Source organism: Lycium barbarum, chromosome 6 (assembly GCF_019175385.1).
Source record: "Lycium barbarum isolate Lr01 chromosome 6, ASM1917538v2, whole genome shotgun sequence".
Classification (NCBI taxonomy): Eukaryota; Viridiplantae; Streptophyta; class Magnoliopsida; order Solanales; family Solanaceae; genus Lycium; species Lycium barbarum.
Genome location: NC_083342.1, coordinates 23,111,259 through 23,255,437, shown reverse-complemented (window position 1 = coordinate 23,255,437; position 144,179 = coordinate 23,111,259). Strand labels below are relative to the sequence as shown.

Genomic DNA, 144,179 nt, shown 5'->3' with positions numbered 1-144,179 from the left:
CTCAAATGGTATGTCATAAGTTCTCCTCAAGTAACTTAGAGTCAAATTTTCATCTCCTTCTCCTTGTTCCTCTTGCATTAATGCAAACTCTAACTCCTCAAGTAACTTGGGATCAATTTCTGAATTCCAATCAATTTCATCAATGTAGAGATTAGGGCCTGGCTTGAAAGTTTCACCAAAAGGAAAGTTGTAAAACTCAGCTTAAAACCTATTATTGGCATGCTGAAATGCTTCCTCAGCAGCTAAGTCATTCCAATTCAATATTTTTTTCAAAATGATATATACACTTCTTGTAATTCAAGAAATTTTCCCAAGTGAATGAACCAATCGTTCGACAAAATTCCTTCTCCCGTGAAGGAATTGCTGGGCGCCAAATCCCTAAAGAAGAAAAATAAATTGAGATTAATCTCGATACCTTGACGGTGTAAATTAAAGATTAAGCTATCAAGTCACATTAAAAACTAATAACAAGTAAGTGATATTAGCAATTGAAAAATAAAGTAGATTATTTACTGGTTACTAGAGAAGACTAAGACATGTATCAGTTGTATAAGTTAAATTCAAATAAATTTATTACTATATACAAATATCAGCCAAATTGGTTTCATTAAAAATATGCGTAAATGATAGTGATGCGATATGTAAGATTAATATTAATTCCTAAATTTGTGTTTCTCTTTTTACTTTTGACGGGTTTTTTTATCAAAACTTTCATGCCCCTTATCATTTATTCAACTCAACACTTTGCAACCAATAATCTCGTAAAGCTCTCTTTTCCCCATTGTTTTATCATGATAGAGCTTTTATAGATAAAATTATAGAACAAAGGAAGCTTATAGATGGAGAACTATTTTGAGCTCAAACAAAAACTTAAATATAATTGGTGGAGCGCGAAATGAGAAATTTTAATAAAGGGATTCAATTGAATCCTCTTCGGATCACGAGCAATTCTCTTTCGATCATGTATTTCTGCCCTAATATCAGTACAAATAAAAGAAAAACAAGAATGAACAGAAGAAGACACCATCATCTTTGTAAAACACAAGTTGTAACATAAAAGAAGATAAAAAATCAAACTACTTGTAGTCATTCTAATTTATTGGTTGTGATAAACGATCACATAACCAAAACCTAGACAAAATAAATTTTTGCTTTGATTTTTTATGCATCTAAGAATGTGTTTCTACTTCTAATTCTTGTGCTTTTTCTTGTTTCTTAAAGCCCCTCCCCCCCCCCCCCCCCCACCCCCACCCCCACACAATAACCCTCTACCCAAAATAAGAATTAATACTAGCAAAGGTTTTCTTTTCAATCTTTGTATAAAAATTATAAGATTAGATTTTTTTTTTTTTAAAAAACCATTAATTTTAATATTTGAAAGGGGAAAAAATCTTACAACTTTGAGCCTCTTTTGTACTTTGCAGGTAACGTCATCTACTACTTTCTCCTCTTGGGATTGTTTCATAATAACAAGTCTGGTCTTGATATCTTGGTTTGAATCCCATGAATTCTTTCTTTATTTTTCGATGAAAAAATAAGGAAAATGAATCAAGAAAGATCAGCAACTAGGGCTAAAAAAAAGATGAAATTATGTTATGAGTAACAAATTAGGACATGACGAAGAGGTATGTAAATAAGAACACAATGGTATGCAAAATAGGGATGAGTATTTGCTAATAACGGGGAAATATTTAGTAAGCTTGGCTGTTTTCCTTTAATTTCCACACTTAAATAGTTTGAGGTTTTCTTTTCATTTGTGGTTCTCCTATGGGTTCAGGTAGGTGCCCTCATGGTTCAATGGGATTTTGGGTCGTGACAATGAATACTTTTAAATGAGATTGAAGAAGATGAAAAATGATCCGGCGGGAGGGACACAAATTGAAAAATGAAAGGAGATGTGTTTATTGGTTCTACACGTGTTTGGCATGTGTTCTGATTGAGGTTGTTAGTTTCTTGACAGAAACTAAACAAATGGATAGTTGTTGCAGTTATTAAGTAGTTGAGGGTTTTTTTTTTTTTTTGGCCTACTACAGTAATACAACGATGTACCTTAAGTATGTGTCATAGTTCAGGGATGTTTTTATCCCAAAACTCTTCACATTTCCCTTAATAAGTATTTCTATCTAAACATACCCTTATGCCGTAACTAAGTTACTTAAAATACCCCTAGCCCTAAGGGACTGCCACTGCATCATTGACAAGTCATTAAAAATTGTCACCTAAACTCCTAGTCACCATTTCCCATTAATTTAGCACTGAATTAAATTTGACCCACCCCAAAATAAAACCCGATCCATTACCTATCAAATTAAACCCCAAAACCCATCTCTCCAACCTTGTTCATCTCCTTCCTCCATTGAAACTAAGCTACCCCGTTAGTGGTGACCACTGCCACTGTTCCATGAAACTCGACGCGTGATAAGGAATCCTAGAAAAGATCGATTGAGACTCCCTCCACGGTCCCACGAAGATCTCTACGTACTTGTCCAGGACAAGTGAGATCTTCGGTCTACGTGCCTGGGAGCAGCTCAAACAAAGAAGAGTGTGGTCCGATCTGATTTCAGGCACGGCCCGCCAGTCTGCTGCTACGCCGGGCGAGGGCGCCGACATGCCCCTTAATGAATCGAATGGTCCTTCGACCTTCATTTGATTCCGACGGCCTGCATAGATCTGATGAGACCGGCCCACTATTACTACGTATAAAGCCCTAACCACTGTCAGAAGACGTGAAGTGAGGGCGTGGTTCAAGTCACATCGTATGGTCGTCTTCATAAAGATTTGACTTTGATCGTTTGTTGCCAAAGAGAAGAGTTCAATGTTTAGATCCTCCTCTAGGTCTGTAGCTGACAGCAGCAGTCGGAGGACGGGGATATCCCGACCCTACTATCATTATGCCTTTGCAATGTTACTTGGTTCAACTTTATTTGTGACCTTTTCTCGTATGTGGGACTCTCTATCTTCTTGGGTCATACTGAACAGGAATTTCTCTTGAGAAGGATGACCTCCTTAGAGGAAGAAAGCAGCTCTATCAGAGAAAAAATAAGCATTCTCGCCAAAGGAGCCCTATAATATAGGCCTTCTTTCGCGACAGTCAGTTGAAGCTCCATTTCAATGGAAAATTGGTACAAATTAAACCTCTTCTTCAACTTCAAAATAATTGGTGCTCGGCTCTCATTCGTGCAAAAACAAATTATTTACCCAAACAAACAAAATAATGCTTGTAATTTCTTACAAATCTATGAAAAGCAATAGATTCAACATTTTTTCATTCGAAATTTTTATCAAACCAATTGATTTTTCAACTAATTGTGTCTAGAATTTCAATCATAGCTTCCTAATCACCACCTGCATAGACTATATGATGATTTGGAGCACATTATCAACAACTTCACAAAACCCATCTGTGAATTGCTGAACCTTTTTCAAACCCATTTAATTGGTGTTTTGATTTCCTTTCAACAATTACTTCCAATCAGTGTGAAACATCAACCTAATTATCAAAAAATTTTATTCCGGTGATATATCCCTATTAGGGAAAGGGGATGAATTCAAATGACAGGGGAGAAAGAGAGCTAAAGAAAAAAAAATAATTTGGGGCGAAGGGTTAGTGGGTTGGGTGTTATTTTGGGTGGGTCCATTAGATTTAGGTGGAAGTTGACTAGGATGCTAGGTGGAAATTTTTTTAATGAGGTTTCAATGACACAGTGACAGTTCGTTAGAACTAGGGGTATTTTAAATAACTTTATTAATGATAAGAATATATTTAGATAAAAATACTTATTAATGGTAAATATGAACTATTTATCAAGCAAGAAACAAACAGAGAAATAGCATCTTGAACACATATAAACTGGTAAGTATTTGTGGTGCTTCTATTGCTTTACCTACTAATTATTTAGAAATTAGGTTTGATGACATGGAAATATCATCAATTTGTAACGACGCATGTAACTGAACATAGGAATAGGGATACTCAAAACCACAAAGGGTTGTTTGGTTAGTGAACGACAAGTTCTACTGGGATCATAATGTGACGATGTAATGCTGGGAATAAATACATATTACGGAGCAGTAAATTAGAATCATCTTTATGGTAAACTTATTAATTGATGCTTGTGATACGGAACTTTTTACGTTGAACAACTTGATGAACAGATTCATTTTAGTTGCTTAGGGTGTGTTCGGTATTGAGAAAGTATTTTCTTAGAAAATGTTTTAATGGAAAATTAAGTGAGTCTTTGTTACTTATTTTCTAGTATGCTGTAACTAAGCAAAAAAAAATATTGTCCCAAAAGGATTTTTATATATTCTAGGAAAACACAATGGGGTGGGATGGGCGGGGAGTGTGAGTTTGAGGGCTTGGGGGAGGGGGGTTCTAGTGGTGGAGGTTAGGCGACATTGTGAGGTGGGGAGGAGACAATGAGCTTAGAAGGCCACTTGTTTTCCCTACTCTTATTGGGTAACGTCATTTTCCTCATTTGTAAGAACTTGTTTTCCTAAAGAAAATCATACTTTCCAAATTATTTTGACAACCCACACAAGAAAAAATTGAAAAACATTTTTCAGAATATATTTCCTCCATATACCAAATACACCCTCAAGTGTAGTAGTAGTTGAAAGTGCAAGAGAGGAGGTGAATTGTAACTTTTTCGCTCAGACAGTCGACTAACTTGGAACCTTAGTCAACTATAAAGCAATGCAACAATAAAAGTGTCGAAAGTAAATTACACCAAGTATTTTATACTGGTTCAGATTCAATGTGAATCCTAGTCCAGTCCCCTTGGGTTGCAAGGGTGTTCTCTGCAGCTCTTTGTAAGTGGATTGGTACAATGGTTTGTTTGAATGGAGCTCCTATGTCTACACTCAAACACTCGTAATATTTTTGTAACAATGCCTCACAAACTATACTATATCTCTCCTTTGTTTTTTTTTACACTATATCACTCAAGAATACAATGTTTGTGAAAAGTAAAGCAGAGAGCTTGAGGTATGAGACCAAAGTATGTTTTTCTTCGTTTCTAGAGTCTTGAATATATAGTCTTCAAGTGACTGGACGTTAGACTCTTTTCCAGCAAAGATGTCAACCCAAGAGAATTGATCCTTGTAAATTAGGAATATTGAGGATCCTAATTTCCAAGAATAAAGCAAGAGCTCATTAATGTTGTAATGTTTCTTTCCTTCTTTGTCATCACCCTTATTTAATAGATACTTGTTTCCTTGTACATTTTTGATGCATAATCAATGCGGTACAGCTGCTGCTTTCCTTATGCGCTATTTGCCTTGTTTGAATGGTACTTGTTTCCTTGTATATGCGGATTTGATTTAATACTTTAATTTCCACAATTGTATTGATTTGATTGCTTGAGTAAACTTTGATCATTGTTCCAAAAATAAGCAAGAGCTTATTTTCTTCGTGCCTGGAAGTCCTTTCCTTATGCAGCCGACTTGGGCTTGCACTCCTTTACAGCCGACTGAACCCTTTTTGTCTATTGGGCTTTTCTGTCCACTGAGCTTGATTGAGCCTTTGAGTATAGTACCTACACAATAATTTGTCATCATTAAAATCATAACACTAACAATCTCCCCCTTTTTGATGATGACAAAAAAATACTCAAAAGTGTAGTCAACTTTCCTATTTTAACTAGGTGAGTCTAATGCATGAATAATGCTTCCCCTGAGCAGTTGACTTATGCATGAATAATGCTCCCCCTGAGCAGTTTACTTCTCCCCCTGAATGGTTGACTCATCTAGACGCTTGCTTTTTCTCCCCCTTTGGCATCAATCAAAAAGAAAGGCATACAGCAAAACCAAAAAGATAATATACAGACAATAAGGATAATAAGGTTAGATCAAATGGCTGGATAGACCAGCACCAAGGAGTCCAAAGACGGCTGATCAGACAGCCACAAAATAAAGTCTAGTTCTAGCAGGTCATAACACAAAAATAGAGTTAAAAGAGACTTATGTCCCAAACCAAAAATTGTCTAATACTAGCAGGTCAAAACACAACTAATCCTGCTCCCTCTCAGAGTACTGCTCCTGCTATTCCGCCTGTTGTTGTTGTGCAAAGGGCCTAATGAAGTATGCTAAGGTGTTAACCATAGCATCCTTCATGGCATCCAGAGTTGCAGTCAACTTAGCAGGAAGACCATCAACACTTCCTTGCAGTTTGGTAGCCAACTTACCTGCTTCCCTTAAGCCACCATCAATCTTTATACGCAGTCGAGCAACATCAACACTTGTCTCTTTAGATACATCCCTGACTTTTTCCATGTGAAAGTGAGTGGACACAAGGATATCTTTGAGGGAATCAAGCTTGTCATCAAGAGCTGAAAGTCTAGCAAGTATATCAGAAGAGTGATCAACAGAGGGGTTCGAAGAAGAAGGTTTGGATGGGAAAATAGGAGGACAGGGGCTCTCAGGTTCTTTATCCACTTCCTTCTTTATAACCCAAGCGTCATCCATACAAACATATCCTATACTAACAAATGCTCGAGAATCATAACATTGTTTGATAAATATAGGAGGGTGGTCATCAAGATTAACATGATGGGCTTCCATAATGCGTGCAATGAGCATACCATAGGGAAAATTAGAAGGATCAGAAGCAGATTCTAACATGTGGTTCATGACAAGTGAGGAGAGATGAAGCTTACGCTTGTTAACCAGGCAGTAGGTAAGGAGAGTATCACGCTGAGTAAGAGTTGACAGGGAGCCTACACGAGGCATGATGGTGGTAGCAATAATATGAGCAAGTACACGGATTTCAAAGGACAAATGTTTGGGGCCCAAATGAAGGGGCAAAGAACCAGTCGACTCAAGAGAAATAGACCTTTTGTCCTATTCATAGGAGACCTCAAAATCTGATGGCCATGAGTTACGAGATAAAGCAGAAACACCAGAGCTTTTGATATAAAACATCTCATCAAAGCCAGAGTTATCAAACAAAATACGGGTGCCAAACACAAGGGTTTCAAGTTCATCATCCTTAGTGACTCTAAGATTTGCATAAAACAAGCGAATATAGTGTTCATAAACTCGAGGAGGAGCATAGGAGAAAAGATTTACCTAGCCTTGAAATTTAAAAAAATTGTTGAATATGACAATACAATGAAGAAATAACATCAAAATCCACAATTCGACCATGAGCAAAAGATTTACCTTTAAGAGAGTGAAATAGGTTAGAATTTGGAGTGGACCAGAATTTTCGACGGTCAAGAAAGGAGTTTTCATAGTCAAACTTAAATTTCTTGGAAGACTCACCACATTTTTCATCTGCATGGTCACGTTTACTGGAGGATCAAAAGGATAATGTATTTACAGAGTTGTGAGGATAGGAATCAGAGCCATCAGAGTCTATCTTAACAGGAGATGAGGCTTTACCTTTATTCTTGTTTCTAGAGCTTTTGCGAGTGGAAAGAGACGAGGGTTTCTGTATTTTAGCCATGGTTCGAAGAAGAGAGAAAGGTGTTTGAGTGAAGAGGAATGGAAGATAGGACGGTTTTAATGGAGATTTTGGGGATGGTGAAGAGTCATGGAAGAGGAAAGGTTTATGGGGAAGTGGGAGACGTGGAAAGATGAAGAGACGGTAGAAAAAGAGGGGAAAGGGTAATGATGAGTTTTATGAGAAAGTGTGAAGAGGGGAAAGGAGAAGAGGCGGTAATTAATGAACAATTCAAATAAGGAAAATCAATTAATTTACCAAAAATAACACAGTTATACAGGCTTATCAATAATTCCTAAAGATTCTCTAAGCATGCAAAATCTTTCCTTAAGTAAGGGTTTTGTAAAAATATCAGCAAGTTGATTTTCAGTGGAGACAAACTGTAATTCAATAGACCTATTGATAACATGATCTCTAATAAAATGATGTTTAATATCTATATCCTTTGCTCTAGAGTGATGCACAGGATTTTTAGACAGACATATAGCACTAGAATTATCACAGAAAATTTTAACAGGCTTAAATAATAGATCATAATCACTTAGTTGATGCACCGTCCATAGAAGTTGAGCACAACATTGCCCAACGGCAATATATTCAGCTTCAGTAGTAGAAAGAGAAACACATCTTTGGTTCTTGCTATGCCAAGAAATTAATGATTTTCCAAGTAGTTGGCAGGAACCACTTGTGCTTTTTCGATCATCTTTATCACCTGCAAAGTCAGCATCAGAGAATCCTTTTAGTTTGAAGGGATTAGTTTTGGGATACCATAATCCATAGGAAATTGTTCCAAGTAAATATCTAATTATTCATTTTACAACACTGAGATAAGATTCCTTAGGAGCTGACTGAAAACGAGCACATTTGCAAAGACTAAACATCATGTCTGGTCGACTAGCAGTGAGATACAGTAAAGAGCTTATCATTCCTCTATATTTAGTCTCATCAACTACTTTACCTGTATCATCTTTGTCAATCGAGCATGTGGGACTCATAGGAGTTTTCATCGCTTTAGCATCACTTAGACCAAATTTGTGAACAAGCTCCTTTGTATACTTACTTTGACAAATGAATATTCCTTTGTCAGATTGATGGATTTGAAGTCCCAAGAAGAATGTTAGTTCGCCCATCATACTCATTTCAAATTCACTTTGCATGAGATCAGAAAATTCCTTACATAAAGAAGGGTTAGTGCTTCCAAAAATAATATCATCAACATAAATCTGTATAATTAGATTTCCAGAGGAAGATATTTTAATGAAAAGTGTTGTATCAATCTTTCCTCTAGAGAATACATGTTCCACTAGAAAGGTGCTTAGTCGATCATACCAAGCTCTAGGAGCTTGTTTAAGACCATATAACGCCTTACTTAGTTTGAGCACATGATATGGGAATTTGGAATTTTCAAAACCAGGTGGCTGTTTTACAAAGACCTTTTCTTCAATGAATCAATTTAAGAAAGCACTTGTAACATCCATTTGAAATAGTTTAAAACCTTTAAAGGCAGCATACGCAAGCAGAATTTGAATAGATTCTAACCGTGCAACAGGAGCGAATGTTTCATCATAGTCGACTCCTTCCTGTTGTGAGTAGCCTTGGGCAACCAGTCGTGCTTTGTTTCTCACAACTTCACCTGCTTCATTTAACTTGTTTCTAAAAACCCATTTTTTTTTCCTATTACTGAACCTTTTTCAGGCCTGGGAACTAGATTCCACACTTTATTCTTGTCAAACTGGTCCAGTTCTTCTTTCATCGCTTTTATCCAATGATCATCCTTTAAAGCCTTATCTACTTTCTTTGGCTCGAGTTGAGATATAAGTGCCAAATTTGCATTATTTTTACAAGATGCTCGAGTCTTCATTCCTTCATTTATTTCTCCAATGACAAACTTTTTAGGATAATCAAGCTCATTCCTCCATTCGTTTGGAACAGGTCCAATTGTAAGATTAGTCGACTCATCAGCAAATGTAGTTTCTCTTAATGAGAGATTCCGATCAATTGAAGGAGTAGTCATAGTGACTGAAGGCTGGCAAACATCTTGATCTGCAAATCTTTCTTTCTCAACCAAACGGTTAGTATCATAAAAAATAACATGAACAGATTCTTCAATAGATTTAGTGCATTTATTGAAAATTCTATAGGATCTGCTATTATTAGAGTAGCCAACAAAAATACCTTCATCATTTCTAGGATCAAACTTACAAATGTTGTCCTTTCCATTATTGTGAACAAAACATTTACACCCAAATGAGTGAAAATAACTAATATTGGGTTTCTTACCATTCCATAGCTCATAAGGGTTTTTCTTTAGAAAGGGTGGAATCAGACACTTGTTCAATACATGACATGTTGTTCTTACAGCTTCTGCCCAAAAGTGATATGGCAGATTGTGTTCTAAAATCATTGTTCTAGCCATGTCTTGTAAGGTTTTGTTCTTTCTTTCAACGACACCATTTTGCTGAGGAGATCTTAGTGAGGAAAAATTATGAGCATAACCTTGTTCATTCCAGAAATCCTCAAATGCCTTGTTTTTAAATTCTCTTCCATGATCACTCCTTATGGAAGTAATGTAGTATCCTTTGTCACGCTGAGCTTTCTCACAGAAAAACTTAAAATTCTTTAGAGTATCATCCTTATGAGCAAGAATTATAACCCATGTAAAACGAGAAAAATCATCAACGATAACGAAAGCATACCTTTTTCCTCCAATGCTAGCAGTTTTAGTAGGACCAACAAGGTCCATATGTAGAAGCTGCAATGGTTTAGAAGTGGATATAATATCTTTAGAATCAAAAGAACTTCTTGTTTGCTTACCTTTCTGACAAGCATCGCAAATATGATCTTTTGAATAATTTATTTTAGGTAGGCCTAAGACCAAATCGTGTTTGGCTAATTTTTCAATTAGCCGCATGCTAGCATGTCCAAGTCTCTTGTGCCAAACCCAAGGATCTTCTCCCATTGAAGCCAAACAAATGTGTCCAGCTGGACTTTTAACAGAGTCAAGCACATACACATTTTTTGTTCTGCTGCCAGGAAGAATTTCTTTTCCAGTTTTGTCTTCTATGACACAGCCAGTCTTTTTGAATCTTAACTCTAAATCAGAATCACATACCTGACTGATACTTAAGAGGTTATATTTGAGTCCTTCAACAAGATAAACATTAGAGATATCTCAAGAGTTATTAAACGAAATAGTTCTTGTACCAATTACTGTTCCTATTGAGTTTTCACCAAAAGTAACTAGTCCTCCATCAAAGTCTGCGACTGATTTGAACAAGCTTTTGTCGCCTGCCATAGGACTAGAACACGCACTATCTAGATACCATTTCCCTTTTGATTTCTTCTTGTGGTGTTCTTGCAAAACAAGGTAGTTACTTTCTTTTAGGTATCCAAGATTCCTTAGGTCCTTGAGAGTTAGTGCTTTGATGATTATTCTTGGGCTTCCATATCCAACCTGGAGAAGGTGTGTAGCGAAATCTACATTGAAGATATTTATGACCCGTTTTTCCACAGCAATAACATTTTTGAAAATAGTGTTTTTCAGAGAATGACTGAGTAGTCGACTTGTGAAAGTTTCTTGGAGACTTCCTTCCAGTAGTTTGAAAGATTCTATTAGATTAATCTGTCTCCTCATAATTTGACACACCCTTAGATTTTTCAGAGGTATTACTATTACTGATAGGTCTTTTCCCAGTTGACTTGTTATTACGAGTCGATTGGTTAGATCTAACTGAGCTATGACTAGTGGAATTACGCAACCCATTAAGCTGCAATTTCAAGTCCTTAACTTTTTCTTGAAGAAGATCCCTTTCTATTTCAACTACTTCTAGTTTAAGTTCCCAGTCCCTTCTTTCTCTCTTAAGCTTCTTATATTCATTAAACACTCTATTTAAGTCCTCAAGTGTTTGATCAAGCAATTATTGAGTTTCACTACAGTTAGAACAATGATAAGATCTTACCTCACTAGTTTCGCTAATTGCCATGAAGCAAATGTTCTCCATTCCTTCTTCATCATCATCTTTAGAGACTTCATCTTCACTCCAAATGCTGAATGCTCTTTGTTTTTGATTGTTTTCGATGGTTTCCTTATTGCCTCAGGGCATTCAGATGCAGTGTGACCATATTTTCCATATTCGTAGCATTTTCCATCATTTCTTTGAACAGTGGAAGTTTTACCTTTTCTGAAATTTGAATTTCCTTTTCTATTGTTTCTCAATCTTCTCATGGCTTCAATCACATGCCTAGAAATCATGGCCACTTCTTCTTTCTTAAACTCATCATCGGATTCTTTAGCCTGAGATTTGAAGGAAACCGTTTTCTTCTTGTCATCCTTCTGATATCTTTGAATATGATTCTTTTCAAAAGCCATCATATTTCCTCTTAGTTCGTCATAGGTAAAATTGTCCAGATTTCCATCTTCCAAAATAATCGCCTTGGTTTCCCAAGTCTTTGGTAGACTTCTGACAACTTTTCTCACCTGTTGAGAATTAGTGTAGGTCACTCTAAGAGATTTAAGTTCACCAATGATCTTGCTGAATCTGGTGAACATTGATTCAATGTTCTCATCATCCTTCATGCTAAAAGCTTCACAATCATTCCTTAGAGCATCAATTTTGGTTTCCCTCACTTTTGATGTTCCTTCATATGTGACTTCAAGTTTATCCCACATTTTTTTTGCAGTCTCACAGTTTGATATTTTGGCATACTTTTCTCCGCTGACTGCACAGTACAACAAAGATATTGCTCTAACATTTGTTGATAGAGTCTCCTGTTGTTCTTTAGTCACATCATGTGACTCCAGATCAATTTTTGTATTTGTATCCTTTGCATCCACATTTGGAATAGGTTTAGGTCCTTTCTTGATCACGATCCATGCTTGATAGTCTGTTGATTGCACAAAGATCTTGAACCTTTCTTTCCAATGGCAGTAGTGTTCACCATTGAAGTAGGGTGGTCTTATTGTGGAGTGCCCATCTCTTATGATTGCTCTAGGAATTTGATATGCAGCCATTTGATCTTTTATCACTTGCTATTAAGCAATGAAGTGTGAGACCTTGCTCTGATATCAATTGAAAGTGCAAGAGGGGGGCTGAATTGTAACTTTTTCGCTTAGACAGTCGACTAACTTGGAACCTTAGTCGACTATAAAGAAATTCAGTAATAAAAGTGTAGAAAGTAAATGATACCAAGTATTTTATACTGGTTCAGATTCAATGTGAATCCTAGTCCAGTCCCCTTGGGTTGCAAGGGTGTTCTCTGCAGCTCTTTGTAAGTGGATTGGTACAATGGTTTGTTTGAATGGAGCTCCTATGTCTACACGCAAACACTCGTAATCTTTTTGATACAATGCCTCACAAACTATACTATATCTCTCCTTTTTTTTTTTTACACTATATCACTCAAGAATACAATGTTTCTGAAAAGTAAAGCAGAGAGCTTGAGAGTATGAGACCAAAGTATGTTTTTCTTCGTCTCTAGAGTCTTGAATATATAGTCTTCAAGTGACTAGTCGTTAGACTCTTTCCCAGCAGAGATGTCAACCCAAGATAATTGATCCTTGTAAATTAGGAATGTTGAGGATCCTAATTTCCAAGAATAAAGCAAGAGTTCATTAATGTTGTAACGTTTCTTTCCTTCTTTGTCATCACCCTTATTTAGTAGATACTTGTTTCCTTGTACATTCTTGATGCATAATCAATGTGGTACAACTGCTGCTTTCCTTATGTGCCATTTGCCTTGTTTGAATGGTACTTGTATCCTTGTATATGCGGATTTGATTTAATACTTGAATTTCCACAACTGTATTGATTTGATTGCTTGAGTAAACTTTGATCCTTGTTCCAAAAATAAGCAAGAGCTTATTTTCTTCGTGCCTGGAAGTCCTTTCCTTATGCAGCCGACTTGGGCTTGCACTCCTTTGTAGCCGACTGAACCCTTTTTGTCTATTGGGCTTTTCTGTTCACTGAGCTTGATTGAGCCTTTGATTATAGTACCTACACAATAATTTGTCATCATTAAAATCATAACACCAACAGTAGTAGTATTTAAAATTATGATTAACAGCAGCATTTTGACTTAGCATTACAAAACTTACAACGAGCCTCAATTTCTATTCCGCCTTTTTAAGCATGAAGCTATCTCAAAATAAGTGTTTTAAAACGCAAGGACGTAAGGTGGAACATTTTATTTATGTACTTATGAATACAAATGAACTCAACTGTTTAGCTCGCCAGCTCTATAGGCCTTGCTTCTTGGTATGACCAACTCGAGAAGCTAGAAACAGAATTTTTTTTGTGTATGTGTGTGAACCTTTGTGGTTCTTAGAATAGATTGTTTCAGTAGATTCTTAGTGTGTCTAGTTTGAGTTGAATTTATTAGCATAATTGGATTTTTTTTTTCTGGTTAAAACTTTAATTGATTTCTGCTCAGCAAATAGGAAAGACTACAGTCTCTTTTCCATTTTAGAGATACTACTCTGTGACGGCAAATCGACATTTAGAGAAATATAAAACAGTTATTCTCAAACGTTTCTTTTTATTTTTTTTGGGGGGTGGGGAAATACAAAAGTTCATTTAGAAAAAGGTTTTGGAAGTGAAACAACTTTTGTTTGTATGAATTATTATAAACAACTTTTGTTTGTATGAATTACTATAATCTGTTTTTGGGAAAAAAAACAAATCACCCAAAGGGTTGACATGTATTGATAAAATAGGAAAAAAATGATAAATACTGAGATTAGATCCCCACCTAAGCAAGAAACGAAATTTGAGCGAAAAGGGCATATCTTCGAACCAAATCTATGCTATAATATAAGTAACTAGTAGGATATTAGCTAACCAAGAAAAAAACTTATACAAATTTAAATTATGCTACTTGTTGATATAATTCGAAAAACATCATATATGCAGAAAATAAAGAAAAAGAACAAAAAAGATCAAGAGCTTAACCATTTCACAGTAAAAAAATTGAAGATATAACTACTTTGAATATGTAACACACATGATGATATTAGATCTAAAAAAAGAGTGAAAAACCTCATTGTTCTAATTACAAAATAATAATGGAAAAAAATTAAAAATTTACGGAATAATGAACAAGCGAAATACATGATTACAAAGAACATAATATTTGGTCCAACCAAATTTTCATAGTCCTAGTACATGACACATATTGTTTCCTTTAAACTAATAGACCTTGATATTTTTTTCTCTTGAGCTTAAAACACACGTACCATGTGATCTTCCAGTCCTTCTTATTAACTGTCCCTCATCGGCCCGCCTTCGGTCACGAGAGGGAGACTTGAGCACCTTCTCCACAACTGCTATGATCACCCACAAAGAGTCCAGTCAAAACGTTCCATTTATCAACAGAATCATCATCCCATCCTGTAGGAATGATTTCCTCAAATGGTATGTCATAAGTTCTCGTCAAGTAACTTAGAGTCAAATTTTCATCTCCTTCTCCTTGTTCCTCTTGCATTAATGCTAACTATAACTCCTCAAGTAACTTGGGATCAATTTCTGAATTCCAATCAATTTCATCAATGTAGAGATTAGGGCCTGGCTTGAAAGTTTCAACAAAAGGAAAGTTGTGAAACTCAGCTTAAAACCTATTCTTGGCATGCTGAAATGCTTCCTCAGCAGCTAAGTCATTCCAATTCAATATTTTTTTCAAAATGATATATACACTTCTTGTAATTCAAGAAATTTTCCCAAGTGAATGAACCAATCGTTCGACAAAATTCCTTCTCCCGTGAAGGAATTGTTGGGCGCCAAATCCCTAAAGAAGAAAAATAAATTGAGATTAATCTCGATACCTTGACGATGTAAATTAAAGATTAAGCTATCAAGTCACATTAAAAACTAATAACAAGTAAGTGATATTAGCAATTGAAAAATAAAGTAGATTATTTACCGGTTACTAGAGAAGACTAAGACATGTATCAGTAGTATAAGTTAAATTCAAATAAATTTATTACTATATACAAATATCAGCCAAATTGGTTTCATTAAAAATATGCGTAAATGATAGTGATGCGATATGTAAGATTAATATTAATTCCTAAATTTGTGTTTCTCTTTTTACTTTTGACGGGTTTTTTTTTATCAAAACTCTCATGCCCCTTATCATTTATTCAACTCAACACTTTGCAACCAATAATCTCGTAAAGCTCTCTTTTCCCCATTGTTTTATCATGATAGAGCTTTTATAGATAAAATTATAGAACAAAGGAAGCTTATAGATGGAGAACTATTTTGAGCTCAAATAAAAACTTAAATATAATTGGTGGAGCGCGAAATGAGAAATTTTAATAAAGGGATTCAATTGAATCCTCTTCGGATCACGAGCAATTCTCTTTCGATCATGTATTTCTGCCCTAATATCAGTACAAATAAAAGAAAAACAAGAATGAACAGAAGAAGACACCATCATCTTTGTAAAACACAAGTTGTAACATAAAAGAAGATAAAAAATCAAACTACTTGTAGTCATTCTAATTTATTGGTTGTGATAAACGATCACATAACCAAAACCTAGACAAAATATTTTTTTGCTTTGATTTTTTATGCATCTAAGAATGTGTTTCTTCTTCTAATTCTTGTGCTTTTTCTTGTTTCTTAAAGCCCCTCCTCCCCCCCCCCCCCCCCCCCCCACACACACACACACAATAACCCTCTACCCAAAATAAGAATTAATACTAGGAAAGGTTTTCTTTTCAATCTTTGTATAAAAATTATAACATTAGATTATTTTTTAAAAAAAAACCATTAATTTTAATATTTGAAAGGGGAAAAAATCTTACAACTTTGAGCCTCTCTTGTACTTTGCAGGTAACGTCGTCTACTACTTTCTCCTCTTGGGATTGTTTCATAATAACAAGTCTGGTCTAGATATCTTGATTTGAACCCCATGAATTCTTTCTTTATTTTTTGATGAAAAAATAAGGAAAGGAATCAAGAAAGATCAGCAACTAGGGCTAAAGAAAAAGATGAAATTATGTGATGAGTAACAAATTAGGACATGATGAAGAGGTGTGTAAATAAGAACACAATGTGAACTGTCTTTATAAATATTTGACCTTTTCATAGTTGTTCAAAGAAAGTTTTGTTTTAAAAAAAATTCTATTCAGGAAACGCTACATATTGACAAAGCATTCAGAATACAAATAGATTTGGTGTCCATGATCTGACTCGAAAAAAGAAGTAATAAATGTCACTCGAGATGCTTTTAATACAAGAAATTAATTACAATTATACAGGAAAAAAAATGAAAAAATGTGATTTGTACTCGAGATGCTTTTAATACAAGAAATTAATTATAATTATACAGGAAAAAAAATGAAAAAATGTGATTTGTAATTTCAAAGCGTACCAATTTTCTTTTTTTAAATAAATTCCGTGTGTTGACTATTGGAATATGCCATGCAATAGATGTGTGTTCAATTATGATCTTCTGACAATCTCTCCAAAAACCGTAAAAGATATCATAAAAATTTGACTTAGAGTTTAAACATGGTCAAATTACAAAGCAATTTAAATATTATCAAAAAGTTTAAAGCTACTACATTTAACATGACAGAGATTTTAAAAATTCATTATATAGAGTATTTTTTTTTTCTTACGAAAATTGTATGGAATTTAGCGGTACTATTATCTTACCTGCATGTAATATATGATCCTTCCATTATCCTTTTTCCTACATCAGCCACTTTTGTTGAATTTTATTGATCTCTTTATCATACATAAAATCAACAATTAGCTATAAAAGTACAATTTTGTCATAGACTACATAGCTTCGTAGTAAGAAAGGATCCTTAATTTTATAATTTGTTATACTTGATACCCTAATATTAGCAAACCTCTCGTATTTGTATTGATTTTAACGAAACTTCGCTTGGAATTGAGTGTATTCCACTTATCACTTACTCATCCACTTTTAACTATGGTTCAAATTATCCTCTGTAGTATATACTTCAAATTTGAGCTTTGTTAGAGTCAAAAATAAATACGAGACAATTTACTACTGACAAAAGTAAGAATGACCTCAAAACTATAGCAAAAGATAAATTTAATTAAGACAAGTTGTACAGTGGAAGATTATTTTTAAACCCTTTTGCATAAAAAATGAGCAATACAAAGTTATATATACATAAAACTCATCAACTGCAGCAATAACATGGCTGAAGCTTGTGCAACTACATAAACTCACATTAAATGGCTATACAGTTTTAGCTCAATCTACATTAACCAAACGAAATTGAAGTGCCAACAACAGGGGCGGATTTAGAGGTATCCGAGGGTGTTCACCCGAACACCCTCGGCAAAAAATTACAGTGTATATGTAGGGTAGATTTTTTGTGTTTATGTACATATATTAACTTTTGAACACCCTGAATAATTGCAAATGGTTAGCTTAAGTGGTCTAGGGTGTTCAAAATAATCTCTAGCATTCTAGGTTCGATTCCCATCAGCAACATTATTTTTTATATTTAGCTTTTATTATTTTTTTCGAACCTCCTGAATGAAAATTCCAAATCCGCCACTGGCCAACAACATAAAATTTGTTGAAACTAGCTAGTTGGGTGAAGCTAAATTCGAAGTTTGGATGTCTTTGGGCCCTATTTTGGGAGGGTTGGATCCAATGGTGTACCTGGAATTTTTCTCCAGCGGTGTCACATTTGAAAGAAATACGCAAATCACTTAAATGAACATCATATTAGCTTTTATTAATTTAATGAACATATACAACGACCCTATCCCATTGGTTTAATTTAATTTTATGCTTGTATAGATCAAGAGTTCAATTCCATTCAACCTCTATTATCATCTTAAAAATGAGATTTGAACTTCCAATTTACCCAAGCTATATTAGTTCAACCTCTATTATAATTTATAATGTTAAAGAGGAGATTTGAACTTCCAATTTCCACAAGCTACATTGGGTGCTTAACCAGCGAACCAAAAAACTGTAACAGTGACAATGTTACTTTCTAATTATGTGATACTATTAGATTAGATTTTCACCCATTGTCTAAAATTTTGTAAAAAATTCATGGGGCAACATGTTTTTGACACCACCATTTAACTGTACTTGTCTTTTTAAAAATTTTGCACATATGCATTTCGGACATAAGGTGTTTGAAGTTAGGCCTGAGTTTAGCCCTTTTTACTTGAACTTCAATTATATGTGCATGAGCTTCAATGGCTGAAGAGGCAAAAATGATTGACTGAAGTTCGAGCAAAAAATGGTTGAAGTCAGGCGAAAATAACTGAACTTCAGCGATATGAAATTTCTTTTTACAAAACTATGAACTAACACACAATCAAGCACTTTTATGGAGTTTGTTTTGTGTATTTTGAGAGGGCTCGTTAAACAAAATCAATAAGTATATTCCAATCAATAGATCTTCTCATTCTTTTAAAGTAAGCTTTTCATAACCTTCATACAAGTCAAGTTTACAGAAATCACATGTTGTTCATTATATTCTCTATATGTATATAGGGTTATTTGAAGAACGATACAATTTTTGTTTAATATAATCGTTTTAAATTTTACAAATGTTTAATATTTAGAAAAAATGAGTATAAATCCAGTATATAATATCTAATTTATTTAGACAAAATTAATTGAATTTATGTTCAAAATCAGTGTAGAAAAATGAGAATGTTCGACTCTTACATTTCAAATGATGTATGCCATTTTGGGATGAATAGAATACACGTATTCTTTTCGAGCTACAAAGTTAAAAGAAGAAATGAGAAGGAACTTAAGTGTTGTCATGAGTTCCTATATGGGGGAAGTGCACAAATAGCCATTTTTAGGATCTTTATTTAACAAAGTAGCTGAAGTTTATAAAGCTTTAAATTTTAACCGACTCAGAATCAAACTTAACTATCGAGTTACAACAAAGAAAGAGAAAATTTTGGAATTCCATATAAACTACAACCATATATAATTAGCAAGAAGAATAGAGTTTCACTCGAAGCCAGTCATGAATTAAGTCCTTGTCTTTATATCTCACTAATACATAAAGAAGAACTGCCTAAATTAATTGAAGTTAATATTATACTTTTTCACTTTATTAGGATAAAACACTCCAAAACGCTTCTGTATCTCATCCCCTTCCTTCAAATTTTCATCAAACATGGCAAACAAATAAATTTATATATCTTTTACAGGCTTGTGGAGTTCCGCTTCCTCCCTTCACATGATCATTCAAATTTACATAATAAGTCCCGGCTTTTTCCATTGTTGCCCCAAATCCACCGGCAGATGGCTATCCACTCTCAGCGAAAACCACCAGCTTTCTCAAGTGCATAACAAATTGTATCCAAGATAGCGTCAAAAAAGGATGCTATAACCTGTCGGGTCGGGATTTTGTCGCGTAAATAGTGCAAACAGGAGTGTTATATGGTCCGAGTCACCATGGTATGCAAAATAGGGATAAGTATTTGCTAATAACCGGGAAATATTTAGTAAGGTTGGTTGTTTTCCTTTAATTTCCACACTTAAATAGTTTGAGGTTTTCTTTTCATTTGGGGTTCGCCTATGGGTTCAGGTAGGTGCCCTCATGGTTCAATGGGATTTTGGGTCGTGACAATGAATACTTTTAAATGTGATTGAAGAAGATGAAAAATGATCCGGCGTGAGGGACACAAATTGAAAAATGAAAGGAGATGTGTTTATTGATTCTACACGTGTTTAGCATGTGTTCTGATTGATGTTGTTAGTTTCTTGACAGAAACTAAACAAAAGGGTGGTTGTTGCAGCTATTAAGTAGTTCAGGGATTTTTTTTTGCCTACTACAGTAATACAAGGATGTACCTTAAGTATGTGTCATAGTTCAAGGATGTTTTTATCCCAAAACTCTTCACATTTCCCTTAATAAGTATTTCTATCTAAACATACCCTTATGACGTAAACAAGTTACTTAAAATACCCCTAGCCCTAAAGGACTGCCACTGTATCATTGACAAGTCATTAAAAATTGTCACCTAAACTCCTAGTCACCATTTCCCATTAATTTAGCACTGAATTAAATTTGACCCTCCCCAAAATAAAACCCGATCATTTACCTATCAAATTAAGCCCCAAAACCCATACCTGTTAGTGGGGACCACTGCCACTGTTCCAAGAAACTCGACGCGTGATAAGGAATCCTAGAAAAGATCGATTGAGACTCCCTCCACGGCCGCACGAAGATCTCTACGTACTTGTCTAGGACAAGTGAGATCTTCGGTCTGTGTGCCTGGGAGCAGCTCAAACAAAGAAGAGTCTGGTCCGGTCGGAATTCAGGCACGACCCACCAGTCTGCTGCTAGGTCTGGAAATGGCGTCGGCGAGGGCACCGCTATGCCTCTTAATGAATCGAATGGTCCTTCGACCTTCATTTGATTCCGACGGCCGGTATAGATCTCATGAGATCGGCCCATTATTACTACGAATAAAGCCCTAACCGCTGTCAGAAGACGTGAAGTGAGGGCGTGGTTCAAGTCACATCGTATGCTCGTTTTCATAAAGGTTTGACTTTGAGTGTTTGTTGCCAAAGAGAAGGGTTAATTGTTTAGATCCTACTCTAGGTCTGTAGCTGACAGCGACAGTCGGAGGGCGGGGATATCCCGACCCTACTATCATTATGCCTTTGCAATGTTACTTGGTTTAACTCTATCTGTGACCTTTTCTAGTAAATGGGACTCTCTATCTTCTTGGGTCATACTGAATGAGAATTTCTCTCGAGAAGGATGATCTCCTTAGAGGAAGAAAGCAGCTCTATCAAAGAAAAAAATAAGCATTCTCACCAGAGGAGCCCCATAATATACGCCTTCTTCCGCGGCATTCAGTTGAAGCTCCATTTCAATGGAAAATTGGGACAAATTAAACCTCTTCTTCAACTTTAAAATAATTGGTGCTCGGCCTCTTTACTTCGATCTTCTCATTCATGCAAAAATAAATTATTTACCCAAACAAACAAAATAATGCTTGTAATTTCTTACAAATCTATGACAAGCAATAGATTCAACATTTTTTCATTTGAATTTTTTATCAAACCAACTGATTTTTCAACTAATTGTGTCTAAAATTTCAATCATAGCTTCCTAATCACCACCTGCACAGACTATATGATGATTTGGAGCACATTATCAACAACTTCACAAAACACATCTGTGAATTGTTGAACCTTTTTCAAACCCATTTTAATGGAGTTTTGATTTCCTTTCAACAATTACTTCCAATCAGTGTGAAACAACAACCTAATTATCAAAATATTTTATTCCGGTGATATATCCCTATTAGGGAAAGAGGATGAATTCCTAATGGTAGGGGAGAAGAGAGAGAGCTAAAGAAAAAAAAGGTTTTGGGGCGAAGGGTTAGTGGGTCGGGTCTTATTTTGGATGGGTCCGTTAGGTTTAGGTGGAAGTTGACTAGGATGCTAGGTGGACAATTTTTTATGAGGTGTCAATGACACAGTGACAGTCCGTTAGAACTAGGAGTATTTTAAGTAACTTTATTAATGATAAGGATATGTTTAGATACAAATACTTATTAATGGTAAATATGAACTGTTTATCAAGCAAGAAACAAAGAGAGAAATAGCATCTTGAACACATATAAACAGGTGAATATTTGTGGTGCTCCTATTGCCTTACCTACTAATTATTTAGAGATTAGGTTTGATTACATGGAAATATCATCAATTTGTAACGATGCATGTAACTGAACTTAGGAATAGGGATACTCAAAACCACAAGGGGTTGTTTGGTTAGTAAACGACAAGTTATATTGGGATCATAATGTGACGATCTAATGTTGGGAATAAATAATGTCCAGATTATTTAGCGAATGTACTTCTATTAATAGATGTTTGGTTAATTGGACTGAACATGGGATATAAGAGATATAACATAAAACATGTATTCTATCCCAGAAACATTATCATTGATCAAAATGAACCCGCTATCTAAAAACCAATAACCACCTTACATTTACCCAAAAAACTCTTTGGACAAATCAGAAATGGGCAAAATGATATACATATTACGGAGCAGTAAATTAGAATCATCTTTATGGTAAACTTATTAATTGATGCTTGTGATATGGAACTTTTTACATTGAACAACTTGATGAACAGATTCATTTTAGTTGCTTAGGGTGTGTTTGGTATTGAGAAAGTATTTTCTTAGAAAATATTTTAATGAAAAAATAAGTGAGTTTCTTACTTATTTTCTAGTATGCGGTAAGTAAGCAAAAAAAATATTGTCCCAAAAGGATTTTTATATAATCTAGGAAAACACAATGGGGGATGGGCGGGGAGTGAGAGTTTGAGGGCTTGGGGGGGGGGGGGTCTAGTGGTGGAGGCTAGGCGACATTGTGAGGTGGAGAGGAGATAATGAGCTTGGAAGGCCACTTGTTTTCCCTACTCCTGTTAGGTAAAGTCATTTTCCTCATTTGTAAGAATTTGTTTTCCTAAAGAAAATCATACTTTCCAAATTATTTTGACAACCCAAACACGAAAAAATTGAAAAACATTTTTTAGAATATATTTCCTCCATATACCAAATACACCCTCAAGCGTAGTAGTAGTATTTAAAATTATGATTAACAGCAGCATTTCGACTTAGCAATACAAAACTTACAACGAGACTCAATTTCTGTTATGCTTTTTTAAGCATGAAGCTATCTCAAAATAAGTATTTTAAAACGCAAGGACGTAAGGTGGAACATTTTATTTATGTACTTACGAATACAAATGAACTCAACTGTTTAGCTCGCTAGCTCTATAGGCCTTGCTTCTTGGTATGACTAACTCGAGAAGCTAGAAACAGAATTTGTGTGTGTGTGTGTGAACATTTGTGGTTCTTAGAATAGATTGTTTCAATAGATTCTTAGTGTGTCCAGTTTGAGATTGAATTTGTTAGCTTAATTGGATTTTTTTTTTGGTTAAAACTTTAATTGGTTTGTACTCATCAAATCGGAAAGACTACAGTCTCTTTTCCATTTTAGAGATACTACTATATGACGGCAAATCAACATTTCACTACTAAAAAAACAGGGATTTTGGACCAAAAATTTCGACCACACGAGGTCGAAAAAACCTTTATTTCGACCAATTTTTCAACCACACACGTAGGTCGATAACAGCTTGGTTGAAAAAAAAAATTGACCACGTGTGGTCGAAATCACATTCTACCGAAATTAAGGAAAAATTATTTTCGACCACATGTGGTCGAAAAAATTATTTTTATATTAAATTATATTTAACTTTTTCGACTACGTGTGGTCGAAAACATTATTTATATTTAAATATAAAAAGAAAATAAAAATTTAATTTCGACCACATGTGGTCGAAATTGTAAATTGGGCCCAGAATTTCAACCACATGTGGTCGAAATTGAATTTTTCTGGGTACAATTTCGACCTCATGTGGTCGAAATTGTGAAATATTTTTTCCAGCATTTGCTTGCTTTTGGCAGCCCACCTGCCAATTTCCAAATAGTCAAATTCATCAACCAAAACAGTCATCCAATTCATCAACAATGCAACACAACAACTATAAATAATGTTCAAACACTTGAACACTTAAACATTGTCCATTCAAACACTTATAAACAATCAAATTCAACCTCAAAGTACTTAAAATTAAAACTACATTCAAACACTTAAACATCATAAACTACATTCAAACACTTAAACATCATAAACATCATTCAAACACTTAAACATTATAAACTTAAAAGTACTTCTAATTCAAACTAAAACTACATTCAAACCCTTAAAGATAATATACATATCCATCATAAACTATTAATTTGGGCTTGCATACCCAACATCCTAGCCTCCGAGGAATTAAGTGTTCTTGTTAGCTGAGAAACTTGATGCTTCATAGCTTCATACTCCTTAGGATCAACTGTGCCATCATCAGCAGCATCTATGCTTTCGAGGGCCGACGGGTATAAAGGTGGAATCCTGATTCATCGAGAATGCATTGTTGTATCGATCAGTAAATGTTTTCTCTTTTCAAATCATCAACGGGGAAGAAGCTATAAAGGAACATGAAGAAAAATTGAATAAGAAAAAAAAAAAAACTCTTTGCAAACTGCAAATGAACAATGAGAGCTCTCTTCTGGTTAACAGTCGGGACTTCTGAGATAACTAGGCTGAAAATATTTCATTAGACTTAACATGTATTTCAAATTAAGTATGTTTCAGATAATTCTTGTTTAATTATGTAATGGCCAGCTTGACTTATTTTTGCAATCCTTTTATCTGCATGTATGGCCTTTTCTATTTGATGCAGTTCTGTTGGAACAAGGACCTTGGGAAGTTGGCTGGGACTATATTTTTTTTTTCTCCATTCTTTCTTGAAATAGAACATAAAGGAAATTCACTTATTATTTGTTGACTGAGTACAAGGGTATTTATAAACTTACAAGAAGCCTAGCGAAGGAAACAAGTTATATACAAATCAATATCCTAAAAATCTGCTGCTATAATCAGCTACTACGATCGGGTTAACTGTTAAGTATACAGTCAAACCTTTCTATAATAGCATCGTTGGATCCGATATTTTTGGTTGTTAAAAGATGCATAAAATTTAATTTTTCATTTTTCAATGTCAAATACAAAAACCAAAACATGATGATTTCAGTGCACAAAAACAGTCTCAAAAAACTGTCCAAAAAATTAACAAAAACTGTCCAAAAAAACAGTCCAAAAAATTAACAAAAACAGTCCCAAAATAAATAAATAGCACATAAATAAAGAATCAAAATAGCCCCAAAAAAAGGGATCAAAACAGCCCAAAAAATAACATTCAATTTCAACTCAAAATCCAAAAAAAAATTACATAAAATAAACCCTAAAACAAATATTGAACACTAAATAAAGTTATCAAATCTACTAAATATAGAAGGTAATGTAGCTAATAACATGAGATTATTATGCATTGGTAAGTGTTCATGACAGTGGGAAAAAAAAAACCAAAAACGTACCTGTGCCGCCGACGGTGGACTGGCGGTGGTCGGAGGCGGTGGGTTGAGGTCTGGGCTGGTGGTGTGGGTAGAGAGAGGAGAGGGAGAGAGGTGGTGTGTGTGGGTAGAGAGAGGAGAGGGAGAGAGGAGAGGGAGAGAGGAAAGAGAGAGAAAGAAAAAATAAAAATGTGGTCAAGTGTGGTGCTGTATAGATCTGCAAAGAAGTGTGTATATACAAATGTGGTCCAATTTTCGACCACATGTGGTCGAAAATTGTTTTTTTTTTTTTAAATTTAAACGTTTCCCATTTATTATTTATACAAAAATTAATTTCGACCACACGTGGTGGAAATTTTATTTTCATTTTAAAAAATCGACCCCATGTGGTCGAAATCCTACTGAAAATAAAATAAAAATTAAATTCTTGATTTTTCGACCGCGCGTGGTCGATTTTTTTTCGACAAAAAATGTGGTCGAAATTTTTTGGTCGAAAATGCCCTTTTTTTAGTAGTGTTTAGAGAAATATAAAACAGTTATTCTCAAACAGTTCCTTTTTATTTATTTTTGGGTTGGGGGGGGGGGGGGGGGGGGAATACAAAAGTTCATTTGGAAGAAGGTTTTGGAAGTGAAACGACTTTTGTTTGTATGAATTATTATACTCTTTTTTTGAAAAACAAAAAACTAAAATCACCCAAAGGGTTGACATGTATTGATAAAATAGGGAAAAAAATGATAAATACTGAGGTGGATTAGATCCACACCTAAGCAAGAAACGAAATTTGAGTGAAAAGGGCACATCTTCGAACTAGATCTATGCTATAAGATAAGTAACCAGTAGGATATTATCTAACCAAAAAAAAACTTATACAAATTTAAGTTATGCTACTTGTTGATATAATTTGAAAAACATCATATTTGCAGAAAATAAAGAAAAAGAACATAAAAGATCAAAAGCTTAACCATTTCACAGTAAAAAAAAATTAAAGATATAACTACTTTGAATATGTAACACACATGATGATATTAGAATCTAAAAAAAGAGTGAAAAACCTCAATGAAAAAAATTAAAAATTTACGGAATAATGAACAAGCGAAATACATGATTACAAAGACCATAATATTTGGTTCAACCAAATTTTCATAGTCCTAGTACATGACACATATTGTCTGCTTTAAACTAATAGACCTTGATATTGTTTTCTCTTGAGCTTAAAACACACGTACCACGTGATCTTCCAGTCCTTCTTATTAACTGTCCCTCATCGGCCTGCCTTCGGTCACGAGCGGGTGACTTGAGCACCTTCTCCACAACTGCTATGATCACCCACAATGAGACCAGTCAAAACGTTCCATTTATCAAAAGAATCATCATCCCATCCTGTAGGAATGATTTCCTCAATTGGTATGTCATAAGTTCTCCTCAAGTAACTTGGAATCAAATTTTCATCTCCTTCTCCTTGTTCCTCTTGCATTAATGCCAACTCTAACTCCTCAAGTAACTCGGGATCAATTTCTGAATTCCAATCAATTTCTTCAATGTAGAGATTAGGGTCTAGCTTGAAAGTTTCAACAAATGGAAAGTTGTGAAACTCAACATAAAATCTATTCTTTGGATGCTGAAATGCTTCCTCAGCAGCTAAGTCATTCCAATTCAGTATATTTTCAAAGTGATAAGTGTAATTTTTGCAATTCAAGAAATTATCCCATGTGAATGAACCAATCTTTAGACAAAATTCCTTCTCCCATGCAGGAATTGCTGACGTCCAAACCCCTAAAGAAGAAGAAATAAATCGAATTTAATTTTTATATGCCAACATCATACATTTTTAAGCTGTCAAATTGTTAAAAATAAGTGAGTTTAGCAACTGGAATGTAAGTTACTTGCTATAATAGATTGAGATATACTGATTATGTATTTTTTTTATTCCATCCTTGATATAAGTTAATTTGTGAATTTTCATTAAAATGAAGTGAGGTCATCCTCCTATCCAATTTTTGTCAAGACTGGCCATTCTCTGTCAATATGTGTTGTAATTAAGAGGTCAGGCTAATTAGCCCTCTCTGATATTTTTCCAAGAATCAATACAACACTATCCAGGAACTCTACCTGGAAAATTAATATACCTTATGAGAATTTTTTCTACAGTTTGGATCGATTTAGTATGGAGGAAAAGCATTATGCAGAATAATACAGATGTAAGACTATATGTACAAAATATGCCTTCTTGCCATCTACATTGTTGTTGATAGATAGTAGAAACCGGTACGTATTGAGCACCTTCTCCACAATTGCTATGATTGCCCACAATAAGACCAGTCAAAACATTCCATTTATCGACATAATCATTATTCCAACCAGTAGGTAGGGGTGTTCATAGTTCAGTTTGGGTTGATGTTTGGTTAAAACCAGAATCAAACCAAATTAGTCGGTTTTTCAATTACAAAAACCAAACCAAACAAAATATAATACATATCCATCGGTTAGGTTTAGTTCGGTTTGGTTCTTTTTTTCGGTTTTTAAGAAACCTAAGGGTATTTCTCTCTTTCATTTTTGTCTACGATTAGGATATTCAAACTTTGCCATAATTTTCCAACTTATAATCCATTATTACCATTTTATTGTGGGAGCTATAATTTTCTTGGATTATGAAAACAAATGTCTTAAGTTAATAAGAATTTTTTTTTTTTTTAGGTAAATCTCATAGTAGTTGTTTCTTTGAATAAATAAATTTGGATTCATAGTTTTTTTTTTTTAAATGATCTTAAGATGCAAGTTTCATTAGACTAATAGAGATAAACAAAATTTTGATGAAAAAGTAAATGAAGTATCTAAAATTATTCATACATATATATATATATATATTAATTATTTTGTCGGTTCGGTCCAGTTTGGTTTTAATAAAACCAAACCAAACCAAATATTATCGATTTTTAAAATTTAAAATCAAACTAAACCAAACCCAAATAACTATCGATTTATTTAATCGGCATGGTTCAGTTAGTGGTTCGGATCCATTTTTATCCAAACTGTGAACACCCTACCTGTAGGACTGGTTTCCTTAATTGGTATGTCATAAGTTCTTCTCGAGTAACTTTGGGTCAAATTTTCATCTTCTTCTCCTTCTTCCTCTTGCACTAATGACAACTCTAACTCCTCATGTAATTTGGCATCAATTTCTGAATTCCAATCAATTTCATCAATATAGAGATTAGGGTCTAGCTTGAAAGTTTCAACAAAAGGAAAGTTGTGAAACTCAGCATAAAATCTATTCTTGGCATGCTGAAATGCTTCCTCAGTAGCTAAGTCATTCCAATTCAATATTTTTTCAAAGTGATATATACACTTCTTGTAATTCAAGAAATTTTCTCAGGTGAATGAACCAATCTTTCGACAACAAAATTCCTTCTCCCATGAAGGAATTGTTGGGCGCCAAATCCCTAAAGAAGAAAAATAAATTGAGATTAATCTCAATACCTTGACGGTGTAAATTAAAGATTAAGCTATCAAGTCACTAAAAACTAATAGCAAGTAAGTGATATTAGCAATTGAAAAATAAAGTAGATTATTTACTGGTTATTAGAGAAGACTAAGACATGTATCAGAAATATAAGTTAAATTCAAATAAATTTATTACTATATATAAATATCAGCCAAATTGGTTTCATTAAAAATATGCGTAAATGGTAGTGATGCGATATGTAAGATTAATATTAATTGCTTAATTTGTGTTTTTGTTTTTACTTTTAACGGTTTTTTGATCAGAACTTTCATGCTCCTTATCATTAAATATCAGCCAAATTGGTTTCATTAAAAATATGCGTAAATGATAGTGATGCGATATGTAAGATTAATATTAATTGCTTAATTTGTGTTTTTGTTTTTACTTTTAACGGTTTTTTGATCAGAACTTTCATGCTCCTGATCATTTATTCAACTCAACACTTTGCAACCAATAATCTCGTAAAGCTATCTTTTCCCCATTGTTTTACCATGCTAGAGCTTTTATAGATAAAGTTATAGAACAAAGGAAGCTTATAGATGGAGAACTATTTTGAGCTCAAATAAAAACTTAAATATAATTGACGGAACGCGAAATTAGTAATTTTAATAAAGGGATTTAATTGAATCCTCTTCGGATCACGAGCAATTCTCTTTCGATCATGTATTTCTGCCCTAATATCAGTACAAATAAAAGAAAAAGCAAAAATGAACAGAAGAAGACACCATCTTCTTTGTAAAACACAAGTTGTAACATAAAGAAGATATAGAATCAAACTACTTGTAGTCATTCTAATTTATTGGTTGTGATAAACAATCACATAACCAAAACCTAGACAAAAATAAATTTTTGCTTTGATTTTATATGCATCTATGAAAGTGTTTCTTCTTCTAATTCTTGTGTTTTTTCTTGTTTTTTTTACACTCCCCCTCCATATCCGTCTACCCAATATAGGAATTAATACTAGGAAAGGTTTTCTTTTCAATCTTTGTATAAAACTTATGAGATTAAATACAGAAGAAGAAGAAGAAGAAACACCAGTAATTTTAATACTTGGAAGGGAAAAAAATCTTACATCTTTGAGCCTCTCTTGTACTTTGTAGGTAACGTCGCGTACTACTTCTTCCTATTGGGACTGTTTCAAAATAACAAGTCAGGTCTTGATATCTTGATTTGAACCCCATGAATTCTTTCTTTATTTTTCGATGAAAAAATAAGGAAAAGGAATCAAGAAAGATCAGCAACTAGGGCTAAAGAAAAAGATGAAATTCTGCGATGACTAACAATTTAGGACTTGATGAAGATGTGTATAAACAAAAACACAATGTGAACTGTCTTTATAAGTATTTGTCCTTTTCATAGTTGTTCAAAGAAAGTTTTGTTTTAAAATATTTTCTCTTTAGGAAACACTACATAATGACAAAACATTCAGAACCCAAATTGGATTTGGAGTCCATGATCTGACCCGAAAAAAAGAAGTAATGATCTAACTCGAGATGCTTTTAATACAAGCAGTTAATTATAATTAAACAGGAAAAAATGAAAAAAAATGTGATTTGTAATTTCAAAGCGTACCAATTTTTTTTTTTTTTTTAAAATAAATTCAGTGTGTTGACTATCAGAATCTGCCATGCAATAGATGTGCGCTCAATTATGATATTCTAACAATCTCTCCGAAAACTGTAAAAGATATCACATAAATTTGACTTAGAGATTAAACATGGTTAAATTACAAAATAATTTAATTATTATCAAAAAGTTTAAAGCTAGTACATTTTTTTTTTCTAATTTAAAGCAGCCACTAAGCATACGCTTAATGGCTTTTATTTTATTAATACTAATAAACGGGTTCTTATAACAAAAACAAATAGTCCCAAATAGGCAACTGAAACAAAGTCGACAATTACACCTAATCACAAAAGGGTTCTTCATCTTCCCAAATCAACTGCCATCAGATCGAAATTCAGGTTAGTATGTTATTCTCAATTCTTGCTCCAATTTCTTATATCCCTTTGTGTCCAGGTCTCATCTGATTACAATTGTAGGGTTCTTCATCTTCCCAACTCATCCGCTGAAGCTATCCAGCTGCGATGGTTAAGTCTAGCTGTGAATCGATTTAGGTGAGTAATTAATGCCTCGCAAGTCTTGCTCCAATTGCTTGTATCCCTTCGTATCTCAGTCTCATCTAATTACACTTCTGACTTGTATCCATCATGTGGTAGTTGTGAATCATGCAAAATCTGCTTTGAATTTGTGTGTTGTGTTTCAATTTCTCTAGCTTTTCCAATTTGAGTACCAAAGACCTCAAATATGCCACTGTTAGATGTAGATCTCATATACCTTGAGTGAGTAGCAGTCTAGTAGCCTGTGATCGACTCCATATATATGTCCCTCTAAGCTCTCACCAGAGACATGGTTAAGACCACCGTGATATTATCTCTAGGCTCTAAACAATGACTAAATAAACAAGATATAGTTTCTGCTTTGAACAGTAGAAGTAGTATGCTAGATATTGAAAATTAGGATCTGGAAAGTATGCCAAACCTCTAACTTACAATGAAATTTGCTTCCTAACTATTGCTAACCCTTCAACAGAATGAGTAAAAGCTAATACCACACATTTGAAGAGTTGCCAATAGCTAGATTACAAACTTACACATGTATGTCATTAGGTTAATTAGTCCTAGCATTTCTGATCCTAAGATTAGGAATTTGCTACTTGTCCATATTTAGAATTTTCTTTCCTACACATGGTAGTTTAGAAAAAGTAATGAACACTGATGTACCTACAAAATCAAAAGCATAGTTAGTTAAAAAAATCAGCCAAGCAATTCCCCTCTCTGTAGACACGCTGAATTATTACATTGGAGCTCCCCATTAACTTCTTTATTCTACAAACTTCTGTGATGATGCACCATGGTGGATCCCATTGTCCTTCTAGCACTTTATTTAGAACTAGAGAGTTTAGTTTCCAACATCAGTGGTTGATATTCATTATCCACACAAAACCTCAGACCCTCAAAGATAGCTTTTGCCTCTGCCACCACATTTGTAATATCTCCTATCATAGCACATGAGCAAATATCAGATCCCCTTGCCAATCCCTCACACAAAATCCATAAGAATTAGGCCCAGGATTTCCTCTTGAAGCACAATCAGTATTACACTTGTACCACCTTTCAAAAGGCATTTTCCATTGAACAATCTTTGTGATTATCCTAGGTTGAATATTTTCCAAAAAATTAACCAAATTAGGCCAAAGAAATAGTATATTGTTCAGCCTAGGAAACTTCCTCCTAGTGTAATAATACGTTTTATTGTTTAGCTCATGCATCACTCTTCTAAAACTCATATTTCCCCCATATCTTATAGTATTCCTCCTCTTCCATAACTCCCATGTAATCATTGCTGGAATTGCTTGAAAAATTGGTTTGATCCTTTCATCACATTGTATTGTCCACACTGCCTAATAGTTTGGTGTAATTGCACCATACTAATCTGTAATCCTGCTGCCTCTATGAAAGCCCTCCATACTCCAATTGCACAGTTGCTAGTCAGAAATAAATGTTGCATAGTCTCAAGTTTCCATAGGAAAATATAGATCTTGAAAGGGATTCCCTTCCTCCACAATTGCTTCTAATCCTCATGAAACTGCCCCTTATGTCTTAAGATTTCCCAAGTACTGTTTACAGTAAATTTTTCTGTACTTGTTGGCATCCACCAAGGTCTGTCCCAAACACCATCAAGCTGCTCTATATGAATCTCAGACTTGATATGATCAACAATATTTGTTGGGAAATTTTGTTGTAGCACTTCTTCCTTCTACCTACCTTCCTCAATCAATTTAGAAACATCCTCCACGGATTCATTTATTGGGTAATTATTGGGTAATTATTGGGTACCACATAGTATAAAGCACCCAATTTTGTCCAATTCTCATACCAAATATTAGCAGATCCACCCTTAATTTCCCACCAAATCTCATGCTCCATAACTTCTCTAGCTTCTAACATTTTCTTCCAAACTTGTGTCCCTCTCTTCCATTGAACTGAATTAGGAGCCTTTTTTTTCCAATACATATTCCACATATAATTTGCCCACAAAGTATTTGTAGTTCTAAATCTTCACCACAATTTAGCAAAAAGAGCATTGGAAACATCAATGAGAGACTTAAATCCTAAACCACCCTCCTGAGTAGGTAAACACATATCATATTATGCCACCCAATGCTTACTTCTTCCTTATTACTCCAGAAATATCTAGCAAAAAACTTATAAATCTCATTTAAAACACATTTTGGGGGGGGGGGGGGGGGGGGGGGGACTGATAAAAGATGTTAAAGGCATAGCCTGCAGTACGCTCTTTATTAGTGCTTTCTTTCCTCCAAATGATAAAAACTTGTCTTTCCAAGAATGCAGTCTTCCTTCAATCTCTTTGATTAATTCAGCTTAATAAACCTTCTTGTTCCAAGAGTGAAAACAGGACATCCTAGGTAGATAAAAGGAAATTGCCCTCTAGAGAAGCCTATAATGTTAGCAACTGATTGAATAAGTTCCTCACCTACTGTCATGACCCATTTTCACTAAGTCGTATGGGAACCTACCTTTTTCACCTCGGTAAGCGAACGCTTATCCCAACAATCATAAAAACACAAATAAAGTGGAAGAAGATAGAATAACATAAGTCTCATGATAAAATGTAAGAAAATGTGAAAGTAAAAGAAATACACCCCAGTATCTGGTCTGGTCATACATACAACAACAACAACAACAGCCCAGTGAAATCCCACATCTTGGGGTCTGGGGAGGGTATAATGTACGCAGACCTTACTCCTACCAAGGTAGGATGGCTGTTTCCAAGAGACCCTCGGCTCAATAGAAGCATAAAAAGGGGGTCAGATAAGGTTAAAAGATTTAAAACGATATTGCAATGAAATAATGCAAGCGACACAGTAAAACAGGATAATCAAGGAATTCAAAGCGATATGGAAATGCAAATCACGAAAGCGGCACAGATAAAATAGAGTAATCAAAGTACAGAAAGTAGCAAATAATAACATAAATCAAAGCACAAGAAATTATAATGCGCTAATGCGCCTACTAATAAGGAAAGATAACGAGACTTATATACTAGCCTTCTACCCTAATGTGGGTCCTCCACACCTTCCTATCTAAGGTCATGTCCTCGGTAAGCTGTAACTGCGTCATGTCATGTCTAATCACCTCTCCCCAATATTTCTTTGGCCTACCCCTACCTCTTCTGAAACCATCCATGGCTAACCTCTCACACCTCCGCACTGGGGCATCTATGTCTCTCCTCTTCACATGCCCAAACCATCTCAGTCGCATTTCCCGCATCTTGTCTTCCACCGAGGCCACTCCCACCTTATCCCGAATAGCCTCATTTCTAATCCTGTCGCTCCTAGTGTGCCCACACATCCATCTCGGTCTGGTCATACATGAGCATCTAATTAAAATACTACAAGTCTAAATAATAGTAATACATAAATAGTCTCAAGATCATGTCTCAAGATGAAAATAAGACATAATAGAAAAAATAGTCTTTGGGCAGCGAACGTCCTCATGCTCACCCTGAAAGACACGAATCAGCAATCCTTGAATACCAGCCACGAGTAGTAGAAGTCGATCCTACCTGGTACTCTACATTCATAAAAGAATGCAGCAAGTGCAAGTCAGTATAAGCAACAAATACTGCTAGGTAACATAGGCTGACTAAGATTAGCTAACATATACCAAGAAAATAAAGTAAGATAAAAATCAACAAGGTATAAGTCAACACGAGTTAGTAACCAAGTACAAGTCATCACCTATATTACAGCATCTAAACTCAACTGTGCCAAGTCTCAGTACATTCAATCCCAATAGCTATATCACAAGAAGCCAAAGGTACAAAGCAATGCAATAATGTATGAAATATGGGTGCAATGCATATGCACCAATACACATGTAATCCGATGATGGAACATCACATCTCAGCAACACAACCCATAGGGGACCCGCGAAGTCCATGTACCATTCCTCACGATTCCGGCAAAGACCTCGGCAATCACTACCAGCACTCATACCTCGATTCCGGGATAAGCATCGAACATCGATCCTCACGTCACTCTCATTCAACTGATCCTAGCTCATAACAATGTTTCCTTGTATATCATCAATAGATCAACATTATATTATGAAGGATGGGAATGCGTGCAATGTATGAGCTCAATGTCAATAATCAAATCAATCTCAACAGTATCACACATGGGCACACCAACAATATCAATAAAAGGCTACACAATAAGCCACAATAGTATCACAATCCTAGCGCAAAACAGCAACAAGTAAGTGCTACAATACTATCATCAAGATATATCACTAGTCACCAATATCTACTATCTCTACGTGGCAACGAGCCAATAACAAATAGAACAAGATAAGTCACAACACAATGGGGTGGCTAGCCCCAAATCATATAACAAGGCCCAACCTAAGGCAATATCCAATCCAACTTCATACCCAAAGGTTTACATGCATTCTCCAACAATATCAACAAAATATATGGTTCGCTAATCGAAGTATCACCATAGGGTAAACCATAACCTACCTGGAGAGTCGAACAACAAAGTCTCCCATAGTCAAACCTTAGTCTTTCTCTTCCTTTGAGCCTCGAGATAATGGAAGTCTAAATATATCCGAATCATGAAATTAGAATTAAGAAGAAAATACCCAAATAACTATATTCCTAATCAAGTCCCAAACCCTAACTCAAGGAATGAGGAAAATGAGGGAATTCGAAGGATACCCATAATAGTCTTAGAAGAATTTCGGATAAAAAAGTTAGTTCAAAAACCCATTCCCAACCTCAAGGGGCAAAATGGTCATTTCATAAGAAAATCGGGTTCAATAAGGTCAAATTATTAATCTAGGAAGTCATACGAATCCAATGGTACCCATATTGACATACTTTAAATCTGAACCCAAACAGTCTCCAAAAATAGAAATCCGAGCCACGAATGGCAAAATAGGAAATTTAGTTCAAAATCAGTTTACCCATTACTTATGGAGCCTATGTACCAAAAATGAGTGAAATCCATCCACTAATTTATGTTTAATTGAAGAAAAAATCAAGTTCAAGCCTAAGGTTTCAAATCGCCAATTTACCTCCCTTAATTCAAGAATCTAAGCATGAAAAATCCTACTAAACGATGGAATAATCATAAAAAGGTGTTTGAAATCTTACCCAAATGATAATTCTTGAAAGAGTCTCTTCAAGTCTCCCAAACTCAAGCTTCTAAGATTGTGAGAAACCCCAAGCAAATAATAAAAACGAAAATGCCCAGCTGTCCGACCCAAAGCTCACTTTTGATAACTCCAATAGATTTCTTGCGAAATTCCACTCAAGTTAGGCTTTGAATCACCTCATTTGGCCTTAAAATGAGTGAGATATGGTGATTTCAATTTTTGGAAGAAGTCAGAAATTTAAAGGACGACCTCAGTGGCAATTTCGTAATTTTCAGCAAAAATCACATTAGAAAAATCTTCACAGCAAAATTTTAGTAAAATGCCCATATCTCCCTCAAACGATGGCGAAACGCGATAATTATTGTTGCTACAGCTCTGAAAGTATGATACGGATCTAATGGTTCAATCAAAGCTTGTTTGCTCATTATGGGTACCATTTTTGCTCAAAACGGCGTCGAAACCAAAAACAAACACCATACAACCCGAACACATTTGAAATACATCAGAAACTAACCAAAATTTGTGGACAAGTCCAAAATCATCATACGAACCTGTTTGAACTCTCAGAACATCCAAACTGGACCGTCTTGACCCGATGGTGACCGTGATCAACTCCAAATCATACTAAAAGCTAGTTTCTCAACCAATCACCCAAATCACACCCGAACCTCTCGGGAATCGAACCAATGACTCAACTAAGTCATAAATGAAATTCTAGACCTAATGGAACTGTCAGAATTCGATTACGGGCACGTTTACCCAAAAGTCAACTTTTGGTCAAGCTTCTCAAACTTAACCTTCAAAATTCCAAAACTTAGATTTTCTTCTTCGATTCTCATCCGATCACCTCGGGAATGGAATCGCCCATCCTCTCAAGTCATAAACATCACAACAAAGCTAACAGAAACAACAAATCTCAGATCCAGGTATAATTTCTTCCTATGATACACCTTTTCACCATAAATAAACATATTAAACATTAACCGACTTAATTGTCAAAAACCAACCAGACAAACTCTAAAATTACCCCCCGTCAATTTCCACAAATCATAACTAATATTTTAAATCTAAAAGAATATTCATATTGACAATTAGAGCACATTTCCCAAAGTAAACAATTTATCCAAATAATTGAATGCCGGAATTTCCAAAGTGAAACCTTCTCTCGAAGTGAACCAAATGATATTCGTTTGACTTCAAATTTGGCTAGTAAGTCAAAATAATTATAATGAAAATTTCTGGAATATACGACACGTAAACTGGAGCACCGGTTCTCAAAAAGACCGACTGGGTCATTACACCTACCTTTGAGTACATATAGTAAGAACTTTTCTCCTTATTTACAAGCTGCCCAGAGGTCTGTTCATATTGATTCAAGACTTCCATGATCTTCTGGAATGATTCTAGGTGTGCTGATGTGAAAATGATTGTATCATCAGCATAAGATAGGTGATTTAGTGGATAAGGACCACTTTGGAATCCCATAACCAATGTAGTTAGTCTTTGCATACAATGAATTCAAAGCCCTAGACAAAACTTTAGCAGACAAGATGAAAAAGGTAGGGGATAGGGGATCTACTTGTAGAATGGAAAAAACCAGTAGCCTACCCATTTAGAAGGACAGAATACCAGTTGTTAGAAATCAAACTCCCAATAAGATTAATAAAATGTTCAGCAAAACCCATAGACCTCAGGACATGTAACAAATACTTCCAAGAGACCCTAACATAAGCTTTAGCCATGTCCAACTTAATCACCACATTTGTAGGCTTCCCTCTAATTCTAATATCTGAGACAATCTCCTAAGTGAGAATATTGTTCTAAAAAATACTTCTCCCTTAACAAAACCTGATTGGTTTGCAGAGATTAAAGATTGCAAAATCTGGTCCAATCTTCCATGAACCACCCTGGAAATCACTTTATTAATAAAATTAGACAAACCGATAGGTCTCATGTCTGAGAAAATCTGAACAGATTGCTTCTTAGGAATAAGAACCAAATTTGCATGAGTGATATACTTGGGAAGAACACTACCATAAAAAAGACTAGAACCACATCATTTCCTGTAATCTCCCAGCAGTGTTGATAGAAAATCCCAGTAAAACCATCTGGTCCCCCTGTACTATCTCCACTTAAAGCAAAAACTGCTTGTTTGACTTCCTCTTTGGAGGGGTATAAGCACAAATCCATATTTTGTTCCTGAGTGATCAAAGAAGGTAAATGTCTCAAAATTTCAAAATTAGAATTATCACCCTCTTGAGTAAACTGATTCTGATAAAAATGAACAGATTCTGCCTTTATGTTCTCCAGATCCTGCAACCATACTCCATTTCTATCCTGAATCCCATTTACTTGTAATCTGTTCCTCTTTCCATTCACATAGTTGTGAAAGAAACTAGTATTCCTATCGCCTTATTAAACCCTGTCTTTTGTTTCCAGTATTGTTCTTCTAGACTTAGATATTTTTTCAGTTCTGCCTGAGCCTTTTGAAGCACAATTCTGTTAACAATGGTAGGTTCTTCTTCAAACAAAGTTTCCTTCACTTTCACAACCTCCCCCCTTATTGCATGTTGCTTAAAAATATCCCCATAAGTGTCCCTGCTCCATTTAGAATGAGCCACCTTTAAGCTCTTTAGTTTCTGCTTGAAAGCAATAAAGGGACTTTCTGCAAAGGGGGTTCTCCAGTTCTATACCAGTACTTCCTTGAAAGATTCATGTTTAAACCAAAAGTTCAAAAACTTAAAAAGGTTTATTGAAATTAACAGCCTCTTCCCCACAAGACAGAATGAAAGGGGCATGATCTGATCCTATTTTAGACAGATGTTCCACTTCAATTTGAGGGAAGATGTTTTGAAACAACATATTTGCCATAATTATAGCCAACCTCTTAAAAATACAATCCCCTGCTGCTCTACCATTCCACCATGTAAATGGACTTCCCTTAAAACCCATATCAAAAAGTTCACAAGAGTTGATACAGAAAGCAAAATCTTCACATTCAGATAGGGTAATAGGTAGTCCTCCCAACTTTTCCTTCTCAGATAAAATCACCTTGAAATCCCCTCCAACCATCCAAGGTAAGTTCAAATTATTTGCAAGATGATAGAGATTATCCCAGAGTTCTAGTCTCTCCCCTTCAGTGCACTTAGCATAGACAAAAGTTGCAAGAATGTCTCTGCCCACTCCATGATGACTTATCTTCAAAGTAATCTGTTGAGCAGTGTCCAAAATGATATCCTACTGTACTGCAGCCTCTAAGAATACCCAAATTTTTCCATTTGGAAATATCAGTCTCCATGCCTAACTTCCTTCTATATTTCTACAAATGTCTACAATTTTGAAAAAGTTCCATTAATGCAATAAAAGAACACTTATACTGTCTTTGCAACATGATTAGTCTCTGAAATGCATGTTGAGTATTAACAGACCTAACATTCCATATGAGGGCCTTAATCATCATTTACTCTTTGAGCTTGCTACCCTATTTGGATTCACCCTCTTTGGTGGTAATGCCTCCCGAGTTTTAGCTTTCTTTCCACTTTTAGCTACTGCCTTTAGAGAAATTCCTGCCTCAATTGTCACCTTATGAATGAATTTGGTGTTTATTCCTAATCCCTGTTCCTCCTCTAATTGTTGTGCTTGCTCTTTAGCTTGTTTCACTTCTACCTCTATAACTTTATAAGAGACTATATCTTGCAGCTTTGTCATTGGTTTTGATGCCCTGATTCACTATTATGGCCTGAACTTCCTTCCTTGAGCGTGGAATGGTATCCATTGTCCTCTGCCTCTATTCCATTTGATCTTTATTTCCTTGTAACTGCTTATCAGGTGGATCAGGTTCCAAGTTAACCCTTTCCTCTTTTGGGTGAAAGTTATCAGCTGAATCACTCCTTAATTCTTCTAGAAATATAGCACCATCTGATTCCATAGACTCCCCACAGAATGAACCACCATGGTGAGTCTTAGTTACTTCATAAGAACTGTTGATCAATTGAATTGCTGATTCTTGACTCAGTGCTTTTCCATAATCTAGTTCTGTTATCTCATTACCTCTTATCACCCCATCATTTCTTGGATTCATCCCTTTGTAACCTTCTTCCTCCTGAACCACCAACATACTTTGCATACCCTGATCACGTTCCTCCTTATTTTCATTTTGAACCTTCCCAAAAGTTGCTTCCACCCATGATTTAGAATTCTCCTGTTTGTCATGCTCCATCACCTTTTCCTCTTGTTGGGCCTGCATTTTTACATTATCATTTGGTGCTGTTGAAACTGTTGGTGCTGCACTTTCCTTTATCTGTTCATCGATTTTTGATTGTTCATCTTTATCATTTAACTGTTGTGCATCTATTTTGGCTAGCACTTCTTAGTCTATTATGCTAGGCAACTGTATTTTTGTATTTTCTCCTGACTATTCCTTCTTGTTGTCCTTAACAGGTGTATCTTGTTGTATCTCTTCATGTGCCTTAGAATTACTTCCGTCTTGCTGCTGTGAAGGTACTTCCTGCTTTTCTGCATTATCTGCAACAACTTCCTCTGAATCTTCTTGCTCTATTAATGCTGCAAATTTATTGCTAGTTTGCACCCCATTATGAGTATCCTTCGTCTTCTTCTCCCCATTGTTGCTTGATTCTGTTAAATTATTGAGTACTCTATTGTCCTTTATAGGATTCCAAATACTAGGATTTCCTAGCACTCTCCCACTTGAAATCATTCTAGCAGAATTATGGTGTCCCCTTTGCTTTTGCTTTTCTAGAATCTTATGTTTTCCCTCTTCCTTATCTCTTTATTTCTATTTCCCTTGATTTGTTTCCTCCTTGTTGCCCACCTACCCTTCTTCCTTTTGTGTAGGCTGATCAACTTTATTTCCATCTTCATTGTTCTTTTGACCTTTTCCACTTTGTTCCTGTTTGGGTACTGCATTACTACTTTCCTCCTCCTTTTCAATTCCCCCCCTTGGTTGTGTAAGTTCAGGAATAATAACTCTACACTCATATTCATTATGACCCTGTAGTTTGCACTCCCTACAGTATTTAGGAAGATAATCATAATGAATCTTCACATTAATAGTCGTTACAGACCCTGCAATTTCATCTTCTATATCCATCCAAACTGCTTGAGGTAAATCTACCAAAAGATCCACTAATACCTTAACCCTAGCACAACTAGGTCTAGTCTTATTGATAGTTGTCATGTCCAAATGAATAGGTTTCCCTATTGCAGAAGCAAGTGTGAATAGGGATTCCTTCACAAAATATGTAGGTAATAAATTGGGAAATGCGATCCATGCCATTTCCTTTGATGTCACTTCATCAACTTTAAATTTTGAATCATAAATGAGTGGTCTCATTTGGTACGAATATCCATCCTTATAAATAATACAGTATGTTGGTTTTGATGTCAAGTTCACAAAGTCCTCTGCTAGAGTACACATCTAATTAAAACATGTTGATTTCTGAAAAATCCAATTCTACATTTACCTTTTACTCCACATTGTGCAGGGATTATTTTGCGAAGCTGCTCTATGTCTGGCCATCCGTAGGAGAATTTCCAACAACTTCATGCTCCAATTCCTCCAAAATTTCGATGCGTGATACTTCATTTTCTGTCCACTTGACATATGGAGATCCATGTAAATACAATATCTTATTCATTTCAATAGGCTGAACAGAAGGTTTTGGATTTTGATCATTTGTATTTAAATAAGAAGGTTTCAAGAGACTAGCATATTGGATTTTGTTCTCAGTATGGACTCCTCCCTCCTTGTTTGCATTCAAAATCGTGGTGATTTGCTTGAGATTGTTAGGGTTTGCGTGAAAATAGGAGGAGAGAGAATAGAGCGTTTTTGTAGATTTGTAGACTGATAAAAGTTGTTAGGTTTCTCATTCAGTGTGAGCTACTACATTTAACATGACAGAGATTTAAAAAATTCATTATATAGAGTATTATTTTTTTCTTACGAAAATTGAATGGAATTTGGTAGTACTATTATCTTACCTGCATGTAATACAAGATCCTTCCATTATCCTTTTTCATACATCAGCCACTTTTGTCGGATTTTATTGATCTCTTTATCATACATAAAATAAAATAATTAGCTATAAAAGTACAATCTTGTCATAGACCACATTGTTTCATAGTAAGAAAGGATCCCTAATTTTATAATCTGTTATACTTGATACCCTAATATTAGCTAAAGTCTCGTATTTGCATTGATTTTAACGAAACTTCCCGGGGATTCATTGTATTCCACTTATCTCTTACTTTGGGACAAATGTCTAAATTTACTCATCCACTTTTCAATATGGTTCAAATTATCCTCCCTAATATATACTTCAGATATGAGCTATGTTGGAGTCAAAAGTAAATACGAGACAATTTACAACCGATAAAAGTAAGAATGACCTCAAAGTTTAGCAAAAGATAAATATAATGACAAGTTGTACAGTGGAAGAGTATTTTTTAAACCATTTTGCATAAAAATTGAGCAATACAAAGTTATATATACATACAACTCATCTACTGTAGCAATAACATGACTAAAGCTTGTGCAACTATATAAACTCATATTAAATGGCTATACAGTTTTAGCTCAATCTACATTAACCAAACGAAATTGAAGTACCAACAACATAAAATTTGTTGAAACTGGCTAGTTGGGTGAAGCTAAATTCGAAGTTTGGATATCTTTGGGCTCGATTTCAGGAGGGCTGGATCCAATGGTGTACCTAAAAATTTTCACAAGTGATGTCACATTTGAAAGAAATACGCAGATAACTTAAATGAACATCATATTAACTTTTATTAATTTAACGAACATATACAACGACCCAATCCTATTGGTTTAATTTAATTTTATGCTTGAATAGATCAAGAGTTCAATTCCGTTCAACCTCTATTATAATGTTAAAGATGAGATTTGAACCTCCAATTTACACAAGCTTCATTATTTCAACCTCTATTATAATTTATAATGTTAAAGATGCGAGTTGAAGCTCCAATTTCTACAAGCTACAGTGGGTGCTTAACCAACGAACCATAACTCTGTAAAAGTGATAATGTTACTTTCCAATCATGCAATGCTATTAGATTAGGTTTTCACCTATTGTCTAAAATTTTGTAAAAATTTCATGGGGCAAGTTTTTGACACCACCATTTAACTGTACTTGTCTTTTTAGCATTTTTGCACATATGCATTTCGGACATGAGGTGTCTGAAGTTAGGCTTAATAAAACTAAACTTTAGACGAAAATGTCTGAAGTTATATATGAATGAAGTTCATGCATTTCTTTCTGAATTTCAAGAAAAAATAATTGGATTTCAGTCTTGCTTGTGTTAGAATACAAGCATAAACAATGGAAGCAAATAGCCAGGATCAACTTGCATGTAATATAGACAATGCATAATCAAGATATTAATCAAACATAAAATTGATGCTTATCTCTTGAAGCATGAATGCAACCTCAAATCTAGCCTTCAAGCACGAGCAAAAACAATTCACGCGTTCATCCTCTAGTTCCACGGTCTTCTATTGTGTAACCCGAATAATTCCAGAATCTGCAAAATTTGTATGGACGAATTTCTATAGAAAAAGTGTAGAAACTTGTCAAATCCTTGCCTTCTTATTAAATAAGACCTTTGTTTTTTTTTTTCTAATAACTACATGTTTTATGGTTTAAACCCTTTTCCCAAACCTGCTAGGTCTTTCTTTTCCATCAAGAAATCAGATTCCATTTAATTCTTTAATATTCGGGCACAAGAGAGACCACAAAATTTAATTAATGAGGCTTCCTATTATGGAATTAATTCGAAATATCTGAATTAATCCTACCATAATAAATTATGAATTATTTGACTAAAATTCGTAGTTGCATTCCTCAATTTCGAAATCATACATTAAAACTTATTTAACTCCCCATGTCTTTTTAACATTTTTGCACATATGCATTTTGGACATGAGGTGTCTAAAGTTAGGCTTAATAAAACTAAACTTTAGACGAAAATGCCTGAAGTTATATATGAATGAAGTTCATGCATTTCTGTCTAAATTTCAAGAAAAAATAATTGGATTTCAGTCTTGCTTGTGTTGGAATACCAGCATAAACAGTGGAAGCAAATAGCCAGGATCAACTTGCATGTAATATAGACAACGCATAATCAAGATATTAATCAAACATAAATTGATGCTTATATCTATTGAAGCATGAATGCAACCTCGAATCTCGCCTTCAAGCACAAGCAAAAACCATCCACGCGTTCATCCTCTAGTTCCACGGTCTTCTATTGTGTAACCCGAATAATTTCAGAATCTGCGAAATTCGTATGGAGGAATTTCTATAGAAAAAGTGTAGAAACTTGTCAAACCCTTGCCTCCTTATTAAATAAGACCTTTTTTATTTTTTATTTTTTCTAACTACATGTTTTAGGGTTTAAACTCTTTTCCCAAACCTGCTAGGTCTTTCTTTTCCACCAAGAAATCAAATTCCATTTAATTCTTTAATATTCGGGCACAGGAGGGACCATAGAATTTCATTAACGAGGCTTCCTATTATGGAATTAATTCAAAATATCTGAATTAATTCTACCATAATAAATTATGAATCATTCGACTAAAAATTCGTAATTGCATTCCTCAGTTCAATTTCGAAATCATACATTAAAACTTATTTAACTCCCCATGTTAAGATTGCATCTATCAATCAAGTAAATTAAATTACTGACAATGTAATTCATTGGCTAATTGAATCCTTTATATTTTTGCTTAATTTATATCATGTGACGGATTCAAAATCCACCTGTAGGGTTTTCACATGAGACTTATAAGTATCCATAAAGGGGTATCATCAATCACAAAGTCGAGACATGGATTCTATCAACTGATTATGATTTTACAAATGTATTTTTCCATATCCAATTTACCAGGAATACATAGATCCGCAATTGTGCCGTATCTTTTGATAAATCAAAATAATGGACAACTCACATTGATCATGATAATCATATCAAGATTAAAAATATAAGTACAATTAAATGAGCCAAAGAGACTGTTTTATATATTCAGTACAAAAACACTTATCTTTACTTGGTCCTTTCAATACATACAAAATGTACTAGCACAAGAAGACGGAACTATACCGTTCCCATAATGAAGATACATTATATTTAATCTTGTGCTACAATTATACCGATGACTTTGTCCAATTTCCATCTTAGATTGTGAGCACAAACTTTATGCTTATAAGAATCGATTATTTAATCTTCTGTGTATAAGCTAAACTCTATACACTAAATCATCTACTATATAAGTAAAATACACACATACTAGTACATGATCTATTTAACTCTTTAAAAAATGAATAAATAATTGTTCTATAATAAGTACTATATCCAAACACATGGTTGATAGTATATATCCAACAATCTCTCACTTAGACTTTTAACCATGACAATTGTTAGAATATACCATGTCTAAGCGCATGATTAATGGTATATACCCAACAACCTCCCACTTTTAACCATGCATTTACAACTTTCACATGTATTCCTTTTGCACAACTACCAAAAGTCTTAGCCAATAAGCTCTTTGCAAAAAAAATTTTGCGAAGCGTGATGCAACTTCGTCTAGTAGTGCTTCATCATAACTGACCGATTCTGTACTAAGATCTTCAGGGATCCTATCATGAAACTCTCCTAAAAGTGTGTTTCATTGTAGGATCCTATCATGAAACTATCCGAAGAGTATACACCGAACCGATCTTGATTATTGTTCTGCCACTACGACTAAGTACTACTACTATTAGTGGTCGCTTGGTAGGTAGTTAAAATTGTCCCGGGATTATAATCCCGGGACTAATTTATCCCATATCTTGGGACTATTTTATCCCATCTAGGAGATGGGATAAAATAATCCCAGGATAAGTGGGATAAGAAAGGATATCCCAGCTTACACTATGGGATGCATTTTATACTTTATTTGGTACAAGGTATAAATTTATCTCAGGATAAATTTACACCTTCTACCAAACATGGTACAAAAAATTAGTGCTGAGATATCACAGCTTATACCATGCACCAAACGACCCCTTATAGTCACACTATAATAAGTCAATCATTAATCTTACCACCTTCATAGGAGTCAAATTTCTTTTCTCTTCCACACCAATCTATTGTAGAATACTTGGTGTTGACAATTGAAACGCAATCCTTCTATCTGATAAGTAACTAATGAACTCTGCAAAGAGGTACTCGCCACTACGATCAAATTGCAGTGACTTAATACATTTTCACTGGCGCTTTTCATTTTCGCCTTAAACACCTTGAAATTTTCAAAGCATTCGGACCTATAGAGCATCAAATAAATATATTCATATCACGAGTAATCATTTATGAATGTCACAGAATAGTCAAAATCACCTCTTGCCTTGAATTTCATTATACCACACAAATCAGAATGGATTAGCTTAACTTATCATTAGCTTTATTTCCTTTTAAGAGAAAAGGTCTCTTAGTCATTTTTCCTTTTAAATAAGACCCACAAGTTGATAGTGCCTCCACTTTCAATGAACCTTAAAGGTTCATCATTTGACCAACTTTGAAATCCTATTCAGATTAAAATGACCTAGACATAAGTTCCATATATGAGTTCATTCAATTCACAAAAAAAAAATAAAAAAAAATCTTATGGGACAGATTAACATTATTCAGTTCAGAATAATTATTAATTTAAAGTGTCCACCTATTAATATACCACAAGAGATAAAATGTTTATCAAACTCAATAACACAAGAGTTACAAGAAAAATAAACTAATTATCCATCTCTTGTTTGGTTAGAAACTGAAAATAAATTCTTTCTAACAGAAGTTACATATAATGTATTCTTTAAATCAATATCTTATCTCTATCAGATGAAGTTCCTAACTAGTAGTATGTGGGCTGGATAAAGTCTATTGAGAATTTGAGATATAATCATTAAATAGATCATTAGTTATGTAGTAAGAGTAATAAAATTCAAAACACACATCACACATACAACCATGCATACTGAATAGCTAGGTTCGATACGAAAACTTAACTGTTCATGCAAACTATATGAGTCATGCCAGTGAATCCAAGATACTATGTTTTTTTCCTTTTAGGCGAAAATCTCAATATCTTTTCTTATGAATTAATTAGGCATAACTAGCAAGTACACTTATTCGGGACAATTGATACGTGATACATTAAGCATATTCTAATGACTCAAATAAATAGACCACATGAGTAGATCCTACTTATCAATCATATATAATTCTCAATTCATGTATTATAGGCTCACATGTATAAAGTATTAAAAATTTCTAATAATTCCAAATAAACAAACCACCTTAATGGTGACCATTTATTAATTCTAAAATTCTTAATTCATACAAGCTAGTATACATGCGCAATAAAATAAGGCTCATATAATTATACATCAAGAGAAAAAGAAAAATCAAAAGTGAACTCAGAACTTCAAATTGAAACCAAAAAGTGATGCGTCGTCACCAGCAAACACTTTATGTCCTCTTTTCTTCCTAATATTAGAAAAAAATATTTATGATATTTATCAAGGCAACATCAACTAACAGACGAACCAACATAAGTTGAAGGAAATTGATTCCCTTCCTTATAGCAAAACAAACAATAACATGTGTAGCCTTCAACAAGGAATTCCTTCACAAAATTAATAATGAATCACTGACTTGCCAAAAGAACCTAGCTGCCACAGTTTATTAGCCATCAGAGGAGTATTTAACCTTTCCTCAATACCATATTTGAAAAAAAAAAAAAAAAAAAACAGAGTGGATTAAACCCACTTCTACGACATTGTCGGCCAGAAACAACAACCAGCGACCGTTCCTTTTTTTTTTTTTTTCTTTTTTTCTTTTTTCGGTTAATCATGAATCAGATGTATAATCAAACATCCGCGTATATCATTGGTTTTTCAAATAACAAAGGAAAGTTGCTTAATTTGTTAATTACTACAGCTTGTGCCGTTCAGCAAATTCATCCAAAAATAATCAACACAGTGAAAACAACAACGACAAACCAATTTCGGCGAGGAACTATGTCGTTTCATCATCCGCAATTAACAGAATCAAATATAGACTTGCATATATATATATATATATATATATATATATATATATATATATATATATATATATATATATATATATATATATATATATATATATCATCTAGATTATCTATTTAGATGCAAGTATGGCTCTTGATGCCAATTGTTAGAATGCAGGCATACATAGCGGAAGCAAATAGCCATGATTGAACTTGCATTTAATATAGACAACACATAATCATATATTTTAATCAAACATAAAATTAGTACTTATCTCTTGAAGCGTGACCGCGACGGCGAATCGAACCTTAAATCATAAGCACAAACCATTTACGAGATGATACTCTAGTTCCACGATCTACAGTCTTCTGCTATGTAACATAACTAGCCTTTGAACTGTGAATACTTGTGTGGGCAAGTATTATGGCTCAGGAAAAACCCTCCCTCTTAGGGCTGAAAAACATATTTTATATAACCACGTTTTAGGGTGCAAATCCTAGTCCAAAACGTGTGAGCTTGCTTTTCCTCAAAGAATATTATTTTCCAAGTCCAACAACAATTATGCATAGCAGAGACTATAGATTTAATAATGAGGCTTCCAATTATGGTATTAATTTGAAATATAATTCTACCATAATAAATTACGAATTATTCCACTAAAAATTCGTAATTGCACCCCTCGGTTCAATTTCAAAATCATACATTAATACTTATTTAAATCCCCATGTTAAGATTACGTATACCAATCAATTAAATTAAATTACTGATAATTTAATTCATTGACTAATTGAATCCTTTATAGTTCCGCTTAATTTATATCATGTGACAGATACAAAATCCTCCTGCAGGGTTTTCACATGAGACTTATAAGCATCCATAAAGGGGTATCATCAATATCAAGTCGAGGCATGGATTCTATCAACTGATTATGATTTTACAAATGTATTTTGCCACATCCAATTTACCAAGAATACATAGACCCGCAATGGAGCCGTACCTTTTAATAAATCAAAATAATGAATAAATCACATTGATCATAATAATCATATCAAGATTAAAAATATAAGTACATTTAATGAGCTAGAGAGGTTACAAAAACACTTATCTCTACTTGGTCTGTTCAATACATACAAAATGTACTAGCACAAGAAGATGAAACTATACTGTTCCCATAATGAAGATATATTATATTTAATCTTGTGCTACAATCATACCGATGGCTTTGTCCAATTTCCATCTTAGATTATGAGCATAAACTTTATACTTATAAGAGCCGATGATTTAATCTTCCGCGTCTAAGCTAAACTCTATACACTAAATTATCTACTATATAAGTAAAGGACACACATACTAGTACATGATCTATTTAACTCTTTATTAAAAAATGAGAAAATATTTTTTCAATAATAAATATTATATCCAAACACATGGTTAATAGTATATATCTGTTTACCCCAAATTTGGATAATCAATTAAATTTGTGAGTAGGTATAGGATATGTGGTTAAGCCTCAATCTATTTGGTGGAAAAATGTATATATGGATATGATATGAAGAGAGTAATAATGATCAGAGATTCGCTATAGATCGATGTATCTATTAATATATGAGTATTACTTAATTGAACAAATCTAAGAGATGAACACAATGAATCCGGACCAAAATATGATATTGAGAGAGAGATTTGTATATACTTTCTAGTACAAGATGTTCTTGATATGAGGAAGCCAACCCCCTAACAGTGGGGCAATGACCCCTATTTATAGTATTGCCCTATGGGCTTCATACAACCTGAGGCCCCTAAAAAATAAAGAGAAAACTCTAAAATGGATTAGGTTGGATTAAATTAGCCGTACGGTCTGACACCCGTACGATTGACAGTTGAACATGGCAGGACGATACCGACACGTGGCAATCGTGCAACAGATCTCCCGGACCAACGGCCACGATCAAACGGACTGACGACCACGATCAAACGGACCAACGGCCATCAACTCGGCTATGGAGAAACTGGACCAAATAATGTTCTACCCTTTCTTCCTTCGGTTTCTGGTCTTACTGGTTTAACATTCATCCGGTTTTTACCGTATACATATAGTCCCCACACTTTCCGGACCGTAGTTTATCAGAGTAACGGGAAGTGGATGCATCAAGAAATCGGTGGCTCGATTCATCCGTTGTTATCTTTTCATTTTGGCGGAAATAGTTATGCCACGTCCCTCTGTCGTTGGCCACGTGTTCTCATCCCGGATGGTCAACTCTGACAACCGCCGTAACGCACATCGCTTCAAGTCATTCCTCATTAATTATGGGACACGTGGCACTCCCCGGTTGGCTGAGAACTATAACCGCCTGGATCCCACGTCTATATAACGTCTTCCAACACTTCATTTCTTCATTTTACGATCCCTTCAATCTCTATCTCCAATCCTTCACTTCTTATACCTTCAATTCTCCACTTCATTTCTTACTGCTTCAGTTCTTCATTTCTTCTTCATTTTCACTTTTCATTCCATATTTCTCGTTGATTCATTACTGGCATTGCGCGAACGGAAATAGCTTTGCCACCTCCTTCATCTAACCATTTTTTGTTGAGTGTGCTGTTGCTTCTTCCTCTTGTTCTTGACCATTTTTGAATTCTGACTGTTCCCCTCACTTCTGTTCTTAACTCCCTTTTCGAATTCACCCAATGTCTGCCAACACCGAAACCACTTCCCATGATGTTCCCTCGGTTTCTTCTCAAGGAATCGAGCCAACTTCGCCGCCTAAGGCGAAAACCGCCTTCGAGCCTACTGCTTCAGACATTGTACCGGCCAAACCTAATTTCAACAAAGATTTTGAGGTTGAAAAACCTTCTCCCGTATCCGATAGAGGGTTTGATATCAGACGATATCCCTCATCCATTACCGAAGATAAACTCGACTTAGTCCGGGCTGATTGTGGATGAGACAACCCCTCAGTCCAAGTTTTTGCCCCCGGGCCAGACGAATCAGTCACCGACCATCGGGAGGGCTTCCTATATGTTTATACTTATCCTTTCACCCTCAAGCTCGACCCCCCGTTCTATCCGGTCATCTTAGACATGTGCTGGACTTACAACGTAACCTTGGTATAGATTGATCCGATTTTTTGGAGGGCCGTGGCCTGCCTCCGGCTGTTGGCTAATAATGCAGGAAAGGAATTCACGCTGGCCCACTTAATACGGTTGTACTCCCCGAGGTTGTTTCGGGGTGGTGTAATAAAACTCGCAAAGCTTAGCTGGAATCCAATTTTCTCGAAAATGGACGAAGATAGAGACCGGGGCTGGTTGGAGCGATATGTCCGGGTTTGGACCTCAGACATTATTCCGGACAACTACATGCCTTTTCCGGATAGGTCGAATAATAATCGTAAGTCTGAACTCTTTTAATAATTGCCTTTTTATGTTTTGTCGAACTTAAGTTCTTCCACCTTCTCACTACTTTTCTTATTTATGCTAGCCGTGAGTTGGATTCCTCTGGTCGTCCGGGATCTCAACGAATGGGTTACTGCTCTCCTCAGCCAACATGCCCACGACGATCGGACGTGGGGACACCTGTCACGTGGCCGATGGGTTGCCCAGAACCACGGTAATACTTTGCTTTTATCCGTATTCATTGCATCTTCTACCTTTCTGTAACATCTTCGATTTTCAGGTTTACCTAAGGGCTCAGTGGATCCAAGGCTGGAGTCAGCAGCTGAGCCCGCAACGTCGGTACCTGAGTTCGATTCAGCGGGTGCATCTCGTATCCTTGCTGCCGCCGCCAACAGAAAAAGGCCCTCGGACAAAGGGCAGAAACCGAAGAAAAGGGCGAGGAGTGTCGTTAGGACTTTAAGGGACGAAGCAGAGCCCGAGCTCCTCTTTTGGAGGATCAGTGTTTCCCCTTACGTGGCTTCTATTCCGGAGGGGGGCATGACCGTTTCGCCACCTCCTTCAGCTGGGGAAGGACCTTCAGCTCCGGCATTATACACAGGTGAGGAAGAAATTCATTACCCGACTCCTCTAAGGTCGATTGAATTCATTGATATTTCAGGCAATGTTTCTTCCGAAAAGACACCTTTGCAAAGGACAATAAGACCTGGGGAGGCACCCGCTGCCGAAGCCGGTCAAAGGACTGAGCCGGTCTCGGAGACCGAAGTCCCCATTAATGTTCATCCGATGCCCGACCATGAGGCTGCTGCAACTTCGGAGATTCCTGCCTTTGCCGAAGCTGCTGAAGTCCTTCCGAGTTCTCCATCCCCGGCTTCAAGATCGGATGAGTTTGAAGATATGTTTTCGGACACCCCTCCTGCTACCAGCGAAGCTACCGGTTTCGGACATCTCCCGATCCCTCGAGCCACGAGGGCGGCTAGTTGGACCACCGAGTCCGGTGCTAGGGATAGCTTAGTCCGCACCTTTCCGGCCCCTAGTGTGGAACCGAGGAGGACAAGATCGGTTGTGATCACCGTTCCCGAGGATTGCAGTTTTCTTTCTCGCCCGGTGGGTGTGACAAGCTACATGAGGCCCCTTGTCTCGGACTCGGACAAACGAAAGATGAACAGAGTCCCCTGGCAGTGCCTCATTAACGAGGGTATGCACGCGGGCAATCGAGTAAGTATATCAGCCATCTTCGCATAATTTCATTGAGAATTTTAATCTTGTTTATTCAAGTTTTTGACTTCATTTGCAGAGTGTGGTGCTTGTCAACGAAGCCTTTGTTCGTGCTCAGCAAGAGGTGGACGATCTTAAGGGACAACTGGATGCCCAAGGCCGAGAGACGGAGAAATTTCAGCACCTTCTGCGGGTGAAGGAGGATGAGCTGAACCGAGCAGTTACTCTTTCCAACCTCCACCCGAGCTCGATGCAACAAAGGCTGAAAACCGTCGATTAAAGGGTGAGCTGGCTGAGATGGTTGAATATAACCGAAGTCTCGAAGCAGACAAGATCGGCCTTAGCCGAGATAACACTCGTCTTTCTTCAAAGCTTGGTGAGCTCGAAACCACCATCTATCAACTCCTAGAGGAGCTGGACTCTGTCAAGTCCGAAGCTATGAGCATGGCCGAGAGGCATCGGCTGCTCGAATCTGAAAGTGCCCGGTATAAAGACCGTGTGAGGGTGTTTGAGGAGAAGGCGGAGAAGAGGGCCTAGATATGTGCTAATCTAAAACCCGAGCTCGAAGAGACAGTTGATGCTAATGACACTCTCAAGGCCGAGCTCGAGTCGGCCACCCTAATGCAAAATGTCCTCGAAGAGGCTCGGGATGTTCTGGCGGCAAAGCTAGCCCAGGCCGAGGCCGATTTGGAAGAAGCTCTAAAGAGCGTGGAGGCCACCGAGGCTCATGCCACTATTGCTACTGAGTATGAAAAGTGGAAGTCTTGGACGATCACCCTTGAGCAAGCCGAGCATGGCTTTGCGGATCTTCCGGCCCTAATACTCGAGGCTAAAAGAGTCGAGGAAGAGGCTAAGACTGCCCTCGGGGTTGACGACGACTCTGAGCGGACAGTATCCGAACACTCCGGATCCAGCCATATCGGATAGATTAGGGCCTGTACTTAGCCTTTTATTTTTTTGCCTTTGTAGGAGTCTCCGATGTAACATCTTTTGTATAAATAGAACATGCATTTTTCTTTACTTTGTTTAAATGTTCGTTATAACTTCTGCCCGAATTGTCGGTCCATTTTAAGGAGTCATTATTTCTGGCTGTGCCTGAATATCGACTTTTCTCTTCATCCGGTACATTTTGTCCGGGAATTTTATGGGGTTTTTTCCCTTGGGACTTATCTTATGCTTTTGTGAATTCGGACGTCTCCGAATCACGACGGGCATTTTTAGGGCCGGTATGTTTTGGACACTTGAATCTCAGCCTTAGCTAAATTTTGATGTAAGAGTCCCCGTTTGTGGGATTAATAATTTTGGCTCGGTTCACTATGACCTGGTTGCCTTTGTCGAATTTCGACCATAGTGCCCGGAATAAGGTATATGAATGAAGTAATGCCGAAATACGGCGATAATCATCGGGGCAAAGTGTTTTAACAGGAAGACATCTGAGATATCGTTATCCAATCTTTCGATAATTTTTGCATTGCTAGTATTTATATACATGAGAATGAATTTTTTCCTTCTGCCTTTGCCGTAGCAAATACTAAATGGACAAAATTAATTTTGATCGTTTGGTCCTTACATCGGAACCTAATGCAGAAGGTCCGGTTCTTGGTTTTGCCGTAGCAAATATTGTGTGGACATGATTCATTCTGATCGTTTGGTCCTTACATCGAAACCTAATATTATAGGTCCGGTTTTGTTTTGTTGAGCTCCTCCGATTTCCGCTAACCGGGGTAAACTTCGAAGTGGGTATAATAGTCCCCCAGCGCTTATCCGAGCTGCAAGATCGGGTAAGCGCTATTAAGTCCCCATTTGTAGGGTGCGGCCTCGAGTTTCCGGGCGTTTACCCTTGTCTTCATCGAGTAACACGTTGTACTTGTTGCCTCATTAAAAACCTTGTCGGAAAACCCATTTTGGGACAATACCGTACTAAGGAAAAGAGTGCAACACGTGTTTTCAGACCTAGATTCTAACTTTTTCCGGTACTTGACCTCCTGCAAAAGAGAAAGGTTAAAAGAAAAACACGGGGAGTCCATACCTTAGCAGTAGTATCTCTTCAGATGAGCCACATTCCAGTTATTGCGCAACCGTTGCCCGTCCATGGATTCCAACTGGTACGATCCTTTGCCCGTTATCTCGGTTATCTTGTACGATCCTTCCCAGTTCAGACCCAGTTTTCCTTCATTGGGATTCTTGGTGTTCAAGGTAATTTTCCGAAGCACCACGTCCCCAACTTGGAAATGCCGAAAATTGGCTCTTCGATTGTAGTACCTTTCCATTCTCTGTTTCTGGGCTGCAATACGGACCAACGCGTTTTCACGGAGTTCATCCGTGAGGTCGAGTTTTACGGCCATGGCCTCTTCGTTTGACTCCTCGGTGATATAGCTGAACCGGAGGGTCGGTTCACCAACTTCTTCGGGAATAAGGGTTTCGGCCCCGTAGACCAACGAGAAAGGAGTTTCCCCCGTGCTAGATTTCGATGTGGTTCTGTAAGCCCACAATACCTCCGGTAATATTTCCCTCCAGTGATGCTTTGATACTTCGTGTCTTTTTCTCAGATTTTGGATTATTGTTTTGTTCGTGGATTCCGCCTGTCCGTTCGTACACGGGTGATATGGAGTTGATACAATTTTCTTGATCTTCAACCCTTCGAGGAAATCGTTGACTTTGCCGCCCACGAACTGGGGACCGTTATGACAAGTTATTTCGGCAGGGATGCCGAAACGACAGTTGATGTGGTCCCATATGAAGTCAATGACCTCCTTTTCTCTAATTTTTTCGAAGGCCTGTGCTTCAACCCATTTGGAGAAATAGTCAGTCATAAACAAAATAAATCAGGCTTCACCTGGTGCTCATGGCAATGGACCAACAATAGTCATTCCCCACTTCATGAAAGGCCACAGTGACACCACCGAATGCAGCAACTCCCCGGGCTGATGAATCATCGGTTCATGTCTCTGACACCCGTCACATTTCCGGACAAAATTCTTTGAGTCTTCCTCCATCCGGTTCCAATAATAACCGACCCTGATTATCTTCCGGACCAGAGCTTCAGCACCGGAGTGTTTGCCGCAGGTTCCTTCGTGCACCTCTCTCATCACATATTCCGTTTCTCCGGGACCCAAACACTTGGCCAGGGGTCCGAAGAAAGACCGTCGATACAATTGGCCGTCTACCAAGCAGAAACGCACAACTTTCGTCCTTAATGACCGTGATTCTTTTGGGTCGTTTGGGAGTTTTCCCTCACGCAAGTAATCGATGTACTTGTTACGCCAATACCAAGTTAAACCCATTGTGTTTATTTCGGCATGTCCGTTTTCTATCGCCGTATTCATCAAGTGTACCGTAGTCCCGGGGTTGATTTCTTCCCCTTCGATCGAAGATCCCAAATTGGCCAATGCATCGGCTTCACTGTTCTGCTCCCTCGGTACATGCTGTATGGTCCATTATTTAAATCGGTGTAGTATCACTTGAATTTTTTCCAGATATCTCTGCATCCGTTCGTCCTTAACCTCGAAAATGCCATTCACCTGGTTTACGACCAAGAGCGAATCACACTTCGCCTCGATTATCTCGGCCACCATACTACGGGCTAGCTCCAAACCTGTAATCATAGCCTCATACTCGGCTTCATTGTTAGTCAATTTAATAGTTCTAATGGATTGTCGAACGGCATCCCCGGCCGGGGTTCTAAGGACGATTCCTAGCCCGGAACTTTTGAGGTTCGAGGCTCCGTCCGTATGTAGCGACCAAATACCCGAGGCTTTTCCCGAGGTTAGCAGAAGTTCTTTCTCAACCTCGGGGACCATAGCCGAGGTGAAATTCGCCACAAAATCGGCCAAGATCTGGGACTTGATGGCCGTTCGAGGTTTATATTCGATATCATATCCGCTAATTTCTACGGCCCACTTAGATAGTCTACCCGATAATTCCGGTTTATGCATGATATTTTTTAGGGGGTAAGTAGTCACTACACATATCGGATGACATTGGAAGTAGGACTTGAGTTTTCTAGAAGCAGTTACCAATGCCAATGCCAATTTTTCCAAGTGGGGATAACAGGTCTCCGCATCCCCCAAAGTTCTACTTACATAATAAATTGGGAATTGCGTACCTGATTCTTCTCGAACCAAAACGGCACTTACCGTTACCTCGGAGACAGCAAGGTAGAGAAAAAGCTGCTCGTCCGCTTTTGGTGTGTGCAACAGCGGTGGGCTGGACAAGTATCGCTTTAATTCCTGTAAAGCTCTTTGACACTCCGGTGTCCAAACGAAATCATTCTTCTTCCTTAGTAAGGAGAAGAAACGATGAATCTTATCAGAGGACCTCGATATGATGCGACTCAACGCCGCTATCCTTCCGGTGAGCCTCAGCACTCCTTTGACGTTATTCACTACCTCGATGTCCTCGATGGCCTTTGTCACGACCCGTCTAGGGGGCCGCGACGAGCACCCGACGCTAGCCCACCCGGGCACCCCTTGGCTTACACCCATACTTACATTTAGGTGAGCCACATAATTAAACATACATTTCTATTCATCATTCATGCTAGTCCCATTGGACGACAATGCTTTTATACCATCATTGGCATCTATGCCACATCAATGTACATGAGCCGACGAGGCTATCAAAACGATATACAAAATATAGGCCGACAAGGCCAGACATATCTAACCATATACACATGTCTACGAGCCTCTAAGGAGAGTATGACATATCACATAAGCGGGACAGGACCCCGCTATGCCCATAATTATATACACAAAAGAATAAGTACCCAAAAGCTATGGCTCCGAATGAAATGGAGCTCTGCTATGTAGTCTCTGAGAATGCCGCTCTGGATCGAGCCTCTCTCCCTGTACACCTGCGGGTATGACGCAACGTCCACAAATGAAAGGACGTCAGTACGAAGAATGTACTGAGTATGTAAAGCATGATCAATATCAATATAGAAGCATAATAAGCAACATAAGAAATATATCATCGTCATAGGCATTTACTTGCCTTTCATAGGGCTTTCCATTTCTAATGCGTATTGTGTACTTACATCCAAATCATATCCGTTCCATATTTGTACTCGTATTCATATACATACCCTTATCCACATTCATATCGTATCATATTCGTATTCATATCATATACATAATCATATCATATACATAGCATTTACATAGCATACCCGATCATGCAGGATTGGTGTTTCATACATACTTGGCCAACCAAGGCTCAAGGTTACTCATACCTGGCCCTACCAAGGCTTCAGGGTTACATCTACCTGGCCCTACCAAGGCGTCAGGGTTATCCGTACCATCTGCAGAGGTGTGCGCGCGTTACGTAATCATATACATACTTATTTACATATCTTACCCGGCCTCATAAGCTCGGGGTTCCATAATAGTCATACATAGACACATATACATAATAGCTCATAAGCATCTTTACTATTTACATCATTATCATAATCGTCATCAACATCATTATTACTATTATCATCATTCAACACATTTATCTCTATAGGCTTACTCGTCATATGAGGGATTTAGTACAATCGTGGCATATCACGAATCGTGAGCTTACTAGCTCGGAAGATCAAATCATTTGAAGGATATCATAGTCTCATAGAAGATTTAGATATTTGGCCAAAGAACCATGCCTTATGAAAGAAGGGTTAGCCTTACATACCTTTTCCGTTCAACTATTTTACACTTGCGCGTTCTCCTCCAATGCTAGCATTTCTACCTTCATTAAAGTCATACTATTATTAGAATCGATAGCTAGCATATATGACTAAAGCTAGAGAAAATCGGGCAGCATCTCCTCTATTTATACGACATTCCTCCATAGCGTATATCAACTCCCAAATGTCAATAATACATTCACAATACCATAACAATAGTCATTATTCATTCACACTACCCATTATCTCTAGACTTACTTTCAATCATCCATACCCACGGTCATATCACATGAATATGTCCATTCACATACATTGCTCATCTCATGTTCTCAACATCATTTATAACACGTTTACATCACAATACATCAAGACTCATAACTCAATTCAAACTATTTCTCAAAGTGGCAATATTCCACATTCATGACCCATTTTGCCATACCTTTCTACAATCCAAGTATTTCAACTCTTAAGTACCTTAAACAACATAGAAATATCATGAATCTTACCTTAGATGTCGTAGGAACAAGCCTTGGTTGATAATACTCCACTTGAGCAAAACCCTAGTTTATCTCTAATGAGATTTCTTGACTTGTATGATCGTTAATGGGTTTTCTTATACGTGATTCACTTAGTTTATGTTGTTGATCATCAAATATCCTTGAATTCTTATGGAATTTATGTAGAGAGATGTTTTAGAGAGAAGGGGTGTCATGTAGAAGTGAAATGAAATGAAATAATAAACTTGGTCCCCTTTTTAATAACCCAAAATCTGATATGAAATGAACAGTCGTCGAAAGTGCACAGTGGTCGTAAACCCAGTTTATGGGCCGTATTTCAATTTACGGTCCGTATTCCAAGTCGTATTTAACCATTTGGACATTTGACAGAAAGTTGAAGTTTTGGAAGTTAAAATACGACATAGCAGTTTACGGGCCGTATACTACATTACGGTCCGTATTTCATTTTACGTTCAACTAGCCAAAGTGCAAATCTGCAACTTTTCACATTTTTAGAATCTATAGTTAGTCATCATGGAGCATAACCTATCTCTTATTGCAATCGCCTTTGGAATCTTACTTAGGGTCATCCATGTCATTTCATACTCATGGAAATATCGTATACTCGTACTCCTCACTAGTTCATTCACTTGCGTACCAACAAATTTTTTTTCGAGGTGTAACAGCCTTGATCTTGTCCGGATTGATTTCAATCCCCCGGTTTGACACCATGAAACCCAAGAATTTTCCAGACCGGACACCGAAGGCACATTTTTTCGGGTTGAGCTTCATGTTATACTTGCGGAGTACATCGAAGGTTTCCTGCAAATGTTTTAAATGGTCCTCTATTTCCAGGGACTTGACCACCATGTCGTCAATATAAACTTCTATTGTTTTCCCTATTTGTTCTTCGAACATCGCATTAACTAGGCGTTGGTAAGTTGCACCGGCATTTTTTAGTCCAAAAGGCATGACATTATAACAATAAGTCCCATATCGGGTAATAAAGGATGTTTTCTCTTGATCCTCCGGGTGCATCCGAATTTGGTTATACCCGGAGTAGGCATCGAGAAAACTTAACATCTCATGCCCGGCCGTCGTATCGATCATTCTATTGATGTGAGCCAATGGAAATGAATCCTTCGGGCACGCTTTGTTTAGATCCTTGTAATCAACACACATTCAAAATTTATTACCTTTCTTCGGCACCACTACTACGTTAGCTAGCCAGTCCGGGTACTTTACCTCCCGGATAGAGCCTATGTTCAAAAGCTTTGTTACCTCGTCTTTTACAAAGGCGTGTTTTGCTTCTGCCATGGGCCTTCTCTTCTGCTTTACCGGGGGAAACCTCCTATCCAAACTGAGTTTGTGAGTTGTTACTTCCGGTGATATACCTGTCATATCTATGTGGGACCATGCAAAGCAATCGACATTAGCTCGAAGAAATTCAATTAACTTGTTCTTGAGCTCCGAGGTTAACCCCGTGCCCAGGTATACCTTTCTGTCCGGTAAATACTCGAACAAGATGATCTGCTGCAGCTCCTCTACTGTTGACTTGGTTGCATCCTAGTCATCTGGCATGACGAATGATCTGGGTACACCAAAATCATCTTCTTCATACCCCGAATTTGACCCCAACTGCTTTGATTGCTATTTGGTGCCCTTTTCCCAAGTTGAATCTTCTTCTTTTTGATCCAATTTTTTGGGCTGAGGTGTCGCTTCCTCGACCGCAAACATCTCCCTTGCAGCGGGTTGTTCACATTGGATGGTTTTTACACCCTCCGGAGTCAGGAATTTTAGCAGCTGATGCAATATCGACGGCACGACCCTCATGCTATGTATCCAGAGTCTACCCAGTAATGCATTATACTTCATATCTCATTCGATTACATAGAACACCGTTTGCTGGATAGTGCCATCGATGTTTACCGGCAATGAGATCTCCCCCTTTGTGGTTTCGCTGGCCATGTTGAACCCACTGAGTACCCGGGCTACCGGTACAATCTGATTGAGTAGCCTTAGCTGTTCGACCACTCTCCACCGGATGATGTTGGACGAGCTACCTGGGTCAATCAAAATACGTTTAATTTGAGTTTTAAAGATAAGAATAGAGATTACCAATGCATCATTGTGCGGTTGAATGATTCCTTCTACGTCCTCGTTGCTGAAAGAGATGGAACCCTCGGGTATGTAATCCCGACCGCGCTTTTCACGCACAGCAGAGACCTTGGTTCGTTTCATCACCGGCCCTTGTGGGGGTATCGGTGCCCCCAATTATCATGTTGATTATCTGTTGGGGTTCCACTGGCTCGACCCTTTTTTGGGTCTCCCTTTCCTTGTAGTGACTTTTGGCTCTTTCACTCAGCAATTCTCGGAGATGGCCATTCTTCAGTAACCGGGCTACCTCCTCTCTTAACTGGCGACAATCCTCAGTTCTGTGTCCATGGGTTCCATGATATTCACACATCATGTTCGGGTCCCGCTGGCCCGAATCCGACCATAGAGGTCTCGGCCATCTTACATCCGGAATACGACCAATGGCCGATACGAGGTCTGAGGTGTTGACATTGAAGTTGTACTCCGATATCCTCGGCGAATCTTTGTTGCCGGCAGAGCTTCCGGCATCACTCCTGAATGAGAGACCTCGACTGTTCGACGGGCGCTCGACCCGTTTATCACCCCGATCGGAGAAATGGCTCGGGCCAACCCTGGATTTCTCCGACCTGAAGCTTGGTTTCTCCAAATGGGAATATGGCCGATACCTTTCCCTCGATGACCTCGCCTCCGGTTCGTAATTTTTCCTTGGTCTCTCAAAATTTTTATTCATGTTTACTGGCCCCGGGGGAAGCTCGAGTTGGTCATCCTCCACCCGAATCTTCGACTCGTATCGGTTATGGACATCTGCCCATGTCACCGCCTTATATTCCAGCAAGCTTTCCTTTAATTTGAACGAAGCTGTCGAGCTCCGAACATTGAGCCTCTTTGTGAAAGCTTGTGCAGCCCATTCCTCTGGAACCGGGGGGAGCTCCATTCGTTCCCTTTGGAACCGGTTGACAAATTAACGCAGTAACTTATCGTCTCTTTGGGATATACGGAAAATATCCGCCTTCCGAGCCTGCACCTTTTTGGCTCTGACGTGCGCTTTTACGAACGCATCAGCGAGCATTTCGAAAGAAGTGATTGAATGCTCGGGCAGATGGTCGTACCAAGTCAATGCTCCTTTTGACAGAGTTTCCCCGAACTTTTTTAGCAACACGGATTCGATTTCATCTTCCTCCATATCGTTGCCTTTTATAGCGCAAGCGTATGAGGTCACGTATTCGTGAGGGTCTGTTGTGCCGTCATATTTTTGGATATCCGGAATTTTGAACCTCTTCGGGATCAATTTCGGAGCCGTACTCGGAGGAAAGGGCCTTTAGATGTACCTCTTTGAATTCGGCCCTTTCAAAATAGGCGGAGCCTCCGGGATTTGATCCACTCGAGAGTTGTATGTTTCCACCCTTTTTTCAGTCGAGTCTACCCGCTTCGCCAACGTTTTGAGCATTCTCAGAACCTCGGTGGATGAACCAGCTCCGGACCCATTGCTTTCAACCATCCGTGCCTCATCTCTTCCGGGTTCAGCAACACCCTTCGCCTTCTCCGGGGTCGTTTTATCTCTTCCGTTTTGCAACTGGGCTATTGCGATTCCCTGTTCGGCAATTGCCGCTCTCTGTTCCTGCAACATTTCAAAAATTAAACGTAAGTCAATATTACCATTCGGGGTATCCGGCTCTTTCCGGCCCTGTGTCCGGGACAAAGTAATTGAATTATGAGTATTTAAAGGGTCAGTGGCCGGCTGGGCGGCATTCTCCTGGTCCACGGTGTTTTGTCGGTTGAGGCCCTCCCTCTAATTAACGGGGTTAGGGTCAGCGGGGTTTGGTAATCCTCGTGGCCCGCTGCCTTCATTTTCGGCCACGATCTCGTTGTTGTTGACGTGACCAGATTGCCCACTGTTAGCCATTTGGTCCATTTTTTCGGAGACGAACAGAAGATGTTTTTGATTTTGATGGGTAAGATAGAGATCAAGATTGAAGACCACTATTATCCTAGCCCCACGGTGGGCGCCAAACTGTTTACCCCAAATTTGGATAATCAAGTAAATTTGTGAGTAGGTATAAGATATGTGGTTAAGACTTAATCTATTTGGTGGAAAAAGGTATGTATGGATATGATATGAAGAGAGTAATAATGATCAGAGATTCGCTATAGATCGATGTATCTATTAATATATGAGTATTGCTTAATTGAACAAATCTAAGAGATGAACACAATGAATCCGGACCAAAATCTGATATTGAGAGAGAGATTTGTATATACTTTCTAGTACAAAATGTTCTTGATATGAGGAAGCCAACCCCCTAACAGTCGGGCAATGACCCCTATTTATAGTATTGCCCCATGGGTTTCATACAACATGAGGCCCCTAAAAAATAAAAAAAAACTCTGAAATGGATTAGGTTGTCTTAGGTTGGCCGTACGGTCTGACACCCGTACGATTGGCAGTTGAACATGGCAGGACGGTACCGACACGTGGCAATCGCGCAACAGATCTCCCGGACCAACGGCCACAATCAAACGGACTGATGGCCATGATCAAACGAACCAACGACCACGATCAACTCGGCTATGGAGAAACCAGACCAAATAATGTTCTTCCCTTTCTTCCTTCGATCTCAGGTCTTACCGGTTTAACATTCATCCGGTTTTTATCGTATACAATATCTCAATAATCTCCCACTTAGATGTTTAACCATGACAATTGTTAAAATATACCATTTCTAAACACATGGTTAATGGTATATACCCCAACAGCTTGAACTTTAGTCATACATATTAATGAAGTTCAATCTTTGTTTCTACTTCAGTCATTTTTACTTGAAATTTAGCCATACCTGAATTTCAGTCTTTCTTGCCTGATTCAACCTCTTTTACTTGAGTTTCAATCATATGTGCATGAACTTTGAACAACAATGGCTGAAGAGGCAAAAATATCTGAACTTACAGCGATCAGTGGCGGAGCCACATGGAGCCGAGGGTGTTCATCCGAACTCCCTCGGCGGAAAAAAACGTTGTTTTACAAGGTTAAAATTATTTTTTATGTATATATAGTAGATGTTGAACCCCCTTAGGCTTCTTCGTATGTTTACCTTTTTATATTTTGAACCTCATCGGCGGAAATTCTGGCTCCGCCACTATCAGCTATATGATTTTTTTTTTTACAAAACTATGAACTAACAGACAATTAAGCTCTTTTGTGGAGTTTGTTTTGTGTATTTTGCACTCTCGTGTTCGAAAGGTTAACAAAGTGGGCTCATTAAAGAAAATCATTGGGTAAATTCCAATCAATAGATCTTCTCATTCTTTTGAGGTAAGTTTTTCATAACCTTCATACAAGTTAAGTTTACAAGAATCGCATGCTGTTCAATATATTCTCTATATCTATATAGGGTTGTTTGAAGAACGATACAATTTTTCTTTAATCAAATCTTTATAAACTTTACACATGCTTAATATTTAGAAAAAATGAGTATAAATCCAGTATATAATATAAATTTTATTTAGACAAATTTAATATCGAATTCATGTTAAAAATTAATGTAGAAAAATGAGAACGTTCGACTCTAACATTTCAAATGACGTATGCCATTTTTGGATGAATAGAGTACACGTATTTGTTTCGAGCTACAAAGTTAAAAGGAAAAATGGGAAGAAGCTTCAGTGTTCTGACTTCTGAGTCCATATATGGGGGAAGCGCACAAATAACCATTTTTAGGATCTTTATTGAACAAAACTAGCTGAAGATTATAAAGCTTTAAGTTTAACTCTCTCAGAATCAAACTTAATTATCGGGTTACAACAAAGAGAGAAAATTTTGGAATTCCATATAAGCTACAGCCGCATATAATTAGCAAGAACAATAGATTTTCACTCGAAGCCAGTCTTGAATTGAGACCTTGTCCTTATATCCCACTAATACATAAAGAAGAACTACCTAAATTAATCGAAGTTAATATTATACTTCTTCACTTTATTAGGATAAAACACTCCAAAATACTTATCTATCTCATCCCCTTCCTTCAAATTTTCATCAAACATGGCAAATAAATAAGTTTGTGTATCTTTTTCAGGCTTGTATGGAGTTCCCCTTCCTCCCTTCACATGATCATTCAAATTTGCATAATAAGTCCCAGCGTTTTCCATTGTTGCCCCAAATCCATCGGCAGATGGCCATCCTCTCTCAGCAACAACCACCTCCAAATTACCCCACCAGCTTTCTCAAGTGCATAATAAATTGTATCCAACATGGCATCAAAAAGGTTGCTATAACCTGTCAGGTCAGGATATTGTTGCGTAAATAGTGCAAAAGAGAGTGTTACATGGTCCGAGTCACCACGGTATGAAAAATAGGGACAAACATTTGCTAATAAAGGGGAATTATTTTGTACCAAAAATTGTACTATTGGGTTGATGAAACCCATCAGGTCTTCGCAAAAAACCGCATTTTGTGGAGGATAGGTGTTTGCTAGAACCCCCGAGTACAAGACCATCAAGATCTTGATTTGATTTTGTAGTTCAGACGATGCTAGTGCCATTTGCACATTTTGCATGGCAGGAAGGAGAAAAGGGGCAAATTGTGCAGTCTGATTAAATCCGGGAGAAACTTCATCACCACCAACTATGTATTTGATTTTAACACTTGGGAAATAGTTAATAATGTTGGCATGGACCCAATTAGCAGCTTCACTAGGATTTGTTAATGCTTGAAGTTTGTTATTGGGAACGTCAAGAATGATTTCAATGTTACGACCCATAAGGGCATCAAGCACTTGATGATTTGGATCATAAATTCTTAGGTTATTTTATCACGTCCCAAAACCCTCCCTAGACGTGACCGGCATCCGACGTCAAGAACAACATCGGAAGAACCTAAAAGATGCAATAACAACACTTGAACCCGCCAAGTTCAATGTTCACCTCTAACAATTTATAAAATAAATACAATCAAATCATGATATATGAATTAAATCAGCGGAAGTCATTATTATAAAACTTAATCAAAACGTGACGAACGCCCAAGAGTTAAACAAAACTCAACAACTACCCACAAGAATGTGTACTATGGAGCTTCTAAGATAAAAGAGCAATTGTCTGACACATCGGGACGCAGCCCAATAAAACTAGAATAGTAAATAAATATGATAAGGGGTGTCCCACGAATGAACATGTGGGCTCACCAAGTCAGCAGCAACAACAAGTCCTTCCTAAGCGTTTTGAGTATCAAGAACCTCCTCTCCTCTGTTACCTAACATACCATCAAAAACAACAATGGTATGCCTGAGTAGTTCGTACTCAGTGAGTGTCTAGGGGACAACAAGTAATATGAAAATAAAGTACAATAATACTTAAAAAAAAATCAGTTCTTAGGATAGTATGAAACAACGTGAAATCAGTTATTCAGCTTGTGTATCTCAATAAAAATTATCAAAACTGATTATAAAGCTTTTTGTCAAGTTACAACTTTCAAATATGCTTTTTAAATTGATCATGATTATCAACAACAGTTCCATAAAAGGTTAAGGATAGCACACTTGCCAATACAGGCACAAGAATCAATAACATCGAAGGGATGACCTTAGAGGTTCCCTAAACACAGCGCACCACACCGGAATATCTAATTCTCGATGGCTATCCTTCCTCCCGAATGGCTAGGCATAAACCGCACCCCGGGTGGCGAACGCGGCAGTGGTCACTCTTCCTCCCGAATAGCTAGGCATTACCACACTAGGATCCAGAGTGAATACCCTTCCTCCCGAGTAGCTAGGCCAACACAATAACCACTTTCATAGCATAGAAGCCAATTCTTTATTCGTTTTAAGGTAGTCACATCATCAATGGTTATTAAGGTTCATTATGCCATAGCGTAAAGATAAATCATTTCAAAGAATGTCTTGAAAACATTTACAATTCTTTAACCAAGATTTCAATGTCATAATTCAACATGAAAATATCATTATCAACCCTTAGCCATCATTATTGATCATCTCTTATAGAGGAAAAACATTTATAAACTCATATACGTACGTAAAGCATGATATAAACTAGTTTTAATGTGGGCTTGTCCCTTCAGGCACATTAACCACAATCAAAGTAGGAAATAGAGTTTCAAATCATGAAAATTTCACCTTTTAATTCAATAAAGAGCCCTTGAATGAAATTTATACTTCCAAGATTAGTTTCAAAAGGAGACATACATCCAAACCAACTTTTAAAAGAGATACATACCTTAATTATGCTTTACGTATCTTAACAATTCACTTTCTTAGTGAAGAACACCCAAAACCCTAGCTTGAGTCACTTTGAGAAGGATTACTTTGCAAACCCTAGGTTTTTGTTACAAGAATTATGCTAAGAATCATGGGTTTGATGCTAGGATGGATTAATAATGATAAAGATGTTCTGACCTTTGAGTTGAAGACTTGGAGGAATGGTTTTCGTTCTTAGGGTTTTTTAGAAAATGGAGGAGTGAATAAAATAACTGAACTATTTATAATTTTCAGGTGAAAAAATTGACGTTACGGTAGGGTGTTACGGTCCCGTAACGCGTGTTACGGATTGTAACGCCTCACCGTAACGTGACCAAAATTTCCAAAATGTTTGGTGAAAAAAATTTACGTTACGGTGTGGTGTTACGGTCCGTAAAACGTGATACGATCCGTAACGCCTCACCGTAACGTGGACCAAAATTTCAGCAAAGACAGTCTTTAGTAAAATAGGCATAACTTTTTGTACGTAACTTTTCTTAGGCTGGGCGACCTACCGTTGGAAAGCTATTTCAAAGATCTACAATTTCATCAAGGAGGTGTTTCAAATTCTCGACACATTTTCACAAAAATCGCCCAGAAGACATACCTACCGAAACTTAGGTGAGATTAAGAGCCCCTAAGAACTTCACTAGTTGGTTTGACTTCAAAACAACTGCATTCCACCCGAATTCATCTCGAATGGATTCATATAGATAAAATATCATCTTAATACTAGATTTTTACACATTCACACCTAGTTCAAGTTTATGGGGTGTTACATTATCCCCTTTACGATCATTTGTCCTCGAATGAGAATTGTATTATAGGAAGGTCACTAACCACCACGAATTTTAATCATGCAATCTCTTTGCGAACGAATAGCTCAAAAATTAACTCATGCCTGAAATAGGGAACAAGTGAGGATATCTCTTCTTCATGTCCTCTTCCGCTTCCCAAGTAGCTTTCTCAGTATTATGGTTTCGCCACAACACTTTAACCGACACAACATCCTTTGTTCTCAACCTTCTAACTTGGCGACCTAAAATCTGAACCGGTTCTTCTTCATAAGCCAAAGATTTATCAATCTCAGTCTCTTCATAGTTCAACACATGAGACGGATTAGGTTTAGACAACCTCAACATTGAAAAGTGAAACACTGGATGAACTATGGACATCTCAGCCGGTAATCTCAACTCATAAGCTACCTTCCCAACTCTTCTAGTAATCTCATAAGGACCAATATAGCGAGGACTAAACTTGCCCTTTCTACCAAAATGCATTGCCCCCTTCATAGGTGACACTTTCAAGAAAACCTTATCACCAACAACAAATTTCAATTCTCTACGCCTCATGTTTGTATAAGACTTTTGTCTACTCTGAGCGGTCTTCAGTCGTTGTACAATAAGATTTACCTTTTCAATCGCATCAGGAACTGAATCAGGACCCAATAATTCTATGTTGGTGGGTTCAAACCACCCAATTGTAGATCTGCAATGCCTTCCATAAAGAGCCTCATAAGGAGCCATCTGAATACTTGCCTGATAACTATTGTTGTAAGCGAATTCCACCAGAGGTAGGTGTTCATCCCAACTTCCTCCAAAATCAATTGCACAAGCACGCAACATATCCCCCAAAATCTGAATAGTCCTCTCTGCTTGTCCATCAGTTTGAGGATGTAAAGCGGTACTCAAATTCACTCTAGTACCCAAACCTTCCTGAAAGGATTTCCAAAAGTAAGCAGTAAATTGCGTAGCTCTGTCAGATATAATCGATGTCGGAACACCATGCAATCTAACTATCTCCCTTATACATAACTTGGCGTACTTCGCCGCGGTATATGACGTCTTCACAGGGAGAAAATGGGCAGACTTTGTGGGTCTATCCACGATCACCCAAATCGAATCAAATTTGGCCTTTGTGCGGGGTAAACCCACAACGAAATTCATATTGATCACCTCCCACTTCCACTGCGGAATCTCGATATGAACCAGACCACTAGGCCTTAGATGTTCAGCCTTCACCTGTTGACAATTCAAACACTTAGCGACAAAGTTAGAAATATCGATCTTCATGCTTCTCCACCAATAGTGTTGCTTCAAGTCCTTATACATTTTGGTGGATCTCGGATGAACTGAATACTTGGAACTATGATCTTCAATCATTAATTCTTATCAAAGACCATCAACATCAGGAACACACAATCATCCTTGCAACTGCAGAACACTATCGCTAGTCCCAATAGTAAATGAAGTGTACTCACCCCTTTCCACCCCATCTCTCAGCTTTGCCAAAAGTTCATCATCATATTGCTTGGATTTAATCCTTTACACAATGTCAGACCGTGATGGCGTGATTCCCACTAACTTTCCATCTTCAGTTTCATCAAGTCTGACCCCAAGACTAGCAAGTCTTCGAATTTCCTTCCCCATGGGCATGTCATGAATGCGCAAATAACCAACGTGCCCATAGCTTTTCTACTCAAAGTATCAGCAACCACATTAGCCTTACTAGGATGATACAGGATATTCAAGTCATAATATTTTAACAACTCCAACCACCTCCTTTGTCTGAGATTCAACTCTTGCTTCTTAAAAGATGTATTGCAAGCTTTTATGGTCAGTAAAAACATCGCAATGCTCACCATACAAATAGTGACACCAAAATTTCAAGGTAAACACCATGGCAGCCAACTCCAAGTCACGAGTCGGATAATTCTTCTTATGCTTTTAAATTGTCGTGAAGCATAAGCAATCACCTAACCGTTCTGCATCAATACACAACCCAAACCAATTTTAGAAACATCACAATACACCACATATCCACCAGACCCAGAAGGTAAGGTCAAAACAGGAGCCGAAGTCAACCTTGTCTTAAGCTCTTGGAAACTCTTTTCACAAGCTTCGGACCACTGAAACTTGGTAGTATTCTATGTCAATTTAGTCAATGGAGAGGCTATAGGTGAAAAACCTACCACAAACCTTTTGTAATAATTTGCCAACCCCAAGAAACTACGAATATCAGTCACACTAGTTGGTCTAGGCCAATCCTTAACCGCTGAAATTTTCTGATGATCTACTTTAATACCATCACCGGTCACCACATGACCCAAGAAAGCCACAGACTCAAGCCAGAATTCACACTTGGAGAATTTCACATAAAGCTTATTCTCCTCAAGTGTTGTCAAAGTTATTCTTAAATGATTAGCATGATCCTCACGACTTTTAGAATACACCAAAATATCATCAATAAACACAATAATGAAGCGGTCTGGATAAGGCTTAAACACACGATTCATCAAATTCATGAATGCAGCAGGCGCATTACTCAGCCCAAAGGATACCAGTAGAAACTCAAAGTGCCTGTAACGAGTAAGGAAAGCGGTTTTCGGGATATCTTTCTCCTTTATCTTCAATTGGTGATACCCAGCCCTCAGGTTAATCTTTAAAAGGAACTTAGCACCCTGAAGTTGGTCAAACAAATCATCTATCCTAGGCAAAGGATACTTATTCTTAATGATCACCTTATTAAGCTGACGGTAATCAACACACATTCTAAGGGAACTATCTTTCTTTCTAACAAACAATACTGGAGCACCCCAAGGTGAGGAACTTGGTCGGGTGAAACCCTTATCCAACAAGTCCTTTAACTGATCCTTTAATTCCTTTAGCTCCGCTGGAGCCATACGATAAGGTGGAATAGAAATAGTTTGGGTGTCAGGAATAACATCAATCCCAAAATCAATAACTCTATCAGGAGGAATACCAGGAACATCGTTAGGAAACACTTCGGGATAATCACTAACTATGGGAACAAATGCGAATTCGGGTACTACGGCTTTTGTATCATTAACAACAACCAAATGGTAAATACCCCCCTTCGTAATCATCTTATGAGCCTTAGGATAGGAAATAAATCTACACCTTGGCTTAGCAATTTCACCCTCCCACATAATAACAGGCTCATCGGGAAAGGTGAAACGAACTAAATTATGGCGACAATCCACATTAGCATAACATGCGGACAACCAGTCCATCCCCATAATCACATCAGAATCCACCATCTCAAGTTCATACAAATCAGCCATGGTCTCACGACCTTTCATCAGAGTAACACAATTTCTATACACTCTAGAAGCAATAATAGGAACACCAGAAGGCGTATCAACAGCAAAGGGTTCCAACAAAGGTTCGGGTTTCATACCCATGTCAAGAGCAAAATAAGGGGTCACATAGGATAAATTTGAACCCGGATCGATTAATGAATAATCATCATGAGAACAGATGGTACGGATACCTGTAACCACAGCGCCAGAAGCGTCAGTTGCCTCCATACGAGTTAGCCCATAAAGTCGAGTTGTCCCTCCACCAGAAGTGTTGGAAATTTCCTTTCCTTTGTCATTATTACGAGCATTCTGATTATTATTGTTAGCATTACCAGCAGGCAGATTTTTAGCAGATGCAGAAGCAGGCGGATCATTCCTTTAGTTAGACATAGCAGCCATCTCGTGTAGCCACTTTCTGCACTCCCTCTTAATATGGCCCCTAATATCACAGTGATGGCAGATACGATCTTCCCATACAGCGGATCGACTACTACCCTGGGAGAACCTGCTTTGGTTATTATTATTTTGACCTTGCTTACTAGAAGGCACACTGGCATTCAAATATGCGCCCGACTGAGCAGGTGCAAAATATCCTCTCTTTTGCCCTCCATTGTAATTATTACCACTGAAATCACCCACTGACCGGGCCTTCTTGTTCTGGTCTCACTCCACCCTCTCCTAATTTTTCCAACTCTTTTGTTGCTCATCAAACCTAACAGAGATGAGAAAGTGCAAGTAGAAGACATAACAACAGCAGCACATGCAGACTTGATACGTTGTACCAAGCCTTTCACAAAACGGGCCAACCTATGCATTTTAGTCGGAATCATGTATAAAGCATACTTTGACAAATGGGTGAACTCCAAACTATACTCACGAACTGACTTGTTACCCTGTTCCAGCTTTTCAAATTTCGTAGCCATAGAAAATCTCTCCTTTAGTATCGGATACCCGTCTTCATGTTATGGGTATTTGCGCAATTTTAATTGTAAAGTTAGTCTGAAATTCATACTTTGGGCACTAACTGATAGAATAATACGAACCTTTGGATCTGTGATTGGGGTCATATGCTGGTACTTATGTTTCATTATAGGTGATGTAATTCAACGATTTCATATCATGAATTTTATAAATCGAAAAAGAACTGTTAAAAACAGTAAGAAAGAGGAATATGATACTCCTCAAGAACTTGATCTCCTTAATAAATGGACGATTCCTAAAATAGAACCCAGATTAATATATCAGATGGATACTTTTGAGAAATTAGGTCTCAAACAAGTAGTTAAAACTACTGAAGAAACCATAACTATTGATAATGATCATGCTACATTTAGACTATTATCTGACAGTGATTTAGCCCCTTATAGGGTAACCCATAGATTTATGCATATTAGGTTAGTACAGGTTGCATTCAAACCTTTAACTTTACAAGGTTTACCAGAAAGCTTTATAGCAGCTTTAAGAGATGGAAGAAATCGAAACTGGAAAAAATCCCTCATAGGGACGGTCCAAACAAGTTTAGCTTATGGTCCAGTTTATTTTAATGCTTATCCTAACTTGCAGGTATCTTTGCAAGATGACAATTCTTTAGATGCTTTAATATTAAGTATCAAACTACATGGTTATGACTATATGCCAGGTACAGAGGTAATATGCATCTGTTATAGAATATATTATAAACCATTATATACTATGAATCCTATGTGTAAAATCATGGATTTCAAAAATGAAACTATTTTAATAGAAACTAATTTTAGTAAATACAAAATTATGACTCGAAGACTTATCAAGTGGGATGAAATAGATTTCCCTAAAGAGTGGGTCATTGAAAGAGCAACACCTCCTCAAAATGTTTCTACTGAAATTTTAGAAATTGAACAAATCCCAGGTGGGACAATAAAATTGAGATTTCATGAAGCTACACCTGCTTTAGAAGATAATGAACATAATAGTGTTCGTTCTAGTTTACCTAGATCTATGTCTTCTTGTCGATCTTATATATCTCCTGTTGATTATATTGTGCAGTTTCCATCAAGAGCATCTACTTCTCAAATTAGAGATACTGATTCTAATAGAATTAGTAATTTAAAAATTAACCAGGATAATATTGTAACTGGTATTAAGGACCCAGAATTAATTGAGTCAGACATGGATTTTCCAAGTATTTAATGGATCAAGTCCAAAAAATTCATTTTAGTCGTGGATCACCCGGAAGATTACAAATCAGCAAAGAGTTTTATACTCTATACTCCTAAATGGGAACCATTTAGAAAATGGTTTTTTGAAAGTTTTAAATCTGAGGAAACAATGATTTTCCAAGAAGAATTTTATAAACATCTTTCCAAAGCAAATAAGATTATATCTTCTGTGCCTTGGTTTATGGCAAAATATATTGCTAATTATATTTCTGTTCTTGAAAGAGATTATAAACTGTCTAGTGGAGAAATTGTCCATACTATATTTCCTCCACAACAATCTTTTCAAATAGGCAAAAATGATAAAACTTTGCACTTTGCAGCTTTTTCAAAATTGATTGAAAGCGATAATTTTCCCGTCATAACTAAAAATATTAATAATATGATAAGGCAACAAAATTATTCCAATATTTATACGAATATTTTGGGTGAACAAATATTTTCACTTCATGAAAAAGTTGATAAACTTTTAGCGTGTCTTAATAAGGTATCTACTTCTGATAAGGAGAAGCAGAAGGAAGTTGTTGCTACTCCAAGTATACAGTCTCCTCCTGAAATTCATGGTTTTAAATTGAAACCTTTATCAGATTTAGAAAAACTTTTAGATGAAAAATTTAAAGGTTTAAAACTCAGTCCTTTAATAGCAGAGGATAATGATTATTTGTCTGATATTGATTATAAGGCTCGCATAACATCAGATATTAATAAAATTGATGAATATTATGCTGTTAAGCCTACCCAGAGGATGTACTGCTATCCTTGACCAACTCCTCAAGATATTTTATTAGAGGAGCATGAACATGTTATTTCCAACAGTTGTAGTGGAAAGGAAATATATGAATGGAATATTGACGGTTATACTGAATGTCAGATTTATTGTACTATTCATAGGGTGTTGATGTACAACACTATCTGCAAAGTCCATAAAACTACTGAAAAGGTTATTGCAGATATGATTATAGCTGGTTTCACTGGCCAATTAAAAGGTTGGTGGGATAATTATTTAACCCCTACACATCGTCATTCAATTTTAACCGCTGTTAAGCAAGAGCCTGGTCATGAAGCACCTGTAGCTAATGCAGTTTATACACTGGTCATTAATATTGTTAAACATTTTTCAGGAAGATGGTCTGATAATAGTGAATCTATTCGTACCATGCTCCAAAACCTTAGATGTAAGACACTCACCTCATTTAGATAGTATAAAGATGTTTTTCTTCGCAGGGTCATGGAATTACCTGAGAGTATTGACTCTCACTGGAAGTCCAAATTTATAGATGGACTCCCTCCTCTTTTTGCAGAAAGAGTTAGAAAAGCTCTTAGGAAAGGGGAAAGAAGTATTAATTATGATTCTTATACTTATAGTAATCTAATTGGTACGTGTATGCAGGAAAGATTAGCCTTATGTAATGAAATTAGGCTCAATCAGCAAATCAAGCGCCATGGTCTTAATGAAAGACAACAATTAGGAGAATTTTGTGGACAGTTTGGTATGGACGTTTCACAATATTCTAAAAAGCCTCATAGGCATAAGAAGAAACATAGAGACTTCCAACAATGGAAGGAGAAGCGCTCGCAGAAAAAAGCTAGGCGCAAAAAGACTTTCAAGGAAAGGAGGGATTTTATTAAATCCAAAAACCCCAAAGCCTGTTATAAGTGTGGCAGAGTAGGTCATTTTTATAAGAATTGTAAGGTTAAGGAAAAGATTAAAGCCTTTAACATAGATGATGACCTTAGAGAATCTTTATATAAGATTTTGTTAAATTCAGACCCAGAACCAGAGGATGATCCTGGTAAGGAGAATGATAGTTCCTCCAACCCTTCTTCAGATGAAAATATTAGGGTGTTAGACAAAGAGAGTTATATCTCAACCAGTTCAGACGATGAATGTCAACCATGTCAAATAGGGCAGCCTTGTGTCAAAACCAAGGAAGATGATGAGTTTTATAAACTTGTTTCCCAGTTTAATGAAAACAGTCTTCATGTTCTAGATGGTAATAACCTTGTTGACCTCCTTAAAAATATTAAGGATCCAAATCTTAGGGCCCAAATCATAGACCAAATAGGTTCAAAACAGCAACCCCAAGAAAAACCAACTGCTGTAGAAATTAGAGAACCTACAAAACCTTATACTATGGCTGAAGTCAAAAAGCTCCTCCAAGAACGCCGGAACATCATAAGTACACCGGCAGCCACCCAAGATTTAGAAAGAGAGGTCCATAACCTTAAGCAAGAAATTTACACCCTTGGAGACAGCAGACCACTCTAGATCATAGGGTCTCGCAACTTGAGGGACAAGGAAAACAAGTTATAAAAACACCAGTTTATAACACTGTAGAAGACCTACCAAACGATAACACCGTAGAAACTGTGGCTACGGAGGAAGGAGAAAGTAGTGGGAATCCCAGTTCCAGTTTTCTGGTAAAATTGGACACTGTTACTTCTTTTAAATTTTTTATAAAAGTGACGCTTCTAATTGATTATAATTTCAAAAAAGAGTTTACTACTCTAGTTGATAGCGGAGCAGATTTGAGTTGTATCCAAGAAGGATTAATTCCTTCAAAATATTTTCAAAAAACTACTCATAGTTTACGGTCTGCTAGTGGCCAAAAAATGGGTATTACTTATAAATTACCCAAAGCTTATGTTTGCCAAGACAAAGTTTGTATTCCTGAAAGCTTTATATTGGTAAAAGATATTTCAAATCAAGTTATTTTGGAAACTCCATTCATCCATAAATTATTTCCTATTCAATGGATGGATGATAAAGGTTTTATAGGAACCTATGAAGAAAACCCAATTAAGTTCTAGTTTATAACTGAACCTTTTTTCAAGGATTTTAAATGAAATAAAAGATAGGTTGATGAATAAACATCAACAAATTAATTTTCTTAAACAAGAGATTTATACTCTTCAAATTGAAGATATTTTACAAAATCCTAAATTACAGGAAAAAATTGACTTTATAAAAAATCAATTTTCTCTACAAATTTGTAGTGACCATCCTAATGCTTTTTGAGACAGGAAAAGACATATTGTCACTCTTCCATATGAAGAATATTTTTCTGAAAATAATATTCCTACTAAAGCAAGACCATGTCAAATGAATTCCGAATATTTGGAATTATGCAAAAATGAGATTTCTTCTCTTTTACACAAAGGTCTTATAAGATCTTCGAAATCTCCATGGTCATGCACAACTTTTTATGTTAATAAACATGCTGAACCGGAACGAGGAGTTCCAAGACTGGTGATAAATTATAAACCTCTTAATAAAGTTTTAAAATGGATTCGATATCCAATTCCTAATAAAAAGGATTTACTAGATCGCCTTCATAATGCAATCATATTTTCTAAATTTGATTTAAAATTAGGTTATTGGCAAATCCAAATAGCCAAAACAGATAAATATAAAACTGCTTTTAATGTTCCAATTGGACAATTTGAATGGAATGTTATGCCTTTTGGGTTGAAGAATGCCCCTTCAGAATTTCAAAAAATTATGAATGATATTTTTATGGCTTATAGCAATTTTATCATTGTTTATATTGATGATATTTTAGTATTTTAAAATACTATTGAAATGCATTTTAAACATCTTGATATATTCAAAAAAATTATTATTCAAAATGGTTTAGTTATATCTAAGCAAAAAATGTCTCTTTTCCAAACAAAAGTCAGATTTTTAGGACATAAGATTGAAAAAGGAAAAATTATTCTTACTAATAGAAGTATTGAATTTGCTTCTAAATTTCCTCATATTATTACTGATAAAACTCAACTTCAAAGATTTCTTGGAAGTTTAAATTATATTTCGCCGTTTTATAAAGGTTTGGCTCAAGATACATCTATTTTATATGATAGATTAAAAAAGATTCCAAAACCTTGGACCGATGCTCACACGCAAGCAGTTCAAAAAATCAAGGGGAAAGTTAATAATCTTCCTTGTCTTACTTTAGCCAATCCTAACTGGCAAAAAATTATAGAAACTGATGCCTCTAATATTGGCTATGGAGGAATACTTAAACAACTTTCTCCAATTGATAAACAAGAATATTTCGTCCAGTTTTATTCTGGCAAATGGAATAATAGTCAGAAGAACTATGCTACTGTAGCAAAAGAAATTCTTGCTATAGTTAAATGTGTTCTTAAATTTCAAGGTGATTTATATAATCAAAAGTTTTTAATAAAAACTGACTGCCAAGCCACTAAATTTATGTTTAATAAAGATTGCAAACATGATGTTTCTAAAAAAATGTTTGCCAGATGGCAAGCTCTTTTAGCACCATTTGATTTTGAAATTCATTATAAAAAGGGATCGGATAATAGTCTCCCTGATTTTCTCACTAGAGAATAATTAAGTTCATAACTGTCATTTTCTCATTTGCAGGATGAGACCCACATTGACACCTCCTTCTAATAGAGGAAGGGGAAGAGGACAAAAAGGAACGGGCAGAGGCACTGTTCTTGCCCAAATGGGTAACAAAAGGCTAATAGCCGATAATATTGCAGAAACTTCTGGTAATACCCAGAAACAAATCACCTATGCTGAATATCTTGCTTTCGTAGAAGCACAGAAAAAAGGGGATAATATGCCTCCATCATATTCCAGTGCTCTCGTAATTGATGATAATGGGGACACTGATTCATATGAAGAAAATACTCATCGAGAGTTAATAATTCTCCTTGAGAATGATGATCTCCAATGGAAGGATGAACCTTGGCAAATAATGCAAAGGTATTTTGATACAGCGTCATACGTTACTCCGACTTATAAATATCGGATGAATTATGAAATGATCCTTTCATATACAGGGTCAGCTGAATTCCAACATTTTTATCGTGCTAATACCAAAAAAGTTTAAAACTTTTCAAAAATTATTATAAAAAAGATATTCTCTCCAAATGAATGGGGAATAAGTCCGTTAAAGGATAGAGATTATATCCACCCAGAACAGAAAGTCCCAGTAAAATTCAATTATTGGGATTATGTTGAAATCTTTAATAAAGCTTTTCTATATGAGAATCCTAATAGGAAACACTCATGGCTTATAAAAATCCGCGCCAATGTTTATAAAAAGGGCATTCCAAATTGGTTTTATCAATGGTGGATCCATTATGGTCCAACGGTCAAATCTTTACCAGAACCCTTCAAGAGTTTATATACTGAATGGGTTGATGTTTCTCAAAAAATTATAGATTTGGAAAATAATATTACTTTCTCTGAAGAAATTTCTAATATCTATTTCTTCATTGAATTTTCCATTCCATGGATCATGAAGTGGTCAGTCGAGGTGGGTTATGCCCCACAAAATATGCCTTGCTTAAACAGAATTTTTTATACAAAATTCTGGAAAGAATTGATTCAAAAATCAAAAGATGGGACTATCCAGGACAAGATCTAATAAATCAGATTAAAACCACCATTGCACATTATAAGGACTCTATTAATTCCAGACAAAAGGAAGTTCCTAGTCCTTTTGAGCATATTGCTCGAAAAATCCAGATGAAGAAAGGAGTAATTCCCCCAGAACAGCTTATAGCCACATGCATGGAGGAATTTAAATCCAATTTAATGCAACACCTTAATATGGAAACCATTTATGATACATCAATGGCATCTGTTGGTCATACCACTGATAATGATGATGAAGAAGAAGAAGACTATGATACTCAAGTCTTAGCAGGAGAATCTCAAAGTCCAGCTAATACAGAGGACTTCTCACAATTTGCGGCTCAATTCATTGGCCACACGGAAGAATCTTCTAGCTCTACAAAAGACAAGGGCAAGTCACCGATGAAGTGATTAAGTGATTAGTGAGACCCGCCACTAGGCAGCTACTTTAATAAAGAAGGAATCTGCTTTTATAAAGCAACTTTAATTATTAGGATTGTAATAATTATGTTTTCCACTTTGGTCACTTTCGGCCACTTTTACTTTTTACTTTCCGTTTTTCTTTTTATCTGGCCATAATTATTGTCAGCCATTTACTTTTTAGTTTTGTTGTTTAGTACACATTATCCGTTATAAAAGGATCATTCTTCTCAGTTGAGAAGCAAGTCTTGGAACCCCCAAGCAAAATCTCTCTCCCACTCTCCCTCTTGTAAAAAAACTCCCTCTTATAAATAAAAGCTTGTTTGTATAAATTCCATCTCTGATGAGCACAACCTACATTCTTAAGGTATAAATTTTTATTTTCTTTTTGTTAATTTTATTTTAGTTCAGTTCATGTTTAGCCTTATAGGCTAAATAATCCGTTGAATTACGTCACACTAGACTACTGAGATCATGGCAATAATGCTTTAATGCATCATGATCAAAGCCAAAACATGATGTTCAAGGTTAGGTAGAGACTGACCCAGGTGGACTGTTCATAACCAGGCGGTGGTCCTGTTGTTAGCCCGCTTAGCCGAGGATGGCGTTTTAGGGCGTTTGTTGGACTTGTTCTAGTAGGAACAACCCCAACGCTAGGGTTAGTAACCTAGTAAAACTATTGTTACCTAGATGGCATCATGCGGCGACGCGATCCTGCAGCGTTAATATGTGGTAATATTATTATTATTATTATTATTATTATTATTATTATTATTATTATTATTATTATTATTATGATTATCATCATCATCATCATCATCATCATCATCATCATCATCATCATCATCATCATCATCATTATTATTATTATTATTATTATTATTATTATTATTATTATTATTATTATTATTATTGTTGTTGTTGTTATTATTATTAATTCCCTGTCTTGTATGTTCGTGTGCATATCACTCGTGTGCATATCACTCGTACATATATCCTCGTTGAAATGAAAAAGAAGTGAAAAGGTGAAGTCCTTATGTTGTTATGAACATAAGAATGCATTTCATGCTTTTAGACTTGTTCTTGACTTTATGCATGCCATATTCATGCTTTTCATGTATCCACACATACGATTTGAGGATATGATTGTGAGTCCGATGGGATCTTATTCCGGATGAGTGATGATGTTTTGGCACGTTCTATTGGTACTTGAGTTTGGTTGGCTAAGAGACGGGTTATTGAGATATGATGTGATTGAGGCCGTGATCCGAGGAAATTACCAGAGCAGTGACATATAGGCCTCATGAACCCCATATGGGTCACGATTCGTTAATATTAAAAAATGTGTATATCGGGAAGTGGAAACAAAGGCCTTGCATTGCATTTGCATATCATTCATCCATTCTCTTTATTGTTGTTGTGATTATTGGTTTTTGTTTTACCTTATCTTGGGAATCTACCTGTTACGTGAGTTTAGATGTTATTGTGATTGTCTTGTATTTGGACTAATCGCGGACAAATGTGGTTGTAATGTCGAAGACCAACCCTCGCCTCCATTTTGGAAAGGGTCGGTCAACGTGCATGCTGAGTACCCGTTGTTTATTGTACTCATGCTACACTTGCTGCACCTTTTTTTGTGTGCAGACTCGATCCTTAGCACGAGCGGAGGCCGCGACTACCAGGTTTCCCGTTAGAGCGTTTCTTGTGATCCCTGCTCATATACCATATATATAGACATACATAAAAACACACTACAAATGCCCTCGTGTCCTCGAAATTCCCATCGAGGGTCTCGTTGACCGAGTCAACCCTCGATACCTCAAATCTACTTACCAACCCCAGTCCCAAAATGCACCCGAGTGCATTGGGAACTGAACCAAATATGCACACAATTTCTAAATGACTATATGGACCTCTCGGAATCGACGGATTCTCGAAAAAGGTCTTTTTACCCAAAAGTTAATCTTGAGTCAACTCTTTTCCGCTTAAAGCCCAGATTTCCCAAGAAGTCGCCCAAATCATATCCAAAGACCCCGATAAGCGTGTCAATGGTCCCTTTGGGTAAAAAAGGAGGTAAAAAAGCTCGAGTAAGGGTTAAAAGTGCCGAAAAGACTATAACGACCGAACGGGTCGTTACATCAGATACCAATTAAACCATTACTGGTCCTCAAGCAACGAAGGGAAAGGAATGGAAAAGTATTTGAATCGGTAAAAAACTGAGGATATCGGCTATGCATGTCGGACTCGGTCTCCCAAGTGGCCTCGTCAATAGGATGATGCTTCCATTGCAGCTTCATAGAAGAAATCTCCTTAGACCTCAACTTTCAAACCTGCCCATCCAAAATCGCAATAGGCTCCTCCTCATAAGTCAAATTCTCATCAAGCAATATCGAGTCCCAACGAACAGTATAGGTACTATCGGCATGGTACTTCTTCAGTATAGACACATGGAAAACTGAATGAACTCTCGCCAAGCCTGGCGGCTAGGCCAACTCATAAGCCACATCGCCTACACGGTCAAGAATCTTAAATGGCCCAATATACCTCGGACTCAGCCTGCCTCTTCCCACACCTCATAACACCCTTCATGGGGGAAATCTTCAATAGAAACTGATCACCAACGACAAACTCTAAATCTCTAACCTTCCGATTCGTATACATCTTCTATCGACTCTGAGCTTCCAAAAGCTTGACCTGAATGACCCTCGCCTTCTCAAGAGACTCTCTCAATCGATCTGTACCTTGAGGTCAAACCTCAAAACCAACCGGAGATCTATATCTCCTACCATACAAAGCCTCAAAAGGGGCCATGTTGATACTCGAGTGATAACTGTTGTTATATGCAAACTCTCACAACCCCAAGAACTGATCTCAATGACCACCAAAGTCTATAATGCAAGCTCTTAACATATACTCGAGCACCTGAATGGTCCGCTCGGACTGGCCATCGATCTAGGGGTGGAATGATGTACTAAGATCCACTCGGGTATCCATCTTATAATAAAAAGCGCTCCAGAAATAGGAAGTGAAGATAGTACCCCAATCAGATATGATAGAAATAGGAACCCCATGCAATCTCATAATATCTGGAATGTACAACTTGGCTAACTTCTCCGCGGTATAGGAAATCTGAACTGGAATGAAACAAGCCGACTTAGTCAACCGATCAACTATCACCCAAATCTGATCAACCTTACTCAGGGTCTTCAGAAGACCCATAACGAAATCCATGTTAATCCTCTCCCACTTCTACTCGGGAATAGGTATCCTCTAAAGTACACCACCAGGTCACTGGTGCTCATGCGTAACTTGCTGACAATTACTACACTTAGCCACGAAATCGGGTATATCCCTCTTCATACGACGCCACCGGTAATGCTCCTTTAAGTCCCTATAAATCTTAGTCGCTCTTGAATGAATGGAATATCGAGATCTGTGGGCCTCAATCAAAATCAAATGAATCAAGTCAACAACACGAGGAACATACACGTGCCCTTTAATCCTCAAAGTACCCTCAGAATCAGTCATGGCCTCCTTGGTCTTATCCCTTAGAACCCTATCTCTAATCTTGCCCAATTGAGCATCCTCAAACTAATGAGTCCGGATCTGATCTAGCAAGGATGATATTTTCTTTACACAAGCTAGAACTCTACTTGGGGCTGAAATATCAAGACGAACGAAATTGCTGGCTAGAGTCTGAACCTCCATGGCTAACGGACGCTAAAAAAAAAAAACAAAAAGGCTAAACTCCCCATTCTCGTGGCCTTGCGACCCAAGGCATCAGCAACAACATTGGCTTTCCCTGGATGAGAAAGAATAGAGATGTCATAGTTCTTTAGGAGCTCCATCCATCGGCGCTGCCTGGAATTAAGATCTCTCTAGGTAAACATGTGCTGAAGGATACGGTGATCAGTGAAAACCTCACAATTAACACCATACAAATAATGCCTCCAAATCTTCAAAGCAAAGACCACGGCCAACAACTCCAAATCATCGGTAGCGTAATTCTTCTCATGGATCTTCAACTGACGGGAATCATAGGCTATAAGTCTACCCTCACACATCAACACAGCACCCATACCCACAGTGGATGGATCATAATAAACTAAGAAATAAACTAAGAAATTCTTACCCTCTATGGGTAATGCTAGAATTGGGTCCAAAGTTAAAAGAGTCTTGAGCTTTTGAAAGCTCTCCTCATAATCATCAGACCACTGGAAGGGAACATCTTTCTGAGTCAATCTGGTCAAAGACAAAGCAATAGAAGCAAAACTTCTCACAAATCGGCGGTAGTAGCTAGCGAAACTTACGAAACTATGGATCTCGATCACAGTAGTAAGCCTCGCTCAATCTCTCATAGCCTTAATCTTCTGAGGAACCATGATCCTGTCCTTAGACACAACGTGGCCCAAGAATACCACAGACTCCAACCAAAACTCGCACTTTGAAACTTAGCAAACAAACTATTCTTCTTCAACAACCCAAGTACAGTACGAAGATGGCTCTTATGCTCCTCTCTACTCTTGAAATACACCAAGATATCATCAATAAATACAATCACAAAGGAGTTAAGGAATGGCCTAAAGATGCCATTCATCAAAGTCATGAATGCAGCCGGGGCATTGGTAAGCCCAATTGACATCACCAAAAACTCATAATGTCCATATCTCTTCCGAAAAACTGTCTTCGGTATATTCTCGACCTTGATCTTCAGCTGGCGGTGGCTTGAAAGCAAGGCAACCTTCGAGAGCACTGAAGCACCTTGAAGCTGGTCAAGTAAATCATCAATGCGAGGCATAGGACACTTGTTCTGAATAGTAACCTTGTTTAACTGGTGATAATCAATGCACATCCTCATAGATCCATCTTTCTTTTTCGCAAACAACACAGGAGTATCCCAAGGGGAGACACTCGGTCTAAGGAACTCATTCCTCAATAAATCCTGCAATTACTCCTTAAGATCTCTTAACTCGACAGGGGCCATCCGATATGGCAAAAGAGAAATGGGGCGAGTTCCCGAATCCAAATCAATACAGAAGTCAATATCAGGATCTGGTGGCATACTTGACAGATCTGGCAGGAATACCTCCATGAACTCGCCCACAATAGGAATTGGCTCAAGGGGTAGAGATGCGACAGTACTGTCACGCACATGAGCGAAATAAGCAAAACACCCCTTGTTGAGTAATTTCTTCGCTTGAAGGAAAGAGATAATCTTGTTCGGAGCAGGGCTAGGAGTACCTCTCTACTCAAGTCTAGGAATTCTTGGCATGGCTAAATTGACTGTTTTGGCATGACAGTCCAAGATCGCATGATAAGGAGAAAGCCAAGTCATACCCAAAATAATATCAAAATACACCATATCAAGTATCATCAAATCTACCCAAGTTTGATAAACCATAAAAGTAACCAACCATGATCAATAAACTCGTTCAATCACAACAGAATCTCCGATCGGAGTATACACATGAATAGGTACAGCTATGCTATCACTAGGTAAATCTCAATCAACGTCATGATATGCAGACACATATGAATAAGTGGATCTAGGATCAAATAACACAGATGCTACTCTATGTCGGACATAAATAGAACCTGAAATGACAGCATTTGAGGCATCTACATCGGGTCTATTAAGGAACGAATAACACTGGGCCCCACCACATCCAGACTGTGATCCATTTCTCAAATTCTGGGACCTACCTCTACCAGCCTGGGATCCACCTCTAGAAACCTATGAACCACCGCAACCCAACTGAGCTCTGCCTCTCTGAGAAGCACCACCTCGGCTATCTGAAGATGCCGGAGTCCTCTAGAATTGATGAACCTGCCTGGGTCAAGGACACTCTCTATCATACTGACCGAGCTCTCCATATGCGAAATAACCCTTAGAGGGCAGAGACTAATATATTAAAGCTTAAGACCCTGCAGGAACAAATCTGTTTGCTCGTCGAGAGAACAAGCTCTCAGAAGCTTTCAGCCTGGATGGGGAAGCCTGCAAATTTGGATGCACAGGGAGGCTGGAATAGGACTGATACGGCCTAGAAGATTGACCGGCGCCTTTCGAGCTGGAACCACCATAACTCTCAAACTGTCGCTGCCTCTTCTCGCTAACCCCTCCAAATATGCGAGTTTTGGCAGCCTCGACTAGAGAAGCATGCTCAATGATGGACTGGAAGAAATGCCCCATGGCCTCAAGCTGAAGGCAAGGAATTTGAAGAGAACCAATGAGCCCACCAAAAAATCACCGAATCCTGTCAGGCTCAGTAGGAATCAAAGGAGCTAAATAATGAGCCAAATGCAAGTAGCGAGTAACATAGGCCTCCACAAAAAATCCTCTCTACTGTAGATAGAGAAAATCATCCTTAAGTGTCTCTCTCAAAGCCTGGGCACATAATTCTTAAGGAAGGCCCGATGAAACTGTGTCTAAGTCAATGGGGGAGAACCCTCAGGTCTACAAGCAAAAAATACCACCACGTCTTCGCATCCCGGCAAAACTAGTAAGACATATAATCAAATCCATGGGACTCAACAATCCCCATCCTATGTAACAACTCATGCATGTCCAAGATGAACTTACATGCATCCTCTCTAGAAGTGCCCGAGAATATCGGTGGCTCCAACTTCATTTAAGTGATGTCCGTCAGAGGGCAAAACAAGCTAGAAGTATATTTTCTTTAAGTGATAACATAGCTATTGAGATTTTTTATTTGATTCATTGTGATTTATGGGGTCTTGACCATTATGAATGATCATTCTCGAGCGATGTGGGTTTTTATTTTGGTTGATAAGGAAGAAGTGTCCCAAACTTTAAAAAATTTCTTCTCTTCGGGGATCGACAGTTTGCTAAATGGGTCAAGATAGCTAGAAGTGATGATGGAACTGAGTTCACTTGTATGAAGAATGATTTCTTCAAATATGAAATTCTTTTTCAAATATCTTGCATAGTAACAACCTAACAGAATGGAAAACTCTAAAGAAAACACCGTTACATTCTCAATGTTGCAGAGCGTTAAGGTTTTAGGGCTAACTTCCAATAAAGTTCTGGGGAGAATGTATTTTAACTACTGGGTATGTGATCAACTAAACACCATCCTCAGTGTTGAATGGAAAAAGAACCTATGAAATTGGTATAAGGAGGCATCACGGTATGAACATTTAAGAGTAATAGGGTCATTATGCTACGTACACGAATAGGAAGAACACAGTGTAAGTTTGAAAGTCAAAGTCGTGGATGTGTATTTGTAGGATACCCCTATGAAAAAAAGGGTTGAAAGTTCTTTGCTAAGAAAATAAGAAATACTTTGTCTTGAGGGATGTGGACTTCTACAAGACGAAGTTCCCGTTTGCTTTAGGATTGAGTGGCTTGATCGAAAAGACAGAGTCTGGGGATCTTATCCCGGACGATGGAGATTATGTGGCAAAGGGGCTTGAACATCGAGTTGGAAAAAACAGAAAGAGAATGGATAGGAAAATTTATAGAAGAAGGCGGAAATGCAACTAGTATGTACGATACCAAGAAAGATGCCCATATAGACATAGTCCGAATATCAGATACCAGACCTGAAGTCTGGATAGATTCAGACAGTACAAACTCAGACCGCACAAAGACCTGTCTGAATGGAGAATAGGCGGTGGAAGTCTAGACCAAAGAAATCCTGTTAGAAGAATAGATGGGCTGAGGAAAATGTCAGAAACAAGAATTAGTTCGGATGTGTAACTATGTCACTATTGCAGTATCGGCAAAAAGTGTAATTTTTGTTATTTTGACTATTTTACCCTTGTTGACCCTTTCCCTAGCTTCATTAGAGTATATTTGACTTTTGGGGATGGGTGACGTGATTCTTGAGGCATCCAGATGTGATTTGAGTGAGAAAATGAAATTATTGGAAATTCAAAAGTGTTTGGTTGACCAAAGTCGACATCAGGGTAAATGAATATTTTTGGGAAATTTGTCGATTCCATTAGGTTTGGAATGTCGATTATGACTTGGTTGATTAGTTAGTTTAGTTCTCAAGGGACTCAGGGGTATTTTTGTCTTTTGGTTGGAAATCTAGTCTCAAAGCATTTGGTGTTGACCGGATAAAGATGGCCTCTTTTGGAAATTCTGAGGGAGAGAGTGAGTTCGTACCATGTCGGGGAAGTCTCAGATAAATTTAGGGTGTTGGATCAAAGATTGGATGTTGGTAGATTCTACTAGTTTCTGTTGTGGCAGCATTTGAGGATTGAAGTTCGCATTTGCGAGAATAGAATCGCATTGGCGAGATTGGGCTAGTTGTCCTGATTCTGCATTTGTGAGGTATGGTTTGCATTTACGAGCTGGGCTAGGCCTATATTTGCGTTATTTTGGGTGCTTCTACGAATGGGCCTGTTATACCCCATTTTAAATGGGTTAAATTAGAGTACAACATATTGGTGATTCCTATTTGTTTTATTTTAAGGAGTCGCCACCTAATTGATTTTAAGGTGAATTAGGGCACCTAATTATTAACTAAGGTAAAGCTAACTAACCTTCGTTAATAGTCTGCTTAATCAGTGTTATTCTAGGTAAGGGTTCTAATTATCCTAAAGGGAAGGGGTTAAGCATCCTCTGGGATCCGTTAACTACGGTTTACCGGCCAAACTTAGGTTAATTAATTAAGGTTGAATAAGGTGCTTAAATTTTAAGAATGGCTTGCAAATATTGCTAAAGTTTTTTGAAAGAAACTAATGTTAGTTAAAATAAGATTTACAGAAAATATAATAATTTGTATAAAAGAAGAACTTTAAAGGCTATTTTAAAATATGACTTATAAAGGTTGTTAAAGTTTTGAAGGAAGAATATAATGATGCTATTTAAATAATACTTATAAATATTGCCAAGGTTTTGAATAATAATGCCATTTAAACTAAAATCTGCAAAATATAATGATTTGCATATAAGTAGAAACCTTTTAAAGAAGGCTTAGCAAATTTAAATTTGGGGATAAAATTATATTATGTAAATATGGTGATGTAAAAAATTAGACTTATTCTATAAATAGGATATAAGACGAGGTGAGTTTTCTTTCTCTTATATTAACTTTATATTTAACTATATTTGGCTAAATATGTATAATCGGATCAATCTAAAATATTTATAAAATATACTTGGATTAATATTTGTATGTTGGTGACGTTTTGAAATTTTTAAGGTAGTAAAATAAAGTATGATTCCTTTGACTCAAAATATGAATTTACGCTATTGAAAATCAATTATTCTAAAAGTAAATATTATAGATGATATAAATAATTTTAATATAAAAAGAAGAAAATGAAACTTCATGGAATTGATTATTATTAGTTTTCCTTAAACTAACTACCCATTATTAAACTAAACTCCACTAATTTGCTAAAGTTCATCTAGATTAACAAACAAAAGAGTTAGTCATTCAACACAAATTAAATGCACAAAGATAAAACAGAAGAGCAAAGAAGTTAAATGGGCTCAGCCCATTTTAGGACTGCTATGACTAAGCTACTGTTGGGTTTTGACCCAATCATTTTTTGGACTGTTGCTGTCCGCTGCTGTGGACTGTTTACTATTGGGCTTCGGCCCAGCAACCCTCATATATTGCTGCGGATGGACAGAGAGCGAAGTCATGTTGGGCTTTTAGCCGAACGCCAAATACGGAAGAAAACGAGTCCCTCGGACTCGTATGATCATGCCAAAGAAATGAAAAGAAGAGGAGGATTAGTAACGGAGATTTAATTTCTCAACAAAGCACGATAAATACCAACAGACAATTAAACCCAAGTTGTAACCTAAAAGCTTACTCACGCCTCATATGGACAATGACAAATAGGGAAGGCATCACGGCTGTTGCTTAGATAATCAGCCACATAAAGATAAAGTAAAGACGCCACTTTGGGAAGATAGAACTTATTAAAACAATTAAATTGTATTGTTCAGTGGAATGAGACTAAAAATATGAAATCACATAAATATGGTGTCGGATTTAGTTTGATGTTTATGGGTTGGTACCTTAGTTATTTGACAGAAATCAAAGCAATAATAAAGTTGCAATCCGTTGGACTTTTTAATATCTCACTCAATTTTTTAACACAATCTGTTAGAGCACCACCTCCCAAAACACATCAGCTAACCTCTTAAAATGCCTCAGTTATTATATTCAAACAACAACTAAACAACAAGCCAAATAGAGCAGTTTGAAGTTTTAAACAAAACAACAATGTGGCAAAAATCGTTCTAGGAACGCAGCTGGTTTTCTTGTTCCAGATTCATTCTAGGACTACAAACAGTAAAGCTAATATCTTAAACAGCCTTAGTCACATGCAAGCAACACATTTAACAATAAGGTATTTAACAACATTAATAAGAAAGAATTTGACCAAAACTGGATTTGAAGCTATTGCTATTGTATATTGTCATAACAGGAACTGACTCCTTAAACAGAATTGCAGAGAAGTGCCACCACACATAGTTTGAGTTCAATATACACCAAACAGTTTCAGGTAGAGGGGAAATATACCAAACAATTTAGGACAGAGGGGGGCAACATACCAAGCATAGAATGAATGAGAAAATGTTATTAAGAAGGTTTTAAAACAGATTTGAAAAGATCATGTTAGCAACGACTATGTTATCGACCATTAAACTACAACATTTCACTGATCAAGGTAAGACAGCAAACTGGCTAGAACGCAGCGGCGAGGTTGAACTAAAGCCAAGCCCATTCCTTTACTCGTCTAACATATAGGCCTTATGTGTTACTACTGGTTTTAACCATATATACAATATACCTAAGATATACACACCACGATGTGTATATCAGATGTATATCGACTGTATATACTATGTATATTCAGCTTTAAATAGGTTCTAAGTCCAGGAAATTCAGTCTAAGCATCCAAATTACAGTACACGTCTTTCAAATTCATTTAAGCGATTAAAATTCTATCCTAACAGCTCCCAAACACCAAACAAATGACATGACGACACAGAAACTACATAAATAATAATAATAAAAAAAACAGAATAAGCTAAAAGTTTTAACTAAAGCGGGCACTAAAGATTAAAAAGCAATAAGTGTATCAAAGTTTACCTTTTTTGTGTGCAATGAACGGGGCATCGAGGTCTCGGATTTATGCTCGAACTCGAACAAATTAAGGGTGCTCCGATTCAATCCAAAGTTTCGATTGTACGAGAATATAGTGATTCAGAGTAATATACGACTACTATTTTTTTTTTAGAACCAAAAAGAACTCGATTTGAACAAATTCAAGATTTTGATTAGTAGTCGAAAAAAATAAAGTTGAATGTGGTAGTACCAGTCGTTCCAAAGAAAAACCTCTCCTCAAATGAGTAATGAAAACCAATATTTATAGTAGACTTCTAGGTTTTTCTCGGATTCGAAGTCTAGGCGGGATGTTGAACTGATTTTGAATCGAGTCAAATGTACCCGTTATCTGCATGTGATTTGCTGCAGATTCATCCCAAAACGGACCGATTTTCTCTGCCCTTCGGAGATTTGTTGTGTTTGAAGCGAGAAAATAGAAGGTCCTTTCTCTGTCAACGACAGAGCAAAGCAGATATAGGGACGTTGTTATGTAGAAATGGGGAAACCGAGTCTGGAATGGTAAAAGGGACTGAAGTTTTGGCTAAAAATGGAGGAGAGAGTGAGGCATGAAGAGAGAGAGAGAGGGGTAAGAGAGAAGGAGAGGGCTGCGGCGCCTCTTTTGTTTTGGTTAGGTTTTAGGAGCTGAAATGTTTAACTTGTTTGGCCGGGTCAGATGAATAGGTAATGGGCTGGTTCCAAGATGTGGGCTGGTCTGTTAAAACAAATGGACTGATCACGAATCGGGCTTGTAAAAAAATGGTTTCAAATAGCTGAAATTGTTGGTATTTTCTTCTCCTAATTAATTCGTTTTGGGCTTCTAATTTAATAACTAGTACAATAGATACTATGATAATTAGTGATCGATATGTAGAAAATAAAGGGCTTGATAAAGTATAATTAATTTAATGAGCACAAAATCGGAAAATAAAATGATGACGGCCATTTTGAAATCTGTGATAAAGCAAATACTAGTAACGTTGATAGTAGAATAGTGAAAAATTAATAATAGTGAAAATAAAGTGTTTAGCTCGTCAATAAATTTAGAAGCTCCAGAAAAATAAATTGAAATAAAGGAGGGACGAAATTGGGTGTCAACAGATGCCCCTCTTCGACCGGAGACGATGTAAGAGTTTTCGGGCGAAGAAGTTGACGTAGTGGCCAATTTTGTTCCGACCAACAAATACGAACTTGAGAAAGTATAGGTTAGGAGAGTTGGTGGAACATATTGTGAGGCAGAAGGAATTATGGTTGAACCCGGTTTCGAGATGTCTACATATATCGGGTTTCGTGAGAATCAAGTTGTAGGCAGTTCGAAAGAAGCAAATCGATACCGACGCTACGCTTTTTGCCCCAGTGTTGAATTATGGTGAGACTGGGATATAGAAAGGCTATAAGATTGTGAAAGGAATTGATTGAGTAGATTCTTAGCGGTGGATATGAAAGAGAAATTAACCTACGTACCACGTGTTTGTGGACGTAGGCGGAGTTGAGTTCGAGAGTAGATCCGTGACCTTTGCTTGTGAGTTTGATATTCCTCTTCAGCATGTTTGCCCTAGTTCACTGCGTAAGATAAAGTTCCACGAGTTGATGTGCAGAGCCATTTTAATCTTGCCATTTTCAAAAAACCACAAGCTAAAAACATTTGTTAGTGATAAAGAAATATATGTAAATGAAATAGGGTTGAGGAAGTTTATACTTATAACCCATGTTTCGGGAGTTGAATCCACATCGTACTTTGGAGATGTATTGAATTTATGGCTTCCACTTGAAGAAGAAATTAAGTCGACATCCACATTTACATTAACGAAAGCTAAATCCACATCCACGTCTGTTTTTTGCTGGAAAGCTAAAACCACGATGACACCACATTTTAAGGGGAGCTAATTTGTGACCATATTCAAACCCTTATGTACAAAATCCACTGTGCGTAAATATAAATCATCGTCCTTATCCACGAAATTCATTCCCACATCTAAAAACTCATGATGTAGAAAAATGAATTCATGTCCTCATACACAAAAATTCACTATGCACAAATATAAATCCACGTCCACGTCCACATTCCACGGTATAAAATGTAAATCCACATCCACTTCCACAAACTTTAAGTACAAAGAGATGAATCTATTTCCACATCCACAAGATCTATAATGTAAAAAATAAATCCACGTCCACGAAATTCACTGTACTGAAATTTAAATCCACGTCTATGCCCCCCAAAATCCACAATGCAAAACATAAATCCACGTCCACTTTTATTAACTTTATAATGTAGAAATATAAATCCACATCCACATTCACATTCCACGGTACAAAAATATAAATCCACATCCACTTCCACAGACTTTAAGGGCGAAAAGATAAATCCACTTCCACGTCCACATTAGACGGTACAAAAAATATAAATCCACATCCACTTCCACGGTACAAAATATAAATCCACATCCACTTTCACGGTACAAAATATAAATCCACATCCACTTCCAAGGTACAAAAATATAAATCCACATCCACTTCCACGATACAAAAATATAAATCCACATCCGCTTTCACAAACTTTAAGAGCGAAGAGATAAATATAAATCCACGTCAACAATGTTCATAATGCAAAAAGATAAATCCACTTCCACGTCCACAATATCCACAATGCAGAAAATAAATCCACGTCCACTTCCACAAAATTTTATAATGTGAAATATAAATCCACTTTCACGTCCACATCCACGAAGTCATTCGTGCGAAAAATGATAGATCCACGTCTACTTTCACAAAATTTATAATGCAAGAAAGATAAATCCACGTCCACGTCCACGTCCACAATGTTTATAATGTCAAAGATAAATCCACTTCCACGTCCACAATATCCACAATGCAGAAAATAAATCCACGTCCACACAAATCTACGACATTGAAGTGTAGATCCACATCCGCTCTCACAATTTGTAATGTAGAGATGTATATCCACATTTATGCCCACATCCACAAATCCATTCGTAAAGAGATATAATTCCACATCCATGTCTCGTTGTGACGGAAGTTAAATCTACAATTATCCCCACGATTTAACATATGATGCAAGATTTTGATCCTGTCATCTCATTAAATACCACATTCTAAAAAGAACTTGTTAGCGACTTGAAATAAATAAATGTATGAAGTGATGATAAAGTTGAGAAATTTAAACCAATAACAGGTGACCATGTTTGTATGCACTTTGAAGAAGGTTAACTCCACGATTATGTGCCCTTGGTCCCTCGAGAAATGCCACGAGCTAAAACAACTGTTAGTGGTAAGAATATGTAAATAGCTAGGTTTGAAAGAATTATGCTTACAGCCTTTGGTTGAGAAGATAAATTCATGTCCACTGTCGCAATCAAAATTTCATGAAGAGTGGAACAACGTCCTCCGTTTAGCGCGAGCTAAATTTATATCCACATTGAAGAATGTTTGCCTTTTGCAGAAAGCTAACTCTTTGTTCACGTCCATAACTAAAATTTGAAGAAGAGTCAAATATGCGCCACATCTATGTTAATTCAAACCTGTCTCATCAAAGGAAAATTGTGAGTTTAAAAGAAAATTGGTTGACTTGTGCATATCGGGGAACTTGGTCCTTGAATTGATTCTTGTCTCAGTTGCGTCCACATTCTTCGAGGCCCACTGGATATTTTGCTTTGCCAAGGAGTTTCAGTAATAAGTAATAACGAACGTCTTTTGAAGTTAAGAGTAATGAGATTTGGATGACTTCGAAAGGGGATACTTAATGGCTCTAATAGATAAAATGATTATGAAGACTCGAATTCAAACTTATCAACATTTTAGAAAGACATGGATGAACTTTATTTAAAGTTGTCGGACATTTAAGACCACTTTTGTGCTACTTCTAAAAAATTGCCCCAGTTTTCAGTCCTGGAGGCACTTGGTTCTAAACAATTGAAAAGGTCAGAAGTCATAATGATAGTTTTTGGAAGCGATTTGACCAATTCCAAAAATTTGTCCCAGTTTCAAGATACTAGGACACATGAATTTAAATAGTGGGAAGACCAAAATCTTATATAAAAAAATCCTTATGTATCTTATAGGGACTAAAATGGTTGGACAAACCAAAGACTTTGAAATTTTAAAATAGAAGGGCCGAACCCGCCTTGGGTTGCCTACGTATCCCAAAGGAATCAGGCCAGACGTAGTTCGTGAATAAAAATAAGAACTTTTGAGTTTTTTTTTTTAATAAAAAGGAGGGCCGAACCCGATGTGGGTTGCCTACGTATCCACAAGGAAATCAAGCCACACGTAGTTCCAACCTACAAAACAAAGATACTGAAATATTTTGAAAAGAGTGGCCGAACCCGGTATGGGCTGCCTACGTATCCAAAAAAAAGTCAGGACAAACGTAGTTCATTTCAACAACTGATAAAGTCCTAATTTAGAAAGGCCGTAACAAAACATAGAGGCGACATGACAAAAACAAAAGGGTTTAGCTTATGCCTCCGGCCTATTACAAAAGCAATATAAACTTAAACTACTGAAACTCCCAGCGAACCGGGGCTGAGATGCAAATCCAATTCTTCAACTCAGGTCCTGTTTCGGCAGCCCATAAGGTTGGTGTCTCAGCAATGTCTTCAATTACCACAGCATGATCATCTTCGCCTTCCACGAACAAGTTCTTGATTCCTTCCACAATATCATCATAGGAAACTTCAACAGCCAAATCTGAAGTTTTGGAGATGGCAGGTTTTGAGAAAGTTTGATAAATAGTAGGAATGGGTTTTGACAAGAAAATCCCCTTTCCCTTATTCTTCCGTGCTTCCTTCATTTCTTTCTCAGTTGGTTCATATCCCAAACCGAAAGTAAGATGTTGTGCAGGGAGAACTACAGGCTCAACCCGCCCATTTAATGTCTTCCCTAACCCAAATCCGGGTTGGTACCCATTTTTCAACATTTCCTTTGCAACCATGATTGCAGCACATGACATTTTCGATTCTTGAGTTTGACACACTTCACCCACTCTAGTAACATTCACAACCTCCCAAGCATGGTAAGTTGTTCCATCAAACGCTCCTGTCGCCTCGATGAATGGGATAGATTGCTCGCGATAGATAGACGTGTCACTTTCTCCATGTATGCATATTTGTTGTTGATCCCACTCAAATTTGACAGTCTGGTGCAAAGTAGATGGCACAGCTCCAGCCAGATGGATCCACGGTCTTCCTAACAACATATTGTATGTCGTGGAGATATCAAGTACTTGAAAATCCATAATGAATTCAACAGGTCCAATCAGCACATTCAACTCAATTTCTCCAATAGGACGCCTTTGAGCTCCATCAAATGCTCGAATATTCATATCACTTGTCTTGAGCTCACTAATATTATATCTGATCTTCTTCAGACTTGTTAGTGGACAAATGTTAAGTCCAGAGCCCCCATCAATCAACACTTTAGACACAAACATGTTACGACACTTGACAGTTATATGGAGTGCTTTGTTGTGACTACATCCCTCTGGTGGCAGTTCTTCATTATCGAAGCTGATTCGATGACTGTCAAGCACGCGCCCAACTATTCCAGCTAACGTCTCACTAGTTGTTTCGCTTGGAACATATGCTTCACTTAAAATCTTCAAGAGTGCATTTCTATGTACATCTGAACTTAAAAGCAAGGAAAGGATAGGAATTTAGGCATTGGTTTTTTTCAACTGCTCTACAACTGAGTATTCGCTGGCCTTAATTTTTCTCAAAAAATCTTCTGCCTCGGCTTCTGTCACAACCCTTTTGGGAGGCACATTGCTTTCTTTAGTTTGCCTCAATCTAGCTAGCTCTTCCGGGGTATAGCACCTTCCGGACCTGGTCATTCCTGACGTCTTAGTCTTGTCAGTGATCGTTTCCTTTCCTCGACATTCCATCACAGCTTGTTGATAGTTCCATGGTACGGCTTTAGTATTGAGTACTGGCAACTGATTTGGTGCTTGAACTACCTCCACAGGTGTTGATGAAGCTCCTAATATCTCGACAGGCACAAAACCTCTTATCACTATAGCCGGAGAAGCAACGGCTACAAGACCATGATCTTCCACGCTATTCATAGGCACTATGAATTTGGCTGGATCGTCATCATTTTCATCTATTCCAATCATATTTATCGTGGCCCCATCATGGGTCGGGAGTGGATTGTTAACCACGTTTGGTGCCGGTTGTTTGATCATGATCTGCTTTGCCTCAATAAGATCTTCAACCTTGTGTTTCAATGCGTAACAACGATCAGTGGAATGACCTTTCACCCCCAAATGATATGCACACGTTTTAGTGGGATCAAAACTTCTAGGTAATGGATCTGGAATCCTACCTTCTACAGGATATAATAAGCCTGAAGCTTGCTGTCTTTCAAAAACAACGCCCAATGGCTCTCCTAACGGTGTGAAATTGCGAAAAGGTCTATTTGGGTGAGGTGCGGATGCATTGTTTTGATGATGAAATTATGGTGGTGGAGCTTGGTGTGTTGGTGGTCGTGGAGCTCGGTATGTTGGCTGTGTGTTGTAGACGGGGTATGATATTCGTGATGACTGAGGTTGGTAAGATGGGGAAGTTTGATTGTATGGATGTGAGGAATATTGGAAATATTGTGAGTGGTGAGCATTAGAATGGTATTGTGGAGGTTGTTGATAGTGGTATGAGGTGTTTCCCAGAGCCATTACCGCTGCTGCTTCATTTTCTTTTTTCTTTCCATTTCTGAGAGCACCAGTTTGTATGGCCTTACTAGTAGACTGCAATGCCGCTAGACTTGTTATTCTCCCTGTCTTGATGCCATCTTCGATCATATCCCCAGCTTTGATCACTTCTGCAAATGTTTTTCCGCCCATTGTCACCAAACGTTCATAGTATTCCGGCTCTAGTGCCTGAATGAAGAAAGTAACCATTTCTGTTTCCTCCATGGGTGGGTGTACCCTAGATGCTTCTTCCCTCCACCGTATAGCATATTCTCGGAATGATTCGGTTCACTTCTTCTTTAATTTTGTAATTGAGATTCTGTCAGGAGCGATCTCAACATGAAACTTGTAATGATCCACAAAAGCATTTGCCAAGTCATCCCAAGTACGCCATTTGGTTGTATCTTGCTTGGAATACCATTCCAAAGCTTTTCCACTCAAACTTTGATTAAATAGTTTGACTCTTATCCCTTCATTCTTCCCCACACCAATCAACGTTTCACAATAGACCTTCAAATGGAAGAAAGGATTTCCCGACCCATCAAACTTCTCAAATTTTGGAATCTTGTAACCTGGTGGCAATTCTACCTCAGGAAATGCACATAATTCTTCATATCTCACGCTTTGGTTACTACCAAGTCCATGAAAACTTCTCATAGCATCTTCCAAACTTTTGAGCTTTCTATTTACCAATTCATCATTAACTGCCCTTGCCTCCTTTTCTACTTTGACATAATGATCAACATCCGCGTGACCTAGTCCTTGGGTTTGTGTCATGGGTGGAGCTGTGGTATAAGTATATACCGGCGGAACTTGATGCGTATTGGTAACATCATGTGCCAGCGGTATGTACTGAGCTTTTGAAGAAGCGGCTGTGACCAAAAGAGGAGCATTTTGAGTAACTAGGCGAGCGAGGGGTTCGGAATGAACTGCTTGAGAAGTGGTAAAATAGTTTGTTTGGTTAAGTTCATCCAAGTTTAGGAATGGAGGTGGCATAGGCAAAGTCTGACGAACCCCATGAGATGGAGTCATATGTGGCAGAGTTTGGGAAAATGACCGATTTTGAAGTACCATGTGACTTAGTTCAGCAACTCGTCGCTCCAGATGAGCAATGATCTCCAAATGTGTTTCTGGTTCATTGGAGGATGTGGGATCACTCGTGATCGGTAAACTAAGAGATGACTCAGATGAAGTGGTTGCATTGATCAAACTTTGCTCCATTTTAGAACGAGTCCTTTTAGTTAAGCAGGTGATTAGTGATGAGTCAGAATCTGATTTCTTGGCTTTAGACCGTGTGAAATATGGATGCTCCGCCAGTTCCCCTTTAGCACAAGTCAACCTTTGTTTTGAAAATAAGTTTAAAAGAAAAAAGATTAAAAAAGAAAAAAGAAAACGAGTCAGTATATGGAAAGGACATAGTATTGCATATAAACACATTATTGCACATAATACATCGCGTTCTATAATGCAAGGGACCTCTTTATGCCAGAGGTAGGCCTAACGAACATTTGAAGGACAAACATGTCTTTTATGTATCATTCCATAACTCTTCCTAAAACTAATTTACAAGAATAGTAAAACTCTATTACATGACAGTCAATAATAAAATTCAAAGTTAATCTAAGATCTCCACTAATTTCCTTTGGTCGTCTTCAAACCTCCGGCATTAATTGGACGCTCCACGACAACCTGCGACAAAATGTCAGTTTTCCTGAAATATTTATCTATAGAGTACTAGGTCCACATATTCCTCACATTTGTCCTTCAAATAATGCACATACATAGTGAATAGTGTCACTTAGAGTCATAGACTCATTTGGACATTTGGTAAGGTTGACTAATGAACTTAATACACCAAGGGTATTAAGTTTCTAGGCTTAAATGATGCATGTCCTTACAAGGTTTTGGTTTCGCTCTACCCTAGGTTGACTAAGAGTTGGTTTCCTACGACGCAAGGTTCCCCCAAGTGGACAACTTGGGAGTGGAAAGTCCGTGGCTGTCGACTGCACCGCCGATCGACTAAATCCACAAGATCAATCTGACTAAAAGGTGTTTTAGTAGTGCACGGCCGCGAACCGCGAAACCGCTTTAAGTGTGTGAATATGTGTGAATTTTCCAGGAATGGAAGAGATATGAACGGAATGCCAGTTTTAGGAAAGCGATAATATACATATTATATAGAAACATCACATAAGGAATAAAACAATAAAACACTTAAAATATATAAGGAAAACAATAATAAAGGCAAAATACAACAAACAAACAAAACTTTCTACAAATTATTTATTAACCTAAGTCCGTTATGGTTAGAACCTAATATCCCCAGCGGAGTCGCCAAGCTGTTATACCCCATTTTAAACGGGTTAAATTAGAGTACAACATATTGGTGATTCCTATTTGTTTTATTTTAAGGAGTCGCCACCTAATTGATTTTAAGGTGAATTAGGGCACCTGATTATTAACTAAGGTAAAGCTAACTAACCTCCGTTAATAGTCTGCTTAATCAGTGTGATTCTAGGTAAGCGTTCTAATTATCCTAAAGGGAAGGGGTTAAGCATCCTCTGGGATCCGTTAACTACGGTTTACCGGCCAAACTTAGGTTAATTAATTAAGGTTGAATAAGGTGCTTAAATTTTAAGAATGGCTTGCAAATATTGCTAAAGTTTTTTGAAAGAAACTAATGTTAGTTAAAATAAGATTTACAGAAAATATAATAATTTGTATAAAAGAAGAACTTTAAAGGCTATTTTAAAATATGACTTATAAAGGTTGTTAAAGTTTTGAAGGAAGAATATAATGATGCTATTTAAATAATACTTATAAATATTGCCAAGGTTTTGAATAATAATGCCATTTAAACTAAAATCTGCAAAATATAATGATTTGCATATAAGTAGAAACCTTTTAAAGAAGGCTTAGCAAATTTAAATTTGGGGATAAAATTATATTATGTAAATATGGTGATGTAAAAAATTAGACTTATTCTATAAATAGGATATAAGACGAGGTGAGTTTTCTTTCTCTTATATTAACTTTATATTTAACTATATTTGGCTAAATATGTATAATCGGATCAATCTAAAATATTTATAAAATATACTTGGATTAATATTTGTATGTTGGTGACGTTTTGAAATTTTTAAGGTAGTAAAATAAAGTATGATTCCTTTGACTCAAAATATGAATTTACGCTATTGAAAATCAATTATTCTAAAAGTAAATATTATAGATGATATAAATAATTTTAATATAAAAAGAAGAAAATGAAACTTCATGGAATTGATTATTATTAGTTTTCCTTAAACTAACTACCCATTATTAAACTAAACTCCACTAATTTGCTAAAGTTCATCTAGATTAACAAACAAAAGAGTTAGTCATTCAACACAAATTAAATGCACAAAGATAAAACAGAAGAGCAAAGAAGTTAAATGGGCTCAGCCCATTTTAGGACTGCTATGACTAAGCTACTGTTGGGTTTTGACCCAATCATTTTTTGGACTGTTGCTGTCCGCTGCTGTGGACTGTTTACTGTTGGGCTTCGGCCCAGCAACCCTTATATATTGCTGCGGATGGACAGAGAGCGGAGTCATGTTGGGATTTTAGCCCAACGCTAAATACGGAAGAAAACGAGTCCCTCGGACTCGTATGATCATGCCAAAGAAATGAAAAGAAGAGGAGGATTAGTAACGGAGATTTAATTTCTCAACAAAGCACGATAAATGCCAACAGACAATTAAACCCAAGTTGTAACCTAATAGCTTACTCACGACTCATATGGACAATGACAAATAGGGAAGGCATCACGGCTGTTGCTTAGATAATCAGCCACATAAAGATAAAGTAAAGACGCCACTTTGGGAAGATAGAACTTATTAAAACAATTAAATTGTGTTGTTCAGTGGAATGAGACTAAAAATATGAAATCACATAAATATGGTGTCGGATTTAGTTTGATGTTTATGGGTTGGTACCTTAGTTATTTGATAGAAATCAAAGCAATAATAAAGTAGCAATCCGTTGAACTTTTTAATGTCTCACTCAATTTTTTAAAACAATCTGTTAGAGCACCACCTCCCAAAACACATCAGCTAACCTCTTAAAATGCCTCAATTATTATATTCAAACAACAACTAAACAACAAGCCAAATAGAGCAGTTTGAAGTTTTATACAAAACATCAATGTGGCAAAAATCGTTCTAGGAACGCAGCTGGTTTTCTTGTTCCAGATTCATTCTAGGACTACAAACAGTAAAGCTAATATCTTAAACAGCCTTAGTCACATGCAAGCAACACATTTAACAATAAGGTATTTAACAACATTAATAAGAAAGAATTTGACCAAAACTGGATTTGAAGCTATTGCTATTGTATATTGTCATAACAGGAACTGACTCCTTAAACAGAATTTCAGAGAACTGCCACCACACATAGTTTGAGTTCAATATACACCAAACAGTTTCAGGTAGAGGGGAAATATACCAAACAATTTAGGACAGAGGGGGGCAACATACCAAGCATAGAATGAATGAGAAAATGTTATTAAGAAGGTTTTAAAACAGATTTGAAAAGATCATGTTAGCAACGACTATGTTATCGACCATTAAACTACAACATTTCACTGATCAAGGTAAGACAGCAAACTGGCTAGAACGCAGCGGCGAGGTTGAACTAAAGCCAAGCCCATTCCTTTACTCGTCTAACATATAGGCCTTATGTGTTACTACTGGTTTTAACCATATATACAATATACCTAAGATATACACACCACGATGTATATATCAGATGTATATCGACTGTATATACTATGTATATTCAGCTTTAAATAGGTTCTAAGTCCAGGAAATTCAGTCTAAGCATCCAAATTACAGTACACGTCTTTCAAATTCATTTAAGCGATTAAAATTCTATCCTAACAGCTCCCAAACACCAAACAAATGACATGACGACACAGAAACTACATAAATAATAATAATAAAAAAAATAGAATAAGCTAAAAGTTTTAACTAAAGCGGGCACTAAAGATTAAAAAGCAATAAGTGTATCAAAGTTTACCTTTTTTGTGTGCAATGAACGGGGCATCGAGGTCTCGGATTTATGCTCGAACTCGAACAAATTAAGGGTGCTCCGATTCAATCCAAAGTTTCGATTGTACGAGAATATAGTGATTCAGAGTAATATACGGCTACTGTGTTTTTTTTAGAACCAAAAAGAACTCGATTTGAACAAATTCAAGATTTTGATTAGTAGTCGAAAAAAATAAAGTTGAATGTGGTAGTACCAGTCGTTCCAAAGAAAAACCTCTCCTCAAATGAGTAATGAAAACCAATATTTATAGTAGACTTCTAGGTTTTTCTCGGATTCGAAGTCTAGGCGGGATGTTGAACTGATTTTGAATCGAGTCAAATGTACCCGTTATCTGCATGTGATTTGCTGCAGATTCATCCCAAAACGGACCGATTTTCTCTGCCCTTTGGAGATTTGTTGTGTTTGAAGCGAGAAAATAGAAGGTCCTTTCTCTGTCAACGACAGAGCAAAGCAGATATAGGGACGTTGTTATATAGAAATGGGGAAACCGAGTCTGGAATGGTAAAAGGGACTGAAGTTTTGGCTAAAAATGGAGGAGGGAGTGAGGCATGAAGAGAGAGAGAGAGGGGTAAGAGAGAAGGAGAGGGCTGCGGCGCCTCTTTTGTTTTGGTTAGGTTTTAGGAGCTGAAATGTTTAACTTGTTGGGCCGGGTCGGATGAATAGGTAATGGGCTGGTTCCAAGACGTGGGCTGGTCTGTTAAAACAAATGGACTGATCACGAATCGGGCTTGTAAAAAATGGTTTCAAATAGCTGAAATTGTTGGTATTTTCTTCTCCTAATTAATTCCTTTTGGGCTTCTAATTTAATAACTAGTACAATAGATACTATGATAATTAGTGATCGATATGTAGAAAATAAAGGGCTTGATAAAGTATAATTAATTTAATGAGCACAAAATCGGAAAATAAAATGATGACGGCCATTTTGAAATCTGTGATAAAGCAAATACTAGTAACGTTGATAGTAGAATAGTGAAAAATTAATAATAGTGAAAATAAAGTGTTTAGCTCGTCAATAAATTTAGAAGCTCCAGAAAAATAAATTGAAATAAAGGAGGGACGAAATTGGGTGTCAACAGGGCCGACTCAGTGGTAAGTCCTTATTTGCGAGCATAACCCTACTTTTGCGGAAAAATGCCCGCTTTTGCGAGAATCGCTGGCAATATAAATAAATATCCTACTTCAAATTGTTATTTCCCATTCTCCTATTGTGAGCTCCAAACTTCGGATTTGTGAGATTTTGAAGAGGTTTTCAAGATTCATCACATGGGTAAGATTGTAACGATTCTAACCTTTCTTTTACCATTATATCATGGATTACTAGGGGTTTTCATGCTAGAAATGATGATTAGGATCAAGAAAATTTGGGGTTTATGAGCCCTAGGCTTAAAATAAGAGTTTCTTCAATCAAGCAAGAAATTGTTGTTATATTTGGTCCATTCTTGGGATATAGACTCAGTAGATCATGGATAAACTATTTGTTACACCTCGGAAAATTTTTCGTGAGCATACAATGAATAGACTAACAAAGAGTATGAGTGTACGATGTTCTACTAAGAAGGGAATGACTACCCATGAGTTTTGAAAACGTGAAGGTTGCAGATTTGCATTTCGGCCCAGTGGTCGTAAAACAGAATACGACCCGTAAAGTGATTTAGGGACCGTAAAGTGCCATCGTCTTCCAACTATCAAAACTTCAACTTTCTGTCAAATATTGAAATGGTAAAATACGACTCAGAATACGGACCGTAAATTGAAATACGGCCCGTAAACTGTGACCGTAAACCACCATGACCTACAGCAAACCTTTCTGTTTCTAATATGCTTAAATACGGTCATGAAGGACGGACCGTAAACCAGAATACGACCCGTATCTGGGTTTACGGCCACTCTACACCTGACTACTGTTCACAAAAATCAGATTTTTAAGTTAAGTATAAGGGACCCCAAGCTTTTGTTTTTCATTTTTCATCTTCACAATTCAAGAACTCTTTAGAATACTCCAAAACACTTCATCCATAATAATTCAAGAGAATCAAAGAAAAATCAAGATAAACAACACCAAATCCATGAAATCAAGAGTGTGAAACCTATCAAAGTTCATCTACACCAAGAAATATCAAAGGAAGTGAAATAGGGTTTTTGGCATAAAAGAGTGTTGTTGCTCAAGGCTTGTTCCAACACAACCCAAGGTAAGTTTGATGACCTTCTCATGATGATTGAAGCATTAATACATTGATACACTTGGATTATAGAAGAGTGTAGTAAATGGGTCATAAAAGGTGAATAGTGCCATAGTTGAATAATAGTTGGATTGCATTATGAACTTTGATGAGTTGGGAGTAAAAATATGTTATAAATGACGTGTAGACCATGAAATAGGTGTGATGATGAGCTAAAACCCATAAATGTGGAGAAATTAGAGAAAAATGGTGGAATGTGGTAAATGTAGATAAATGATGGTTGTTGAATACAGTATTGTGAGCGTTTGGGAGTTAATATAGAATATGGGAAAAGTAGTATAACCAAAGGAAGTGCCGCCCAATTTTCCCTAAAAATAGTGAACTGGTCTTATAGACGATTCACTAATGTTAATGCGATTCCTTTCGAAGGTTGAAAACACGAGTATTAAAGGAGGACGAGCAAGCGATAGCTTAGTTAAACGACAAAGGTATGTGAGGCTAGTCCCTTCTTTCTAATGGCATGAATCTCATAGCATAATTTTTCCTCCTCTTCATGGGTTCCTATATTCCGAAAAGTTAAAAGCCTACATCTATGAATGGTAACATAAGATAAGAAATATGATATGATGATCCTAAAATGGCATGATGATATTTATTGCTCACACTCACCTTATATGTTAGTTCCTTCAAGGTGAGGCAGAATGTCAATACTTGCCCCATAATGAAATCGGGGGATCACGACCTTACGTCACCCCGATAAAGTAAAGTTTTTCATAAGCCTTATGCGTGTTTTATGATAAGTATGTTACGATGAGCATGTATGATGATGATATAACACCGCACCTAGTTGGCGGGGCAGTCACCGCTAAGGCGGGCAGCTATACGATACACCATGGCCAAATGGCATGGGCAGACACCACTAGTGGGCGGCATGAGATGATACCTAGGACGCGAGAGGCCTGGACGCATGCTAATGTTATGATTATCACACCGATCCGATATGGACAGGCAGCTTATATATTATTACACCATGCCTATATGGGCGGGCAACTTATATACATATATTTATGCACGCATATCCTGATGATGACTATGAGTAAGCCAGCATGCATTATTTCTTTTACACTTGTCAGTCAGATACAGTCAATCCATATTGATGCTTCTTCTATGTTGTTGCCTTATTTCCTTGTTTATGCCTCTCATACTCAGTACAATATTCGTACTGACGTCTGTTTTCTTTGGACGCTGTGATTATGCCCACAGGTAGATAGGGAGGTCAGCTCGACCCAGACCAGCAGTAGCTATCAGCCGATTGAAAGCACTCCTTTGTTCGGAGGTGCTTATGACGATTCTTTTGTGTATATTCACGTATATGTATTTCTGGGCATGACGGGGTCTTGTCCCGTCCTTATGTTTAGTACTCCAGTAGAGGCTCGTAGATGCGTAGTGTGGGTTAGATGGTCTCTCGAAATGCTATTATATGTACATATTATTTTGATGGCCCAGAGGCATATGTATATAAAGCTATTTACGTTTCCATATAAAATATGATTTTCCTACAATTTGAGTATAAAGTTGATAAAAGAGCATTAAATGAGTAAGACGAGTAGTAGAACGAGCGGTGCTCAGTGGCTAGCCCCGGGTACCCGTCGCGGCCCCTAGCTGGGTCGTGACAAAAGTGGTATCAGAGCGGTTCAGTCCTAGGAACTGTCTACGAGCCGTGTCTAGTAGAGTCTTGTTTATGGTGTGTTGTGCGCCACATCAATAAACAAGAGGCTACAGGGCATTTAGGAAAAATGACCATCTTTCTTCTCATGAGATCGTGCGATAGAGCCGTGTATAAGATTTAAATCCTCCCTAATAGTGTGTTATGATTTCAGAATGCCGCCAAAGGGAAAGGCTACAGCTGCCCAGAAAGGCAAGACTACGACAAAGAGGCGGGTAGAAAGAGAGCCTTCGATAAACATAGAAAAAGGCGAATCACACAATGAGGCCTTGTCTAATACCTCTTCTACCCCGCCTAATGTGGAAGAGCAAGGAGGAGCTCCAGCTCCAATCCCTCCTCCAGTTGCTTCGGGTCAACAAATGACCGAGGCCATTCATTTATTGACACAATTGGTTGCCGCCCAGGCGCAACGACAAAGTGCGAGTTGAAGTGATCGGGAAGCAAGTACCAAAGCCCGTGATTTCATGAGTCTAAATCCTCTGGAGTTTTTTGGGTCAAAGCCGGATGAAGACTTGCAAGGTTTCATAGATGAGGTACTGAGGACATTGAAGATTGTCCATGCCTCTGAAACTGAATCCGTGGAGTTGGCATCTTATAGACTCCGGGATGTGGCTGTTTTATGGTACAACAATTAGGTATTATCAAGAGGGAAGAATGTGCCTCCTCTGGTCTGGCAAGAATTCGTGGATGCTTTTATTCATCACTATTTGCCACCCGAGATTCACCGAGCTAGAGCGGATAGATTTCTAAATCTCAGGCAAGGGGATATGAGTGCCCAGGAATATAGCATGCAATTTAATTCTTTGGCTAGATATGCCCCGGCTATTGTGGCCGACATGGGAAATCCGGTACATAGATTTGTAAGTGGCCTAGGGCCACATTTATTCAGAGATTGTTTAATGGCTTCCTTGCAAGAGGGGATGGATATTTCCCGAATACATGCCCATGCTCAGAATTTAGAGGGGCGACAACAACCACCAAGAAGTGACCGCGATAGTGAAAGAAGACAAGGCAAGAGGGCTAGATCTATGGGAGCAGGCAGTGGTTATAGAGGGGGATCAAGGCAGACATATTCTGGTTACTCAGGCCAGTCAGTGACCAGTGCACCTCCCCGATTTGCAAGTAGGATATTTGATCGCTCCTTCCGTTCAGGATAGGGCCAGAGTTCGAGGGCCTCAGATTTCCAGTTCAGGGAAGATTATAGCCAGAGGAGACCCCCAGTACCGCGATGCAGCCAGTGCGGTAGATTGCATTCCGGACAGTGTCGCCAGGGATCGGACGCTTGCTATACTTATGGCTAAGTTGGGCACATGATGAGAGATTGCCCGTCGATGAGTGGTAGAGTTGGAGTTCAGCCCACAGGTTCGGTAGCTGGTTCTTCCTCAGCTCACCCGGCAGTACAGATTCCCCAGATGTCAGTAGGCCGAGGTAGAGGTAGAGGGGTAGCATCTACTTCAGGTGCCACTCAGCCCCGTGGATATGCTTTAGCCAGACGACAGGATCTTGAGTCCTCCCCGGATGTGGTCACAAGTACATTGTCTATATTCTCCCGTGATATATATGCACTGATAGATCCGGGTTCTACTTTTTCTTATATTACTCCATATGTTGCTGGTTGTATTGGGGTGAAGCCCGAGTCAATTAAACTTTTTGGGGTACTCATTTCTGTTGGTGATCCTGTGATAGCAAAACAAGTGTACAAAAATTGTGTCATTGTGATATGTGATCGTCAGACCAAAGCTAATTTGATTGAATTACAAATGGTAGACTTTGATGTAATCATGGGTATGGATTGGTTGGCCTCGTGCTATGCCAATGTCGATTGCCGGACGAAAGTGGTTCGATTCCAATTTCCGGGAGAGATAAATGGAAGGGTAATGCAGCATCTCCAAAGGGTAGGTTTATTTCCTACCTTAAGGCAAGGAAGATGATAGCCAAGGGTTATATTTATCATTTAGTTCGGGTTCATGACACCGAGTTAAAGCCACCAACTTTTCAATCAGTTCCGGTCGTGAATGAATTCCCAGATGTGTTTCCAGACGAACTTCCAGGTCTTCCTCTAGAGAGAGAGATTGACTTCGCCATTGATGTGTTGCCGGACACCAAGCCTATTTCTATTCCTCCTTATCGAATGGCTCCGACAGAATTAAAAGAGCTAAAGGCGCAGTTGAAAGACTTGCTTGAAAAGGGGTTTATTAGGCCCAGTTCATCACCGTGGGGAGCACCGGTCTTGTTTGTAAGAAAGAAAGACGGATCTCTACGAATGTGTATCGACTACAGGCAATTGAATAAAGTGACGATAAATAACAAGTATCCTCTTCCAAGGATTGACGACTTATTCAATCAATTGCAAGGTGCTAAGTGGTTTTCAAAAATAGATTTGAGGTCAGGCTACCATCAGGTGAGACTTAGAGAAGCGGATATTCCCAAGACGGCCTTCAGAAGGAGATATGACCACTATGAATTCCGAGTGATGTCGTTTGGGCTGACTAATGCTCCAGCCGTGTTTATGAATTTGATAAACAACGTATTCAGGCCTCTTTTGGATCTATTTGTGATAGTGTTTATTGATGATATTCTGGTGTATTCTCGCACGGAATCGGAACATGCTGATCATTTGCGAATTGTTCTTGGCATTCTTCGAGCCCGAGAATTGTATGCAAAATTTTCAAAGTGCAAGTTCTGGCTAAATTCTGTGACATTTTTGGGCCATGTTATCTCAGATGATGGCATTCGAGTCGACACTCAGAAAATTGAAGCTGTGAAGACTTGGCCAAGGCCTACGACGCCTACAGAAGTTCGTAGTTTTTTGGGGTTGGCTGGTTATTACAGGAGGTTCGTAGAGGGGTTCTCGTCTATTTCAGCCCCATCGACGAAGCTAACCCAGAAGTCAGCTAAATTTCAATGGAATGATGCATGTGAGCGTAGTTTCCAAGAGTTGAAAGACAGATTGACCTCAGCTCCAGTGCTAACACTTCCGGAAGGGCCAGATGGCTATGGTGTGTATTGTGATGCTTCCGGTGTGGGATTAGGATGTATAATAATGCAGCATGGTAGAATTATTGCATATGCTTCGAGACAACTGCGGAAACATGAAAAGAATTATCCGACTCATGATCTCGAATTGGTTGCGGTTATTATGCCTTAAAAATATGGAGGCATTATTTGTATGGTGTGCATGTTGATATATATACAGATCATAAAAGCCTTCAGTACATTTTCAAGCAGAAGGAGTTGAACCTGCTTGAAAAGCGAATGTAGTAGCCGATGCGCAGTGTAGGTTAGATGGTCTCACGAAATGCTATTATATGTACATATTATTTTGATGGCCGAGAAGCATATGTATATAAAGGTATTTACGTTTCCATATAAACTATGATTTTCCTACAATTTGATTATAAAGTTGATAAAAGAGCATTAAATGAGTAATACGAGTAGTAGAACGAGCGGTGCTCGGTGGCTAGCCCAGGGTACCCGTCGCGGCCCCTAGCTGGGTCGTGACACTATTAATGCACCAAATTTCCTATTTTTCCTTTTTGATTGGGAATCCTATTTTGGGTGTCCTTTTGGGTTTAGATTTAAAGTATAGCTTTATGAGTATCATTTATTTTATATGGCTTTATAGAATAGTAATTTAACACCATTGAACCCGATTTTGTAATGGAATTATGGTTTTGACCTTCAGGGTTTAGAATGGGGTTTTTGGGATGACTTTCAGGACTCGAATCTTTTATAGGGAAATATGAGTATCAATTGAATCGCATTATTACGTATAATCCATGTTTGAACATGTTGAGGTCATTCAGAGGCTCCAAGAAAGGGAAAAACATCGCTGTGATTATCAGAATATTATTCTAGGCATGTTGAGACTATGAACCTTAACTTTAACATCATGTTTGGTTAAAGTTAGACTAATACAGGGGACAATGGGTTAACCAAAAGGGGGTTTCGATACTTGTGAGGTGACGAGCACTTGTATCAGATACAAGTGATATGATAAGGCTATTTGCATAATTTCCATTATATAGTCCGGTCTGAATGCCATGCTTTGGGCACTAGCTGATAACATAGATTGATTTGTGTCTGTGATTGGGACATAAGGCCCCTTATTTTATGCTTATTACATGCTTCATTGTGATTATGTGTTCTCATCACTCTTAAATACTCGTTTAAAAGAGGAAAGGAGCTAAAGATTGAGTCTTTATTGCTTAGGTTAATTGCTTATTGTGTTGCATGTCATAGTTATGCTTATTATAGTATCTCATGTGCATTTGAGGATACTTATGAAAGGTCCGATGAGAAATGATTTCAAATAGAGTGATGTTGTTATTTTGCGCCAAATTAGCTATATGACAGGTAATGTGGGCCTAAAGGCTGAGTATTGTGATTGAAAGCCTAAAATGGTTGAGACCCGATGTGATCTAGGAGATCTAAAAATGTCGAGTTGGTATATAGGCCTCGCAAGTCCCTCATGGGTCACGATTCGTTAATTTTCGAACGTGTGTGTACATGGAGATGGAAAAGGCATGGCATTGTATTGCATTTCATATCATTTCATATCATATTACCTCATTGATTTCTTGGTTATGGTTTGCTTTAGTTGTTTCGTGATTTATGTTAACTAACTACTGGGAAACTTGACAGACTTGTGGATTAGGAGCTTCACTTAGGCTTATAACATGATATTGGTGAGATTATTATGAATATTGTTTTTTGGACTAATAGCAGTTATGTGTGGAAGTAATAATCGTAGGCCAACCCTCATCTCTGTTTTCATTAGGGTCGATCGAGGATGCTGCTAAGTACCTGTTATTTTCCGCACTCATGCTACACTTGCTGCACCTTTTTGTGCAGATTCTATTCCTAACATGAGTGGATCTTAAGACGCTGCTGGCCATTGAGGGACCCATCTATATGACTTGGAGTAAGACATTAGTGTGATCCATAACACCGAATCTTCTTTAGCAATCCTTTATGTCTGTTTTTTATTTCTGCATAGATTAGGTATTTTTGTGAAGTATCCCAAGACCTATACTCTATTTTAGTCCGTTCTTGTACTAGTGACACCCGATTCGGGGATGGTTGTACTTTTATTTTCTACATTTGTGTTATTGAGGATATTTAAGACCTAAAATTGACTAATATGTTTATTTCTGCATTATTCTTTTCTTGTTTTACTTTAACTTGGGTTGTGGATGGCTTACCGACTCGGAGGAGTTTGTGCCGTCACGACTCTATAATTTGGGTCGTGACAAATTGGTATCAGAGCTTTAGGTTAATTAGTCTCACAAGTAGAAGAACAATATCTGGTAAAGTTTTGAGAATCGGTACGATGTGCTCGGTATCTATCTTCGAGAGGCCATAGGACATCTAAGAAAACTCTAATCTTTCATTTTTTTTATCATGCGTACTTTATTCTTATTGATCTATTTTTTTTTGTTTCAATCTCTCACAGATGGTGAGGATACGATCAGCCACAGTCGGAGACCAGGAGTCCCCACCAGTACTCGCTGCTACTTTTGCTCATGGGAGAGGCACGGGAAGTGGTAGAAGGAGAGGCAGGGCTAGAGCCCATATTACTACACCAACTAGAGGCTGAGTACTAGCTGCTGCTTATGATCAGGCTGGAGATATGACTCTGGAACCAGAGGAGATTCAAAGGAGGAGCATGTTCAGGAGAATGAGGTTGGACCTTCCCGGGTACCGACTACATTTATTGCTACTTCTATTCTTCAACACATTTTGGTGCGTATCTTGAGCCTCTTTGAGGGTATGACCCAGGCGCAGGCATACATTCGGCTATTTTATAGGGTTCTCATACTAGAGTTGGAGCTTAGAGTCCAGATCAGATGGTTGCTGCAGGGTATAAGACTCCAAAGGCATAGACAATTACTGTTGTGGCTCCTCAGTTTCAGGGTTTGCTTGTTCAGAGTGTTGTTATTTGCCCAGTTGACTAGCCTACAATGACAGTTAAGGAGCAAAAGAGGTGGGACAAGTTTGAGAAGATGAACCCATCATAGTATGATAGACCTTCCGATGATGACACGTAAGAGTTTCTGTTTACTTGTCATAAGCGTCCGCACTATTTAGGGTTAGTTGAATCCAACCGTATTGATTTTGTGGAATTTCGGATGGTTGTACTTTTATTTTCCACATTTGTGTTATTGAGGATATTTAAGACCTAAAATTGACTTGTATGTTTATTTCTGCATTATTCTTTTCTTGTTTTACTTTAACTTGGGTTGTGGATGGCTTACCGACTCGGAGGAAATTGTACCTTCACGGCTCTGCAATTTGGGTCGTGACAAATTGGTATCAGAGCTTTAGGTTAATTAGTCTCATAAGTAGAAGAACAATATCTGGTAGAGTTTTGAGAATCGGTACGATGAGCTCGGTATCTATCTTCGAGAGGCCATAGGACATCTAAGAAAACTCTAATCTTTCATTCTTTATCATGCGTACTTTATTCTTATTGATTCTAATTTTTTTTGCTTCAATCTCTCACAGATGGTGAGGATACGATCAGCCACAGTCGGAGACCAGGAGTCCCCACCAATACTCGCTGCTACTTTTGCTCATGGGAGAGGCACGGGAAGTGGTAGAAGGAGAGGCAGGGCTAGAGCCCATATTACTACACCAGCTAGAGGCTGAGTACTAGCTACTGCTTAAGATCAGGCTGGAGATATGACTCTGGACCCAGAGGAGATTCAAATGAGGAGCATGTTCAGGAGAATGAGGTTAGACCTGCCCGGGTATCGACTAGATTTATTGCTACTTCTGTTCTTCAACACATTTTGGTGCGTATCTTGAGCCTCTTTGAGGGTATGACCCAGGCGCAGACATACAATCGACTATTTTATAGGGTTATCATACTTGAGTTGGAGCTTAGAGTCCAGATCCGATGGTTGCTGCAGGGTATAAGACTCCAAAGGCATAGACAATCACTGTTGTGGCTCCTCAGTTTCAGGGTTTGCTTGTTCAGAGTGTTGTTATTCACCCAGTTGACTAGCCTACAATGACAGTTAAGGAGCAGAAGAGGTGGGACAAGTTTGAGAAGATGAAGCCACCATAGTTTGATAGGCCTCCCGATGATGACGCGTAAGAGTTTCTGTTTATTTGTCATAAGCGTCCGCACTATTTGGGGTTAGTTGAATCCAACAGTATTGATTTTGTGGCATTTCTGATGGTTGGCCTCACCGAGCAATGGTGGAGGGTTTTTATTGAGACTGGACCAATTGGATAACCTCCACTCATTTTGGTTGAGTTTTCTCATGTATATTTAGAGAAGTGGGTTCGCTATAGCTTGAGGGATGAGAGGCGTGAGACGTTTGTTAGGTTAGAGCAGCGTGGGATGTCTATAACCGAGTACGGGATAATGATTCACTCTTTTTTTCAGTGTGAGACGTCTATAACCCAGTATGAGATGATGTTTCACTCTTTTTCTCACCATGCTTTTATCGTTCTACTTGATGAGATTAAAAGGATTGGTAAGTTTATTAGGGGGTTGTCGTATCACCTTTGAGTTTCAGCACGCGCGTGGCAATTTTGGTAGGTACTTTTTAGGAAGCGGTGAATGCCGCTAGGAGCGTTGAGTCTATCAGGCATGATGAGTTTGGGGATAGATTGCACAAGAAGCCCTGCAGCTTTGATAGTTATGGAGGTACCTCATTTGAAGGTAGGAGTCAGTAGGGTATGGTTTATCGTCCTCAGTTCAGTTGACCAGTTCAGGCAGTGATTCAGACTTCGATAGGCGGTTCTTCGGGTCATAGTGCTCATTGTTCGGGCCATGGTTCTCAGGGTTCTTGTTCCCGATCACTAGAGGTCGAGGTGGTCATTCGGACTTTTCTGGTTCGTCTCTGCAGCCTATGGCTCGACGAGGTTGTTTTGAATATGGCGACTTAGGGCATTTCGCCAGGGAGTGACCCAGACTTAGCCAGGGTGGCCCACACTCAGGTTCTCAAGTTGCTGCACCTAGGTTAGTGGCACAACCGGCTAGAGGAGGTGCAAAGTGTCACACCCCAAGCTGGTAGGGCATGACTGGCACCCGGCCGTAAGGCCAAGCGCCTACCTGTAATATTTGTTATACATTGCTCACAACACCTAGGTCGTAAGGCCTACATGTACGAGACTGATGAGTAGAAATTATGTCAACCATTATCAACTTGTGAAGCATGGACTATAACTATACAGATATGTACATGGTCGACGAGGCCACCACGAGGATGCATAAGTCATAACAAGGGCAGAATGGCCATACCAAAAGTTCTACATACTAGTCATGAGCCGACAAGGCTATTCATAAGAAAACTGGATAGAAGACACATGTCTACGAGCCTCTAATAGTGCATCTAACTCACATAACAGTCTGGACAGAGCCCCATCATACCCAATATATACATATATATAGTGATACTAAAATGCCAGCAAAGCAAGTCTGAAAGTAGTGGAACTCGCCGGTCAATCGCTGAATTGGAGCAACCTACTAATGGGGTATGCCACTATGAGAAGTCAGACCTGCAAGCATGAATGCAGCGTCCGCGCAAGGGACGTTAGTACGCAAAGTGTAACGAGTATGTAAGATAGGATAAGCATGACATAAATATAACATAACTATAGATAACATGAGTAAGGAAGACTGGAAGGAAACAACCTGGAACCTGGAGGCCTCTGAGGGCGTACATTATGCATGCAGACTCCCTTACACACATACACACACACACGCACACACACACACACACACACACACACACACATATATATATATATATATATATATATATATAGTATCATATCATATACGCCACTCTTTAGGGATTATCTCATCATATAACATGCCGAACTGCAATGGTGTAATTGCACACTAGTGCCATGCCCGCCGGTATAGCCCTGGGTTTTATAATATACATATATAGCGTATATTAGTGCCGTGCACAATTATAGCCTGGTGTGTTGTCTTATACATACATATATATATATATATATATATATATATATATATATATATATATATATATATATATATATGATTCCTGAGACACATGGATTAGCAATACCAAGCTATTCGGCGTGACATAAGGTCGGTATCTCCTGAAAACATTATGGAACTAACATGAACATCATCGAGCCTTGGAAAGATACAAAAATACACATAGATATGATTTCATAGCCTATCATGATTTTGGGATTTCTCATAAACATCAACATGCATCTAGATTACTTAATATAATATGGAAAGAAGGAACATATACGTTACCCGATTTAGAGTAGAATCTTTTGTTTTAGGACGTTTGTTTGCATATACGTGTAGTTGGACTCATGCCATAGGAGAAAGGAGATGAAGAAGCCTTAACATACCTTTATGATACTTTGCTTGCCACAACAGCCTGCTCGTTCTGCTTCTGTCTCGACCTATAATCATAGAATAATACTTTTATCACAATCTAACAATCCTAATTTTACGTATCTAAGTGTCGGGTAATTACTATGATAATTCGGGCAGCATTTCCCCTGTATTTCTTATGTTTTCCAGATCCATGAGTACCATAGTAACAACAACCATCCTAATTCAATTTCATATAACCAATCTATGGTCAATAGGTCAATACCTCGAGTGACAAGCTCGGTTTACACTCCATAAGGATTTTCATTTTTCTTGCGAGCTATAATTGATTACAATTACAAGTAATCAGTTTTACAACTCCAATTTCCTTCTATTTTCATCTTTCCTAACAAACCCAACAAGCTATCATAATCAATTCTAAATTCTAGTATTAAATTCATGGATTTCTCATTTGCATGTTCAAATCCCAAGATAGAGACACCTAATAACAAGTAAAGGAGATGGAATTTTACTTCAATTGGCTTTAACAACACCCAATCCTAGCTTGATTTAGTCCAAAACCACATCCCTTCCAAGAACGAGAACAAGAACGATGATCCCACAATGTTTACGAACTTCCGAGACCCAACTTGCGTAGATTACTCTTGGATTATGATTTATATGGTGTATATATATATATATAGAGAGAAATTATTTGTAGAGACAAGGAGAATCCAATTTAGGGGTGAGTAGATATAATATTTCGGCCTTAGCACCTATATATACCAAACCCCCCGCCTCAATGTGGGTTGTACCTTTGTGTGGTCCGTACTGTACACATTACTTCTCTGATTTGTGAATTATCTATTCCATTGGAAAGAAGACTCTCTAAACTTGAATTTAGATAGTTTTATGAATCCCATAATTCCTTATATACTAGGAGATATACCTCTTGAAAGTTAAATTTCATTAATTTTCTTGATCCCGAAACCTTCCCATACTTGCCAATCATGTTTATGAATCTCCTTAACCCTGGGAATAATGTAGTTGTGCAACTTGAAGTCTTACGACACTTTTTCCCTTACACTTCCATGGCCTTAAACTCCCGGCCTGAATTAGCATACGAAGGGATGAGATGTAACATTCTTCCCCATTAGGAACATTCGTCCTCGAATGTTAGGGTATATGGACTGAGTATTTCCTCGCAAATGTTTTCCCGATCCTGTTAACAGTAACATCCACCCCTTGTGCTATTTTTCCTTACTTTCCCATCAAATACACGCCAATCTTATATACTTCCCTTCCTAAAATGAGAATAGGCTAAGCTATCTTTTACCTTATGAGCTCGTTCCATTTTTGTGTTCTGACGATCACTACCTCTTACTTGGTATAAAAGAAAGTACTTCGGACCTTATTTCCTTTTTGACTTCCTATGCCATCTCCTTGGTGTTCTTGTCCCTTCATGACATTTCCACCGACGCCACGTTCTAAACCTTAGGTATGCGAACCTGCTAATCTCAATACAGTAACTGACTTTTTAAATAGCTTCAACCGAAACACCTTGGTAAGGATCTTTGATATATTCTCATAACAACAATATATAGAGTACCAAATAATCGGATTCTAACCCCGAAGGAGTTTTAATTCATGAATTAGTTGCCCTCACTTCCGAACAATTTAATATGGCTCAGAGTACTGTGGACTTTTGCCTATTTTGATTTCTTCAATCATCCTGCCGGAACCTTCCAGATCTCTACCTCAAACTCTAACCTCTAGCCTGAAGCCCCTGATCATGATTTACACAAGCTCTGGGCTACTTGCATTTGACCGTTGATCAAGTTCACTCTCTTTACTTCTTAAAGAACTAAGCCAGACCCATACTACCCCGTTTTTTTGATTTTCAAACCATCCAACTGAAAGCCTGATTTTTGTGTCCATACCCACTCTCATAAGGCACCGTCTTAGTGCTGGGGCCCTGGATATTACTGTAACCCACTCGATAAACGATAGGAATCATTCCCAGTGCTTTGAGCCCGAACCTCTCTAAAATGACTCCAAGGAGGTAGCAGTGAAACGAGCCCCTCTGTCCAATATGATAAAACCAACTTACCAAAAAGTCAAGCAATCTCCTTACGGTACTATTTGACATAATCCTCGGTTGTATAAGCTGTCTCAATCAGCAGGAAATGGGTTAATATTATGCGCCGATCCTAAATTTCCCGTATAAAATCAACTTGCGATATCACGAGGAAACCTAGTAGTGAATCCCCCCGGTATCTAGTGCTTATACTTAACCTGCTGGCAATTCAATCACTAAGAAACAAACTCAACAATATCACGCTTCATCCTGCCCTGCCAATAGCGTTGTCTCAAATCACGGTACTTTTTTGTAGCCCCAAGGTGAATGGAATATCTAGAACTGTGAGTCTCCTCTAAAATCATCTTGATTAAGTCACCAACCGAGGAATGCAAACACGCCTCTTAATCCTCAAAACTCCGCCAATAACTAGAATCGCCTCCTTGACCTCCCCACTAAACACTTTATCTCAAATCTTGCACAATTTCACATCTTCAAACTGTTGTGCCTTAATCTGCTCCATCTATGCTGTCTGGAATTCAAGTCTCTCTGATTGAACATATGTTGAAGACTATGATGATCCATGAAAACCTACAATGAAACCCATACAAGTAGTGCATCCAAATCGTCAAAGCAAATATCACTGCCGCCAACTCTAAGTCATGAGTGGGGCTGTTTTTAGCATAAAACGCTTTTTCCTTCAACAATCCAAAGGCAATCCTCAAATGCCTCTCATAATATTCTTTTCTTCACGAATACACCAAAATGTCATCAATGAAAACTATGACAAAAGATTCCAAATATGGCTTGAAGATGCCATTCATCAGATCCATAAAAGCCACCGTGGCATTATTATGTCCGAAAGACATCACTAGGAACTCGTAATGACCATAATGAGTCTTGAAGGTCGTCCTCATAATATGCCCGGCCTTAATCTTCAACTAGTGATAGCCCGATCTTAGATCAATCTTGGAAAATACTGTGGCTTCTTGAAGTTGGTAAAACAAATCGTCAACCCATCTTTCTTCTTTACGAAAAATGCATGAGCATCCCAAGGAGAGACGCTCGATGTAATGAAACCCCTTACTCCGAAGATCTTGCAAATTTTCCTTCAACTCTCTCAACTCGGCCGGTGCTATCCGATATGGCAGAATAGAAATAAGGCGAGTGTCCGGCTCTAGAACAATGTAGAGGTTTTTTCAGAAAACTTTATTTATTCTAGTGTGGAAGGCAGGTAGGCCTATATTTCTTAGTTTTAATAGGACTACTTACAAGTACTGTTTCTATCTATTATTATCTAAAAATAATCAAGTTATTAATGGATGGTATCGGGTGGCATACCCAAAAAGTCCTTAGGGAACACCTCTGTGAACTCGCTCACTACAGGCATAAACATCCTCTATCAAATGACGAAGTGTTAGCACTGGTATCATGAATATGAGCCAAGTAGGCCAGACATCCTCTGTCAACTAACTTCCTGGCTAAAAAAAAATGAGATAATCTTCTTCAGGAAAGGAATAAGAGTACCCTTCCACTTAAGTCTTAGAATACTAGGCATGGCTAGGGTGACTGTCTCAGCGTGACTGTCCGAAATCGCATGATAAGGAGACAACCAACTCATGCCTAATATAACATAAAAATCTACCATATCAAGTATCACCAAGTCTACCTACGTACCATAACCTATACACATAACTGTACAAGACCGATAGTCTACTACTACAAAATCTCCAACAGGAGTAGACACATGAATAGGTATGTCAAGTAGATCACAAACCATATCCAAACCCATAGAAAAATATGTAAACACATAAGACAAAGTGTAACCCGGGTCAAATAATACGGAAGCCGCCCAGTGACAGACTGAAATAGTACTTGTGATGACAACATCAGAAGCCTCAGCCTCAAGCCTGCCAGGGAAAGAATAAAAATGAACCTGTCCGCCAACAGCCTGCGAACCACCATGACCACCCAGACCTAATGAGCTCCGCCCTTGCCAGGATAATGTCCACTTCTGCCGGACTGAGATCCACCTCTGCTAGGCTGGGGACCACCTCTACCAGATGAGTGACTACCTCTCTCAAGTTATGCACTGCCTTGACCAGAAGACCCACCCCTTCTAAATGATGGCGCTGAAGGTTAGGGCCTAATATAGAGTACTCTGCCACTCTGTCTGAGTCGGGGATAATAGATCCGGATATGTCCTAGCTCACGACACTCGTAAGAAGATCTATCGGGTACAACCCACTGAACTGAAGCTGATGAACTAGTATGCCCTCCATAATTTGAGAACCAGGAATAAGAACCCTAAAATGACTATCCTGAAGAGTAATGACTGGGCGCTGAAGAACCGCCAACCGAAGTCTGAATAGCTGACTGAATCGGGTGGCCGGTGTAGAATTGAGAACTCTACCTATAATGGCCTTTCTCTCTGGAAATCGTATCACTGAAACTGCCCCCTTTGCGAGCCCTCTTATCCTCAACCCTACCATAACTCTCCTGCCTCACTGACTCAACCGAAGTTACATGATCTACCACATCCTGAAATGAAGCCCTTTGGTTACTAACTGTAGAACCGCCAACTTTAATAGAGTATTTAACCCTTTGACAAATATCCTCACTCTCTCCATCTCTGTGGGAAGCAACTGAAATGTATATCTAGACAAGGAATGAAAGCGAGCCTCATACTCAGCAACAAATGACCCTCTTTGCTCCAAGTGAATGAACTCGTCCCGCCTCCTATCCGTAAAACAACGTGGGATATACTTCTCCAAGAAGATCTGATAAAACCTGGTCCATGACAACTGAGGCGACCCAACAGGCCTGCACTTGACATACGACCTCCACCAAAGCTTGGCATCACCAATCAACAATAAGGCCACATAATGAACTCATGTGTCTCCACCGCCCCCAGCTTGTGGAGCCTCTCATGACAATCAATAATAAATTCATAGGCGTCCTCCTATGAAGTGCCGTAGAAATAGGGAATAGAAAACTCGGGTTGAGATGGTGCTGGTCCCAGCTCCTTCTCCTCAAAGACCTTATCCTGATGATCCGCTGGTGGCTCAGGAGACACAAATATAGCTTGGGCCAGACCAGCGAGGGGTGCCCTGCCCCTAGCTGGTGCTGCCTCTCTGCCTTTGCCATAGCCACAACATCTAGCTCGACCCCTACCATGTGTTGCAGCCCCAGTGACACCATATTGATCGCAGCTCTAGCACGAGTCCGCACCATCTGTGAGAGAATATTAAGATGAATTTGATACCAATTTAAACAAACTAGGTACCAATTAGAACAATGTAGCACGAAAGGAATGAGATAATGGAGTTGTTCTACTATCCCATATCCTCTTGAAGATAAGTACATACATCTTTGTACTGATCTGCAGGACTATACTAGACATGTTTTTGTACTTGTGAGATAGGTGAACCTAGCGCTCTGATACCAATTTGTCACGACCTAAATCACGGTCATAATGGCACGCACGCTAACCCCCCTGGTGGGCGAACCATCAGCTTAATAAATTTAAGAATCAACCATAAAATAAAACAAGTGAACATTAATAAGTTTATAACCATACATAATCATAAAGTGCAGAATATGAAGTAAAATACATTTCCCCAAGGACGTGAAGTCTCTAGTACAAGAACGACTAATTCAATACAATTCTAGGAATATAACAACAGTCTGAACATAAGGAAATACTGTCTAGTGGATCGAGTAATAGAAAAAAATAGATAAGATCTAGGGCTGCAGGCTGGTAAGTGGCTCACTCTCAGATCTCAAACAAGAAGACTCGAGGCTAGACTGGGGGCCTTGAAGAAGATCTTGTCTCAAACTCTGCACTGAGAAAAAGTGCAGCAAGAGTGGTATCAGTATAAAACACGCACTAGTAAGAATCATAGGCCGACTAAGACTAGTTAACACATATGAAATATATAAATCAACAAGTATACAGATAAGGCAATCAATGACAATTAATAGGCACAGAATGTCCCAAATAGCCAAGTCATAACCTTGGTTTAAGCTTATATTCCATAAGTATGCCAAGTTCTAAGAAATTCCTGAACCATAGGCAACAACACAACACAACATCAACAAGAATACAATGAAATGGTATATGCTGTGATTATGAGAAATGCAATGCAATGAGATGAAAAGTCGTGTAATGCAATGGCTAATACCTCAATCGGTACACACATGCTATAAGCAGTTGTCACTTCAATAATCATGAACTAGGGGGGCCCGCGGCATCCATGTACTAGCCACTATGGAACAGACCTCGGATCGTGACTCTGCTACTATACATTTAGTACAGACCTTAGATTGATAGCGTTAACATTTTTTCTTTCATCTTTCTGTTATCTCCATTTCGAATCAGTTTCCCCAACTCTATCATCATTCATGAATGTATGAATGGAAGAATGAGGAATCACATGTAAACAATGCCAATAAATATGATATGGGATTCATAAGCACAATAATGTCAATTCAATCCTTGCCAAGAGTAATAAAGGGCAGAGAAATAGCAAGCAAGACTGTAAGACTACAAGTACAAATGTTTTCTTACATAGAGGACTGGGCTTCAACATCCATAAGGACGGCTTGCCACAAACCTGGCTTCAACATCCCGAAGGACGACTTGCTAAGCTAGTCGAACAGTAAATTTGATTATAGATGTAAAAGTTTTTCCTACAACAGAGCTGGCTTCAACATCTCTAAAGACAGATTGCCAAGCTACTCAACTAGGAAAAACTTTTACACTACTACAGATTTAGCTATTATAGCTTCGAAAAACTTTTATACTTGTAGCAAGTTAACTTGCTCAATATTTCCTAACCCTATACTAAACTAAGGACCAGCCTTTCCATGCATTTCAAAGAGAAGAACAAGAGAAATTTAGAAAGCACTCATATTATTGATATAAAAAGATTTACAAGAAGATTATTCAATGATCTTCCAAGTACTACCTAGCCTCCTTTATATAGAAGCTGGAACACTACTACAAGCCAAACCTATATTACAAGTGGGTCCCATAAATATGTTGGGGGACCCTAATAAAACAAGAAGAACTTAAGCCTAAACATGACTAAGCATATGCTAGCACTTGAAAGCATGTGAAAAAACTAAATATATACATGGAAAAGCATGTGACAGCATGTGGTAGTATGTGCAAGTGGGGTAGCCAAGCATGTGACGCCATGTGCAAGTGGGGTACAGTTTTGTCCTCTTTTAGATAGCATGTGCAAGCTTGTGAAAAGCATGTGGTGAGCATGTGAAAGTGAGGTTAGGAACATAAAATTATAGGAATATTTGTTTTTGTATGGGTAGTAAACTTTTGTGGGTAATTTGTTGAAGTAAGTAAGGGTAAGTGGTGAAAATGGTGCATGTGTCATCAACCATCATCCGATGGTGCAGTGTTTGATGGTGTTGATGGCGGGCTTGTGTATCCTTCCTCTATCCACCATTCAGCTCCATGTTTTTTCTTGAATCTTTCTTTGTTTTCCAAGCTTCTTTTTAGCGACCTCGTGTAGTAACATTTCTTGTTCGATGGCCCTATTATCTCGCAATCTATTTTTTGTGAATCCTAAGATGGAAGATTTATCCTTGTGACAGCATGAGTGATTTCATCCCTGATGACTTCATATGGTACTTGGTACTCCTTTGCTGCTTGTCAGACTCTTTCCCAATAGGGATAATTATTATTGTAATTCCAACGAGCCCACTCCTTCGGCCATGTCTCCTTTGGGATGCACTTATTTTGCTGGAAAATAATTCTCTGTGCTTCATTGTATTCATCCTCTAAGGACAAAATGGAGAGGAGGAATTCCCACCAGAGTGAAATATCTAGATGAGCATGGATCTTTCTGCCAATAATATTTATTGGCCAATGTAGCATGAATATTTTAGCTGCGTTGGAGTCTTGGAAGCATTGAACCCAATATGTTCGTGGTTTGAACCATTGTCAAAACTTTCTGAGAGCAGATTCAATCCTGTCAAAATGTCGGAACATGTCGCACTTAAATTTCATAAAGATATAATACTTGCGACACAAGTACCAGAAAAACCATAATAGCTCCTGTGGAAAATCGTTGTGTAGTGGTATGAATACATGTCAGAATGGGTATTCCGGATTGACTCTAAATGGCTTAAGGATGGATCCTCCATATTTTTTGAAGACTTGAAGCTCATAGAAAGTCCTTCTCTTTGTAAGAATGGATAGATCAAATGGGTCCACGAGCTAGTTGAAGAATTCTGGCGGATGATCTGCTATCCTGGATGGGCCGGCTCCTAGTGAACTCGACAACATGAAAATTTGGCTAGTTAGCCTCTTCTTGTGCATGAATCTCTTTAAAAAAAATTCTGGCCTGGACAGAAAATCCGCTAGGATATTATCCTTCCCTTTGGGGTGCTGCACTTGGAATTTGTAACGGGAGAACCATTGTGCCTATCTGAGAATATGCGGATTTAGAATAATCTTTGGATTTACCTGGATTATCTTCGGGAAAGCCTTCATATCCATTTCTATCAGGAATTCTATGTGAATTAAAAAGAAATTGAACTTTTTAATTCCGTTCTTCACAGAAAGAATTTCCTTGAAGGTGGAATGATAGTGTTGTTTAGTATCTTTGAACTTTCCACTGACATATCCGCATATCTTCCGCTGGCCATCTTTTTCTTCAAAAAGTACCGTGGTCTAATAATCATTGCTGGCATCAGTCTGCAATATCTTCTTGCCATCTAAGGGGATATGGAGGGCTTTGACTTCTCTGGATATTTCCTTTATTTTTTGAACTGCTTCATCTTGTTCCTTCCCCCAAGCTTGAGGATTTTTCTTGAGAATTTTTGTAAGCGGAGAAATATATGTAGAGACATTAAGGATGGAATCTCTAACATAATTAATCACACCTAAAAATTGTTGGAGCTGCTTTGTTGTGAAGTTGGTGTCTGGAAATTTGATCAACTCTTGGCAAATGTGCGGCCCTGGGCTGTATGCGCCATGGACAAAATGCACTCCCATAAAATCAATCTCTCTTTTGACAAGAACCCTCTTTTTTGCTGAGAACATGATTCCATTTTCCCTTACTAGATCATGAAACTGATGGAGCAAGTTAAAATGTTCTTCTATAGTATCACTAGACAGTAATATGTCATCAATGTAAACTAGTTGTGTGAAGGATGGGTTGAAAAATCTTTGTCATGGCTTATTGGAACATAGAGGGTGTAGTTTTTAACCTAGATGGCATGACCTTCCATTGAAAATGGTGGTCGGGTATGCAAAATCCTGTTTTTGCTCTTTCGTCAGGGTATGCTTACCATATGCTTTTCACAAGCTTGCACATGCTACCTAAAAGAGGACAAAAGTGTACCCCACTTACACATACTATCACATGGCGTCACATGCTTGGCTACCCCACGTGCACATGGTACCACATGTCGTCACATGTACATATTTAGGTTTTTCACATGCTTTCAAGGGCTAGCACATGCTTTGTCATGTTTAAGCTTAAGTTTTTCTTGCTTTATTAGGCCCCCCACATGTTTATGGGACCCACTTGTAATAGGTTTGACTTGTAGTAGTGTTCCAACTCCTATATAAATGAGGCTAGGTAGTACTTGGAAGATCATCAAATAATCTTCATGTAAATCTTTCTATATCAATAATATGAGTGCTTTCTAATTTTTTTTGTTCTTCTCTTTGAAACGCATGGAAAAGCTGGTCTTTAGTTTAGTTTAGGGTTAGGAAATATTGAGCAAGTTAACTTGCTACAAGTACAAAAGTTTTCCGAAGCTATAATAGCTAAATCTGTAGTAGTGTAAATGTTTTTTCGAGTTGAGTAGCTTGGCAATCAGTCTTTAGAGATGTTGAAGCCAGCCCCGTTGTAGGAAAAACTTTTACATGTATGATCAAATTTACTGTTCGACTAGATTGGCAAGCTGTGCTTCAGGATGTTGAAGCCAGGTTTATGGCAAGCCTTCCTCATGGATGTTGAAGCCCAGTCCTCTATGTAAGGAAATATGAGGCTCGAACTCCTCAAACCTATGCCTTCCCCTTCCGGATAGCCTCCGAATGCTTAAAGTCTAATCAATTAAATAATATAAGTTAGACTATGAAGATATACATATTGCTATGCTTTCAAAAAAAAACCCAAAATAACCCTAAAAGTGACCCCGGTCCCACAAGGGTATAACGGAAAACTACAAGTTGGAAAAAGGAAATCGGAAGTCCAAGAGGTCCAAATGATAATCATCAACACCGATTGCTCCCCAATTAGTATCAATTTCATCAATAAAAGAAAACCCCCAATTCCCATGATACAAACCTTAGCAATTAGGAAAGATTCAACTTAGAAACCTAGCTCCCCAATAATTAGAATCTTAGACATTAAGGAACCCTTCCACAAACTCATGGAAATAAACAAGAATCATAAAGATACAATTTGGCATTTCTACCCATTTTCCCCAACTTACCAAATGAAGACTAACATCTAATTGAATCCTAAATCATAAATAAATTACAAGAGAGTGCAAAGGAACTTACCCAAGATGTAATCACCCAAAAGCTCTTCAATTTTTCCCACAAAATTCTCTGAGTTAAGAATTTGGTGAATGGAAGGAATGGTTCAAAGTTGGGAAATAAGAAAGTTTTTTTGTTCAACGATTTCCGCATCCAGGGACCCCTTGTTCCTAGATGCAGAATCGCCTCTGCGAATGGGACTTCGCATCCACGGAATCACTTGCCATGTCAACCCTTCACGTCTGCGGGCCAAGTCCCGTATGTTTGGACCGGCAGATGCGAACACATACCTGCAGAAGCGAGACATCAGAAACTAGCAAAATCTAGTTTTCACCAAGTCCAATGTAAAATGCGGCACTCATCTGAGACCCCTCGAATAGACATCAAATAAGCATATCAACATAAAAACACGCTATGAAACAACCCATGACCTCGGAGTTTTCAACGGAGTTCATTTTGACCTGGTCAACCTCCAAAACCCCCAAAGTCAAGTTTTTAACCAAGGATCGAAAATGCTCCCGAGTGCCTTGGGAACTGAACCAATTACCCCCACCAAGTTACAAATGACTCTCCTAACCTCATGAAATCGATAGAATTCCCAAAAAGGTTCGTTTACTCAAAAGTCAACTATTGGTCAACAGTTTCTCACTTTAAGCCTCTAATTTCCTCTAAACCAATTAGAATCACCTAGGGAACCACATTACCCGACCCCATTATTCAAACATGCTTTAAAAACGCTAGGGGAAGGGTCAACAAGGGTAAAAGGGTCAAAATCCTAAACGACCAAACGGGTCATTACAACTGTGTACAAAATAGGTATAAATATTTGCTAATAACGGGGAATTGTTTTGTACAAGAAATTGTACTATCGGGCTGTTGAAACCCGCCAGGCCTTCATGAAACTCTACTATTTGTGAAGGAAGGATGTTTTATAGAGCCCCCATGTACTGGACTGTGGAGACCTTGATTGGTTTTGTAGTTTTGACGATTCTAGTGCCCTTTGCACATTTTCCATGGTAGGAAGGAGAAAAGGGGAAAATTGTGCAGTTTGATTAAATCATGGAGAAACTTCATACGCAGCCACGAAGTGAGCACAAAGAGAACTATTCTTTTGCTTTCCTTGCGCACTGCAATCAGTGGCATACGCCAATTTTTCAAGGGGTTATCTTACTTGAGAAAAGTAAATATTTAAAACAATGGAGAAACTTCATTACCGATAGCTATGTATTTAATTTTAACATCTAGGAAATAGCTAATAATATTGGGATGGACCCAATTAGTAGTTTCACTAGGATTTGTTAAGGCTTGAAGATTGCGATTGGGAATGTCAAGACTGATTTCAATGTCAATACCCCTAAGGGCATCGAGGACTTGATGGTTTGGATCATAAACTCTTAGGTTATTTCTGCCAGTAGTTCATATGGAACGAAAAGGAAATACTATTTCGGTAAGACTTGATCTGAATCGTAGTTCAGATTCAAGTTGGTTTAGTGAGGGCGACCGCGAAAGTCACCGAATGGGTCAGTCTTTATAAAGATTTATGACTTCCTGAGGTAATGGTAAGTTGTTGCCAAGTGTTCCATAGCATACTCCAATTGATTGCACCTCGACATGATGGAAATAAAAGATAAACCATAAAAATATAATCTATATTGAATAGAGCAATAAATAAGGAAAAATCATAGGCGAACCATGATTTAAATTCGATAATGGATTGACTTTTAAATTAAAGTACTTTACAATATGGTGTATCAAATATACTAGGTTTGACTGAACCCGTAGCTCAAACGCTACATTGATCAAATGTAATGAATTTTCGACATGTTGTTTTATTTTGATGAATCTATTCAAATAAAAGAATTGTGGTGCTTTTACAAATTATCTCATGCATAAACAAAATAGCATAGTGGAGCGGTAATAAAAGCTTGAGAGTGATATTGTGTATGAAGGACCAATATATACATACACAGTTTTAAAAACAAGGCAAAAGACATAGATTGCACCCTAAAGTATACCCGAAATCTCAATATCACACTCAAACTATTAAAGCGACCTATTACACCTCTGACAATCTTAAAAGTGAATTTATTTACCCCTCCGATAACCCAAATCAAGCTTGTTTCTATGGACATTTTTGTGCGAGTGAACACTGATTTACTACGCATTAAACTTTAAAAATGGAAAATTAATTTTAACCACACTTATTAATGATCACAACGGTAACCAATATTCACCCACCCCATTATAAGCCATACCTGACTCTTAACCAAGAACCCTAATTTTCTATCCCAAATTGTGAAAAATCAGCCCCAAATCATAGCTCAAGCTCAGATCTTTTGAAAGAAAGGCAACTAAATCCGATTTTTATTGTAGTTTATTAGTTCCTCTCTATTTCCCTTTTTGTCACGACCCAACTAGTGGATCAAGCGGGCACCCACGCTAACCCTCTGGGTGGGCGAACCCATACCTTATTCAACATTAATTTTAAACATACGAAAAGGAAATAAAATTATTTAAGCAGTCTCAAATCATATCATAAATATCTAAGCACGGAAGTACAAACGAAACCCCAAGAATCTGGTCAAGTCATAGTACAAGAGCCACTACAAAACTACATAAGTCTGAATATAACAATACATAAGTGTCTGAAATACTGTCTCGAAACAGAAGGACATATATTATAAGAGAAGGGTTTTCCGGGTTGCAGATCTAGAACATAGCTCACCCTGGAAACTCTAAAAGAAGCCATCACCCACGAGGTGCTGACATGGATCCTGTAGCAAACTCTACACTCAGAAAAGAGTACAGCAAGGTAGTATCAGTACAAACACTATGTACTGATAGGTATCATAGTCCGATAACAATTAGTTCACATAAATGAAGAAAGAAATCAACAAGTAGGCATGTAAACAATGGAGAACACTTACGTACCAGATCAACATAAGAACAATTCAATATCAAGTGCCATATACAAATCAACAATGAAGAATGGATATAAGTATGAATGCATATGCAATGCAATGCACTGGCCAACTGTCAATATCGTACACACACGCTAAGGACGGAAACCTCCACATCTCAATAGTCATGACCCATGGGGGACCCGCGAAGTCCAAGTACAATTTCATCCCGACAAGAAACCTCGAGCAGGCTCCGATAACAACCTCGGATCACGGATTCTCATCACTTTTTTACACAATCTGGCAAAGACCTCGGATGTTCCTTTGTCTCACTTATCATCATCAGTACCAAGTCATAGTTCATATCAATGCATCATATGAAATGAGAATGCATGCCATGCATAATATCATAATCAACAAGAATCATACTCAAGATCACATGCTTGTCTTGTCATAAACACACATCACGATTCAAGCCTAATCTCATTATAATTCCTTTTTCCATTGAGAAGCGACATAACAAGAGAGAGATGGATGTATACAAAAGTCATAGCATAACAAATAAGGCGGTAAGCCAATTATAACAACTAGGCGACAAGCCCACAATAATCAATAGAACTAACCTAATATGATTTCACCTCAACACCATACCCGAAGGCCTAACATACTTTTCCTGTCAATATCTAACTCCTACATATACTTCACTAATTGGATTCTAACCTAAAGGTAAACCGTAACTTACCTCGATACCGAGCGGGGGCCATGAACTATCCAACACGAGCCTTGCCCTTTTGAATGTTCGAAGTCTATTCAATAATGTAATCTATATTAGAAATGAAGACTAACGATACCCATATTGCTACTACTATTCCAATAAAAAATAACCCTTTTTAAAGACAAAACCGGGCCCATAAGGGCAAAATAGGAATTTTGAGTAAAAATCTATTAATCAACACTTAGGGAGTGCAATACTATCCCTCAATTACTAATTAAACTCAATTAATCATCAATTTCAACCTTTAATAAAAAATCCCTAGCCTTCCATATCCATGAAATTTAGATAGATTCAACTTAGTGTCTACTATTCCATGTAATTCATCACTAGATCAATAAGATTTCCCAATCAAAACTCACTTTTCAAGCATATGATTCAAGAAGTTAAACTTTGAGTCTGCAACCTTTCTTTCTCATTATACCTCTTAAATCCACCATGAATTCTAACTTAGACAATAAATAAACATAAATTAGGGTCAAAGGAACTTACCCAAAGATGATTCAAGCCAAGAACTTCTCAATTCGCCCTTAGTACTCTCAAGGGTTTCAATTTAGTGAATGGAAGAGGAATGGTTCAAAATGGAAAAATATAATATTCTGATTTAGTAATCTCTGCTTATGCGGAGCAATGGTCTTCCTACGCGATCTCGCCTCGGTGAATCTCATTAATGACTCAGCAACCTGCATCTGCAGACCAGGCCTCGCCTGGGCAGGCCCGCGGACGCAGTGAACCCGTCGCAGAAGCGACACCTCAGAAAACCAAAAAAATCTGGTTTTCACCAAGTTCAACCAAAATCCTGACATCTGTCTGAGACCACGCGGAATACAAATGAAATATGCAAACACATATTAAAACACACTACGAACTCACTTGTGGCCTCGAAATTCCCAGCGGATACCACCTTAACCTAGTCAATCCCCAAACGACCAAAACTAGGTTTCCAACCTAGGGTACAAAATGCTCCTGAATGCTTCAGGAATCGATTCAAATTGCCATTCTTCCTTTCGGAAGAGTTAAAAAAATACTATGATATACCAAACTCTCTTGAATGTCTCGGGAATCGAACCAAGCATCCCATCAAGTCATAATCGACCCTCCGAACCTCATGGATTTGACGGAATTCCCAAAAAGATCCGTTCACCCAAAAGTCAACTATCGGTCAAACATTTCTCACTTTAAGGTTTTAACTTCCTCAAGTCCTATCAAAAATCGCTCGATGACCTTGAAAATCATGTCGTCCATCACCGTAGATCAAAATCACTCTAACGGGGCTAGGGGATGGGTCAACGGGGGTAAAATGGTCAAAACACACATAACGACCTACTGTGTCATTACATCTGATACCAATGAAACGAAGGGAAGGTACTTGAGCAGGTGAAAAGCTAGGAATATCTCTCAAGTATATCTACCTTGGTCTCCCAAGTATCGTCTTAAACTGGATGGTTCTTCGATTGCACCTTAACTAAAGCAATCTCCTTCGACCTCAACTTTCTCACCTGCGTATCAAAAATTGAAATCAGCTTTTCCTCAAAGGACAGATTCTGATCGAACAATACCGAATCCCAATGAATGATATAAGAGCCGTCTGAATGGTAGTTCTTCAACATGGAAACATGGAATGCCAGATGAACACCTGATAAAGCTGGTGGCAAAGCTAACTCATAAGCCACCTCAATAACATGACGGAGAATCTCGAAGGGACTGATCAACCTCGGGCTCAACTTGCCCTTTCTCCCAAATCGCATCACACCCTTCATGGGTGAAACCTTGAATAGAGCCTGCTCACCAACCAAAAACTCTAAATCACGAACCTTTCGGTCAGCATACTCCTTTTGCCTACTCTGAGCTGCCAAAAGCTTTCCTGCATCAACTTCACTTTGTCCAAAGACTCTCTCAATAGATCTGTACCCCGAGGTCTCACCTCAAAAGAATCGAACCACCCAATCAGAGAATGACATCTCCTACCATAAAAAGCCTCGGATGGCGCCATGTCAATACTCGAGTGATAATTGTTGTTGTATGCAAACTTTGCCAATGGTAAAAACTGGCCCCAATGACCACCAAAGTGGATAACACAAGCTCTCTACATGTCCTCAAGCACCTGAATATTCCTCTTGGACTGACCATCGGTCTACGAATGAAATGTTGTGCTAAGATCCATCTGAGTACCCAACTCCTTCTGCAATATCCTATAGAAATAGGAACTAAACTGAGTGCACCATAATACATATATGCATCTCATCATCATAGCTCAGTGGGTCATAATACTAACAAATAAATGCCATAAACCGTAAGGGACACAAGCCCAAAAGATATATACATATATACGTCATCAAGTTGATCTCAAGTACTCAAGCCGACAAGGCTACCAAAATGATAACACAACAAAACATAATAAGGATGGGATAGGAACATAACATAATAAGGATGGGACAGGACCCCACCATGCCAATATATATATATGAAAAAGAGTCATACCAACTGAACTGCATCTCTGGAACAAGTGGACTGCTCCTGTACAAACGCTGAGGAAGAAATCTAAGGGTTTGGTCCATCTCCTTGTCTACCTGCGGGCATAAACGTAGCGTCCACATAGAAAAGGACTCCAGTACGAATAATGTACTGAGTATGTAAGGCATGAGAAATAACATAATAAAGATATGGAAATAACATGAGATAAGAGAGAATAACCTGTACATCTAGATGCCTCTTAAGGAAAGTCATGCATGCTTTCCCTTTTTTAAAAAAACATTTTCATACATATACATATATCATAATGCCATACCCTGCTATATAGGCTCGGTGTCATTCGTACCTAGCCATAATAGGATCGGTGTTATCCGTACCTAACTGCAGTGGTGGGCACAATAGGTGTCGTACCCAGTTGACTATAGTGCGGCTCGACGTGAGAAAATAGCTATATATATATATATATATATATATATATATATATATATATATATATATATATATATATATATATATATATATATATATATAAGCATGCATTATGGAACTATCATCATAAATATATCTCACCTTGAAAGAATAATAACCATAAGATGAGATCAAGGTCAATAAATAAGATAAGATAAAGATTAAAAATCATGAGACAAATATCAACAATATCATAAGAATCTCAAGAACCATAAGCTTTTAGTATTCCTAGGAATGGAGTCAATATGGATATCGTATGCATGGGTTTGTGTCATTAAAGACCATGCCATAAGAAAGAAAGGGTAGCCTTACATACCTCGTCGTCTACTTAACCACTCAACTTCTAGCCACCTGACCTTGCAAATATACACTCAAGATGATTCGTACTATGGTTAATTCATGGACACTGTCATAAACTCAAGCTAAATAAATTAGTAAGCTAATGAAAATCGGACATCATCTCCTCTGTATCATCTACTTCCGCTAACTCCAAACAACTCCCAAAACCACAATAAAACATCAACAATGCCATAATAAAAAAAAATTACATTTAAATTATACTCAATTCAGTCCCAAAACTACTTTTCATAATCAATCCATAACAACAACTTCAACACAACACCTTATGACCTTTTCTCCAATTGTTTTTCCTCAAATCATACCATGATTACCAAATAAACTCATAAACATGAAACTAAGATGAAATCTTACCTCAAAATTCAAGAACACTTCAATTCCAAGGTCACTTCACCTTAAAATAGCCTCCAAAGATTTTACAAGAAAAAGAGACAAGTTTAAACCTCACTTTGAAACCCTAATTAATTTGATCTTCATTTTGATCTGTGATTTAGGCATAGATAAGAGTTTGAATATATTTGGAGAGGTCTCTTGTCACGCCCCAAAACCCACCCTAGACGTGACCGGCATCCGACGTCATGAACAACATCGGAAGAACCTAAACGACATAATAATAATACTTGAACCCGCCAGGTTCAATATTCGCCTCCAACAATTTATAAATTAAATGTAACACATGAATTAAATCAGCGGAAGTCTTTATAAGCAATGGCCATGAACGTGGCAAACACCCATTAAGTCGTACGAGACTTTTGACAATCTACCAACAATTCTGACAACTATCTATGGAGCTTCTAAGAGACATAACAATCGTCAAACTTCGGGACGCAGCCCGGAAATCTAGAATAATAAATGAAACGGAAAGTGTCCCACGAACAAGGATGTGGGCTCACCAAATCCACAGCAGTAGCAAGTCCTATTAAGCGTCGAAAGTATCACGAACCTGCTCTTCTTCGTTACCTAACATACCATCAAAAACAACAATGGTATGCCTGAGTACTTTTGTACTCAGTGAGTGCCTCGGGGACAACAAGTATTATGAAAATAAAATATAATAATATATAAAGAAATCAGTTCTGAAAAAGATAGCATAAAAACAGCCATTCCACTTTGTGATTCTCAATATCATTTGTTAAACAGTTTACAAATCCATTAATCAATATAGAAACAAGTATTCAACATGTGTATCTCCATAAGAATTATCAAAAATCGATTATGAAGTCTTTTGTTAAGTTACAACTTTTAATTATGCCTTTCAAATTGATCATGATTGTCAACAACGGTTCCATGAGAGATTACGAATATTACACATATACGAATATTTTACATACTGACACAAGCCCAAGAATCAATCACATCGAGGGAATGACCGTAGGGTTCCCTTGTCACAACTCACCACACCGAATTATAAAGTCTCGGTGACCACTCATCCTCCCGAATGGCTAGGCATAAACACACCGGGATATGAAATCCCCGGTAACCACTCATCCTCCCGAATGGCTAGGCACACTGCGCAATACACCGAAATATAGATTCACGGTGGCTACTCTTCCTCCCGAATAGCAAGGCCATTAATGCACCCCAGGTAGCGAACCCGGGAGTGGCCACTCCTCCTCCCGAATGGCAAGGCAATTAATACACTAGGATCCATAGTGGCTACTCCTCCTCCCGAATAGCAAGGAAAACAGAACAACAAAGTCCATGGCATAGAAGCCGATTCACCAATTGTCTCAAAGCAGTCATACCGTCAATAACATTTAAGTTCATTACACATATCGATCAACGAAAGGCATATCAATTTAACTCTTTACCATTTACCATGCCAAGAATTTCACTTACGAATTCTATATCACTACAAGCCACTCACAGGAAACAAGATAGAAAGCAAGCCACTCACAACCAAACTAATCAATCAATCGATACTCCTGGTTAGGAAACCACGAAGGCTAATCGTCCTCTGGACTAACACAACTTTACCATACAGGTCCAAAATACAAACAAAAATACTAATCATGTCATATTACTAAATTATCAATCATGGCTTAGAGCCGAACCTCACTTCTCAAGTCATCATCTCAAATAGAGGCATTTCAAGTTACCACCGATTGAGAATCTTATTCAAATTTCAAATTTAAGAAACCCATTTTACAACAGAACAAGTTGAAGGTTTAACCTTTAGAAGATGAAATTCAATCATCCAATAATGGGGAAAAGCGAGTTTCACAAAGTAGTATAGTTCGTGTAAGGTTCGATGCGGGCTTGACCCTACACACGCATGACCTTGTCTAAAAGAAATCATCTTTGTAGTCAAATTATCATTACGGACCATTATGCCATTTTGAAAGGATAAGTTATTCCGACCAATGTTTGAAAACGTATAACTTCTTTACGAAAGATTTCCATGTCTTAAATCATCAATGAGAATATCATTACCAACCCTTAACCATCATTATTAAACATATCTTATTGAGGAAAACATTCATAATATCACATACATATATAGGGTTTGTTACAATCTAGGTTTAATGTGGGTTTGTCCCCTCACACACATTAACCACCATTTAAACATGAATTAGAGTTCAAGGAACATGAAAAGATTGCTTTTCCTTTCATTCATTAAAGGATCTTGAATAATATTTATACTTCCAAATTCAAGAACAACAACATCAACAACAATCTCAACAATTATTTTATATCAATATCCAACTAATTCTATCCATTTAATCATACCAAAACAGCCCACAAATCATTTGATATCCAAAAATTATAACCGAGCTTTCAATGTCATTTTCTCTATTCTAACCCGTCAAATCTATCAATGATAAGGGTAAGAACATTATTAAAATCTTAGACATACATTAGGGTTTTGTATGAGAAGTTCACCCTTTCTATTCAATAAAGAACTTTCAAGAAAAGAAGTCATGCATTCCAAAATAAGATTTTCAAAAGAGACATACAAATCACAATAATGTTTTTAAAAGAGAGACATACCTTAATTTGTTAAACAAGATTTAACAATTCACTTTTTCTATTGAAGAACGCCCAAAAACTAGCTCGAATCAGTTTGGAAGGAAATATGTTGCAAACCCTTAATTGCTCCAAAACTTGAATTAAAGACTTGAATTTTGGAGAAGATTTCCTAAATCTTGATTCTTGAATCTTGAGATGGGTTTTCTTGAAAACCCTAGATTAGGAATGATGATTTCTTGTTTAGATTACAAGGATATATGTTAGAATGGAGTTGGAATAGTTAGAATGGACTTACCTTGGTGTTCTTGATGTTGGAGGAGAGTAGGAGGTCGTTCTAGGGTTTGAAGGAATGAAAAATAATGAGTTGAACTGATATGGATGAATATATATTGTTCTGTGAAAGTGAAATTTACGACCTGAACACTGCTGGTCGTAAAGTCAGTTTACGGGCCGTAAATTGATTTACGGACCGTATTCTGCACTTTGGACTGCACTGTGTCGCTTCAGTAAAATGGCCATAACTCCTTGCACAGATGTCCGTTTGACCCCCGTAAGATACCGTTGGAAAGGTATTTCAATGATCTACAACTTTCATCAAGGAAGTTTTCCCAAATTCCAAATACGGTTTGCAATACGGGCCGTAAAGTGAAATACGGTCCGTATTTAACCTTATGACCTCAAAAATGTCAAATTCCAGAATGTTCAGAAATTCTTGGTTTCAGTTCACGACTTGGTTTACGGCCAGTAAACTGAAATACGACCACTGTTCATGGGCGTAAACCACCATATCACAACTGAACGGAAAAATTTCAATTCCCACATTCTTTATCTGATTTTCTAAGTCTACGATCATGATCAAAGCTTTCGTTAAAAGTACGGGGTGTTACATTATCCCCCCCTTAAGATCATTCGTCCTCGAATGAAAGTCATGGCTTAAGATTCTTCACTAAACCTCAAATTTCAAATTTTCAAGAATTCTTCTAGCAAGGTGAAACATCCTTAGAGATAATATACGACTAACCATATAACGAATGCATCATTAAGGCCTAAACACAATTGTGAGATTTATACTTCACTCTAAACTTTCACAGGAAAACACATCCGAAAGGTTCAACACATACCTATAGTAGGGAATAATATTCAAGGTAACACGGCTTGAGTAATACCACAACAACTAGATAGAACTAAGCCCTTTTTTATTTCACCCCGCAAGTCTTAAGATACGACATAAGTCTACTCCGAATTTTTAACAATATCACTTTTTCACTCTATAACGGGTCCATCAGCAAATTCAAGCCTAACCATTTCTGATTGACAATCCAGAGTTTCATAACACTCGGAAAGCTAGTCCATCCGCAAAAATCACATCACAGTTCATCATTTCTAATTCAAACACATTAAAAGTAATATAACAGCCCTTAACTACAATGACACAATCTCTATACATTATAAAAGCGATAACAAGGACTCAGGGGTATTCATAGAAAAAGGGTGTCAACAATTATTCGACTTCCACCCAAAATCAAGGGCAAGATTCTGAGTTATATAAGAAAGAGTCGAGCTCGAATTTATCAGCGAATACGCTTCAAAAGAACATATAGTAAGAATACCTGTGACCCCGGCTCCAGGATCTCCTGCCGTACCCGTTCGAATCAAACTATAAAGTCGAGGTTGTCCCCTATAAGCGGTGTTAGCAACCGTTTTACCAGCCCTATTACCACGAGCATTAGGGGTGTTGTTAGCATTACCATCAGACGGATTATTCCTTTCGCCTGAAGAGTTAGCCATTTCAAGAAGCCACTTCCTACAATATTTCTTGATATGACCCCTATTCCCACAATGGTGACAAACACGATCCTCTCATCTAAATGTTTGTCGGTTACTACCTTGCGAATATCTGTTCTGATCATTGTTCCTCTGACCTTGTCCACCAGATGGAACGCCTATATTAGACAGAGAACCAAACTGTTGAGGTGCATAACTTCCTTTCCGTTGCCCTCCATCATATGAACCAGTGAAACCACTCACAGATCGGGCCTTCTTATTTTGTTCCCTGTCTACCCGCTCTACTCCCTTCCAATTCTCTTGTTGCTCGGCAAACCCAACCAAGGAATTACCGTTCTTGACCCCAGCAGTGGTATGGTTAGTGACCCTGGTGGCTCGTCCGCCAGGCGATGATTTAGAAGCACCATTGTTTCCCTGATTACCAGTCCTCGCAGGAGTTAAAGCCATTTCTGCGGGGTACGAATTATTGGACACGTCAGAATGATCCTAAAGGAAGTTCAGGCTCTATAGCACAATCTAGAATAAAGAGGAGTGAGAAACACCTATAAATGCCCTGGTAGTCTTTCGATCATGCAGGTGATCAGGCTGCACAAGGAAGACTCCACTAGACACAGCTCCACAGACACAGACAACTCCTAGGACACATTTAAACCTAGGCTCTGATACCAAGCTTGTCACGCCCCAAAACCCACCCTAGACGTGACCGGCATCCGACGTCATGAACAACATCGGAAGAACCTAAACGACATAATAATAATACTTGAACCCGCCAGGTTCAATATTCGCCTCCAACAATTTATAAATTAAATGTAACACATGAATTAAATCAGCGGAAGTCTTTATAAGCAATGGCCATCAACGTGGCAAACACCCATTAAGTCGTACGAGACTTTTGACAATCTACCAACAATTCTGACAACTATCTATGGAGCTTCTAAGAGACATAACAATCGTCAAACTTCGGGACGCAGCCCGGAAATCTAGAATAATAAATGAAACGGAAAGTGTCCCACGAACAAGGATGTGGGCTCACCAAATCCACAGCAGTAGCAAGTCCTATTAAGCGTCGAAAGTATCACGAACCTGCTCTTCTTCGTTACCTAACATACCATCAAAAACAACAATGGTATGCCTGAGTACTTTTGTACTCAGTGAGTGCCTCGGGGACAACAAGTATTATGAAAATAAAATATAATAATATATAAAGAAATCAGTTCTGAAAAAGATAGCATAAAAACAGCCATTCCACTTTGTGATTCTCAATATCATTTGTTAAACAGTTTACAAATCCATTAATCAATATAGAAACAAGTATTCAACATGTGTATCTCCATAAGAATTATCAAAAATCGATTATGAAGTCTTTTGTTAAGTTACAACTTTTAATTATGCCTTTCAAATTGATCATGATTGTCAACAACGGTTCCATGAGAGATTACGAATATTACACATATACGAATATTTTACATACTGACACAAGCCCAAGAATCAATCACATCGAGGGAATGACCGTAGGGTTCCCTTGTCACAACTCACCACACCGAATTATAAAGTCTCGGTGACCACTCATCCTCCCGAATGGCTAGGCATAAACACACCGGGATATGAAATCCCCGGTAACCACTCATCCTCCCGAATGGCTAGGCACACTGCGCAATACACCGAAATATAGATTCACGGTGGCTACTCTTCCTCCCGAATAGCAAGGCCATTAATGCACCCCAGGTAGCGAACCCGGGAGTGGCCACTCCTCCTCCCGAATGGCAAGGCAATTAATACACTAGGATCCATAGTGGCTACTCCTCCTCCCGAATAGCAAGGAAAACAGAACAACAAAGTCCATGGCATAGAAGCCGATTCACCAATTGTCTCAAAGCAGTCATACCGTCAATAACATTTAAGTTCATTACACATATCGATCAACGAAAGGCATATCAATTTAACTCTTTACCATTTACCATGCCAAGAATTTCACTTACGAATTCTATATCACTACAAGCCACTCACAGGAAACAAGATAGAAAGCAAGCCACTCACAACCAAACTAATCAATCAATCGATACTCCTGGTTAGGAAACCACGAAGGCTAATCGTCCTCTGGACTAACACAACTTTACCATACAGGTCCAAAATACAAACAAAAATACTAATCATGTCATATTACTAAATTATCAATCATGGCTTAGAGCCGAACCTCACTTCTCAAGTCATCATCTCAAATAGAGGCATTTCAAGTTACCACCGATTGAGAATCTTATTCAAATTTCAAATTTAAGAAACCCATTTTACAACAGAACAAGTTGAAGGTTTAACCTTTAGAAGATGAAATTCAATCATCCAATAATGGGGAAAAGCGAGTTTCACAAAGTAGTATAGTTCGTGTAAGGTTCGATGCGGGCTTGACCCTACACACGCATGACCTTGTCTAAAAGAAATCATCTTTGTAGTCAAATTATCATTACGGACCATTATGCCATTTTGAAAGGATAAGTTATTCCGACCAATGTTTGAAAACGTATAACTTCTTTACGAAAGATTTCCATGTCTTAAATCATCAATGAGAATATCATTACCAACCCTTAACCATCATTATTAAACATATCTTATTGAGGAAAACATTCATAATATCACATACATATATAGGGTTTGTTACAATCTAGGTTTAATGTGGGTTTGTCCCCTCACACACATTAACCACCATTTAAACATGAATTAGAGTTCAAGGAACATGAAAAGATTGCTTTTCCTTTCATTCATTAAAGGATCTTGAATAATATTTATACTTCCAAATTCAAGAACAACAACATCAACAACAATCTCAACAATTATTTTATATCAATATCCAACTAATTCTATCCATTTAATCATACCAAAACAGCCCACAAATCATTTGATATCCAAAAATTATAACCGAGCTTTCAATGTCATTTTCTCTATTCTAACCCGTCAAATCTATCAATGATAAGGGTAAGAACATTATTAAAATCTTAGACATACATTAGGGTTTTGTATGAGAAGTTCACCCTTTCTATTCAATAAAGAACTTTCAAGAAAAGAAGTCATGCATTCCAAAATAAGATTTTCAAAAGAGACATACAAATCACAATAATGTTTTTAAAAGGGAGACATACCTTAATTTGTTAAACAAGATTTAACAATTCACTTTTTCTATTGAAGAACGCCCAAAAACTAGCTCGAATCAGTTTGGAAGGAAATATGTTGCAAACCCTTAATTGCTCCAAAACTTGAATTAAAGACTTGAATTTTGGAGAAGATTTCCTAAATCTTGATTCTTGAATCTTGAGATGGGTTTTCTTGAAAACCCTAGATTAGGAATGATGATTTCTTGTTTAGATTACTAGGATATATGTTAGAATGGAGTTGGAATAGTTAGAATGGACTTACCTTGGTGTTCTTGATGTTGGAGGAGAGTAGGAGGTCGTTCTAGGGTTTGAAGGAATGAAAAATAATGAGTTGAACTGATATGGATGAATATATATTGTTCTGTGAAAGTGAAATTTACGACCTGAACACTGCTGGTCGTAAAGTCAGTTTACGGGCCGTAAATTGATTTACGGACCGTATTCTGCACTTTGGACTGCACTGTGTCGCTTCAGTAAAATGGCCATAACTCCTTGCACAGATGTCCGTTTGACCCCCGTAAGATACCGTTGGAAAGGTATTTCAATGATCTACAACTTTCATCAAGGAAGTTTTCCCAAATTCCAAATACGGTTTGCAATACGGGCCGTAAAGTGAAATACGGTCCGTATTTAACCTTATGACCTCAAAAATGTCAAATTCCAGAATGTTCAGAAATTCTTGGTTTCAGTTCACGACTTGGTTTACGGCCAGTAAACTGAAATACGACCACTGTTCATGGGCGTAAACCACCATATCACAACTGAACGGAAAAATTTCAATTCCCACATTCTTTATCTGATTTTCTAAGTCTACGATCATGATCAAAGCTTTCGTTAAAAGTACGGGGTGTTACATTATCCCCCCCTTAAGATCATTCGTCCTCGAATGAAAGTCATGGCTTAAGATTCTTCACTAAACCTCAAATTTCAAATTTTCAAGAATTCTTCTAGCAAGGTGAAACATCCTTAGAGATAATATACGACTAACCATATAACGAATGCATCATTAAGGCCTAAACACAATTGTGAGATTTATACTTCACTCTAAACTTTCACAGGAAAACACATCCGAAAGGTTCAACACATACCTATAGTAGGGAATAATATTCAAGGTAACACGGCTTGAGTAATACCACAACAACTAGATAGAACTAAGCCCTTTTTTATTTCACCCCGCAAGTCTTAAGATACGACATAAGTCTACTCCGAATTTTTAACAATATCACTTTTTCACTCTATAACGGGTCCATCAGCAAATTCAAGCCTAACCATTTCTGATTGACAATCCAGAGTTTCATAACACTCGGAAAGCTAGTCCATCCGCAAAAATCACATCACAGTTCATCATTTCTAATTCAAACACATTAAAAGTAATATAACAGCCCTTAACTACAATGACACAATCTCTATACATTATAAAAGCGATAACAAGGACTCAGGGGTATTCATAGAAAAAGGGTGTCAACAATTATTCGACTTCCACCCAAAATCAAGGGCAAGATTCTGAGTTATATAAGAAAGAGTCGAGCTCGAATTTATCAGCGAATACGCTTCAAAAGAACATATAGTAAGAATACCTGTGACCCCGGCTCCAGGATCTCCTGCCGTACCCGTTCGAATCAAACTATAAAGTCGAGGTTGTCCCCTATAAGCGGTGTTAGCAACCGTTTTACCAGCCCTATTACCACGAGCATTAGGGGTGTTGTTAGCATTACCATCAGACGGATTATTCCTTTCGCCTGAAGAGTTAGCCATTTCAAGAAGCCACTTCCTACAATATTTCTTGATATGACCCCTATTCCCACAATGGTGACAAACACGATCCTCTCATCTAAATGTTTGTCGGTTACTACCTTGCGAATATCTGTTCTGATCATTGTTCCTCTGACCTTGTCCACCAGATGGAACGCCTATATTAGACAGAGAACCAAACTGTTGAGGTGCATAACTTCCTTTCCGTTGCCCTCCATCATATGAACCAGTGAAACCACTCACAGATCGGGCCTTCTTATTTTGTTCCCTGTCTACCCGCTCTACTCCCTTCCAATTCTCTTGTTGCTCGGCAAACCCAACCAAGGAATTACCGTTCTTGACCCCAGCAGTGGTATGGTTAGTGACCCTGGTGGCTCGTCCGCCAGGCGATGATTTAGAAGCACCATTGTTTCCCTGATTACCAGTCCTCGCAGGAGTTAAAGCCATTTCTGCGGGGTACGAATTATTGGACACGTCAGAATGATCCTAAAGGAAGTTCAGGCTCTATAGCACAATCTAGAATAAAGAGGAGTGAGAAACACCTATAAATGCCCTGGTAGTCTTTCGATCATGCAGGTGATCAGGCTGCACAAGGAAGACTCCACTAGACACAGCTCCACAGACACAGACAACTCCTAGGACACATTTAAACCTAGGCTCTGATACCAAGCTTGTCACGCCCCAAAACCCACCCTAGACGTGACCGGCATCCGACGTCATGAACAACATCGGAAGAACCTAAACGACATAATAATAATACTTGAACCCGCCAGGTTCAATATTCGCCTCCAACAATTTATAAATTAAATGTAACACATGAATTAAATCAGCGGAAGTCTTTATAAGCAATGGCCATCAACGTGGCAAACACCCATTAAGTCGTACGAGACTTTTGACAATCTACCAACAATTCTGACAACTATCTATGGAGCTTCTAAGAGACATAACAATCGTCAAACTTCGGGACGCAGCCCGGAAATCTAGAATAATAAATGAAACGGAAAGTGTCCCACGAACAAGGATGTGGGCTCACCAAATCCACAGCAGTAGCAAGTCCTATTAAGCGTCGAAAGTATCACGAACCTGCTCTTCTTCGTTACCTAACATACCATCAAAAACAACAATGGTATGCCTGAGTACTTTTGTACTCAGTGAGTGCCTCGGGGACAACAAGTATTATGAAAATAAAATATAATAATATATAAAGAAATCAGTTCTGAAAAAGATAGCATAAAAACAGCCATTCCACTTTGTGATTCTCAATATCATTTGTTAAACAGTTTACAAATCCATTAATCAATATAGAAACAAGTATTCAACATGTGTATCTCCATAAGAATTATCAAAAATCGATTATGAAGTC

The 144,179-nt window shown here is 37.7% G+C and overlaps 1 protein-coding gene, 2 long non-coding RNA genes and 1 pseudogene across 5 annotated transcripts; 1 reads left to right on the top strand and 3 right to left on the bottom strand.

Annotated features, from left to right (window-relative positions):
• Nucleotides 1–24,008: 24,008 nt before the first annotated feature.
• On the bottom strand, nt 24,009–25,607 carry LOC132599645 (uncharacterized). Of its 2 annotated transcripts, none has more exons than XR_009566913.1 (2): nt 25,434–25,607; nt 24,009–24,482 (listed from the first exon to the last, which is right to left on the bottom strand). It is a non-coding gene; the product is annotated as an uncharacterized LOC132599645 (long non-coding RNA). The 2 variants fall into 2 exon arrangements; XR_009566912.1 differs by having other exon boundaries at nt 24,009–24,408.
• Nucleotides 25,608–26,194: 587 nt separating this feature from the next.
• Nucleotides 26,195–30,197, bottom strand: LOC132599644 (uncharacterized). 2 transcript variants are annotated; one of them, XM_060312946.1, is made up of 2 exons: nt 29,988–30,197; nt 26,195–27,183 (listed from the first exon to the last, which is right to left on the bottom strand). In XM_060312946.1, exons 1-2 carry the CDS (start codon nt 30,094–30,096, stop codon nt 26,690–26,692), a joined length of 603 nt encoding a protein of 200 aa, XP_060168929.1. In that variant the 5' UTR covers nt 30,097–30,197; the 3' UTR covers nt 26,195–26,689. The 2 variants fall into 2 exon arrangements, 1 of the variants encoding a protein (XP_060168929.1); XR_009566911.1 differs by lacking the exon at nt 26,195–27,183 and adding an exon at nt 27,544–28,850.
• Nucleotides 30,198–30,724: 527 nt separating this feature from the next.
• On the top strand, nt 30,725–41,910 carry LOC132643618 (uncharacterized). Its single transcript, XR_009583677.1, has 4 exons — nt 30,725–30,879; nt 30,958–31,032; nt 40,600–40,659; nt 41,664–41,910. It is a non-coding gene; the product is annotated as an uncharacterized LOC132643618 (long non-coding RNA).
• Nucleotides 41,911–65,069: 23,159 nt separating this feature from the next.
• LOC132643938 (glucan endo-1,3-beta-glucosidase, acidic-like) lies at nt 65,070–138,368 on the bottom strand (annotated as a pseudogene).
• Between the last annotated feature and the right edge of the window lie 5,811 nt (nt 138,369–144,179).

Coding starts and splice junctions, on each gene's coding strand:
- LOC132599644 (XM_060312946.1), bottom strand. CDS start 30,096: ATGGGGTTCAAATCAAGATATCAAGACCTGACTTGTTATTTTGAAACA. Junction 27,184..29,987: donor TACAAGAGAGGCTCAAAGAT/GTAAGATTTTTT, acceptor CTTCTTCTTTAG/GGGTTTGGACGTCAGCAATT.